Below are 144,179 nucleotides of genomic sequence, written 5' to 3'. Positions count from 1 at the left end.
GAGGATTTTCCATCTTTGCTGAGGACAAGATTTGTTCAAAATCGGATAAAAGCCTGTCCCATATAGACGCCTGTCTCTAATAAAGCCGGGTCAGTTCGGCAGTTGAAGCAAATAAAAGCCTGGACTTCTATTAAAGAAGTTATGGTAAATGTGTGTGCATTATCCGTCATTATATGTTGGCCCTGGCAACCTGTCCAGAGTGAACCCCACCCTCACTGGGATTGGCTTCAGCCCTCCCTCAAACTTAACCAAGCAAGTCGTTGGTTAAGGCTGGTAATGAAAACAATGGTTTTCTTGTTATAATATACATATATGTAATATATATATATATATATATATATATATATATATATATACACTGTATATAATTAAGGTCTTTGTCCTTGTTTTTTTTTTCTTTTTTTTAACAATTTATTTATTAACATTTTTCATATAGCCTACAGTTTACAGCATCAATAGCAACAATATAATTCCAAATTCCACCCAAACCCAAATCCTTCCCAAACCAAACCCTGTGGGCCAACTTTTGCCTAAAAAAAATAAGAATAAAAAAATATAGAAATAAAAGAATTAAAAATAAATAAAAATTACAATAACGATAATACTATTATTAAACAATACATACCTATATTAATTAATTAATTGAAATAAATTAAAATCATAAAAAAAGGAAAGATGCAGCAAAGGTCATGACATTGGCAATGGAGAAGCACTCTACTCCTACAGGTGTGCTACAACCAACAACCACCACTATACCATTGGCAATACTCAACTAGTTTAGGTCTTAGTCCTTGTTGATGTATCTGATGTATGTAGCACCAAGGAGACAGGACCAGATACCAAACATGATGATGATATTTCTCTCCTTTGTTGTTGTCTTATTAGTCGAATGCAGTTTGTTGTAAAGCACATTGAACCCATGTATATGCCACTCAGGAGGATTTACAAGAATCCCTTTCAGACACATGTTCATATAGTGCGTATACCCACATTAAATACACAACCTTGTAAATAACACCCCATTGATGTGTGTGACACCTCAGTCGAGAGGATATTTAACCCTGCAGTGGTGAATGTTGGCATGGAGTCAAGCGGAAGTGAGGGGAAGAAAAGGCTGCCTGCTGAATTATTGAAAGCGTGGGGGACATTTCAAGAACAAAAGAGTCCCCGTAGATAAATGTCACTCCGATGTGCTTCCCTCGAGAGAATGTTCAGTCACTCTACCCACAATGCACCTTAATGCACACACATGCATACAGATACACTGGTGATCGAATGCAGAGATACCCTATACATACCTGCTGTTTACTGCTGATAAAAACTACTTCTGTTAATGTGTGTAAAGAATAGACAAGGAACGTAACTCATATAATGCTGTGGACCCTGGTTTGGTCAGAGGGTCAATGAGTTAAATCACTTGTAGGAGTTTTATTTATTTATTTGTTTATTTCGGGCATGTCAATTAAATCATCATCATCACACATCATCTTTCAAATAATACGATACACATGGCCGAAAGGGAAAGCGGGAGAAGCAAAAGCTTATCTAGTCCCGCCCCCGTTACCCACAGAATAATTATCTTCATCATAATCTTTTCATTTTCTTTTTCTTATGACATTTTGACAGAACATGTTCAGGCTGAAACTTGTGCACACCGGCACGGACGGACAGGTGCGTTGGAGAAGACCTGGTGGTCGAGTAACGTGAGAAAAAGCTCCCGCACACTGTCATCACTTGCAGAGGTTTTATTGAGCAACGTTTCGGTCCTGAGACCTTCGTCAGGTTCTGAACCTGACGAAGGTCTCAGGACTCAATAAAACCTCTGCAAGTGATGACATAACATGTTACAACAGTAGGTAGTATACAGAGCTGAAGTCTAGCTCTAGACAGTCCATACATATTACGTGTGTGTCTCTATGTGTCCATCTTGGTGAACAACAGTCTCGTCTTGTAGCTTGGCATGTCACAAAGTCACAAAGTGGTCCAATCGACAGAGATCAAATTCCAATGTACTGATTATTTGCTGGGATGGTGTGAGAGCCCTTTTATGCCATATTTATTTTATTCATCCATATCCTCTGTGGCTTTCGCCGCGCTTAACTTGAGATGTCAGAGTGCATCCCGACCACAGCACTCCGAGTGGTGGCGTTGTCCGCCCTTGCACTGGTCTGCTCAGTGGCGATCTTTCTCAGTTTCTGATGTTGCATGAAGATTCCACATCCCAGGGCGATCATTCCAATCGTCATGGCCGAGAATATGTACACGTCCTCGACATCCTCCACATCCTCCACATCCAGTGCGGCAAGGCAGAGGACTCTCCACTTTTCCCATCCATCCAGGATGTAGCCGGACATGAAGGTCCCGTCCAGGCATGTAGGTTCACCAGAACCCGCATGCCTTGTTGAGAATACTCATGAACAGATGATGCTGGGGCAGGTGTCACATGGTAGATCAGATACCCAGTTCTGGATTTAAAGTTATAGTTCACAAAAAAATGAAATTCATTCATTATTGACACACCCTCATGCTGATGAATACTCCAGAGTAGTTTTTTATTCCTCAAAGTGCATCTGGAGACCAGAGTCAATAGGGCCCGACACAAAAAATGTCCCAAATTACATCATTTCGAGTAAACTCTGGACAATATCCCTTCAGGACACGTGGATTGCAGTGGACGAGCAGTATAGAGGAAGATTAGAAGGTTTTTGTGTAGTTTTATGGACTTTTTGTGTCGGGTGCTATTGACTCTCATATAAGAATTTTGTTGGACTACTAACCGGCCTCCCGGGTCTCCAGATGCATTTTGAGGAATAAAAAATTACTCCAGAGTATTCATCAGCATGAGGGTGAGTCAATAATGACTGGATTTAATTTTTTGGTGAAGTATTCCTTTAATGGTCAGGCAACATATAATTCCCCACTGTTATTGTGGTGAGTGCACACACCACAAAACATTGGGATTTTGGTTTGGAAGTAATATAGTGTATGGTATGGTGAAACAGAGTTGTCTATGTGTGAGTTATTACAATGATGGATTGTGGTTTTCTCCTGTGGTTATGGGTTTAATGTGGGACCTGATTATGAAGATGTGGAGGCCAAAAAACATAATGTGTTAATTTGACTTTGACTTTGTTAGGGAGTGATGCCACACACTGTGAATTGTGGATTTGATTTTGCTTGTTTTCTTTGGGCTTTGCTTTCCTCTGGTTTTACTATGTTTTTCCTGTAAATAAAAGCACAGCTCAAACTAAGCCTCTTGTTATCATTTTCTGTTTTTCTTTTTTTGAACCACAAAGAAAACCCATGTTGTTGTGACATTAATACTTTTTTTTAAATGAAAATAATCTGGAAAAGGTGAAGAAACTATTAAAAAAATGTCTCCGAAGCTACACAATATGGCACTAAACAGTTTGATTATATTTCTTTTCTTCCTTCTGGATGTTTCTCTATCTTCACATGATACTTGTTCCAGACCTCTTCATTCAACAATGATGAAGGCCACTGTGTGCTTAGGAACATTCAACACAACAGAAGTGTTTGAACTGAACCATTGTGTACATGTCCTCTAACATTAGCAGCCTTCACAACAAAACACAAACCTCTCCAGTTTGACACATTTTGTGAATCCTCTGCGGGAGTTTATTTCATTTTTTGCTCTAAGATGCCCGTGCCAAAAAATAGAAAAAAAAATCAATTGTTTGTAAATTAAGTCTTTCTTTCTCAGTCTGTTACAATAAGTCTAGTTAGTTCTGTGCTGACAAAATAAAAGGGAATGCGGTTTGAAGGGTCATATCGGGTCTCCCTCACTCTCACAAGTTTCAAATGATGGGAGCCGGAGACGGAGACGGAGGAAACAAAGACATTTTCTTTCTGCTCGGAAATACGATGTCTGGAGCTGCAGAAGATTCTCCAGCGCTCCACGCAGCAGGAGGGGAGGACAGAGGGTAAACAGACAGTTACTTCCCATTTCTCCCCTTCCTTTCATCCCCTTTTTCTTTCCAGATCCCCCCCTTCACCCACCTCCATGTCGTGTTCTTCTGGCTATAATCTCCACAGGCCGTGATGGTGGCGAAGAGGGGGGGGGGGGGGGGAATTTGAGCACAGAGACCGCAGAAAGGCCCTGTGGCCAGAGTTTACCCCCTGTAGTCGACAGTGCATCGGCCTTGCCTTGAAGAATGGATCCACTGCTCGCTTCCTGACTGCCCCCCCCCCTCCCCACTCGCCAAAATATGTCCCCCTGTGAGCTTCCTGTGTATAATTGTCCCCAGCTGTAACACCGGGGATAAATGGGGCAGCGGGGACAACAGATTTGTAATTTTGGGGGTGAGAGTGAAAAGGGAGGAAAATTGGTAGCAGGCCACAGAAATTAGCATTCTTTTGGCTTTAGAGGACATTAAACATTAAATAGCTGCAAAGTCCCCTAAGTATTGGGGTCTTGGGAGAGAGAAAGAGAGGGGTTGCCGGGGTGGAGAGATGAGAGACGGCGGAGGTGGAGCTGCTGGTGGTGGTGGTGGTGTTGAGGGCGAGATCAGAGCTTCAGAGGGTTTTTGTTTTGGGCCACAGATGGTTGGTTTCAGCAGACTATATACCTCCTGCAGTGCTTAACCCAGGAGAGAGTGCAACTATCTATTATTGATGCTTATTTAGAAGGTTTCTCCGTGCTTCACCAGCCCTCGCTTATCAGCTTTCATGTCTGGTGCGCCGCGATATCCCAGTGAACGGCTTCCACACAATGGAGAACGTGTAATAACAACAGAAAGAGACAAAAGATCCCTCAGCAGACGGGTGGAGCACAGAACATGGAATTAGCTCAGCTACCTGTTAAATTGTGAAATTCAAATTTCACTCATTATCTACTCACCCTCATGTCGACTAAGAGCTGTGAGAATTTTCAGAGTCCTCCGTGCCTTCTCTGAGAGCAGCAGTATTTGTCCATAATGGTTGTCAATGGATACCAATTTTCTTCGTCCAAAAAGACACACCAAAAAACATCCAAATGCCTCCATACTGCTCGTCTGTGATGTCCCTCTTGTATTGAAGCCCCGACGTGAGAAATTGTTCTGAAAAAAATTAAATAAGTCTATATTTTAAGCTTGTTTGTAGCGGAAGCTCCCAGTGTCTCAGTTCACTGCTCAGGCGGAAAAATTTCTCGTGTCGGGGCTTCAATACAAGAGGGACATTATATTGGAAGAAGAAAGTTGGTATCCATTGACAACCATTATATGGACAAATACTGCTGCACAGACCCCCCCGTAAGTCAGAGAAGGAACGGAGGACTCTGAAAATTCTCACAGCTCTTAGTCGACATGAGGGTGAGTAGATAATGACTGAAATTTGAATTTTGGGTGAACTATCCCTTTAAAGAACCAGTTTTTATCCCTCACATATTAGCTGTGACTTTGTGTCACTGATGAAGATGATCAGTAATAAGTGTAATAAACATGGCAGCACCATGACAGAGAGAACCACAATGGTGGAGCAAAAGTTGGGACTACGTCACTGCTAGAGAACAGTGTTTGCTCACATCATATTAACTTCATTGGCTTCCAGTCAAGTTAAGTTAAGTTAATTGATTTTTTAAGATTTTAATGTTGCCCTTATTCATCAGAGATATTCACATTCCACAACCACAGTAGAGCATTCTGGTCATCTCAACATCTTCTCAAGGTCCCATGGTCAAAATTGAAGCCTTTTCCACACAAATTTTCCCACTCTGTAACCCATTTCCAAAAAAATACTGTTTTTGCATTCCTAAAAGGCCGATTCTGTCTGGACGAAGCGGCAAAACGACAAAAAACTCCGTTTGGATGGACTCTTGGGTGCGTTCACAGTAAGAGTGTCGGGAGCGTCGCGGAAGCCAGAAGTCATTATTTTGGATTTGAATTTATGTATTCAGGATAACCCCTTGAGATGGATCATCTCATTTCCGAGGGGGTCCTACCGCAAAATGATACAATAATACAAAGTCAAGTAAAGAAAAAAGAAATACAGTGAAATTTTTCAATGGAGGCCGGCGTCGACGGGCGTCGTTGTTATGAGCCTTTTTATTCAGGATGGCTTTTAACGCCTAGTAGCCTGTAAAATCTTCTTTTCATCTTGTAGCCTACCTTTTTATGATTTTTAAGATTGTATCATATATTGTGTTCTCTTGAGTGAGGGCTATCCAAATGATTGTTGATTCATTGATTGATGGTAGAGATATACTGCCCTACCACGCAAGAAGGGGGTACTCATTTTTTGTCAAAAATTAGATTTTGACATTTTTGGGACTTTAAAGGTCTGTTACATCATGTGGATGAATACCTTGACTCAAGGTTATCTTATTTGGGATATTTGCGGGTGGATTTCACAGTATCTCCCAAAAACTGCGGTGAAACAACAAGAGAACACAGTACCTAGAGTTACCTTTTTCTCTCTGTGTATAGAACTACCCAAAGTTGCAGTGAAACAAGAGAACACCATAACACGAGTTACCCCTTTCTTCCTGTGTATAGAATGTTCAACACGTCCTACTGTACAACAGGCTATACCATTTTAGAACCAATGGGAGTTTCCCCTTTCTTGTGTTGTATGGCCAGCTTATATTTTGTCTCAATGCACAAACAGACAGAGGTAACTCTGAGATAAGGGTACAATGTTAAGTTTGAGTTAAATATTTCAGAATCCTAAGTTCAATACAGTTGACTGGACAACAAAAATACTTTAAACTCATTTTTCTCAGAACTGCACTCTGAGGAGTTACCCCTTTCTTCCGTTTTAGGGCAGTATAGAAATGGGAGGAATTTGCTTTAATATTCCATGGTTTATTTATGCATGTAAAGGTCACCTTAGAAAAGAAGACATGGACCTGCCATGCCTTCTTTGATTAAAAAGCTGGTTCAAATTCTATATTAATCCAGTCCACAGATAAATCCACCCTGCCTTTAGTCAGAACTGCACTACAAAACCAGCCATCATGACTCTGGAATTGGCTCAGTCATGTCATAAGCCACCTGGACCCAACATCCACCCTGGCATGATTTGGTTTCTGTGAGTGTTGTTCTGGCCTCCATATGGACCTGGTCTCAAAAAGATAAAAAGTGATTCTGCAGAAGCAGAGACACAGACTTTTTTTTTTTTTTATCCCACACAATCTCCTCCTATGATGCAACTCCAGATTCAAGTGTGTTATGGTTCTGCATACAGATAAGAGGAGTGGTCTTCACAGGTCTGGTAGACTCTGACTGCAAAAAAACACATGTCATCTGGAGGCCAGACTGACTCAGTGTAGTTGGGTTCATCCCACTTCATACAGGTTCCTCTGGAGCCAAAAAGGGCTTTATCCTTCTTTTACTGTACCACCAGCTGAACAACGCTGTTAAAGTGGTCCAACATGGTGGCTGAGTGGACCACCATGGTAACACATCTGGTGCAGTGCATGTGGACCACTGGCAAATTTGATGCCACTGATATGGGGGATTCAGATCCAAAATTAGAACCAATTAATTTGTGTATTTAATGTTCAAAAGCCAATTCTCATGACTTTTCATTTATTTATTTATCTATTTCTTTGTTTATTTGTGGTGACAAGGGACAGTTACAAGATGTCTCATTTATCAAATCAGAAACACACATAAATTTGTCCTTTTTGACCTTTCATTAAATTGTAAGTGAGATTATTCACCATGTAACTGACTGGCATTTTACATGCATATAGAATATGAATTATCCAGGCTTTGGTTTAAGATTTTTTAGACCTGAGTGTGGATTTGACATCAGAAATAAATGGAATATGGCTGCTGGTGTCTCCTATCCAACGAATTCTCCCATTTTGCAGATTGCAAATTTGCCTGTGACAGATTCTAATGAATTACAAGTTCCTTCCTGCAGAAGTGTAATAACAATTTTTTACATTCAGTGCAGTAGGGTTTGTTTGTTCTCTGCAGGTCTCTTGTGGTGAGAGGCAGAAATTAAACCTGGCTCCTGTTTCTGCAACCTGCTCAGAGCGGTCCCACCTTTCATCTGCCTGTCGTCGCCATAGCATGAGGCTGCGAATGAAAACAAGATGTGATAGACTGCCTGTCATCTCCACGCACGCTTGATGTGCTTTAATTAATTATGCTCGGCAAAGAAAAGTCAGAGAAAAGAACCCAGAGAAATAAACTTTTTTTGTGTTGTTTCTCTGCTGCTGGCTCTCATCACTGAATCTCTGCCTTTGAAGTGGCAGTTGATGTGAAAGCAAGTGACCTCAGGTTCTCCTCCCTCTTTCTTTCCCTCTGTCTTTTTTGTTTTTCTCTTCAGCCCCCCATCTGTGTGCCGACTTACTCATCAGGGAGGGCTAAAATCAATTTACCAACCTCTTAGTCCATCACCGGTGGATCTTTCGCTTATTATGGTTTTCCCACAGCTCACCTTCAGCAAACGCCTTGTGCGGATCTTATTGCACCTTGCTTTCATTTCACGCTGTCAGCAAATGAGCACTGAGTGCATCCTAACTTGATTTGCCTCTCTGTATTTACACTTCCCATCACAAAGTACTCTGACCCAGAAGCCCCCCGGTTCCTCTCGAGTGTTTCTAATGCAATAAGTTCTTTGTTTGTAACAAAAGAAAAAAAAACTGTCTGTGGTATAAAGCAGATTTTTATAACGATTTTTCAAGGTGCTCTGATTTGTTGTCAATTGACCCGCTTAGAAGTAAGGTGAATATCTCTAGCCTATGCTGATTTTTTCATTATTACATATTGTTCCATCATAGTATAAATAATAACTTCTGTTGAGTAGGGAGACTGGGGACAGTTGCAACACTTTTTACATTTTTATCAGTTACTCAGTGACTAGGCTCACCAGACTTTTATAGATTAAACATACATGTGTCCGCTAATTAGTCATACCATTTAAAGATAGTTACATATGACACATCAATCACGATATCCATTTGAATATAAGAATCCAGACGTTGCAACTGACCCCAAACATGGGGACAGTTGCAACACGGATAAGGGACGGTTGCAACATATTAAACATATTAAATGTCACTAATCAACTTTGATTTTTGTCTCAATAAGCAAAGTATTCCTAAACTATGCATTGTCTTACAATAATACTATATTATTATTTAGTTATTTAGTAATATTTATCAGAGAACAGTTGCAGTTTTGTTTTGTGTAGAACATACAGTAGGCCTTGAGTCAATGTGCAGAGGTTAACAGTGGTAATAAAACTCAATAGCTCAGTGTGAGACAAGAAGAATTGAACTATTTGCAACACAAAAAACTTTTATAAACATACTTTTGGATGATTTCTTCACTGTATGACATCAAATAAATTCACTTTTCTCCAATTTCCATAGGAGAATATATGGCTATTGTCCCATGGAACAAGATATATATAGGCTATAGATACAAATTGCATATTTAATTACAGGAAGTTTTCTGGGGAATTATTTTAAAATCTTTAGCATTAGTATATCATGGTTTAATATAATTGGCTGTTCTGTTCATCATGAGAAATAGATATATTGTACCTATTTTAAGCTAAAAATGTTACATTTTATACATTTGCATTTGCATGTGTTTCCATATTCAAATGGCAGTTGTTGCAACCGCCCCCACTCTATCAGCCATGACAAAACATCATGCTAGACACAATGACACTGACACATGCTGACCATGTCATCTGGTCAGGACAGTATGACAACAATACAGCTCAAGAAAAAAGCTACTTTCATACCTCCAAAACAACTTTGTGTCAGTACAAGTAGGAGCAGATGCTGAATATGTCTTCTCTATTCTTGGTGGGCAGAGGGTCACCTTGGTTTTGAAAGGTGCTAGAGAAATAAAGTTTATTATTATTATTATTATTATTATTATTATTATTATTATCATCGAGTGTCATCACTCTAGCATGTTTCTGATTGGACAAATAAGGCTTGTTGCAACGGCCCCTTGTTGCAACTGTCCCCAGTCTCATCTATCTAGGGGGTGGGATGGTTCTACTACATGTGAGTAAACATTTTGCAGTAGGCCTTCCACTTCCACTTGCGTACTGTGCCTATGGTTTCAGATTACTCTCCCGGTCACTGCCTGTCTATCAACCAGATTTGTGTTTAATTAAATCAATATAATCATAGATAAATGCATATCAAAGTTGCATCGCAAGCGTATTATAGCAACACTGACAGCGCTTTCTATTGGTCAAGAGATGTGCATTCTTGTGCAGTGAGACAGCAACATAAAGGTGTCTGATTGGTCAATTAGAAGCTCATTCCAGACAGGCTGAGTGAGCAGCGGCAGTCAGAACAAAGTGCATTAATCAGTTCAATAAGGGACACATCTTTTAGTGTCCGAATACGGGGAGATTTCTTATGTTAGGGGTCAGTTTGTAGGGTATAGGGTGAAATTGGTGTTCTTTTGTTAATGATATAAAACCATCTGTACATTCCCTTCTTTGCCAGTGGACACTGTTTGCCAAATATTAGCTATGTCCCTATTATCTATCCTATATTAGAGTGTTCATTAGAGCTAGGGGGCTACTGGATGATGATGTAAAGTCAAATGTATTTATGCAGCACAAAGTCACCGATCATAAATTGGCCATGTGGGGATACAGCATTGTCCTCCGACCCTTTAATGATTATTATAGACTGTAAACATTAATGAATATGATCTAGGAGGACATTAGGAAACTTCCAGGTGCAGCCACTTCTTGTATTTCCCAGATTTATGAAGCACATGAGGACAAAGGATCCTATGTTCAACACAATATTAAACTGTGGAGACACTGGAAAGATATGGCCCTGCACCAATCTGTTGTGGCAATTGGGGCTGCTCTATCAGAGGATGTTCACATCTCCTTGAAAGACATTGAAATATGACAGAATGTCTCATTCTCTTCAGGTGATATTTTATCATTATTATTGTTATCACTGTGCTTGTAACTGTTTTGTGAGGTTCTTTTTGGTATCATTCTCCTTACGCGTGAAGCCAGGAGGAGGGTTGGTGGGCTGATGAGACCACTGGTGGATCGGTCCTCCAGTCTGGTTGATGATTGTCTTCTCAGATACCATATACATATTTCCAAGACAGAGGCAGAGTCATCTCCTCATCCTCTTCATCTCCCATCAGTCTCTTGTGTGTTTTAGTTTGAGAGCTACATCGTCTGTCTAAGTCTGTTTTGGGGTTAGATCATCTTTGAGCTTGACTTGTTTGTTGTTTTGGTCTTGATCCACCCAAGTGGTTTTCATGTAAATCCCTTTTCATAAGCTCACTTTGTCCTGGTTGGAGACATCATGAGGCTAATTGTTCATGTTGTATCTCAGATACCTCAATTATTTATGACATGATGTTTCTGAGCTGCATTAGCATCAGTCTCTCTTCTGCTACAGCTCAACACTGTGAATTACAAATGTTCCATACATGCTGAATTGAGCCTTTCATCTTGAAGATTTATTTTACTTCAGAGTCCATTACACCTGGTATAGTGTGGATCCAAATGTCTCCCAGTCAAATTGTATGGTCCTGAGCACTTATCTGAAATAATCTCCATCTCTCCACATCAATGGAATCACCATCTGCTCACTCCACAAGGCCAGAGCGACGCAAAACTCTTAAAACGCCTGGGCTTCTGTCTTTTAACCCGACAGACAATACAGACATCTGATGGCTCATTTTGCTTTTGAATCACACTGAGACCTGTGATAATGTTGTGTCAATGTGGGATAAAGGTCAAAGCAGTTTTTTTTCTTCTTTTTTTGTGTCTTTTAAAAAGACAGTTTGAAGCGAGGCCATCCTCAGTGTTCATGTTCATAAATGAAATGCAAGCTGACTCTTTTAAAATGACTGAGCCTCATATTGAAATAGATTAGAATCATAAATTGAAAGTCGAGTATGATTTAGATACAAAATAATTCAAAAATATGATCTTAAAGTGATGGATTGTTTTTAACATGATTTTATAATTGTGATATTATTATTATTATTATCATTATTAATAATTAATGATTTTAGTAGATGAAGTTTGCTGCAGCTCTGTGACAGTGGTTCAAATCCCTAATAGTCCACATGCTGTGTGATAGTAAAAGTGCAGTGTGAGTTAATATTCCTTGTAGCTCAGTATAAGTGCAGTTCATTTGGCCTGACATCACTACACACCCGCCCTCTGCTAGAATTCTCTCCCTGCTACAGAAATGAGGGAGCAGTGAATTAGATACAGAATTTGGCTGAAACTGTCTGAAAATTCAATTGTCCATCCCAAGGTCGAGCTATGGTTTCAAAAAGCTAATGCTGTGATGGTGTGGTGGTTCTGTTTTATTTTTCTTTGTTCAGACAGCAGAACACAGCCAGCAATGCTATGTGGGGTCCATATGGGCCCCACTTGGGCTGTGGGCCCCAATATGTAGCTTGTGTAACGGAGGGTCCGGGTGCACTCACTCACCCATAAAGGACGTGCAAACCCGACTGCCAAGCGGTCATTGACCTCTTGGCACAACAGTTTGCATCGTTGCCCGCCCGTGCGGGAGACCAGAGGGTCCGAACCCCACCAGGGGCAGTCCGTACCGAAACACAACGCAGAGGGCCAGATTAACATTGGCTACACTTGCACCGAGGATCCATATAAGCCCTCGCTGTGGTAGCCCCATATGGACCCCACGTAGCATTGCTGGCTGGGAAGCATTCTGAAGAGCTGAGGTTGACCGACAAGTTTGGGTTGAAAGAGAAAAGTGTGGTGGATCCATTTTTCCACGCTCCAACAAGCAATAATCAGCTGGACAGTTGGTGGTTTATCTTCACGTTTTTTTTAGAGTCTAGAGTCTCTTTCCTGGCAAGAATATACTGAACCAGCATTAGAGCCAAAGTTCTTCAGGCTGAGTGAGACAATGAAGCCCCTTATGGCTTTTCCATCAAACTGTATTGACATACATGTATATCTCAGGCCCGCCCCTTCAAATATGTATCCCGTAGACATATTTTACAAACTATATGTAGCATGTAAGCTACAATAAAGCCCAAAACTCTGAGGCCATTTTCCCAAAATCACTTTTTTCAATTGATTTTGAAATGACAAATGAATTTGGAAAAAGCAAAAAACAAAACAATATATGAACACATAACACAAAAACATTTATACATATAAATACAATTGTGCATTCCTGAAATAAATTTGCATTAATACTATATCATCATCAGGTATTTTATGACATACTAGAGGCTGCATATAAATATTTCACTGTGGGTGTTTCACATATGTTATAAACTTTTATATCTATACAGATAATGTGGTATATGTGGTGATAATATAACCCCTGATGTGTGACATATGGCAACATAAATCTTATATAGGAACATAGTATAGTATGTCACATATAAATTTCTGTGTGAGATGGGTGTGATGTATTTATAGTTGAATAGGGGATTGTAAAGCATTTTGAGTGGTGCAGTCCTCTTCCATTCACTAGAATACAAGGTCTGTCACCAGCAGACAGTCGTCAGCAGTGAACAGTGTCATAGACTCAGTGAGGGAAGGTCTGTGTTAAGACTGCTAATGAGGGGTTAGTCCAGATTCTACCTTATTGAAGGCCTGGTGCATGACTGGCTCCCTTGAAATGAAATGAGTAAAAGAAAAAAAACACATTTCGTCCTAGCCTTTCAGTCCTGAAGCACATTTCATAAACGCTGTTATTGGAAGGATTTCTGAAGAGGATTTCTCAAAGTTTCTGCAGAATAGTGACAGGTAATATTTTTGTGACCCAACAACGCAGAGAACCTGTCATGCATTGATCTGGCTCGTGGAATATTTCAAAACCTCACAGAAAATGAGCAACAAAACACTGAGCTCCACGCTTTAGATTAAACAATATCGCTCTCTGCAATATCGCTCTCTGCTTGTCACCGATAACTTCACGTCTAGCCTGTGAATAGAACAGGCAGATTGGTTGGCAGGGGAAATGTAGTCAGGCACATCTCAGATATAAAGCCAATTCAAAGTTAATTACATAAAGATCAATAAAAAGAACAGATCATAGAAAAATCAAGTGTAAATGAAGAAAAATAATTAAAAGGAAGCATTTAAAAGTTAAAGTGCAATGAAACCTCAGTATATTAACATTTACAACACTGTCACTAGTGATTAGATCCTGCACAAACTCTGATTCTTCTAAATTCACTCTTAGCTACTCCTTAAAGGAATGGTTCACTCAAAATTGAAATTTCATTATCTACTCACCCTCATGTCGACTAAGGGCTAGGAGAAGTTTCAGAGTTATCCGTGGCTTCTCTGAGTTACAGGGAGTCTCGGCGTAGCAGTGCATGTCCATATAACGGTTGCAAATGGATACCAACTGTCTTCATTACAAAAAGACACACCAAAAAACATCCAAATACCTCCATGCTGCTCGTATGTAATGTCCGTCTTGTATTGAAGCCCCGAAATGCGAAAATGATCGGAAAAAAATTTAATAAGTCTATATTTCAAGCGTGTTTGTAACGGAAGCTCCTCTTCCTGGTCCGTCAAAATCTCGCGAGATTTGCGCCGGCGTCAGTGCGATTACTGATGCTGGCGCAAATCACTGCAAACAAGCTTGAAATATAGACTTTTTTCTTTTTTTTCTCCGAACAGTTTCGCATTTCGGGGCTTCAATACAAGAGGGACATTACATACGAGCAGCATGGAGGTATTTGGATGTTTTTTGGTGTGTCTTTTTGTTACGAAGACAGCTGGTATCCATTTGCAACCATTATATGGACATGCACTGCTACGCCGAGACCCCCTGTAACTCAGAGAAGCCACGGAGACTCTGAAACTTCTCCCAGCCCTTAGTCCACATGAGGGTGAGTAGATAATGAGTGAAATTTGAATTATGGGTGAACTATTCTTTTAAATCATCAGTTACTTTACTTTGCCACATTTTAAGTCAGGAGTCCTAAGTTGTTGTTGATGTGGTGGCCATAACAAGTGTTCTAAATCCAGCACACCTGCCATGTTGTGTGACAAACAGATGCATGCTAGGTGTGGCTAACCGCTAAATGCTAATATACCAACGGTGGAACTTTCAGCTGTGACTTCTGTGTTCTCCTCCACCATCTGCTGTTCACCACCTGTCTGTCTCTTTCTGATCATCCCTGTGTGTTGCTGCAGCTCAGTGTTTGGATACATGGAGGAAGAGGAAGAGGAGGAGGAGGAGGCGGCAGCGAGACGGAGGCCGAAAGGACTTGTTATATTTTACACTGAGGATTAACTGTGGAGAGAATAGATGTTGGATTTACTGGAGATTGTGACTTCACAAGGCACAAAAGTGATGTTTAGACAAGTGAGTGCAACAGACTGACTGTTGTGACTCACAAACTACTACATCGCCTAGCAACGTGGGATTTTTTGTGTTTGTCAGCTGCAGCCATTGTGGAAAAGTGTTTGTTTTTTTTAATCTCCACCAATTCTGCTGTTTCCTTCTGTTGTGCAGGAGCAGCAGCTGTGTGTTTATGCAGTTTAGCATCGTTACATAACGTGTGCAGACTCCCACCAACAGTGCAGCTACATACCTGCATATACTGGACCTACACATGGTCATCTAATGATGTCCTCATTTTGTTTTTTTTCAAAGGTTCAGTAGCTGCCAACCTGCCCACTGCCAACATATGAAGTGTAGCTCGCAGCAGCTGGAGACAGCAGTTCCTTGTTCTCCTCTTCAGCCTCAGTGAGTTTGCAGAAGCAGCTCATTAACCAGTTCTCCACCTGAACAGAACCAGAGCCACCCTCAGCAGCTTCAGTCCACGGTGGTGGAGGTAAAGTCTGTCTCCAGTCCTCATGCAACCCTTTGTGCAGGATAACAGTCTTATGTCAGGAGCCCATCACAACCATACTCCTGCTCTAAGAGTCTTTATGATGAAACCCCATGAATTACACGCTTATACTGGAGATTCTCCATGGTTGATGTAGACATGTCCGAAATTGAAACTTTTGCCTGTATCAGATATGTGAACACTTAATTTCTGACTCCGATAACAACCCATACTGATATATGCAGGCTTTTTTTTTCACCAAAACTAATTTTTGGTCATATCACATATCTTCTGTTGGGAATTAACACGTTGTGCCCACTTTTATTGTAATGCCCCACTGGAGGCATACCACAAATTAACATGTGGGTTTGTTTACAACAGAACAGCGTGTACTGTAGTGAGAACACATGGACTATAATTGTGCGTCTCTAGCAGCAACAACAATAACTAAGTAGTAGCGGACCATCACTACTTAAAGGTACATTGTGTAGGAATTACTCCCATCTAGTGTTGCGGTTGTATATCACAAGCAACTCAATCGTATTTTTCATGCTGCATTCACATGAAATTGGGCAGACGGCAGACGGATGACAGCCGCTGCACGTAACGGCATAAACAAGCCTCTATGTAAACAAGTGGTCCGTCAGCACCAGGCAGAACAATACACGTGACAATATGTTGTCATGGCGATGTGGTATTGTTTACCTGACACACGTTTTACCGGCTTTCTCGACGGCCGTCTGCCCGACTGCAGGTGAATGCAGCATCAGTGTAACGCTCCATTCCTCCTCACTGCGTTACCGCGGTGACTTTATGAACGATATGAACGTCTAATTCAGAGCTGAAAGGAACACGTCAGTTTGTTGATGGGGGGGGATTACTGATTAATGAAAAACAGACTTTTTAACAAAATAATCGATTTTCGTGAATAGATAACAGGAGAAGTTACACAATGTCCCTTTAATTAGCTATGAAATCCAGGCATTATGTGATCGGGAGAAAGAACGATAACGATATGGACAGATATTAGCCTACATTACTCATACATTAGTTGGCCGATATTTCTTTGGTAAATTTGCCCGTGAACTTGCTATGCACAGCACAGCAGATGATGACATTCAGTGTTGTGCCTTTTATTTTGAGTCACGGCACATCATATGAAGAGCCACTCCAGCCGGGGGTCAGTAGGTTGTGTTATTAATTGCCAGCTCATCTTGTGATGTTGCTGTGTTTCTCACTTATTTACTTTTTTTTCATCATTACTATAAAAATGCTAACTAATGAGAAAGCAAGTACAATCTGTGATTAATTGCCTGAAGGTCAGACAATTGACCTGACAGAACTTGTTCTGCTGTGGGCGGTGGTGTTTGTGTGTGTAGTGTTAGGATTGCTAATGAAAATAAGGTTACCGAGTAGCTTTCACATGAAATCTCTCTGCTGCATTCAAGTGCAAAAGAATTGGAATGAGTAACTTCTCAGTGCAGAATATACAGTATGTCATGGGCTTGTTGTTGAACATGAGAAAATATGGAATATCCCCTAGATCATCCTGCAGAAAAATGCAATTAAGAATATACATATTTAATATAGAGAATGTAAATGAGACATACTGTGGAGATGGAGGGTGAGTTGTTATTTACATAAACTGTTGAGCATCTGGGTAGCACGCATTATGTGGCATGATTCATTCATTGTGCATACATAGTAATTGCAGATGATGATTTTGCTGTTGTCAATAATAGTAAACAGCCTCTGAAGTTATTGGGATCGTTTGCCTGCAGGTAATGGAGAACATTTGCATCAAATGTGTACAGATTGTTGTACCTTGTGCCTGTACCTTAGGCTGCATGGAGCTATTCCTCCTGGGCTGCAGCACCTCATTCTCTCTAATGGACATGGTGCTATCTTGCTGTGGATGAAGGCTGCAGGGAGTAAATGAAGCTAGCGCAGCATCCTCCTACTGATTCTGTCGGGGTCTGCTGCTTTCAACCTGTGGCACATTGTTTATTATAAAACATGACAACACTGACAGAGCTCCAGAGGCAACTGGTGGGCAGAGAGTGATGTGAAAAGAGACGAGTGCAGGTTTGGCTCAAGTGTAGGTTTAAACACTTACGTATAAATACTCTCACAGGGCTCTTTGATTGGTGCATCTGCACACCTGCACCAGTGTGGACCGTGGGATAAGAACACACCATGCACACTGAATGCAGTTGCTGCTGCTGCTGCTATACTGATTATGTTGTTTCTCATTCACACACCCACACACACACACACACACACACACATTGTAGCACCACATTATGTAATGACACCACATTTTGTGTGATCATTTTCACCTTGTTATGTTATAACGCCACGTTTTGTAATAAAATTATTGAATACAGAATGTAATTAACTCTGCCGCATTTTGTGATAAGTTGTAACCAATTGCATCAAAAAAGAAATTTCTGAAGAAAATGTAAAAAAAATAGTTGCATTGTGGAACAACTTTTTACAAAATGTGGCTGATTATTACAAAAATTACATCATGAGATGAAAATGTATTACATTACATCAGTGGTTTCCCACCATTTTTGGCTTGTGACACCAATCACAAATTTCTGGCAACCATCAATCAAGATGCGCCAGCTCAGATATTTTTATATGCTGCATTATATTTGAACTTAATTTATATTTAATAAAGTGAAAGTATAGATACAATTTTCTAAGATTGTGTGTGGTGTTTTCAATTTCAAAATTTCAAATTCATTTTTATCAATTACTAGACATTTCAGGCGATCTCATTTGAATTTCAGGCGACCCCACATGGGGTCCCGACCCCAAGGTTAAAAACACTGCGTTACATAATGCAACATTATAACAATGTGGCGCTACGTAACACAAACACATACAAAACAATATAAGTCATATTTTGGGCAATAAGCCGGTGCATATTCTCATTTTTCCAGGTCATAGTATTTCAAAGGAGGTTAAATCGAAAGCAACTGGATTTAGTTATTTGTCTAGGAAGACGTTTCACCTCTCATCCAAGAGTCTTCATCAGTTCATGTATGCAACTGACCAGGCCTGGGACTGGTAGGACTGGTGGACAGATAGTTGGACCAGTTGCTTTCGATTTAACCTCCTTTGAAATCATATTTTGGGCATTTGTATGCCTTGTACTGCCTAATTTCTCGTAATTGTAAGTGTTTCTATTGGTTGATTGTGTCTATTAATGTGTAATTTGACACTCTGCTCTTTGACAATTGTCTGTGAAAGGTGCTATATAAATAAACTTTCTTCTTCTTCTTCTTCTTCTTCTTCTTCTTCGTCTTCCTTTATTCAATAGAAAAGTGACAAGAGATGCAGGGAGGGAGACGGGAGAGATGATATGGAGTACATCATCTCAGGCGGGAGTCAAACTGGCGATCATTGCTCGGACTCTTCCAAAGTCCAACATAGGACGTGCTCTAACCACCCTAGGTCAAGATGCAGAGCTAGAATAGATCTATAAAGTCAGAACGATTAAAAGTAACGTCACCAAGTCCGACTGGATAATGTAGTGTAAGGTGGCAGCTGCTCTGACAGAGTTGGCAACAAAGTCACAAGGTCAGCAGCACACAAGGTTAGTGTACGTCGGGTAAAGCCACCATATGTGATAGTAAACTCTTGGATAACTGGAGCAGAGAAGTGTGTTTGCAGCAGAGGGTCACTCAGTCTTTCACCGCATTTTGTTCTTAAATACACGCCAAGCTCCGCGCGTGTGTGTGTGACAAGCTGTGACCTTCAAGGCTGAAAAATGAAGGCGACGTGAAAAGCACCGTCAAGCCGACGGCAAAGCCCACTGAGCTTCAAAAAAAAAAAACCCACTGGGTGACCTCACAGAGGCCATGTCCATGTTTATATACAGTCAATTCTGCGCAACTGTGTAAACAGCAGTGTCAACGTGGCAGGCTGCTGGAGTGAAGCGGGTCGCTGCAGTGGGTTTCAAGGGTCAACTGAGACGGCCTCAGACCTGGTCCTGGAGGACCAGCGCTGTTGCTGGTAGATTCCACTCACACTCGCCCTGGAAAACCTGGAAAACGGTTGACCAATTTTCCAGTCATGGAAAACACATGGAAAATGAGACACAAAGTGAAATGTCCTGGAAAAGCCTGAGTTGTCATGTAAAATATCACACAGTGACATCAGCTACAAGAGCTCTATATGTTTTTGTGTTGTTCTATGATATATATATATATTATCATAATTTCTAAGTATGTAAGATATTATTTCATACATAAGTCAGAGCCACAGACTGCACATCTTTAAAGGGATAGTTCAACATTTTGGCAAATTGGTCCATTGCCATAATCCCTATAGTTTTAAGAGTACGTTTGTTTCCTTTAATTGTCGGTGCAAGCTATTTTTAGAACGGTGGAGCAGAGCCGCAAGCTGCTCAGAGCTACACTACGGAGGCTAATGGGATTTCTTGGTTTCCCTCATCAAACTCATCAAATACACAATCCAACAACTCCACAACGCTCTGGTGGACAAGTTGTGACCTGCACATTCACCACGTTAAGTTAATAATGTAACGTTATGAGACAGAGTTGTTTTCGAGGCAAATGCAGAGACTTCTTACCGAAAAACTGCCCCCGACGTGAACACGCATCAGTGGTTTTGCATCTCTATCCCTTTAAAATCTGACTTCTGGAGGTGAGAGAGGAATAAACTTCAAACTTCAAACTTTATTTATTTGTATAGCACCTTTCATAAACATGCAACACAAGTGCTTTACAGTGTTAAAAGACCCGACCCCCCCCCCTACACACACACACACACACACGCACGCATACACATGCACACACACACACACACACATATAAGGTATGATATGGGTATAAGTCAAAACATAAGCCATCCCACTAAGATTAGCAGGTGGACGCAGGTTTTTTAAACGCGGGTCGACCCGCTAACAATCGGCATTTGGCTACTTTCCCATTGGGATCAGACAGAGCATAAACCAGTTTCCCCGCTTTCATCTGCGGTGCGAGACTGTGTCATGCCACAGCCGCCCGCCACAGAGTGTGAGGTCCGTCCCCCAGGGCAGACTGGCTGACCTGGGGCACCAGGACCGCGGAGGAAAGCGAGTCTGCAGCGGCCGTATGACGGACGTCCGCGGCACAACACGTCAGTTAAACCGACTGTTGCTTCTTTCTTTTTTTTTCAATCGTTTTTGGTCAGTGTTCTTTGATCTTTTGATCCCAGTCAAGGACGGTTATCTTTGTCCCTGTCTGGAATGAGAGCAGAGCTTTGTTTTGGTAGGTTACGTGATATGAGACACGACCGGCGTGATGACGTGGCGTCACGTAACGCTCAACGTCATCACGTAAATCAGTGGGTTTGGGTCTGGCGTTCCCACTGCAAGCCGATCGGAGCCAAGCCGATTGAGGGCGATTTTAACCCGCGTCGCTTGCCCAGTGGTTTGACGTGGGCCGATGCGGGTCGGTGCGCCTTTCCCACTGCCACCAAAGGCCGATTGTTAGCGGGTTTAAACTGTTTTTTTGGCCAGTGAGAAAGGGGTAATAGAAACAAACTGGTTAAATGTACAAAATAAGGTACAACTGTTGAAAAGAACACCCCTCAAAGCATTAATGGGACGGGGGATGTGTTAGTGTGTGACATAATAACATGTCGGTCAGAGTGTAGCAACTGAAAATGTCCTGAAAAGTCCTGGAAAATGAACCCTGGATTGCTGTTATAGACACTTGCATTGTGTTTCAGTTGTTATTGGTGTTGAATGCATCACTCCTCTATTCCACTAACATGTGTATGATGATGATTATAGAGAAGTAGTCCAAAGACACATTGTTTCCAGTTAGTGATAACATAAGTCTTTCACATTCAGGAAGATAATGCCTCCCGCAGTCTTCACTCAAGTGATTATGAATTCAGAGTCAGAGGAACAATAATCATAATTGCATCTGACTGTTTGTTTGAGTTGCTTAATTTATATGACTTTGACCAAATGTCATTATGTGCTGCAGCAGGAATCCACCAAAGGAAGACTCAACGAGAACAGAATCTATCTGAGCAGAAACAATTATCTTCTTTTCCTCTGGAGATAAGGTCGTAATAACTGTCAGGACCTAAATATCTCGTCTGGCTGCTGATCAACATGGTCATGCCTCGGCATCTTCCACCTCTATTAGCATAAAATGAGCATGTAATGGAATGTTACCAGACAGGAAAATCACCTTCAACATTTTTTTTAGAATATACAATATTTTTATATGAAGATGTATATTTCTGCTGAGGGTAAAAAAAAAAATCTCAAACCACACAACCTGAAAAGTAATACATGGACATGTTTGTACAGACGGAGCAAAGAGGGTGAAAGCTGTTTCATCACCTATGGGCCCAGTAGACACTGTAATTATTCATATTTTGCATATTTACATCAACTCATGGTTACGTCATTGTTGTGTTTCTAACAGGAGAGGCTTGGCCGGACTTTTCTGTAGCGCATGCTCCTGACTAGATATTTGGAATGCTCACACTGTCAGGCTCAGCGTGTTGTGTCTCTCACCTTTTTTATTTTGTTGTGTAAGTTGTTTTATGTCACTTCCTGTTTTATTTTGGTCACTTACCTCTTGTCTCTTTTCAGGTTCCTTCACTTTGTCTGCGTTCGCACCTGTATGATCACCAGCCCCCGCCCCTGATGTGTCTTATCTGTTTTTCATTGTCTCAAGGGTTGCTACTGTAGGTGTGTGAGGCAATTTTCCTGAAACAGTTATTTTACCTATGGGTCCTGAAAAGGTCTCATGTAATTTACAGAATATTATCAGAACTTAAAACATATCGAATATGCTTAGCTTACTTAAGCTCAGACATTCAAAATATTTTATTATACTTTATATATACTTTATTATACTCTCAGTAAATACATAAGTAGGCTATGTATCTACTGTTGTACCTTATTTCAAGCAGGTTTTTTTTTTTTACTTTATTAGCAAAATATTCAATGTACAGAACCAACAAGGTATTCATTAATGTGGAACAGCACATCAAACATGAAAGGACAGTACAATGATAGAATAAATGATAAAATATAGTTTGAATAAGAAGTCATAATATAAATAATCAAGGTAGTAATAATAATAATAAAAAGTGAGTAAATAAATAAATAAAAAATGGAGAAAACAGGGATGAGGAATACAATCAGATACATAGAAAAAAGTAAGAAAGGACGAGGCAGTTATGAATAAAAAGTTAGTCAGAGGTTTCGGGAAAAACTTTTCATAATTACTTAGAAATGTATTGCTTTTTTGTTGTTTTTCAAGCAAAGAGATTTAATGAGAGAATTTAGTTCTAGTAGAAAAGGGGAAAATTTAGGAATCAAATTTGCAAATTTTTGTTTGTGAATAAAGAATTTCACATAAATAATGATGAAGTTCATTAGGTGTTCAAGAGCGCAATCTTTTGGATGAGCAAAGTAGCAAATAATATATTTAATGTTAAGCGAGTTAGCAGCATTAAAAAAGTGAATTAGCAGCATTAAAAAAGTGAAGTACAAGATCACTCTTTTCACACTTTTTTTGGATATGTCACAGTAAAAAAATAAATGCAAAGATGTTTCTGTTTCGTTATTAGGATGGTACTTGGTTGTGGTTGGTTATGTGCTGCGGTGACGTCATACATTGGCTTATTATTAGTGAGTCAGTTGGACATGATTTGGGTATAAACATTTGCCATTCAAAATATGAATCTTTATTCATAAGCATTATTCATATCATCTGTATGCAATAGGTCTGGTCAAAACTAACCCGCAGAATTTTGAATTATTATGTTTACCCACGGCAACACTTACCAAGTAGCACAATTCCACAGGAAAACCAAGGACCTGACAACCCTGATTGTCTCCACTCTTAGTACATACTCATCATTCCCCAGTGTCCTCCATCAGTTTGTCTTTGTCCTTTGAGTCAAGTGTCTCAGCATTATTTTCCTTATGAATGTTGGTGGTGTACTTTGACTCACCGTCTGCCCTTTTGAACACATTTCTCTCTCATTCTTGAAACCTCTGCTGGTGCCGTGTACAATTGTTTGTGAAGTAAACCTTGTGAACCCTCCTGGATTCAAACCTCGCCGGTTCTGATATAGTGCAAACTATAATTATCTGGACATTTTTGTTTCTCAGGTTCCGAGTTCAGCATATTCAATTTGACCCCATGCTCACCCCGCAGAGAGTGATCCACATGGGCTCAGTCCCCCAACTGGGACTGGTTTGAATCCGACTCACGGCCCTTTTGTTGCATGTTGTCCACCTCCCTCTCTATTGCACTGTCTATCATAGTTAGAGACAAAAAAAAAAAGCCAGGAAAAAAAAAAAACCTTTCCAGTCAATGCCAGAAACCAGCTGATTAGAGAGTAGAAAGAAACAACAGTGACCTAAACCCATAAAAGCCCAGGCAAACAACACGGACAGCATAGACTAATATGGTGAGAAGAAAGATAATGTAGTGATTAATTAATAAATCAGATCAAAATAATAAAATAGGATAAAAGTGAGATAAAAAAGAGATAAGAGCTAAAACAAAAACATTAAAAGTAAATCAGTAACAGCTGAATAAAACAGTGGAATAGAATGAGACAAAAAGTGATAAAAGGAAAGAAAAACAATAGACAGATAACAACATTTATAAAACATATAAGACCATGAAAAATAAAATAAAGATAATGTGAATAAATGAAGGCCATAAAAGGAATAAAAACAAATAAAAAAGACTGAAGGTGTTTGGAAACTAAACAAACTAAAGTACAACAAGAATATAAATGATAATAGTGTAGTAGTAATGTTGTGTGTGGGGATTAGTGAGGTGTGTTATGCGATACTACTGGATGATATACTGTAGAATAATAATTGTAGCAGAATGCTGAACTGTTTTGGAGACCCATCCTGGTCCATGTAACTCTCTACTGCAGCTAATGTGAGATGCAAACACCCATGGGTGCACCGAAGAACCTCAGGGGACATGAAGCATTTTTTTTTTATTATTATTATTTTTAGTACCTACAGCGAGAGACTAAAGAGAGCAAGCAGTAGGATCAAGGTACAGTGTGATCTATGCATTTTCCTTTCTAGGGTAAATCCCCACATCAACCAGCTGAATGCATTAAGACACAGGGCTCAGCTGGTGCAACACAAGGAGGTGGGTCTTTAGGAGTTTGCAGACTGACATTGTTCTCATTGTCCCATCCAGCATACATGATGTTGAAACAGCAGATACACTATCATCTAAGAGAGCATGGGAGTGTGAGTCTTATAATGGACCAGGGTGCAATATGTCACTGTTATCTCAAGGATGCTTTGGAGTAATACAGGCAGGTGCAAGATGTATACAGTGGCACACAAACGTTTGGGCACCCCTGGTCAACATGGATGTTAATGTGAACGGTCCAGCAAGTGGAAGATGAAATGATATATATATTTACACTGTGATAGTTTCTAAAGGGGGGCTACTAGCAAGCAAGCAACCAAACTTTATTTATATAGCACATTCATTTTGTGTGGAAGGACAATGTGCTTTACAGAGCATTCCACAAGGCGTTTAAACCAATAAAAACAATAATGGGCCACCAAAAAATTAATAATTAATAAAAAATAAATAAAATGAAATAAAAACCGAGTTAAAACAATAAAAAATGAAAAATAATTAAATAAAAAGTAAAAGGAATATAAAATAAAAACCCAGTTAAAAACAATAAAAGGATACTGGAAGGCATAGCTAAAAAGGAATGTTTTCATAGCTTTCTTAAAAGATAATAGTGTTGGAGTCCATCTGATGTGCAAGGGGAGGCTGTTCCATTCTCTTGGGGCATGGTAACTAAAGGCAGCCTCACCAGTTTCTGTGCTGACCCTGGGAACAGTCAGAAGGCCTGCTGCTGCTGACCTACCTGGCTCATAATATTAAAGCATGTCTGACAAATACCCAGGTGCCAAATCATGCAGGGCCTTAAAAACCAGGGTTAACATTTTAAAATCAATTCTAAAACTTACAGGGAGTCAGTGTAAAGACCTGAGAACGGGTGTCATGTTCATATGATCATACTTCCTTTTCCTTGATAAAACTTGAGCAGCTGCATTTTGAAACAGCTGCAGTCAACGTGCTTTTGTGGTATCCCAGTGAGTAATGCATTACAGTTAGTCTAGTAGATTTGATATAAAAGCATGGAGTTTTTCAGCATCATCTTGGGATAAAAGACTCCTTACCTTTTTAATATTTCTCAAATTATAAAAAACAGCTTTAATTACGCTGTCAATATGGCTCTGGAAATAAAGGTCGGTGTCAAGGATGACGTAGAGGTTTCTAACTTGTGCAATAGTTTCCAGAGACAATTGTGAAAGTTTAAAAGATATTTCCTCTTTGTGTGTCTTTGCCCCGAAAACCATGAGTTCGGTTTTGTCCTTGTTTAACTGTTGACAATTACTGGACATCCAACTATTGATATCATTCATACATTCTGCAAGGGGGACAGGGAAATATACAACTGCATGTTGTCAGTGTAATTATGATAAGATACATTGTGTCTCTTGATCAATTGGCCCAGGGGTAACATGTACAAATTAAACAATAAAGGAGCTAAAATTGAAACCTGAGGAAGACAACATGAAGTTCAAACGTTTGGAGCTAAAATTCCCAAGGGAGACACTAAAATCACATCCACACAGATAGGATAAAAACCAGTCCAGTGCTGACCCAGATAGGCCCAACCACTTTTCTAGCCTCTCCATTAAAATATTGGAACTCCAAGATGGTGCCGACTGATGGCGACACGCTACGAGCCTCTCTCTCCCTTTTCTTTGTTTTTACTCTAATTTTTAGCTCTTTTGTTCACTCTGCGTCTTCGACAATTATTTATGACCGCTGGACATCAGACAAAGTGTCCTCGGCTCCTATACACCACCAGGGTTTTTGAGAGACACTGTGTTCAACCCAAAAGTGACAAATAAATTTGATTAACCCTTACATACTGTTCGGGTCAAATTTGACCCGTTTTGACATTTCACAGCAGAAAAAATACCCTAAACATCATTATTTTAGGCTGAAATTTTATGACTTTTCCTAAAGTGACCCAAAATACACAAAAATGAAAATATTTTTAAATTGTATACTTTTGAACAGGTGCTACAAATTTTTATACACTGAGGCTGTTTCGGGTCAAATTTGACCCGTATCTGTTTAGATGGATTTTAGATCCACCAGTGTGGGTCAAATCAAGGAAAATTGTGGTTTTAGGGAATCTTGAAACTGTGGAACTGTACAGGCCATGTTTGTGTGTATAATTTATGGGACAGTGGTGACAGAAACAGAGTTCAAGGGGGACTTTGACACTGTCACGAGAACTGCCTGTGTTCCCACCACATTTGCCCAGAGACAGACACCTGCTGGTCTTTGAGGGGGCATGGGGGAACCTCGAAACAGTGAAATAGTAAAACAGCATAGTAGTGATCATATATGGTGCACAAATGGAACAGAGGTCATCTGAGGTCAAGGGGTGCCTTGACACAGACACGAGATCTGCACCTGCAAGCACCTGCACCTGCAAGCACCTGCACCTGCAATGTAATAAAATAATCTATAAAGTAACAAATTTGAATCAATTTGCGTTGGGAGGGTGGTGGTGGGGGGTCATGACATAGAGGTTCCTGAGCTGCCATTTCAGTGACTGACATCATGGCAGCGAGACTTGGTACAACAGGCCCTTTATCTGATCTTCCAAAAGGAGGAGGTTGATAGTGATTTGGTGGAGGATGTGTCAGAGCAGGAAGACAATGCCAAAGAAAACCATATTATATATAAAGCAGGGAGAGTACATTTTTTTTATAATAAGCATTTTATTATTTAATGTTTTTGTGTTCTAAGTGGTAAATGTTGAATTAATATTGATAATTATGATTTCTTATGATATAGCATCTACCTTATAACATATAGCACCTAATGGTCGCAATTGTTAAACATGGTCATATTATGAATTCCAACAGTTTCACAATGTTCATGCCATTTTAAAATTCAATGAAATATATTTAAATCATTGTGGCTTTTATGTGTTTATGTCTTATGTAGAACAGGATGTAATACTGTGTAATAGTAGAAGTTTTTCTCCAAAAACGAGTGTTGTAAAACTTAAAAAATGCACTCTCCCTGCTCTCTGAATTTTTTTTTAACACTTAATCATACATTAATTTATGTGTCATAGGCTATTTAAACATTCTAAATAGATCTGTAGTTTAAAATTCAATATAGACACTTACTATGAGGGAATTCTTGGTCCGGGTCAAAATTGACCCGAACCATACTGTGAAGGTATCAAATTTAAACAGTATGTAAGGGTTAAAAAATAAAGACAAATAAACTAAACTAAACTAAACTAAATATTGTGATCAGTGTCGAAGGCTCCCCTTAGATCCAATAAGACCAATATGGAACGTCTGCCATTATCACTATTTACTCTTAAAGGGATAGTTCACCCTAGAATGATATTTCGCTCATTATCTACTCACCCTCATGTTGACTAAGGGCTCCACCGTCCCTTCTCTGAGTTACAGGGGGTCTTGGCATAGCAGTGCATGTCCATATAACGGTTGCAAAGGGACACCAGAGCTCTTCGTAAAAAAACACACACAAAAAAACATCCAAATACCTCCATGATGCTCGTATGTAATGTCCGTCTTGTGCTGAAGCCCAAAATTGCGTAATTGTCCCGAAAAAAATTAAATAAGTCTATATTTTAAGCTTGTTTGTAGCGGAAGCTTCTCGAAGCTCCTCTTCCTGGTCCGTCCAAATCTCGCGTGATTCGCAGTAACCGCACTGACGCCGGCGCAAATCACGCGAGATTTGGACGGACCAGGAAGAGGAGCTTCGAGAAGCTTCCGCTACAAACATGAATGTGGACTTATTTAATTTTTTTCGGGACAATTACGCAATTTGGGGCTTCAGCACAAGACGGACATTACATACGAGCATCATGGAGGTATTTGGATGTTTTTTTGTGTGTGTTTTTTTACGAAGAGCTCTGGTGTCCCTTTGCAACCGTTATATGGACATGCACTGCTACGCCAAGACCCCCTGTAACTCAGAGAAGGGACGGTGGACTCTGAGAATTCTTCCAGCCCTTAGTCAACATGAGGGTGAGTAGATAATGAGCGAAATATCATTCTAGGGTGAACTATCCCTTTAAATCGTTTACCGCTTTACTAGGTATTAGGGTGGCCAAATCTTTGATGTGGGCCCTTTTCCTTTTCGGTCATTTTGATAATGTAAAATATTGTTTTGACTGTAAAGTGAATGTGTCATCTGTAACTATATACCTTTTGGAGATCATTTCATCTTCCACTTGCTGAACATTAACAGACATTTTGACCAGGGGCGCCCAGACTTTTGCTGTACAACACTGTCTGTCCCTCCAGCAACTCTAGTGTGCTGTGAAGTAAAATGAGTAGTCTACCTCGTCATCTAGGTTTTCTTAGAGAAGTCTGAGCAGAAATACTGGAAACTATCTGACGATCCCTGGGGGAGCACTGAGCAGGGTTTGGCAGCACTTTTGTTTTCCCACATTTACGCTATTGAGTCCGTGTTTTATTGCTTGTTGTAGCATCTCCAACACTGATATCATGTTTGATTAGGTGAGTGAGGCTCGGTGTATGTGTGAATAAAGATGTGAAGCTGAGGATCAACTCAATAATTGTAATAACAATCACAATCGAAGACCCAAAACCTAAAGGGATAACACCCCCGACTCTGACGGGGGAAATAGTCGGTTGCAACACATTGAGGTTTAATGCATCAGTCTGACAACACTTACCTTATCATGATTTACTATTTTGTTCACACCGAAACGGAGAAAAACAAAACTCTCCAAACTGGCTGCAAAACAAATAAGCGGACACCAAACAGTTTGCTCAAATCACTGCATCTCCTCAAACAGAAGTGGCTGTTTCCCACACAAAGGACTGGTGGGAAAGTGATTTCACCAAGCGTCACTTTTTTCTTTTGTTTTTCAGACCAAAGGATGGAAGAGCACACAATTTGTCATGACCCGGCTCTGTAGCTATCACAACAAAGAGGGAGATGCAGCCTGAAGGCAAATAATGAGGCATAATGTTAACACAAAGCAAATTAAAAATACAACCAGAAGTGGCAATCAGTGTTTTTTTTTAGCAGTGTGTTGTGCTTGGTAATGCTGATGGGTGAGAATTGTGTCAAGTTGTGTCAATCATTTAAGTTAGTGGACTAATCTATAGACTGGGAGGAAGCAGTTTTGTTTGTCTGTGGCTTTAAGTCACATAACTCTGAGTTCTGACATGGTTTAGACCGGCATGGCACTGTTTACATCAGGGATGCTCATTACGTTGAACGCGATCGACCGGTACAGTAGATGGCAAAGGTAGTACATGTAGATGTAGATGCATGTCTTTTTTGTGTGTGTTTTTTTTTCACTAGATTTGAGTCTATTATCTGTCATACCGAAATAGTCTTGTGCCAATCGTCGATCGGTGATTGAAAGGATGATCAGCAATATTTGTTTTCTTGTTGATGTTACACAACATGTGTAGACTACAGGCACGCTGCACTGCACAGCTGGAGCAGTGTGCCTGTAGTCTACACATGTTGTGTCCACTGTGCTGTGGCTCAGACAGCTGAATGTTGCTCAGAAGGCGGTCAGATCTTCACATTTTGATCAGTTTTCTGTGCAGCCAAATGCCGGGTGAAATACTGTAGAAAGAAACAGCAGAGTGTTCCTCTGGCAGCTTGTCTGTGTGCGATGCAGGCGAGTCATTTTTTTTTTTTTTGGTTTTGTTTTGTTTTGTTATTTTTCCCTACTTGCCAATGTCCATCTAGCTTGCAAGCTGAAAAAGTTTGGGCGCCCCTGGTTTACATGGTCAGAGATGTAGAACAACTCCCATTCTCCATGGCAGCAAGAAACACATTTGCAAACAATACATTTAAAACATACATTTACAATCATGGCATGCATAAGACAAGACAAGTCAACAAAAACTTACATTATATTTACAATACATATAAATCATCATCTTAAATAAAAAATTTTTTTAGAAACACCAATCAGCCATAAGTTGAGGTGGAGCTGTAGGGTTTAGTCACCTGTGCTCTTCTCTCACCTTGTTCTCTGTCTGAACCTTTAGAGATGAAAAACCTAGTTTCTTCAAATCAAATCAAAATCAAATAAACTTTATTTGTCCCGGAAGGGAAATTTGTCTTGGGCAGGTGGCGTCGTATCAGCTGCTTTGTACTTGTAATACATACACAATACATACACTACAGTAGCAACACTGGCACACATATCCAAGAAAGAAAAGATAAAAAGAGAAAGTGCAGAGAGTGCAATTAATAGTTTAAAATACTCATAATACAAGTTCAAATAAAAACATACAAAAAAACTAAAAAAGAACAAGGTAAGTTGATTAAAGCCAGCAGGTGAACAGGCAAACCGGATGTAATCGATATGATTGGCTGATTGATGGGTTGATTGGTTCACACGTCAACTGTGGATGGTCCATGTGTGTGTTTTTATAAGTGTGAGGAGGGCCAATAGGAGGGGTTTACATGCACTCACATGGACCCTGCTGCCAGACTGGGTACAACACACAAACCAGGCTGAGAGTGATGGGATGCCATGCCAGTGGTAGTCCAGCTGTTGAAGCAGCAGAGGGATCACGGACACATCCTGAGCTTCAGTCCCTAAAAAAATTCCCCAAAACCAGATTCATAAAACACTGGCTCCTACACTTTTTATTTGTCACTGAACCCTTCCTGTCTGTTTAATTTAACCCTGATGATAAGACTAAGATACCATCAGGGTTATTTTCACAGACATCACAAAATAAAATCCAGATAAACCTGTTTCCACCGGCTTAGTGGGAGTAATGATGTGACCTTAATGTGTGAATTGATGGAGTGTGACTACAATAGAAATCATATTAATAACAGTTAATATTCCTACTCCTATTGTTTTTTTTTTCTTCTTCTTTTTCTTATGAAGACATCCTGGCTAATATGAGAAAACACTATCTGACACAGAAGGCAACACAAGTCATTTACAAGTAAAAGACATCCTCCAGGAGAGCACTGAATGCCACGGAATGAAGATGTATCTCCATGTAAAAGCATCTCTGTGTGGAAGACATAAATACTGTTGTCACATTTGGACCTTTACACGCTTCTTCCACATTGCTAGCATGGCCCCCAGAGGAAAAGACTTCCCACAGGCCAGTGGAAGCTGCACTGACTATAGTTAACTCAGCCGGGGATGAAAGAAAGAAAAAGATTGGCTGCAACATGCCTCCATGTGACTCACCGTCTCCGAGCCACAATGTATATAAACCATATAGAATGCCTTCTTCCCAAATAAATAATAAATCTCATCCATCTCCGTCCTCTGACAGAGTGTGTATGGATAAAAGAACGACTTGTTTTATGCTTTTGTGTTGATGGCGCAGTTATGTCGCTCTTCCAAGGCTGACGCTATGGAAAGTATGAGAGTATGGAAAGTGACGACGGGGGCTGTGAAGTTGTAACTGAAGTCTGCAGGGCTGTATAGAAACCATTCATGAGTTTGTAAAGCACTGATCTGTGAAAGCAGCAACTTAAGTACTGTATGACACAGCAACTGGTGTGGTGTCAAACAGCTAATGGACATGACAACATGATGCTCAGTCTGTACAAGCAGCACATAGCCTCACCTCCTGATCAACATTGTGTTCTCATTAAAGGAACTACGCAAGTTTTTACCTATGTTTTAGGGTCGCCACTGACCCGTTTTCAGGTTTTTAATGCATACAAGTACCACATTAATTTGTTTATTGCATCAAGACCTTTTGACTTTATCAGGAACCTCTATTTAAACTGTTGCGGAAATTTGGGTTCTGCTGGTGGAGAGTCAAAGAACAAGACTGAAAAAAATCAATTAATCCTAAAATGCTTTGGTTAAAATTCGGACATATGTGTTGTTAGGGTCAGTAACGACCTGGTTATAATGATAAGTACAGTAATGATAGTTGAAACTGAAATCATAAGTTTAAAACCAACCTTTTCGTGGATAAAGAAGCCTAACAAAATTACAAAGAGATGAGAAACAAATGGGATGATAAATAATTGTTTTAGTGTGTTTTACAGCTGATTTAAGATACTAAGATACGGTTCAAAACCGATGTTAAAACAAGAGATGGTAGCAGAAAGAAGGTTAAACAGCTTCGCACAAATAACTAGTTCCAGGGAGAATGGAGACTCTCTGCCTTCCACCTAGCGTCTCTTGGCTGAAAACCAACCTTGTAAGATCAGAGCCTCCGACCCGGTGTCACAGATCTAGTCTTGCGAGAAACATGGACTGCTTTACGGCACTATGACACAAACACAGCCCATAATACCTAATCTGTTGGTAGACAACTCTCCATGGATTGCACTTGGCCTGCCTTAAATATGCACTCGGAAACTGCAGGGGGAGCTTCATAAAGAAAGAAAAACAACCAAAACAGAGAAAAACTGACCTGAACTGCAGAGTTCCGTGTCGATCTGATGATACTTTGGGTTATTTGATGTGGAGTAGTGTGAGATACTTATCTATACCTAATGTTGTTACCAGCAGTGGATTCAAATCAGTGCGCTGCCAGATTAGAAAGACAACAGCAGTAGTGGTGCAGACGGTGAGTGATGAGCTGCTGTGGAATGGGTCATCCACAATTATAGCAGTAGCTTAACAGTTGAGAAGATGCAGTTCCAAGGGAAAAGAGCGGTGGACACTATCTATGGACATTTAAAATGTCTCATTTCTGCATCCCCCTGTCCTCAGCAGCACATCAGTCAACCTCCTGCTGCTGCTGCTTAAACTAGATCTGATCTGAACCTAGATAAAACGGTGACAGTGGACACGTGTGTCTCTTGGGCAATGTTTTGAACTATGGCATCTTTAGAGGCCTGCTTTTTTGTTGAGCCGACTATAACTGCACATTTGGCTTAGAAACACCCTATATGGACAACTGCACCACATTTTATAACAGAACAGACCAGCTACTCTCAGAAGAGATTGAATACATAACACTGTTGACCATAAAGTCAGAATAATTTTGTTTTCAGACACATTCCTCGTTTTATTCCTATCATAAAGGTTAAATGTGGTTTAATTTTCACAGTGATATGTTTGGAAGAGATTAAGTTTGAGAAATGATTGTGACAATGTGATTTATTCTTGATATTATCGAGAATAAATCACATTGTCACAATCATTTCTTGAGAAAAGGTAAAACAATTTTATTCAAACTTTATGGGCAACCATGCATATTTGATTATGCACAAAAGCAAATGTAGAAAATTGTCTATAATCCAGTTACACAGATGTTTTATATCAAATGAGCGATGTGAACACTTTTCCCCCTTGTAATGCAAATATGACCATATTTGCTCCATTCAGTTTGCTCCACTATATTCCTCATTTCACACACAACAGAAGCCTGGTAGGTTTTTTTATTTGTGTTTTTTTCTCTGGGAGGGATGTGACAGCAAAGGCTCATTTGGCATGATGTGCTGTTACAAGGCTCATCTTTATCATGCGAAGGTGGTTGGGATTACTGTGCAGATGCCTCATAATGGAGATCCAGTCTGCTGTGCCATTCATCTGTGTCAGGGCCAAGTGGGGATCACCCACTTATTCACAGTTAAACATCCACAGAGATCATTAAGTGCATTAAGAATGAGGATTCATTTGGTCTGAATATCCATTTCCCTCCTTTGTTTGTGTAATTGTGTTGAAGATAATGAAATGTAATGGAAATGATTGAGCTGTTTATCTGAGCCAGTTTTCTCCAAGTACGCTTTTGCCATTTGTGCTGTCGAACCACCACATCCCATGGATTGGTAAACGTTGGTGATTTAACCTTGACCCCTGTGGAGTCAGACAACATAGTGACAAAGTGACACTGATTAAAACTTCAGAATTCTATTAAAATAAAATCTATGCTAGAATTTAGCAGATACACCTAAATGATGCATGCATGTACTGCATATCACATCTAGAAAACAATTATCCACATCAAATAATTGTTCAATTAAAAAAAAGTATTATGCATTCATATTTAACACCAGTAGCAGACTTTGACCAGTGGACAGATTTCCGGCTCGACTTTTACTGCATAAAGTTTTTAACTAACATCAGTTCCTGTCATAAGTACTGTATCCATTCCTTTCAACCCTTCAAATGCCAGCTTGTTTAAAATACACTTGTTGCCACCTCAAAAATGACAATTTTCAACATTCTATACTGGTTTATCTTGTATTTTTAAGATCACACCAATGCAACATTGTGACATTTATTTGTTCCATTGGAGTGCAGTAAGCCCTCATACACCCCTATAATATTACATGAAATTGCCCCTTTGGCCAAAAATGGATTGATGACATGATCTGGTAGAAAACATTACAAACTGGCCATGATGGAGACAAGTTGAACAATTGGATGTACACAATCTATTATTGGTATATTTAGCTGAAGTTGAAAATTAAAAAACAAAACAAAACAAAAAAAAATCCAGATCCTTGGGAAACTTCATTCTAAACGCATTGACACAGCTAAAATGAAATACAAAGAAAAAAGCGAACTGGACACAAAAGGCCAGATAGAGTCCAGAGGGTTAGAGAGCCCATATCTGACACACAACACAACACAAAACATCACAACAAATATCTTCAGCATCATGCTGCATATTATCTCAGATATGTAAAACTTTGGTCACAGTGCTGGAGATGTGTTTTGTATTAGTGGACTGCAGCGTTCCTCTCAGTCCCATTAGTGTTTTGTACAGACCAGCTCCATTACTGTAGGCCCAGCAACTGTTATACGCTGTAAACACATTTAGAAAGAACAAATGTGGACAAATTGTAGCTTGGAGTTTGAGAGTAAATCACTATAACTGCTGTATTAACAATGAAATATGCATGTACTGGGTAAAAGGTTATGCTTTTGTGTATGCATCAACACAGTATGTGTAGGTGCGTGCGTTTACAGTCTGTGTGTAAATCCCACACCATGTGGGATGTTTCAGTTTGTAGGTTTATGGAGGAATCCACAGACTGGACTTGATCTCTGGTGGTTAAAGTGAAATATTTGTTGAATAAAAGCCTGTACTGCTGTACTACCTCAAAACACATATGCACAGATTGCTTTCACTGGCCCCCGGTAAATGGATTCAACATATCGGCATACAAATTTACACAATACATATCCTGCCTGCACCCCCAGAGCATTGCATGGGCTGAAATTAATGTCCAGGCTATAAGCATGTATTTGTTATTGTCTCAGAGCAATCAGTGCTTCCAGTACTTGTATGATTCCAACAAGAACAAACCTCCGGATGAAACAGTGAAAAGCTCAAAGCACATATCTCATTACAGGCTTTTGTTTATACCACGGACTCTACACGATTCTGCAATTGGATTCTCTCCTCTGTTTGCCTTACAATCCTTCATTGCCTTATTTTTGTGTATAGCTTCTGATTTATTCCTTTTGTGCTTGGCAGACTCCATTTCATCGGAGTCACTTAAAGGTCCCCATATTGTGTATCAAAGCACTCAATCCACAGAGACATGTACACAGCATACATTCACAAACAGAACCTTGAAGGAAGCGTCTGTAGGATTTTCCTAAAAAAGAAAAATATATACTTACACAAAATAAATCCTGCTTAATCATCACCTATGGGCTTCTACTCATGTGTGGTGGTGACTGCAGAGCTCCCCTCCTCTGCCTTTATTTTGATGTGTTGTCACAGTTTCTGGGCGGGGAGTCTCCTCAGCCAATGACAGAGCACGGCCGAAGTTGGGCATGCGGTGCCGTGGGCTTGCATAAAAACTACCACCAAGATAGCGACCGGGAAAGAAGAAATGGTACACACTTAGCAGTGAAGAAAAGGAAATACAGTCTGAGGCACTCATGTAACATTGTGATGTCACAAAGAGATCTGGATACATTGCTCAGCCTTGAAGGATGTTTTACTTAAAGGTATAATATGTAGGAATTCCCCCCATCTAGCGGTGCGGTTGCATATCAGAACGTATTCTTGATGTTGCATTCACGTGAAATGGGGCAGACGTCAGCCAGACAACAGACGCTGCATGTAACAGGATAAACAAGCGTCTATGTAAACAAGTGGTCCACCAGCACGAGGCAAAACAATACAGGTGTGACAATATGTTGTCATGGTGATGTGGTATTGTTTACCTAACCCCTTTCTCTGGTGGAGTAAAATGACATCCGGTTGGTTTGCCGACGGCCGTCTGCCTGAATGCACCTGAATGCAACATCAGTGCCTCCGTCCTTCCTCACACTACACAGTGGTGACAGTTTTAACAGGCCGAGCCGACAGCTCCGCTGAGTTTCCGTGGTTACCTACGGTCACGCTGCCACTCAACGTAAAAAATGGCGATGCAACATGGCCGCTTCGGTTCGGTGCGTCGCCCACTTATGTATTTGTAACGACTTGTAACAACTCATTCTAAGGTATGAGAAAGCTTTCATTTGTATGCGGGTGTGATTCCACTTCAGTGAAATACGTATTTATGAAAGACATATTTGATTTTTGCAAATAAAAAGCCAAATAAATTACATACTGGGGCTTTATTTTTTTATTTGATCATGCAGAAAACAATCAGCCAATCAGAGGAGAGACTCCAGGCTCCTCTATTATGATTGGCTCATTAAAAAGTTGTTGCAAGAGTTTCAGATACAAGTGAGAGAGATGTAAAACTACACTAAGAAGATTTTCAGTTCTTGAAACCACAAAATTATATTTGGGCAGCCACTTATTTTTTTTCCCTAAACAAATCCTTCTGCAACTTCTGTAGCTCCTTTAATCCACCTAAAGTCGTATTGCTGCTTTGATATCAAAGCGCTCAATAAACTTGGGGAACAAAGATGCCAGTCCTCTAATATGTTCAGTGCTGAATATCATATATCCATTTAAGGCGGCCGCTGGTCCCTTTGACATTGTTTCATCAAACAAACGACCACATCAGTAAATTGAATTATTCAGTGATTGTATTTCATGTGCTGGCAGCTTGTTGTGCTCTAAGTACTACAGTCAGCAGATTAGCTCGTGCTAGCGATTGGTGCTGGAACTAATTGAAATTCTTTCATAGAGTGACCTTTGATGTTTTAATGAAAGTACTGGGATTGTTTTATCATCATGTCTGTAATGTGAGAGCTGATTGGCTGGTGATTCCATTAATCATCAAATGCTTCTGTAGGAATGAAATACGGTAAGCATTAAATGTTTCTGAATCATTTTTCAACTAAATGTGCTGTCATGTAATTTAACACCACTTCAGAAATGCCTTATAGCATAAAGACAGATGAACCACTGATTTCATGTAGAGATGGAGAGGTAGTCAAATGAAAACTAAATGGCTATGGTTTGGTTAAAGGACTGTTATGTGTTTCTCTTATGGTTAACAAAACCCATGTAAAGATCAAAACTGTCAATGTTAGTTTGTCTATCATTTATGGAAGCAAATAGATTACAACTTCATCAACTAAACTTTCCTTTCCTTGTTAAATAACGTTTTAAATGATATTTTCAAATGCATATTGGCCATGCTACTGGTGACCGGTGAAAAAACTATATTGTGATTCCTGTTTTTGTCTTTACATAAAATAGAATAGATAGATTTTTATTTTATATATAGTATTTAATTTTTCAAAATTGCATTAATATTTGAATATTGTTCACCATGCAGTATGACTTAGGGGAATAAATGTCAACATTTAATTTTTAATACGGTCATAGAGCATCCACACAAGTATGAAGATGAAAATGGAAATCATTCATCATTTCACTGTAACAGAGAAAAATGGTATTAACATTTACAATTATAGGATGTTAAATAATATCAAATTTTCCAACGCAGAAGATCATGCCTCATTGGCCAAGGTGCTATTAACTTGTCATACTGGCCCTTTTTTGCTAGCTGACTCGGCTAAACTCACCACAGCTATACACGTTTTGTTTTTTTTCTTTGTTTTGCTTTTCCACTAGCACCTAGTACCTGGTACCTGATACTTTTTTGGTAACGCCTCAGCCGAGGTTACGAGCGAGCCAAGGATATACCAAAAAGTTGACGTCAAAACGTCAGGCATGCTATGACGACCCCGCCCATGTTGAGGAGTGTAGCAACCAAAAACATAATAACAGCCAATAACGTAATAATTTTGGCCATTTTAAATGTAATAACAGCCAATAATTTAATAACGTGCCAAAAATGTAATAAAACTTTTAAGCCAATAATGTCATATCTATTTGGCTAAAGAGGAGACCACACAGTTAAACGAGAGAGAGAGAGAGATGAAAGATAGTATGTATCTTGGATGAATAAATATTACAACTATGTCATCCACTATTGATTAGCAAACTGCACAAAAACTGCAAAAAAGTATTTTATTTCCAAGAACTGCAGTCATATTTATGTATTATAACATTATTGGCACCAGTTATTACATTTTCAAAGGGTTTTAATACTAGTCCAATATAACGAGCCAATAACGTATTACATTATCTGCAAAAAGTTATTACGTTATTGGTTGCTACAAGGAGGTACTATGAAGTACTCGTAATGGAAAAGGACCTAAACCAAGTTGAGCCGAGTAGAGCTGTAACTGTGTAGTGTGTAGTGGCATAATACTGGTTCAGGCCTGTTGCAAACAAAGTAAGTTAGGAGCAGTAAAAGAAAATGTGTCCATTGCTTCTCAGAATCTTTCATCTCACAAAAATCACTTTTCACTCATAAACATCAAAAGGTCAAGCTGCTGCTCAAGATATTCACAAAGATCAGTTTGGAGAAGATAACTGTTGCCAGGTCCGGCGGAAGTGGGTTACTTTTAAATCGGTCCATTTCTTCGGTACACTAAATACATAGCCAACCTATTTACTGTAAGTAATAATACATATTATGTAATATTGTGAATTTCTGAGCTGAAGCAATGTATCCCATAATATATGTTAAAGCAGAAGTAAGTGGTCCGGTCGTTTTCGCTAATGCTGCGTTCCAGGCAGGCTTTTGAAATCGTAAATTACAGCTTCAAGTCACAACTTACGACTTTGTAGCGTTCCAGGCAACCCACTCGTGTTTTTCCGACCTGTTTTACCGGTGAAAGTCACTATAACGGCCACTCGTAACTTCCGACCCATGAACTCGTACCAGATCGAACTGGTACGACTTCACGGTCGGAAAAATACGAGTTTCCTTGAACGCACCATAACAGTCCTCGTCCCTACGTCGCCACATTCACGGCGTCCCTTGGCTGCACACACAGCCCTGCATGCCGTTCTCTCTCCTCATTGGATAAAAACTGTAGGATACGATAAATGTTTTCTCCTCGGCTCAGAGCAGAGCAGAGTGACTGACAGACCCGTGTTTCAGTCCAAACACTCTATGTAAGTGATTGCTGTCGGAAGATATAACTATTTAAGACTTATATTAACACAAATATATCACTTACTTCTGCTTTAAGTTCTGATAACATACTTCAACTTACATGAGGCCTTTTTTGGACATATAGGTGAAAGAACTGTTTGAGCTCTGGTATTGGGCTGCTTTTTTGGCCATTTTCATATTTGGCTGGGCTGGTTTTGAGTTGCTGTTTGGCTGCTTTTGCCTCACAAACCTGGCAACCCTGGTGTCGACAAAGAGCTGGAAAGATGAACAGAAACACACTCCAGACAGTGTGTATCCTCCAAACAATGACATGTCTGGAGCTACATCATTCATTGACATGTTCAATCATGTTCACATGATAGCTGCAAACTTTCCCTGCCTGCAGAAATTGAACTATGAGCGTTTTTTCTTTGTTGTATTTTTATTTCTTCTGTCAGGAAAATGAGCCTAAACATGCTAAATATATTAGATGCACTTGAAAATCACATATGGTACCACAATTCTATTGAATGTAAAAACAAGAGATGATTGATATGTAATTTTTATGTTGTTTTCCAAAATCCTTGTCATTGTTAATATGAAACAATACTCCACAGTCTCACACGCTGTAGCAACATTTGTTGTTCCCGCACTAAATTTGCCTTTTTGTGTGTCTCTGGAGCATTCCACCCCGTCTGTCTTCTGTAATTTTAAATTCATTTTTTTTTTCTTTTTTGGAAAGGATCACTGAATTGTTTATAGAAACAAAAGAATCCATATAATCAATCTTTAACAATGCGGGAACCGCTCTGGCTGTTTTTCTGAGACAGCAAATGTAAACTTGTTCCTTGAAGAAAGGGGGAGTCGAGATGCTGGATACGGATAAAGGCACTCTGCCAAATGCAGCAGCGCAGACAATCATATTGACTGTGACAGGGAGCGGTAACAGATGAATGAAAATCAGACTGCTTCTGTCTTCATGGTAATGATCACAGTTGACTTTCTCCTTGATGACTTGTGCAGTTCAAACATGCATTGTTCTGCTCTTCCTGACCTAACCACACGCCACGGCGGTTAGATAAGCCTTGATAATGTTAGTCCTCCCACAAAAGGCTAAAGACAGGCTCAGGCAAAAAAAGGAAAACAAACATCAATTTATGAGAATAACAATTTAATTCTTTTGTATTATAATCCACATGTTTTCATTAAAACACCACCATTGCATCTGTGTCTTCTTCTTCTTCTTACCTCAAACAAAGGAGTGGGTGGATACTGAGATGCAGGCTTAGGGATTGAGCTGCGATAAAAGGCCTGCGTGGAAAAAAAGGACAGGAGTAAAAAAAAAAAAAAAGAGGTTAATGATATTCCCCAGCTTTGCCGATTTAACCCATTTCATGCTTTTGTTGACTGAAAATGACATTTAAATCTGGTGGTGAAAAGGTATCACATGTTAATGCACACACATCCCACCACAACACACACACACACACACACACACACATCATAGACACAGCAGAGCATGCTTGCCAGGAGGGCTGACATAATTGTATTAATTGTTAACATAATGATGCATTTATGTTTAATGCCTGCCTTCTGGTAATTACTGAGGAGGTACCTTAAGGCCTGGAACATGGGCCTCCTTCTCTCTCTCTCGTTCATGAATACCATTCCCTTTGTTATTTCTGCGACTGCTTCCCTTCAAAGAATTTCATCATTTTGTCTCTCGTAGCCAGGTGCGCCGCAGAAATGTAGCATTAAGCCATCATAGCTTCATTTGTCTGCTCGGGCTCGGCGCTATCATGTGAAGTCCCTTTGACACAGGGAATAGTAAATGTATGACTTCCATTAAACTTTGAAAAGACAAAGAGAGGAGGGACCGAGAGCGGTTGACTTTGACTTGAAATCTTGCAGGTTTTCAGAAGAACTTGGAGCAATTAAAGGAACATGGGGTTTATTTAGATGAAACAGTCAAAGCACTTGTCTCTTTAGCCGTATTTGCTTTATTTAAATACAATGACATTAGAAAAAATAACAATGTCAGGCTCATATTGTTGCAGTAAACATGGACGGACTAGTTTTACAGAAAAGCTGAAAAGGGGATGAGATATTTACAACACATATCTGCCAAGTTTTGTCGCTAGCTCACAGTTCTAACTGACCAAACTTATAGTTATAAAGCATAACAAGTAAGATGCAATATTGAAAGCAACATGGAACCAGGGTTGTCAGCCCTGGTTGACATGGTGACATCTGAAGTTAGCCTATAACAGGTGGATTCTTGGGGCAGCAAAACCAACTGTCACTGCATTGAATGAATGCAAAAAAAAAAAATCTGTCAGCAACTATGATCTGATTTTATGCATGTCAAGACTCTGCTAACAGTATGGCGCAGGTAAAGGCGCTTCAAATATTTAAAGAGTATCTACATTTACATGCAATTATTTCAAGTTGAGTATCTAGATAAGAAGTGATGCTACGGTTTGTGAACAGCCCATTAGAGGCATCGCTGCTCTTGTATCATGCTCTAGAAGCCAGTGCAACAGTGTATGTAATATAACAAATAATATGGGTGTGTTGGTATGGATATGGAGGCTGAGGCATGTACTGTATGTATTGATGAATTAGTGTATGTGCATGTGAGGAATGGGCATAAAAATGATATTTGCTGTGCAGGGTGCAGTATCTTAAACCCTCACATACACACACCTGCAGACATTCCTTTACACTCAGTAGAATATAATGTAATGTTGCTTATATCTATTTTGTTTATGACTTACAGTTTAAGTCTGATGACATTATTAAAGGAGGTTTAAAGGTTAAGAACCAATAAAAGTAATATAGTAGTTTCTTTTTTGTTCCTTTAAGAGAAGAAATAGGTCCAGTCTACCCTTCCATTGCTACCAGACCCGTTAAAGCAACAATCTGTAGTTTTTCGCCTGTAGGTAATGTTTCTGAACTCATTCAAGTAGAAAAGTGGTTAAAGGGATAGTTCACCCAAAATTCAAATTTCACTCATTATCTACTCACCCTCATGTCGACTAAGAGCTGTGAGAATTTTCAGAGTCCTCCGTGCCTTCTCTGAGTTACGGGGGGGTCCGCGCAGCAGTATTTGTCCATAATGGTTATGAATGGATACCACTTTTCTTCATCCAAAAAGACACACCAAAAAACATCCAAATACCTCCATGCTGCTCGTCGTAATGTCCCTCTTGTATTGAAGCCCCGACATGAGAAATTGTTCCGAAAAAAATTAAATATGTTTTAAGCTTGTTTGTAGCGGAAGCTCCCAGTGTCTCGGTTCACTGCTCTTCCTATGTCAGTGCAAATCTCTCGTGATTTGCACTGACCGGCAGAACAATTTCTCATGTCGGGGCTTCAATACAAGAGGGACATTACAGACGAGCAGTATGGAGGTATTTGGATGTTTTTTGGTGTGTCTTTTTGGACGAAGAAAGTTGGTATCCATTGACAACCATTATATGGACAAATACTGCTGCACGGCAGCATAGTAAAGAGCTGGGTTCCTCAAGTCATGACAGCTGGTTTCAAGGTTCAGTTCTTTAGTTGTTGTGTTCATTTCTAATATGAAACTTTATTGTGTATGTTTTATAAGCAAAAGAGACATGGACATCAATTCTATGCCACATGGATTTTTATTAGAAATGTATTTCCCATAATACTAAAACAAAGCTGTGGCTGATATATAATTGTTGTAGTGGCTGTGTATTCAGCAGAATTATGTTTAATTGGACTGTTTTCATCGGCAAATCATTCCCCTGCTGAGTTATGGGTGAGTTTCTTGTTTTTTTCTTTTTAATTGATTCCTATGTCTCGCCGTATATTGACCTGATTCTGTTTTAGCCTGGAAGCTGTCATGGAGGCAACAATAAAGGTTAGCCGCAGCATGTTAAGGCATTATTACTTTTATTGATGACTCATTGATCCAGCAGGCAGGCCACAGTAATCAAGCACAGTGTCTCCGGGGACGACAAAGATCAAGGCCTGAATTGTGACTCCCCATGCAGAGAGGCTGCTACAGGAGATAAGAGAGAAGAGTGTGTATGTGTAGGCATGTGTGTGTCTGTGTGTGGATGTGTTTTCTAGGACTGGTTTTGTAATTACATGAGAACATTTGCTCCTCTGTGTTTGTGTGTGGGTATTGTGCCTGTGTGTTCGTGTATACAGTGCTGTGAAGATAACAACAACAAAAAAGAAAAAGTGGCCCTGGGATTGTGATGTATTGAACATTATTCTTTCACTAAAAAAAAATCAATTATTTCCTGAGCCGAGACAAAAAAAATCTCCATGTCAGCATCAGGCTGCTGTTGTGGCATATCAGATGACATACATTTGGATGGTAACATATTGCATAGCTACAATAGACTTTCAAACCGTATTGATTTGTGGAAACCTGGTCACAGATGAATGTACTATTGATGTATCACTGCCAGCCGACAGGGGAACGATGCTTTAAAGATGAAGATGGGTCAAGTCCACGACCTGCCCTTGTAATGACAGCATATGTGTGTGTGTGTGTGTGTGTGTGTGTGTGTGTGTGTGTGTGTGTGTGTGTGTGTGTGTGTGTGTGTGTGTGTGTGTGTGTGTGTGTGTGTTATAGATCTATGCCACCTTAAGGCTGGCACCTGACTCTGTGTCTGTGAGTGCTCAAGCTGGCCAAGTCCAGGCTATTCATTTATTCACAAGATACAGGACGGTCTATAGTGGTTGTACTGCAGAGATCCTTGAAAAACAAATAGCATGTGTTTATCGTTAAAGAGACAATATATTACACACTTACAATTCTCGGCGCCCTTAAAGAATACTAAAGTGGGCCCCTCCCCCTAACTTTTCCAGTTCAGTTTTTTTTTCTTAGACTACGTATGTTTTATCATTTTTTATTTAGCCTACTTTGTTTTGGATGCTAATGCAGCATTACACTGCAAAAACTCAAGTATCATACCAATAATATTTGTCTTATTTCTAGTCCAAATGTAATTTCTAGCCAAAACAAATCTCATTATACTTAAAATAAGACACATCATATTAAAAGTAGCTTGTTTTTAGACACTTTTTACTCCTTTCAAGTATATTTTCACTTGAAATAAGTAGAAACAATTTGATAGTGGAACAAGTTTTTCTTTCTTATTACAAGCACAAAAAACATGTTTTCACTGGCAGATTTTTCTACTTATTTCAAGTGAAAATTAGTTTGAAACAAGTTAAAATGATCTAAAAATTATTTTTTAGGTTATGAGTCTTATTTTAAGTGGAAAGAGATAAGCTTTGACTAGAAATGAGACATTTGGACAAGAAATAAGACAAATATTCTTGGAAAGATGTTGAGTTTTTACAGTGTACTATCAATCAGGGTCTTTTGCAGAATAATTCAGTCATACAAACATTTGACTACTGGGGTTTTTTTATGGGCCCCACTGGGCGCTGGGCCCCTAGAATTATCATCACCTTTCTCCCTTATACAACGGCCCTGATTACACTTCCTCTGTGCTTTCTTTAAAATTTAGAGCATACATGTTGTGCGTTTGTTTGCTCTTGGCCGTGTGCTTGTTTGTGCTTGAGAGTCTCTTCTCACAGGCCTCTCTCTGGAGCTTCTGCTAGAAGAAGGCATCTTGTGGCCAAACCAAACACAGGTAACAGATTGTAACCTATAAAACTCATCATTAATGTAACAATTGAGTTAGTGCTGAAACTGGCCAAACAAATGAGCTAACATGCTTCTGTTTCTGAGGAAAATAAACTGAAGCCCCTGATACCAAAACACCTTCATAAAACCCAGGACCATTACTGGAAGTGTGTGTGTATAAACTTTTGTTGTGTTTTTTTTTTATTTTTCTACAAATCAAGGTCCATTAAGTAACTTTACATGGTTCTTCACCCTTCGAAATTGATCATTAAACACACATTAAGTTGAATCAATATTTATTAATACCGAAACATGTATAAAAGAAAAAGCAAGAATATATTCTAAACTTATTCGAAACCTAGGTACTTAGGTATGTGTCTTCTCTTTAAGATTTCATTGTTCAGTGTTAACTTATTATATTAAAGCTGTATGCATCAGAAATCACTTAAAGTCAGTTGAACCACTGCTGATCTCAGGTAAAAAACAAAACAACCAAACCCTTCTGATGTTGCAGACTTGATAATTAGTCATATTCACAGCGTTGTCATACGTCGTCACTCGGGGTGGGAAGATTCACCGCAGTCACATAACGTTACCGTTAATGTTAGCAGTTAAGCCAATGCCGGCTAACTTAATTCAAATCAGTTTAACCCAAATGTTACTTTGAAATATGGATGTTAACAACCCATGGCCTTTCTTAAATCTGTATCAACCGGGAAGCGATGAAAGGAAAGCAGTTTTTCAGACTCCAAACATTATACGGCTTGCAGCCAGGGATGCAGCAGTTATACGGTTTGTCTATCCACCCCGAGTGATGACGTAAGGACAGATGGCGACGCTGTGAATATGGTCAATAGGTATCACAAGCTTACGCAAGAATATGACATAGTGGTTTGCAATGTTTCTTTTTGAAAATCGCTCACACCATTGTTGCACTATTAGAAACTCAGAATCACTGTTAATAGCAGTATGTTACAGTTTCAAAAAGAAGCAGTGTTAAGATTGTCGTCAATTGTGTTAATTGGTACACAGGTCCAGGGAGTATGTGAGGTGAATATGACTACAATACATCTAATACTTTCATTGATTTTTAAAAAAAAATTTTATCTGCCTACTTTTCTCCATTCTTGCTCAGAACACTGACTATTCCCACAATTTATCTTCTTTCAGCTGCTTCTGAACTCACTCTACCAGCATACAATTTAGTTCCCAGCTTTTCCAGCATTTCAATTTGGCTCCCAGGTAGTCATCATCAAGCAGTGCAGTTCAGCTCCACACCATTCAGCCACCGCAGCCGGCAATCACGGCACATTTTTGTCAGAAATAAAAAAAAAGAGCACTTCCTTGTAGGTTTTTGCTCTTTCACAGGATTTGATAAGGATATGAAAAAATATAGAATTAATGTCAGCCTCATCATTTAACCGTAGGCCCCAGTCAAAGGCAGCATCGCTCTCCTTAACTTCCCCGCTTCTTCCTGCTTTGCATCTGGCAGCCACAACAGCTTACAACGCAGCCACTACATTAACCTTCCTGCCAGCCAATCGATGCTGTGTCACTGTTAATCTTCATTGCACATATGTGACCTTTTACAAACTTCACTGCCCTTGGTCCCAGGTGATTAATACTGGTCAGGGTAATTGGATGTTAATTGGAGAGACTATTGACCAAAAGCCCTGAGAAAACAGTGAGCGAGCAATTTGATGATCTATCTCATATTGATAAGTTGGCAAGTAGGAAGAGGGAGACAATCGGCATTTGACTGTACCCATTCATCATCGTTACTATTGGTTGTTTGTGAAGGCAGGCGCTTGTCTTCAGTGGACGTCTTGGTGCAATAGATTTATTCTCAGATGACAGATTTGCAGATGGACAGTTTTTTTGTTTTATATTTATTAAAAAAAAATAATTTAGTGATGTATTGTTCATCCACACGATTTCTCATCTTATGTAATTATATTATATATAATATTTCATGATACAGCATGTGATATTGGCTATTGTTTTGTAACTCATTATTGAACTGAACAGGTCGTGCCGGCCCATTGAGAACTCTGACAGCCTCCAGAGCCTATATAGTACAGCAGCGAACTTGTAATGCATGCTCTGGATCTGGCTCTTTTCTTCTATTCTTACTCTATTCTAACAAAATTTGAGAGTATTTTCCATCTTTGCTGAGCTTTTAATGATTTGGAAAGAGTCATCCATGACTTCATATCATGCAGGCTCGATTATTGTAATTCATTATATGTTGGTCTTGACCCGAGCTCGCCTTTTGACTGGCACTAAAAAACATCAACACATCACCCCTGTTTGGTCTTATATACGCTTTAGGATTGAAGTGTTATCAATTTTTTAATTAATCTTTAAGATTTTAACTGGTCTGGCTCCTCTATATCTGGCAGAACTTATACAAGTCCAAAATCCAACCAGAGATACGGTCATCCAGTGAGTTGCTGCTGGATGTACCTAGATCAAAATTGAAGACCAAGGGCGATCATGCCTTCTCTGTGGCTGCTCCCAGACTCTGGAACTTGTTACGGGATCCATGGAGAAGTTTAATTGTGCTTTAAAAACATGTCTTTTCTCCTTGGCCTTCGTATCCACAGGGACTTCTAATCCTGGCTAGTTTTGTTTAAAATATCTATGTGTATTTTTAACATAATCTTGCACTGTTGTTTATGACGTATGCGCATATGTTCGTATATGTACATGTGCTACATGCATTTGTGTGTGAGTATGTCTGATGGTATGCATGTTTTCTTATTTCTTGTACATGTGTTCTTTTTGTTTTTGTCTCTGCTCTGTGAAGCACTTTGGACAACTGTCATAGGTCTTTTAACTGCGCTAAGTGAACATGAACTTGAACTTGAAATTAATTAAAAGCCTGTCTCATAGATGCCTGTCTCAAATATAGGCTGGGTCAGTTTGGCAGTTGAAGCAAATAAAAACCCAGGCTTTCATTGGAAAGTTTATGATATAGATACCCAGTGTGTCACATGGGTCAAACTGCCTCAGAGTATCTCTGAACATGCAACACATGGAAGCTTAAAATAGATGGCAGCAGCAGAGGACCACACTGTGTGTTACTGCTGTCAGCTAAGAACACAAGACTGAGGCTACTCTTCACACAGGTGCTTTCACACCTGCAGTGTTAGTGCGATCTAAATTTAGATCACACTAAATTTGGTCCTGTTTGGGTCAGTGTGAAAGCACATCGCACTCTAATGCGCACCAAACTAGTGCGGCCTGAGGAGGTGGTCTCGTCTCGGTTCGACTCCAGCTGAACTCTGGTGCACTAGTTGATGTGTGAAAGCAACCGCACTCTGGTGCGACCCAACTGCCAGGCCAACTCAACAAGTTTGAGCTAAAAGGGCTCCCGTAGTCGTTGACAACGGGTTAACGCAGCAGGTGTGCACTAAACATGTGTGAAAACACCCTAAGAATGGAGCAAAGGTTGTCAGCATTCAAAAATGTGGAGAACATGATCTGCTATCTGTCCACATTTGAGTAGCCTACATCAAAAAGAAGATAGCTTTTCATGTGGATCTATGTGATTCAGGTCACAGTCAAGCTGGAATGTGAAACCATTGTGAGACCAATCAATAGAGGCAAGTCTCTTTCCTAATGACTGTTAGCAGAATGTCTGACTTGGAAGATAAAAACGAGTCCTGACTCCGGTGCAGACTTAGCAGGAGCAGAGACAATCCTGACAGGACAATGTCAAAGGAGTTTGTTAAATTTGTATCGATTGGTGGAAAGTTAATAATCTATAAATACTTTAAGTGCTGCACCAATAACTATTTAGATGTGTATATTTAGGGGTGTGTTTAAATCCATGCATTCTTCATAGTGGGTACAGATTAACTGCAGTAACAGCTGGATTTGTCCATGATCAGCTTCTTTTACCAAACGATCATTAGTAGACAAGATTCCGGCTCATCTGGTGTCTATCCGGCCATCTGTCCCCTTCAGCCACGTTCATACCTTAACACACCCACTGGTTCTCTCCCACTGTGACTGCAATCTGCAGATATGAGAAGAAAAAAAAAATCAGCACCATAAGTGTCAAACCGTCACAGGTGATGCCTTTCTGCCACTTGCTCCACCTACCTGAGCTGAGTGTTAACTTCCAGTTGCAGAGTGGGCAGAATCAAGATAATGAGGACACTCATCAATGTCAAACTGTTACTGTATGTCCAAAGTGAGGACAGCAACAGTTTACAACTAGATGTATTCATGACAAAGTGCTTAGGAATTAGCTGAGAGTGTAGTGCAGCTTCAGGGGTGGACAAGGTTACAACCACAGTAACAAATACAAATGCTGAGGCTTGTGATGCTTTGAAAGACATCACCTCCAAGTGGAACACTCTCCAGTTAAAAAACAACCACAGAAGTTGAAAAATGGAAGATTAATGTGACAAACAAAAATACCAATGTCAGACTGTTAGATTTCAGTGCTAACAATAAGCATTAGCTACTGTTTATTGTTTCTTTTCAACCTGAACCTGTGCATTGTTTCTGTTTTGACCCGACTTTATTATTCCATTCTTGGTAAGACTTTACAATAAGGGTCCTTTAATTAACGTTAGTTAGTACATTATCAAGCATTAATTAACTGTTTACATATATATTAACAATAATTATTATGTATTACTTAGGATTAGGAAACACATTAATTAATGTAGCCTATTAGTAAGCTGTTAATTAATGTTTACTACTCAAAGTTAGTTAATCAATTATTAAGTAATAATAAAAGTTGAATAATGTAGGTATGCATTACTCAATATTAATATAATTATAATATCAATATTAATTAATCCATTAGTTTAATGCTTAATAATGTACTAACTAACATGAATTAAGGGACTAAAGTGTTACCTCATTCTTTGTTGCCTCCCCTAACATGGGGAATGTAAAAGTAAAGTTCTTGTAAATCTTGAGTTAACTTTCTTGACCTAAATATGGAGCTGGAATGAAATACTCACTGCTACATTAATGGGCGAAGGAAAGCAATAACAGAAGACCTGGACAGGAACTTTAATTCTTCATGCTGGCAGAACATTTCTCACCAGGACTGTGATATTCAAAAAACAGCTTTAATCTGAGACTTGGAAATGAGCTCCATCATCATGGAGGCATGGAGTTGTTGCATCTCTGTTTGATAGCTACAACTTATCCCAAGGACCTTGTAATGTCAAAACTTGCCCTGAGCTGTTGTGGGCAGCTTTCATGGCTCTGGAGGAAAAAAAAACAGTTGAGCACTTCACAAATTTCTCTTCTATAAACACTTGGTCGCTGAGTTCTCACTCGTGCATGAAGGAAGTTCTTGGCAGGAATGAGTGCATGAAGCCATGAAGTCACTGGTCTCATGTCTCACAAATCAGTCTTTGTCTTCCAGTTAGCCCTTTTTATTAGGAAACAATATAGCTATGCAGACAAAAAAAAACATCTTGTGATTGGAGGGACAGGGATTTCAGGGTGACACTGCTCAAGCAGCACACTTGTAGCGTCAGCACCACCTGCCTCAGAGTCAGTCCCATTTACATTATCCTCACACACACACACATACACACAAGCTGGAGCATGGCTTGTAATGTCACTCGGCACTTAAATGCCAGTAGTATGACCTGCAAGGCTAATTACAACATGAAGCCATACGTTTCACTTCCATACCAACATGCCATGTTTCCATACAGTGTGACATCTGGGGGGCTGCTCATTAGTCATGGCTGCCAGTGGTCTGAATTTAAAGAGTGAGGCAACGTGTTGGAGCAATACAAACTGCATATTAGTTATTGGGAAAAGGAAATACATTTCCAACCTGTTACATTACTCACATTACACTGTTTTACATCACTCAGCCTGGTTTATAGTTCCTCATTAGTCAGTTTAAACAAATGCTATTGACTTAAGTACATTTAAGATGCCAATGTCTGGGCTGACATGATGGTGGCTCTTTTTTTGTATGGGCTATGTTCCCATAGGGCCCCATTCACTGGCGAGCTCCCCCACCCCCAGGTCTGAGTCCAGGTGGGGGCTAAGTGGGGGGTGAAACCAGTTGTTGGAGTTCTGGGAATAATGGTACCTACTAGATTTATTCTTGTTGACTTCAAATACTTCAAGATTCTGGTAATGATGGACAGGAGAAATGGCTATGACATAATCTGAACCACATTAGAGCTTTGTTATTGAACCTCTGTGCAAGTCGTTTGGCTGTAACAAATTCCAGAACACCTCAGACTAATGCCTGACGTTGTGGTCTTGGTGAAAGATCTGAAGCTTTAGTTATAGGACACTCATTTGATGAGGGGGGAAAATTAGTCAGCTGATCACAGGTCGACTGTAACTGATGGTAAGTTGGTTTATAGTGTGGTGAGTGGGTGATCTGGGAATGTGTTTCAGAGGCTTCTGTCTGCAAGATCTTTAAAGGTATAATATGTAGGAATTCCCCCCATCTAGCATTGCGGTTGCATATCTGAACGTATTCTTGATGTTGCATTCACATGAAATCGGGCAGACGTCAGACAGACAACAGACGCTGCATGTAACAGGATAAACAAGCGTCTATGTAAACAAGTGGTCAGCCAGCACGAGGCAAAACAATACAGGCGTGACATGTTGTCATGGTGATGTCTTTCTCTCGTGAAGTAAAATGACATCCGGTTGTTTTGCTGACGGCCGTCTGCCTGACTGCACCTGAATGCAACACCAGTGCCTCCGTCCTTCTTCACACTACACAGTGGTGACAGTTTTAACAGGCCGAGCCGACAGCTCCACTGAGTTTCTATGGTTACCTACGGTCACGCTGCCACTCAACGTAAAAAATGGCGATGCAACATGGCCGCCTCGGTTCGGTGCGTCGCCCAAATGTATTTGTAACGACTTGTAACAACTCATTCTAAGGTACGAGAAAGCTTTCATTTGTATGCGGATGTGATTCGACTTCAGTGAAATACGTATTTATGAAAGACATATTTGATTTTTGCCAATAAAAATCAAATATTGTATTTGACAGTGTATTACTGTACATCCTTCAGGACCCTTCACACCGTGCACACCATCTATTCCATCTGCTACATTCTGGAAGAAGACACAGGTCCATTCAGGCCAAAAAACCACCAGGCTGGCCCAGAGCTACTACCCACCCGTCCTACCCCCCACCCCCTCCCGGTTTCACACGCAGCACATCGACTCCCACACACCACACGTAAGAACTGTGAACTGGATTTTTCATTGTTGCAACATTCACATCACACCCCTCCTGTAGTCTAGGCTTATCTTATTGTGGTTTTTCAACAATGAAAATAAAAACTCTTGGATGATGACATCTTTCCATCGTCATCATCAGAAACATCTAGCAGAACTTCAATTACGGTTCAATATTGTGTACAGTTGAGTAATTATTATCTACTACCAAGGAAAACACTTGTCTTTTTGATCCACTGTTATTTGACAGAAGTGCACTGTTGCCTAATGAATTGGAATGGATTCATTCATTTATTTTTTACCTCATCTGGTGACAATGTGATTTATTCTTGATAGATAAAAGATTGGATAATGTATCTCCAAACTTTATTGATCAATCTCTTCCAAACATATCACTTTTGAAATGAAATTACAATTACCCTTTATAATTGGGATAAAAAGGGGAATATGTCTGAAAACAAAATGATTACAACTTTATGGGCAACAGTGTAGTTACAATATGTTTAGATGAGGATTTTAAAGAGCTGTGATAAGTCTTGAAAACATGAGGTATTGCTCTACAGTAAATGAATCCACCCAACAGAATAATCATAACAATAAGCTTTGACAGTGTATAATGGGTGTAAACAAAGACAGCTATTATGTCCCTACTGACAGATGCTGCATGTGGCAAGTCAGTAATTCAATGTATGCCACAGCTCTAGAGTGCATCTGAAGGGGCATCCCTACAAAAATGTGATGGATGCCATACACTGTAACACGCTGATCCAAATACATTGGCATGCAGAATCGCTGTATTTCAGATTAATGGAATATGTGCCTCATTATAATGGTCATCTCATTTTTCTGACAGTAATGTGGAGCTAATTAGATCTGTAATGTTAATATGTTGTATATTTAAAGGATAATTACCTTTTTTTTTACATTCTGGACCTTATTTCTAGCATAAAATACGATCATTTACTCACCCAGATAACTTTGGTGTCATTACAAGTCTATCGGGCACTAGAATGCAGCCTGTAAATAACACATTATCTGCCGCGAAACCTCTCTGAGTCCGGGGTTAGCTGTTATCAACATCCGGGGTCTGTAGGTTGACCTACTGACCTCTGACCTGGATGATGTCATCTCCAACCGTGGTGCGGCTTGTTGCTACCACTAATGCTACGGTTCGTTTCTGCGTGTTTCCGACTTGTCAGAACAAAATGAGCAGCTGGATGAAGTTCATCTTCCACAGGCTTCCTCTCCTCAACCTGGACTCACTAAAGCTCCGGCTAGTTGAGATAAAAATGGACCCGAATGCCGAAGTGGAATGATTAATATCAGATTGAGCCGGGCAGCGGTCGGAGATGACAGGTAACCCCGGACTCAGGGCAGAATAGCACTAGTCTATCATAGCAAAATATTGGTGAAATGAACGAGTTTCGCGGCAGTAATGTGTTATTTAGAGGCCCCTAACCCTCGCATTATAGGGATATACGCGGCTCTTGGCTGGATCTAATTTCGTTGGAACGACTTGTAATGACACCAAAGTTGTCTGGGTGAGTAAATGATCATATTTTGTGCTAAAAATAAGGTCCAGATAGTGAAAAACGGTAATTATCCTTTAAATAAAATTGAGTATCTGAGCATTTTTTCTCCAAGGGGGACAAGGCAGATGACCTGTCCAGGGTGACAATATATGGACCAGATTAGAATGTGGGCTATTTACCTTCACACTGTATTGTTCTGAAAAAAGCATCTGGAATGTGTACTGTAATAGCCACATACAGTAACAGATAATAACACAAGATAAAAAAAAAGGAAGATCATAATTGCTGTGTCTTGAGTGATGGTTAAAACGAGTTTTCTTATGTCACCGTGGTCATGGCTAAAATTTGAAGGGGTTCCCTAATGGAGTTGTGGAGAGCAGTGTTAAAGGGCAAATGGCCAAAGAACTGTGTCCATGAGGTTAAGTTGATCAATCATCTAAAATATGAACAGAGACATCATAAAAAAATATACAGTAAATAAATAAAAGATAAACAGCTCATATTAGATTTTCACCTTGTAAGTTTTTGTCGATGATGTTTGATATTGCTTGATCTATCACTTACACATGTTTTTCTGTCTTTATTCTTTTCTTGGGGAGTGGGGTTTTCCTCACAAACATCTGATCTACACAGATGTTTCTCCAGTAAAACCATCCAGGTGTCTGTTGTCTGGTTACCCATGGTTACGCTGCAAACAACAAATAGCTGATGCAGAATGAAATGTGATGGTGCAGATTCACCTGCAGACCACAATAAGCTTGTTAGTCTGGAGCTACCTCCTGCACTACATTGCACCACCTGTTTGTATCACACAGCAACATAGTTTTCTGTATTCCTGCAACACTCTGATTCCCCTTTTTACATTCATACATTTGCCTCAATGTGCTTATAATCTGCATAAGACCCTTGACTCCAGTGAGGAAAGGCATTTCAGCAGCAATAGGAAATGAAGGAAACCTCAGGAATAGCAATTGATGAAGGATCCCTCTCTCAGGGCCGACATACATGTATTATACAGTGTGTTATGCTGGTTATGTTTACAGAGAAGAATGATGAAACCTTAAAATGGTTTCTATGAAAACAGAGACACCTGTGAACCTTAAACTTAGTTGAGAATAATGAAATAACAAATGGTGCTTTTAAGGTGTAGTGACAGTTTCATCAGTCCGTACATAAAGTGAGTGAAGCCCAAGCAAAACGGGGTAAAATGCATCCATTTCATGCTTTAGCGGTTCGCTTGCATTAGTAGGCAGATTGTGTAAAGCTGTATATTACTTACAGGAAAGATTGTTGTTCAGCTGATAATACTATTGACTTTCATAACCCAATAAGTGTTTACATTGATGGTTACTGAAAGTGTTTAACCTTTGCCTGAACAAAACGCTGCTTCATTTCTCCAGTGATGACATTCAAGCTAAGAATAAATGACTCTTTTGACCTCTTTCACGGAGGCTTTTATTCTGTCAAGCTTAACTTGTCAAGTGATGGCACCATTTTGATGAAGAAACAACAAAGAAAAATATCCTGGCAGGAAGTCTACGGGGGGAATATAATTGCTGCTGCAGTGTGCTGAAAAGGCTATTCAAATGCCATTCTGCACGTAGTGATTGGCTTCCCTCTCCTCCTCCCATTTGCCCTCTCTCAGTGCTTTCCCTGTCATTCAAAACACGAGGAGGCCTTTTCACAAGCTTGGAATAGTTTGCATGGCAGAATAACAAGCTAATTAGAGCTCCTCCAGTGATGGATGGCTGTGAGGCGGTATGAGATGTGGGCACAAGGGCAGCATGGCACCCCGATAGTGTCACAACCATCTGCCCCATTTTGATGGCTTAATTGGGAGAGCGATGGAGGATATTTGGGATCCAGCCTAATGTCTGTGCTGACCCTGGGTGGATGGCTAATGCCATTTTGCCCCTGTTTGTTTCCCATACGTTTTGGCACGTAAGACCCCCCTCCCCCCTGTGGCATGTTCCTCAGGTTTTAACTGGATTGGTTGAGTCACTAAGGCCCAGTTCAGACTGCACAGTTTGTTTGTATTTCATGATGGTCTCCATGTCAGATTAAACGATCACAGACAGTGGAATAAATTCTAGCCGTGTCTTGGTCAGCAACACTACAAGTATGACACCGACCAATCATCAATCACAACCAATCACGACCCTGCTCAAGCTCATATAGGCCAGCAGGGAGGAGTCACAACAAACTGTCAGTCATGGATACTGTAGCTCTGTGTGTGATACTAGCAGTCTTTTGCTTTGACGCGAAAAATAAAAGGAAGACAAAAAGGTCGGGTGAAGAGGACAGTATGACTGTCTGTTCTTCAGAGAGAACATGAGTAAGTTAACCAATGTGTTCACCTCAAAACCATTAACTTACATTGCACACTGTGTCTAAGCAATGCGTCAGAGCGCTCTGTCATCCTATTATAGGATAATGTCAAAGTTCACATTGTAGGAGATCTCAGACTAGGTGAAGAAATTCAAAAAATTCTAACATGTTAGATTTTCTGTCGGGGCGTCGTGAAGCAATGTAGAGCATCCTAGACACAAAATCGCTGGACTGCAGTTATGTTACGCTACACGTCAGTTTGTTGCTCCGATGATGGAAATGTGTCGGCCACGACAAAATCGTGTGAAAATCCGCCTGAATTGATTCAGTCTGATCCTTCCTTAAAGGGATAGTTCAACATTTTTGTAACTTGGCCCATTGCCATAAGCGCTCTAGTCATAGCAGTAGGTTCATTACCTTTAATTGTCAGTGCAAGCTATTTTTAGAACGGCGGAGCAGAGCCGTGAGCTGCTCAGAGCTATGCTATGGAGGGTCATGGGATTTCTTGGTTTCCCTCATCAAACTCATCAAATACAAAATCCAACAACTCCAAAACGCTCTGGTGGACAAGTTGTGACCTGCACATTCACCACGCTATGAGATAATAACATTACAAGACAGAGCTGTTTGTACTTTGAATTTACCTCTAATACGACTTTGTCTTGTAACGTTCTGTTATTATCTCATAGCGTGGTGAATGTGCAGGTCACAACTTGTCCACCAGAGCGTTTTGGAGTTGTTGGATTGTGTATTTGATGAGTTTGATGAGGGAAACCAAGAAATCCCATTAGCCTCGCGGCTCTGCTCCCCAGTTCTAAAAATATCTTGCACCGACAATTAAAGGTAACAAACCTACTATGACTATAGCGATTATGGCAATGGGCCAATTTACCAAAATGTTGAACTATCCCTTTAAGGGTCAGTTAGTTACCTTCAGAGACCAGCTAATGTCAGATTCAGAATGATGGATGACGAGGGCCGAACATATTTGCTACCTAAACACCATTGGTCTTGGGTTTAATTTCAACCAATGTCCTCAGCAATATTCAGATCAGTCTCTCAAATCCAGCTGCTGAACTCACCAATAACTGTTGTTGGTGATGTTACTGTTTGTGGTGGTTGCCTTCAACTTGACTCTAATTGTTTGCACTTCAAAGTGAGTGAGTTATTTTGGTTGAGGTGAAAAAGTTCTTTGTTCACAAAAAACAAACAAAAAAAGAAAAAAAGACAGAGTACAATTGAAACAGACTTTGCAAATAAATCATGATACATGATGCTCCAGGCCTCAGCTCAAGCTTCAGAGTTCCCCTGCACCAGAGCACGCCCCCACAATGTGCAGGCTGCAGACACCAGTGACCGCACTGTCTGAAATGAAATGTTTCTATTGCTGTTGCAGTGGAGGGAAGGCAACATTAGAGACCAGTGGGTTTCAGTTTTAAGTTTTGGACCTCATACAACAGAACAAACACTGCCCTTTTTGTGGACTAATAATTTTACAAAGATTCAGGTCCCGTCCACACGAACACGGGTATTTTTGAAACCGTGTGTTTCTCTTCACGGTTTGGCCTTTCGTCCACACGTAACCGCAGTTGTGGGCTCCTGAAACCGGAGTTTTTTGTAACCGGAGTCCAGGGTGAACTTTTTCGAAAACTCTGGTTTCAGCTTCATGTATGGACAGGAAAACCGGACATTTTTCATAAATCCCCGGCCCCCTTTAGTTACTGTTGCTAGCACGTCAAGTTCTCGACGCTGACCATGCACTGACCACTCAGACGCTACTGTGAATATCAATAATCACTAAACATGCGGACACTAATACAAAACCGCGTGGTCACCATATGTGGTTACATGCTGCTACTCCGAAATGCCGCTATTTCGACATTGACTTCTAATTTTATTTTTCAACCGTCCCACTATTCCGACATTTTTTTTTTCATTGTCGGAGTAGCGCCACTTTACTATTTTTCAAACATTCCGCTTTTCCGACATTGATTGATTACGTTATAGTCAGACGTGTCCTTCTGATTTTTTTTTTTTTCATCTAAGACACTGTTTCTCATACACAAATACATAGGCCTATAAGAGAGAAGAAAAAACAAACCCTCCAAGTTTAAAAACACACTGGCAGCAGCGCCCCTGATCTGCAGCTACTGAGACTGTTATTATTCTGTCACTGAAGTCGCTGAAGAGAGAATAACTTTGTTGCTGCTCCACAGAGCGCACATGGCTAATTAATATGCACGTGCTGACCATATATGGTTGTGTCTAGGCGTTCCGGGGGCGGAGGTGTGTTCACGTGCGCAACTGCGCACCATTCTTGGATCCAGTTTGATTTATCAAAGTGAAATTGCGGAGAGTTGTGCATGCACAGTTTGATAGATCTGAAAAAGGTGTAAATATTTTGGGTGTCTTTTCTCCGTAGGCCTAAGCAAAACATTTAGTAGCAGCAGTTTTACACTGCTTACTTACAGTTTTGATAAATGAGGCCCCAGGCCATAAGCCCAGAGCCCAGACGCTCACAGATGCAGCTTCTCCGCGGCTCATCCGCGGCGCTGTCTGTGGTGCTGAAGGTCACAGGTTAACTTGACAAACAAACTGCAGCATAGTTCTGTTTGTTTATCATGTGTGTCAGTTTTGTTTGCGACTTGATAGTTGAGTTGTTGAAATTAAGAACATCACTCCCTCATCAAACCGGTGATAGGCATGCTGAAAAGTAGGGGTGTCAACAATAATCGATTCGGCAATGCATTGCAATGCGGGACATGCACGATTCAGCATCGATGCGGCAACGTGCCATAATCGATTATGTCACTGTTTATTTTCTGGCCTCAAATAAAGTTATGAAGTTTCAATTACCTCCGGGGGCATTTCCGGAGCAACGACATGCGCAGCAGCGCAGCCTGTAGCTACATGCTAAGCGGCAGGCGGCAGCACCAGCAGTAGCAGTGTTGCCGCTGGCTTTCTTTTTCCTTTTTTTATTTTTCACCCGCGGTCGGGTTAAGAATTAATTAATTAACGCTCGTGAGTCCGGCCGTGTTGGGTCCGAGACTCAACAAGCCGGTCGGGTTTTACCGTTACTACAGGCAGCCCGTTTATCACCAATAAACACAGTAGAGGAGGGGGAGTGACTGAGCTCAGGCTGGGGGGGGGTCTCTGATGCAGAGAGAGAGAGAGAGAGACCTGCCGTGCCGTGTAAAAACAACAACAACAAAAAGTGTCACGACTTCCTGTATCTGGCCCTTCAAAATAAAAGCCCCGTAGTCTTTCATATAGTTCAGTCATATTGATTTTGAGTTAATATTGACAACGGCTCCAAAGGATTGTTTGTTTTTTCCTGCGACCAATCGACCAATGAAATTTTGGTCGGCTAATTTTTGGGGGCAGCCTTAGAAGTGATTTATGTTTTCTTTTTCAGGTTTGAAAATCCCATATCCAATACCTGTACCATTCAATTTTATGACATTTATGTCAAAGATACAGGAGAGTGATAATACATAGCAGCCGATAAAATCTGTTGTTCAATATTTCATGACTGATGAAAAATTTGCCGTGTTGTGTGCAGTAGAATTTTGATGCATCGCAATGCATCGTAGAATCGAATCGAATCGAATCGTTACCTGCTGAATCGTAATCGAATCGAATCGTGAGGGCAGTGCCAATGCACACCCCTACTGAAAAGAAGAGAGAGAGAGACGTGCCTGGGTATCTCAGCTGTAAAAAAAAAAACAAAAAAAAACGGAATAGCGGTATCAAAAAGTGTCGGACTACCGGCATGTCTAGATAGAGGGATGTCGTCTAATAGCGGGATGTCTAAATAGAGACATGTCGGAATAGCGGGATGTCTGAATAGCGGGCGGACCCCACCATGTATGTAGCCTAAACATAATGCTGATATGGCTAAAATAGGCTTTTATCAAATTGTAAATTGCGGTCACTTCCCCACTGTTTTGCTTCCTTCTGTCCTGTACATTTGTTTTCAATGAAGCCTTTCAGAATCAATCAGTGGATCGATGGATTATCGTTATGATGTGTGTATTTGTGTATTTTCGTATCTGTCATAAACAAGAGATTACGGGCGGGGTGTTAGTAGCGCAGACTCGCGGTGCTGGTCAGTTTGAGCTGTTTGAGCCTCCACTCTCTCTGTATACAAGTTACAGCTGCTTTCCTGTTCGGAGTGATATCACCACCTACTGCTTTGGAATGCACATGAAGACGGATTTGCGGTTTCATGTGGACAGAGTTATTTTTTATCACACCAGTGGTGTGGACGCAATTTTTTTTTTTACCGGGGTCCATAAAAGTTCAGTTTCAAAAATACCCGTGTTCGTGTGGACAAGGCCTCAGACGTCGCCAATGCTGGAAGGACCAATCCAATGTTTTTGGCCCACTTGTGATTTAGAGCCTTGAAGCAACTGTGGTGGTGACGTAACTGTGCCACAAAGATCTCCACTAACACTTGATAGTTTGGTAGAAAGTTTGTGGATTTCAGTCTCTTCATTGTCAAACATGTCAGCCCTGGTGTAAGTCCTACTGGATGTGCTCTCCGCCAGATCGGCCTAAGGTCCTGCTCTTACTGATGACACACATTATCACAGATTCTGATTGGCTGTAGATTGGTAAGTTTGAGAAAATATTAAAGTCTTTGTACTGGGAAGAAAAAGAGAATAAGTGTTTCTACTGTAGCGCTGCATTAGCAGGGCTTATACTGTACTTTTTTTTTTTTTTTTTTACTTTATTGAACACTGTTCATCTGTACAAACCTTTTTTACCAACCTACAATCAATCACAATTGCTGTATGGCGTGACGTCACCTGTAAGCACAGGATCCCAAGCCGGTCTGGCAGCCCAAACACATCCAGTAGGCTACATACACCGGCTTCTCTGTTAGCATGTGGCTAACAACCCATGAACAGAAAACTGACATTAACAAGTTCAGCGGGAGCATGAAACCTGCGGTGGTTGGAGTTTGGCTGCCCGCATCCATTACTCAAGTGGTAAATGTTGTGTTGCTGCTGTTTCACTTAATTCTGGTGTGCTGTTAACGACCTAGCTAATGTTACCACCGTCTCATTGAACTACTTACAAGAAACCAGCCATACCTGTACCAGCTGTATGTACAGAGGTCACTAGAATGAGATTAGTCAGTGATATCAATCATTTCAGTTCAGAGAACTGCTGATTCCACATGTAAAAAGCTGGAGGTGGCCCATTCCTCCATAACTACTGTACACAACAATATACAGCTTTGAAAAGAGGCTACAACTTGTGAATAGCCTACCTGTCCATCTCATTCTTTTCATTCTCACTGTAAACCATAGCATTACCTGTTACCAGCGTGTATGGTGACAGACAGACCTTATTAAAGGTTATAGCTACAAGTTTTTCATCAAAAGGATACATTTTTCAAAAATAATGCATCCACAGAATGTCTAGAGGGGTGCAGAATAAAAGTATTAATTTTACAGAATTTTTAAAAAATAGTATATAAATAATTGTTTAATAAATTTTGGCGGGTCTCTGGTCACGTTGGCAACGTCGGCATGGAATGATCTCTGTGGCAACAGCATTAGAATGATGATGTCATGTGTCTACTGCTGTAACTGGCAACCAGTAAAACGGAAGGTTGGAGCGAGAGCAGGCAGTGTGAGTGGAACACCTACTGGCCAGAAGGAATTAAACTTGTAGCTATCACCTTTAATATGGACAATATGGATAATATCTGTTAATATATAATGCATTATCCACCTACCTAAGTGCAGGATGTATTTTAGGATGATGGAATAAATAAAATAAATGAATGGAAACACCATAATATAATAAACGGAAAATAATTAAAAATCACACATGAAAAAAACAACAACCTATAATTAACATTGTTTCTAAATATCATAGCTTCATTAATCAAATTTATCAGGATATAAACAGTGGGAGTGATGCTTAGAGAAAGTGAATCAGACACATTTAAAATCTCACATTTTAATGAGCAGATTGCTTCATTGTTTTTGTTTTTTTTGTTTGTTTTGTTTTGTTTAGTTTTTTACCTAGGGCATTGCATATATCTTCCGGCCCACAGAGCTGAGGTCAGAAAAAAGTCTGATACTTTAGTTATTGTGTGTTTATTGAATATATATTCACAGCCAAGATCATTTTTGACTTGCAATATTACCACCCAACCACTGACAATTATCTCACTGTGTATATTACATAATGTGTTTTAGGTATGCTAGAATTACTGCTAAAATGCTGAGTAACTGGCTAATGTGGAAACTGACAAAGAAGTGGAGCTGAGACCTTGGTCCATGATATGATATGGAAGGCATGCCCACCTGTTACTGTGCGTTCACACCAAAAGCTTCCAAAGCGTCAAAAACGCTCGAGGGTGGGCGTCAGACAAGACAGCTCCCAAAACGGCAAATATTTTCAGCCGCTTTGGCCGCTTGTCACGTGACTGACGTCAAAGTTCGATCGCGCTGGTCATTGGGGAGCTGAAATACAAAAAAAGGCAGCCGACGGACATCTCTATTCTGACAGGCTGCCGCCGGTTGCCGCCGAACCGAGTCATAGCTAATTACCCTAAAGTTAAACCTGGCTCAACTTCTCGTCTGGTGACGCTTTGGACGCTTTGGAAGCTTTGGACGCTTTGGAAGCTTTGGAAGCGTGGCGACGCCTGTTGACGCTTTGGACGCTCAGTGTCGCCAGGCTCTCATTGAAAATGAATTGACTTCCGGCGTTTTTGACGCTTTGGAAGCTTTTGGTGTGAACGCACAGTTACATAAAGTCTCGACTCTCAGTTAGACTATAACTTGAAGCCATAATAAACTGTGTAAACTGAGTTTGAAGGAGGAAATTAGCTGTAAAGACCAAAATTGTTCATACCGGACCATTTCTACTGTTAAGTTGTACAGTGTGACATGGGAGTCTGTCTGACCTCTGAAACCTGCCTCAAGTGGCCATGCGAGGAACTGCACCTCTGTGCTGACTTTTTTCAACCAGAGGTTGCTACTAAGGGATGAATGGGGACACATGTTCAAGGGATAATTCAACATTTTGGCAAATTGGCCCATTGCCATAATCCCTATAGTCATAGCAGTAGGTCGTTACCTTGAATTGTCGGTGCAAGCTATTTTTAGAACGGCGGAGCAGAGCCGCGAGCTGCTCAGAGCTACGCTACGGAGGCTCATGGGATTTCTTGGTTTCCCTCATCAAACTCATCAAATACACAATCCAACAACTCCAAAACGCTCTGATAGATAGATAGATAGATAGATAGATAGATAGATAGATAGATAGATAGATAGATAGATAGATAGATAGATAGATAGATAGATAGATAGATAGATAGATAGATAGATAGATAGATAGATAGATACTTTATTTATCCCGAAGGAAATTCAGTTTCTCAGCTGCACAATAAACAACATCATTCAACAGCAACACATAAACACAAGTTGTGACCTGCACATTCACCATGCTATGAGATAATAACTGAGTTGTTTTAGAGGTAAATTCATGCAAAACCACTGATGTGCGTTGCCTTCAGGGACAATTTTTCAGCAAGCAGTCTCTGTATTTACCTCATAGCGATAACATCTCATAACAACTTGTCCACCAGAGCATTTTGGAGTTGTTGGATTGTGTATTTCATGAGTGAGGGAAACCAAGAAATCCCATTATCCTCCGTAGCGTAGCTCTGAGCAGCTCACGGCTCTGCTCTGCCGTTCTAAAAACAGCTTGCACCGACAATTAAAGGTAACGAACCTACAGTACTGCTATGACTATAGGGATTATGGCAATGGGCCAATTTGCCAAAATGTTGAACTATCCCTTTAATGTATAATTTATTGTGTACTGTACAAGTTTAACCATGTGGGGGATATTTTGTATACATATCAAGTATATTTTGCAGTCAATCATTCCCTGAATAAGTGCCATCCCAGTGGTGTGTGAAGGTGATGTGTGAAGACGGATTCAGACTCATGTCCTTGATGCTCAGGATCCCTGTGGAGAAAAGGAAGTGGTGAAGCATGAGGCAGGTTCCTTCTCCTCACTTTGCTGAGCCACATGTCTCCCCCCACCTTCATCCTTCACTGAGACCTCTTAAAAGCTATTTGTCCGCCCCATTCTTCCGTTGCCCATTAGAGTACACAGGCTGAGAGGTGAGATGCTGATGAGGCAAATATATTATTAAAAACGCATAAGGCATCGCCCGCGAGAGATATAATCTGCTTTGCAGCCAGCTGGGCATGAGGTATAGAGTTTCAACTGTTGAATCTATCACCGTGCTGCAGAAACTAAAGAGGCCTGTGTGCATTGGGTTTGTACAGACTGGTAGACACACGCCTGACCTGTTTATGACCCGCTTTACCCTCCCTGTCAGTTTTATCCATCCGCACACATTTGTTTCATTTTGCTGTGGTTGGCATGAGTTGGGGAGGGAAGTGAAATCCACGCTTGTGAATTTTTACTTTATTATTCTATTATTACCTCTCTGGGTCTTTATTCATGTGGACATGTGTGCTAGTAATACTAACAAGGTGGGAGCTCAGATATCATTGGTTGTGGAAACATTCCTCATGTGTCTTATTCCTGCAGTGAATATGAAAAAGAAAAAAAAAAAGAAAACTCTGAAAAGAAGCAGATGTCAAATATCAGCCTTGGTTCAGATTGTGTAACGCATAACAAATTACTACGGATCATCACACAATCAATGATGTTGTAACGTTAGATGCTGCTAATTCTCAACATCACTTCCTGATTGCATCACCGCTCCTCAATGCTTTATTGTGCAAATAATAGGGTCACCACACCGACACACACACACACACACACACACACACTGTACTGTATCATCCAGTCAACCCCTTAAAGCGCCCCCAGCACAAATTATTCTCGTGTTGTCCATTTGGGGGAAAGTAAAAGAAAAAAGAAAAAGAAAAGGTGACCGAGCCAGCACAGGCTATTTCTGTCAGGTACCGTGAGGCTGATTCACAATGTCACTTTTCAAGAGGAGAGGGAGTCCGGCCCAGCCTGGTCCTCATTACTGTGTGTTTGGCTTCAAGTTAGAGTCGGACCCAGACCTATTGTCACACCGGATCAGATGTCCAGTATAAACACCTTTAATCAAAGTAGGGTGTCTGCTCAGCACCGCTCACAAACGCAAAGTGGCAGCCGAGCTCGGTCTTAAAGTAACCATAGACCCACTGTAACGTTGCCTCGTGATGTCGACATCAACCAGGCGCTCTCCACCTGAAAACATCTGCATGCTTCGCTTTTTTCCGCTCCTGTAATCCTGCAGTGTTGTTATTTTCCTCATTAAGCTGGAGGTCAGTTTAAACAGGGCAGACCACCCATGGGGATTACACGGCCTCCACCATCCTCCATCCATCCGTCCCCTCTTCTTCCTACTGGTCTGTAACAACATCTATGTCACGTCTGTCCATCCTGGGTGAGGGATCCCTCCTCTGTTGCTCACCCTGAGGTTTCTCAGATTTTTCCCTGCTAAAAGGGTTTTTCCTCAGTGGATGTGAGGGTCTAAGGACAGAGGGTGTTGTTATGATGCCATGTAAAGCCCTTTGAGACAAACTGTTTGTAAAAACGGGCTATATAAATAAAATTGCCTTGCCTTGCTTGGTATCTGAATTCAGGCAAGACAGTACAGGTAAAAACACTGTTCAATTTTGAGATTTTGGGCTATTTTCCTTCCTTAACATGTATTCTTTCAGAAAAATCAAAATAAATGTTAGAAAATCCACATTAAGGTGTTTGTTATTTTACTTCATTGTGTCTCTTTCGTCAGTAGATTTCTCCTAAATTCACCAAAAGTCAACAGCTACTGTGACAGACTGTTCTGTGTCTGTTGTCTGACCCATGTCATGTCAGGTATCATTGTAAAGCTCTCTCTCTCCTGAACAATGATGTAGCCGCCAAAAATTGTAATTTCCTTTGTATCCACAACCAATTGGAAAAGTATGATTTACATTAAAAATCTATGGAATTCTACAGTACAAGTCTTTAAAGGCCGTTTTCTCAAAATGAGTTTTTCCTCAGACTCTGAGCCTGAAATCTCCACTTCAGCAGCACTTAGAGACACCAAACCTTCCAGTTTTATTCCTGTCTATATTCTGAAGGTTTTTACAGAGGGGATTGTTGATATATCATTCACAGCCTGATTTATACAACATTTTATTCCTAAAAACATGGCAAAATTTGATTTTTTTTTTTTTGTTGACAGTATTTTCTCATTTACAGAGTGATAAAAAGAGATATCCAAAATCCCCTCTGTAAAAACTTCTGACTATAATATGTCAACAAAATAAAACAAGAATTTTGAAAGGGACTTTATCCATTTTTCAGATTTCGGTTCTGGAAATGTATGCAAATTAGCGCATATTTCATTAGATTTTGCCTCATTTACATATTTCAACATAGAATTTGACGAAACCTGTAATACAAAAAATATTTATCGTAATGTAAGTGATAAACTTTGGAACTTTCATGGTGATATGTGTTGAATAGGGTAAATTTTTTACCCTATTCACCTGTAGTGTCTCCCCCTCATCACTTGGTCTTTGCCACACATCTCAAAAATAACCGCGCCACCATGTCTAAGAGATGAAACATCCAGCCCTTTGTCACAAGGCTGTTATCATGGGAGGCTCCGTTAGAATATGTGGGAAAAAAAAAGATGGAAAAAGGGCTTGATGCAGAGGATGAAAGGCATTGTGGGGGATTGGAACAGATTAGTGTAGGGGAAGCAGTTATTTAGAGTGCACTGTGGTAGTTTTGGGGTGATAAGTGAGGGCTGCGGGGGCGTGGTGTGTCTGCAAGTGGATTGATGAGTTGGTGAATGGGGCCTGCTGCAGCGGCGCGGGGAGACAGAACCCTGCCATTATCTGGAAATGAGTTACACGTCCCTGCAGCCCGGCCCCCACCGCCCCACCGCCCCCCTCCCGTCACACAACCCGCCACTGAATGATAAGAAGTGTCCAGACGCACCGTCAGGGGACGTTGGGATACATAAGTGGACGTTTTGTGGAGGCAGTTGTGAGAGAGATTTATGGGATTTCCATCAACATTTGTTCTAAAAAAAAAAAAGGTTGGTTACAGACTACAGTTATATTGCAACACCCTTAGCAAAAAATAGTATACTTGAAGTTAATTTCATTAAGTATGCTTGAGTATCAGTATAGCAAGTGTACTATGGACCATGTACTTGTAGCATACTAGAAAGTATACTAATTCAATACTTCCTCTGACTAAATTGGAACATTTATAAAAGTACAATTTATAGGTCATTTTAAGTTTACGTAAGTGCACTTTCAAGAATACAACAAGTACACTGATCTATAGTGTAAGCATATACTTCTAGTCCACATTTCACAGACATGAAAACGGGTCATGGGTCAAAAAGGTGAGAAGGATCCGACTCCTGTAGGGGGGTCCGGGGGCATGCTCCCTTGGAATAAAATTTTGAATATTTCATATTTGAAAGCATCAATCTGATGCATTTTGAGAAGAAATTCAAGCAGAACTACAAGACAGTATGAGTGTATAGTAAAGTATCTACAAGGTCACATTATGCTATTACGATACCAACATTTTGGTACCGGTATCGGTACCAACATGTTTTTTGATACTTTTCCAAATAAAAAGAGAACACAAAAATGTCATTATTGACTTTATTTTAATAGAAAATCTCAGAACTATATGCATCAGTAAATAATCAGTAAACAATCACTGCTGCTGCAGGATTAAAATTTAAATTTCCATTGGTATTATTCTGAACTCTAACTAAATTAAAACATTAGTGGTCTGTTTAAAAATGAATATCAACTTGTTTTATTTGCATTAGGTCTGAAAACACTGCGTCCTTTTCTCTTTTTAGGAGAAATTGTTATCAGTAGTTTATAGAATGAAACACAAACGTTCATTTTACTCAAACACACACCTATTGTTTCTCATAGTAGACCAATGTGTGGCGCAGCGTCGATTCACGTAGGTCATCTATTTTGGTTTCAAAACGGCGAATTTCGCCGAAAGGTGAGTGATTTTCATGCCTGTTTTAGTTTATTAAAGTATACTTTATAGGCCATTTTAAGTTTTCAAAAGTGCACTTTCAAGTATACTGCCTCAGTTTTAGTATAAAATGAGTATACTTGTAGTACACTAAACTACTTTTTGCTAAGGGCAGCTAATTCATACAGACCTAATATTGTTTGAATTTACATGAGCAGCTTTTCCAATTCAGTGTCTTTCTGATGTCTTTATTGCCTCACTGGTACAGGCAACTACCACAGACCGGTTTGGACAGTCAGTCTTCGTCAGTGTAGACTGACTGTTGAAACCAGTCTGTGGTAGTTGCCTGTACCAGTGAGGCAATAAAGACATCAGAAAGACACTGAGTGTTGCTGGCTTCTTGTTCTTCTTTTTTAAATTGTTTACTAGCCGAGCACCTCCTGACTTCTTCTTTTTCTTTTTGAGTGTGCGTGCTTTTCCTTTTTTGATCGGCTTTTCCAATTCACTGTCCACTCTTGAGAAAGGCTGCACTAGAAGAACTATCTGCCGTTGATGTCCATCCCATCATGTCTATCTGGCTGCAGTATCTGGGCCAGCTCATAATGAGGTCTTACAGGTGCTGAAACTCGATGACCTGTTGTGATGGGCACAAGCACAGATCCTGTGTTGAGGGGGCTGGGGGGGCAAATGGACTGCGACTCTATAGTGATTTTCTACCTTAATGGACAAAGTGCTTTACAATCTGCCTCCCATTCACCCATTCACCGAGACACTCCGACGGTAACAGAGCTGCTGTGCAAGGTGCTGGCCTGGAGGAGCAGGGAGGGCTCGCTGTCTGGCCCCAGGGCACGGCGTTGAGAAAAGGAGGCGGAGACTGAGCTGCTGAGCCTGTGATTGGTGGACAGGACAGTCTGACTGTAAGAGACATGTATGTCCCATATAGTCTGGGGGCCGTTGACTCACTGTTTTGGTAAGCATCCAGAATAAAAGCACCAAGCTAATAAAATGTGGTAAAACTTTTTAATTTAAGGAATATAATTTACAAGAAAGTCCCCGAGCCACTAAATTAAAGGGATAGTTCACCCAAAATTAAAATTTCACTCATTACCTACTCACCCTCATGTCAGCTAAGGGCTGTGAGAATTTTCAGAGTCCTCCGTTCCTTCTCTGAGTTACGGGGGGGTCCGCGCAGCAGTATTTGTCCATATAATGGTTGTGAATGGATACCACTTTTCTTCGTCCAAAAAGACACACCAAAAAACATCCAAATACCTCCATACTGCTCGTCTGTAATGTCCCTCTTGTATTGAAGCCCCGACATGAGAAATTGTTCCGAAAAAAATTAAATAAGTCTATTTTTCAAGCTTGTTTGTAGCGGAAGCTCCCAGTGTCTCAGTTTACTGCTCTTCCTGTGTCAGTGCAAATCTGACCGGCAGAACAATTTCTCATGTCGGGGCTTCAATACAAGAGGGCCATTACAGACGAGCAGTATGGAGGTATTTGGATGTTTTTTGGTGTGTCTTTTTGGACAAAGAAAAGTGGTGTCCAGTCACAACGATTATATGGACAAATACTGCTGCACGGACCCCCCCGTAACTCAGAGAAGGGACGGAGGACTCTGAAAATCCTCACAGCTCTTAGTTGACATGAGGGTGAGTAGATAATGAGTGAAATTTGAATTTTGGGTGAACTATCCCTTTAACCTTTTGCTTTTATTGTATTCCAAGTTAATCTCTATTTTATAAGTTTTATGTTGGTGAACACACACAGAAGACGGCAACCAGGATGCAGACAGGCTCTTCTTCTCTCTGAAGAGCCTGGTGACGCGAGGCTAGTGCCATATTGACAAGAAACTGGCAAAATGCTCATGAGTAATTACTTTTCTCTGTGGTATAAGTGTGTCACAGTATTTCAAGCTGCTGCTGACCAAAGGTCATTTCTTGGTATTTGACCAAAACTGTCAGCTGTTTGCTGGAGAGACCAGTCTACTCTTGTGTTTGAGTTTGTCTACAACATTTGGCTCAGAAGAGCTTTTAGGAGTCATTATTATTGTCAAGACTATATTCAGTCTGTGTACCAACAGTTCTCACACAATCTTCTGTCTTCACTGATACTTATATGTTATAGTGTTGTGACACAACAAGTCTCAAGAGGCGAGATGAGGTGACAGATAAACCTGTAGCAGACAACAATCAAACACCTTGCTAAACAGCTGATAAATGGCACAAAATGTATTTTGTGTAAAACACCTTAGAATATCTAATAATTAAGAGAGTCTGTGTTTTTGTGCAGAAGTAGGACGTGACCTTTGTTAAAATAAAATGTGCTAACATCCTGTCATTGTAAACAACACATACTGTTCTTATTAACTGCTTCTAATTTGTTGAGAATTACCTGTGAAGAGTCTGTGTTGGGTTGTGTTGTGTTGTGTTGTCATGTGCAGTGGGACGAGCTCAGCTACCTCTTTGTAGCGCTGGTTAACGTTAGCTTGAGCTTCCGCCAACGCGCTGCAGCTGACTGATATCAGGTTTCTGTGGGGTTTAGCCGGCAGACACTAGTTGCAAAATCAACACTGTGAAATGTGCAGCTGAATAAGTTTGAGCTGTTTCACATGAGTTTTAATTCCAACAACACAGAGCAGCTCAGACAAGTTGTGTGTGAAGTGATGATCCGAGTCAAGAATCAAGTTTCCCTTAGAAACTTCCCTTCAGTTTACTTCCTACTTTATAGGTACTATGTTTATTTGTATAGCCCATTTTATAGTGCAGAAATGTTAATCGACTTTCACCCCTGACTACTGTTGCTATACAACTGCATCATGAATGTTTTGACATGAAGAACTTGAAAGTTAAACCTTTGGAAATAAAACCAAAGAACTTGTCAAAAGATTTTCTTTATTTATTTATTTTTAAATGTATTTTACAATTAGAAAATGTCAATACTGAGAACTATGTTTTAAGAAAAAAATACTTCACAGTAAGAATAAACACTGACAAAGTTTTTACTAAAAGCAATATTGAAAAAAAAAATCACATCCAAATACTTAGACATTTGTTTGTAAACCTCTTACTGTGATTCATTTTTGGTTGACTGTTTGACGTTCCTTCTGTTTTTATTCCCATTGTTTCTAGCTCGGTTCATTTGTGCTCATTTGCACTAATCTCAAACACATCACAGTTACACAGGAAGCCAAGTTGGAAATTCCACCTCATATCTATTCTCCTTTCTTTTCTTATTTTATTTAATAATTGTGAAAATCCTCGGGTCAATCTTCTGAGTGGAGAAAGAACCTTTTCTCTGGCATTTTCTTTTTTTAGGCTCTGCAGGGTGGCAGCCACTCATCAATCACTGGAGAGGCAGATCCATCCTCTGGTGACCATTGTGATGTAGCTGCTATCTGAGGCTCTGTATCCTGGCTTCAACACAGAGACACGCCATTCTCTATTTCTAGGGCCTCAACAAACACCACTGTTTGCTTTACCAAGGTATATATGGAAGCAGACAGTTATTTTTAGCATGGGTATTATCTATAGGAGGCAGAGTGACTGGGACTAAATGAGTTATAGGTTTTAGATTGTTAAGCTTATTTTTAGGTAGGTTTCACTCTGAAATATGTTTTCACAGTTGCTGTGAGGACAGAATCACCAGGCTCAAACATATCTGACCTTTGTGACTCCTCAATCCATCCATCCATTTTGCCCATATTGCCCTATGGCCTTTTTTTGAATTTGTGTTAGTAATGAATGGCCTACTTACACAGAAGAGCAGAGCAACGTTAGCATTCACCAAGGCTGTATTCAGATGTGTGGGTCAGGGGCTAAACCAACACACTTTTCCTTTGGATTGTTTGTCTTCACATGGTAACAGTCCCAAGTGGTCCAAATTTGTAAACAAATGCCAACGGGACTGAAATTTAAAAGATGTGTATATGTTTGGCCCAAACCTGACCCAAACACAGCCAAAAAAAAAAAAAAAAAAAGGACTCTGACCCAAGTCATACTAGGTACTTTCGACTTAAAGGGATAGTTCACCCAAAACAAGACAAGACAGTTGGTATCCACTTGCAACTGTTATATAGACATGCACTGCTACGCCGAGACCCCCTGTAACTCAGAGAAGCCACGGAGGACTCTGAAACTTCTCCCAGCCCTTAGTCGACATGAGGGTGAGTAGATAATGAGTGCAATTTCAATTGTGGGTGAACTATCCCTTTAAGCCAGCATGTCTGGTCCTTGGGAACCATGGTTGCTGTGTCGATAAGTGAACCACTCCAGGGCCCAAATGGAAACGAGTCGAGACCACTCCTTTATAGCGATCTCGGCCTGCTTGTTTTATTCTGCATCTGAGCACGTTTGCTGTGTTCACATACGACCAGACAAACTGATCTTCGGTCCCTGTTACAGAACACCTTGCTCCAAAAGAGCCAGATCTGAATGAGAGTTGTCTTTCTGGCCTTTCTTTGACCTTTGTTTTGGTCTCCACACATGTGTCTTTCTGTTCACCAGCTGGTTTCTGACTTTGTCCGTCTGCTGTTTCATGCTGAGGAGGTTGATGGTAATAAAGTGGTGGAAAATGTAAGTGATCACCATGGAAACCAAACACACAAGAAGCTGTGTGAAGCATTGTAAAGAATAGGAGGAAGTTTTAGTGTGAGGTGATAACACTATATCATACGTTAATCACTATAGCTGCCATTGTGTCCCATATCCTAATATTGATAAAATCCATCCATTTAGGTTGGGTCGCCATGGCATCAGGTTAGGAAGGGAGGGCGACATATTTCCTCACTCCTCAGCAGCTGTTGACTATGACATCATTGATCTATTTTGCCTCAAACTGTGGAGCGCTGGTGGATCTTTGAATCACAGACCTGATTATTAACCCTCATTCGTCACAGTTCACGCTTCACCCAAAGACCAATCATCCTCTTTTTCTTCAAATTTATTAATCCAAGAAAGGCTCACAGACGTTTTCTATACCTTGAAAGAAATGCCAGATGAATAGAGTTCATAGGGAGGAAAGAAAAAAGGAAAAGACAGCCATGATAAGATAATCTGAACTATGGCTGCAGTTTTTTTTGGAATGAAGGCAGATATCAGCTTCAAATAAGTCTGATGGAAGAGAGATGATGATCAGACTCCGACAGGTAGACAGCGTCTGGATCATCATAAAACACTGTTTATCTTGTTTTCATCAAACTGTCAACACAACAAAAGATTTGGCTTTTTTTTGCATTAATAAAATCTGTCACAAGGATTCATGTAAAAAAAGAAAATCAATACAAACTTTACAAGTACACCACAGTTTATTAAAGGATGAAAACAAACAACAAAAACTTTTATAATAGGCTTCATTAACTCTTTCGCGACCATTGACGAGTAAACTCGTCACAGCCTGCCGAACGTTCACGACCATTGACGAGTGAACTCGTCAAAACCGTTTTTTACAGATTACGATAATAGACACTCTGAGGTACCCTGTGTGTGAATATGGTAGTCCTCTGATATGTAAAACTGTTTTAAACTAAAATCAAAACATAATGTTTTTTATAAACTGTGTGATCTTGGTTTTGTTTGAGTAATCGTTCTCCTTGAATGCTGCTGTGGGGACAGCGTGCAGCGCTGTGCGGCTGTCGGCTACAGTGTTGCAACTTTCTCGCTGAATCTGGCGACTTTCCAAACCCTCTTTTGACAAAAGCGACCGACGACAAATGTGGCGACTTTTACCGGTGCTGTTACAAACGTTTCTGGTTTGGAGACTCGGATCTGAAAGCCCGTTATCACGGCTGTTTTCACGGCGCTGTGCAGCAGAGCGGGCGCTCTGCAGCGGGTGCTGTGACCGGCCGCCCCCGCCCCAGAGCACTCACCACCGGCCAGTCACACAGCAGTGTCCCGGAGTTGCTGCGCTGCGGCCAGAGACCCACACCGCTGCACCACTGCACCGCTGCACCGCTGCTCTCCAGGCTGCCACACCCCCCAGATATGCCTACAAATATATTTATTTAGCCGTAGAAATGATTTGGGAGACATGCCACACTGCAGAGTACCGGTAAAATGAGCAGATTGCCACTTGACACAAAAGTGCATTTTTCTCTGAAACTAGAGCGGGAGCTCCGTTTTTGGAGAAACCCAGCTCTCTTCTTCTACTTCGTACTCACGAACGAAATGGCGGAAAAACTCGCTGTTTTTTCGAGGAGCACGTTGGAAAGTCACTCTTCAATCACGTGAAAACCGTTTGTTTCTAGGTGATGTACAGAGTTCGGTTCGACGTGAGAAAAAGGTAAACAAATAGCCAAAAACATGTGGTCCTGAGCGGATGTGCTGAGGAATTAGTGTGGTCGCGAAAGAGTTAATTACCTTCACTTTCCTTCACAGACATAATTCAACCTTGTTCATTGGAAATATCTGCAAAACTAATTGGAACTGGTACATTTTTGTCACCTAATAGTATTTCAGATGTTTTCATCATTTAGCACAAACGCACCTAGAATACATTAGAGCCTGTGAAGATGTTCTGTTGGTTTTACCACTGTTTTTTTTGCACAGACAATTTTATTATCTAATTTTAAGAGTTGTCAAGAACAAATTTAGTGGGATGGCAACTTATTTTCTTTCTTTTCCATTCTGTTTCTTTTCTTTCACGTTGCAGAGATGAATGAGTGAATGGATTTATTTAATAACCAAAAAATGATCAAAACCCTGTAGAAAACAAACTGGTCCTGAGAGCTCAGCAAACTGAAACATCAGAAAAACATGCAAATACACAAAACACACCTTTGTCAAATTGACTAAAAACACTCCAAAGGCAGCCATATGCACACATTTGGAGAACATTTGTCACTTTAGAAGGTAAAAGTGTTGAAGGACAAATTGTAAAATAGTTCATGTAGTGTCACGCACCCATGCAATATTTGCATTTCAGTGTTTTCCCCTTGTTTTCATGTGTTATCTTCATAGACTGTAAAAAATATGGACGTAGCATCCGTGACGTCACCCATTGGTTCTGGGGAGTCGTTTTTGTGACTCAAATATGGCGGCCTGAACAGTGCTATTTTTAGTCTTAAATACAGTTTTGACAAGTCTTAAAGGTGCGCAGAAAAGAAAAATGAATTTGATTCCATTATGGGTCATAAAATTTGTGTAATAACTCATCTATCAGATCTATCAAATTCGCAGAAGGAGGCACGACAAACAGGAAAAACGGCCATTTCTGTACACCTTTAACACTAGAACCGCCGTGAGGTCATTTTGACCTCTCTCGCTTCTTAAAATGCATGTAACTCTGTTTGCGTAAAAACCCTATGTCTCCCAGTCGGTGACTTTTCCTAAAAGTGTGTTCTACATCATCTTATGCGTTTTCACGATTCTAGTATAAAAGAGAACGAAAAAAAGAGTGATTTTACCTAGAACCGCCAAGAGGTCATTTTGACCTCCATTCGTTCTAATGCAAAAATGCTAAATGTACTGCATTTATATAGCCATATATATATTATAAAGCCAGCCAGACACACAGTTCAAAACACTTTATGGTAATGCTTCACATTGATATACATACACATACTTTACCAAAAATAACAATAGTCGTTGCTAGGCAACCAATATAGACGACTCTATATTTTTCTATTTTTCGAACAGTGTGTGTATATAAAAAATTATAAAACTGATTTTCCAATCATTGAAATCTGGGCTAAAGAATGTCCATTTAGTCACTCAGTTTGTCAGTTAGTTAGTTAGATAGTTAGTTATTTAGTTAGTTAGTCATTTTGACCTCATCCCACAACACAACACGAGTTCAGATATTAGAAAGTTGTCAAACAGTTAAAACAGGTGTCAAACAGATAACAAATGAACATTACTCATAAACATTGAACATAACAATGACAGTCCCTTGCTCTCATGAGAAATGGACATGAATTCAGAAATTTGTAACACTTTTGAAAATTTTTATATAAAAAATTGATAAACAGTGAGTAAAGTTACTTTCATAAAGTTGCAAAGTTTGGTCTTTCTTTTATTTGAATTTAAATGTTTCGATTAACCTACGCTGTAACATAATTACAAAATGAAACAAGCACAGAACAAATAGTTCAGCGTCAGAATGTTCAGGTGCAGTCTGTACAGTTATTAATAAATGTATTTTGGAAGTAATTATGGTTCTCCTTCATTCTCCCTTTTTATCCTTGCTACTTTTCTATTTGCCAGTATGGACGTGAAATAGCTCCTGTGCCTTCACAAAAGCCTTAGATCTAGCTGGTTGAAACCTACAGATACCTAGGGTCAGAAGCTGGTCAGGGATTTGACATCATGACGTTCAGTGCACCTTAAAGGGATAGTTCACCCAAAAACTCATTATCTACTCACCCTCAGCCCTTAGTCGACACTAAGGGCTGGGAGAAGTTTCAGAGTTATCTGTGGCTTCTCTGAGTTACAGGGAGTTACAGGGAGTCTCGGTGTATCAGTGAATGTCCACATAACGGTTGCAAATGGATACCAACTGTCTTCGTAACAAAAAGACACAACAAAAAACATCCAAATACCTCCATGCTGCTTGTATATAATGTCCGTCTTGTATTGAAGCCCTGAAATGCGAAATTGTCCAGAAAAAAATTAAATAAATCTATATTTCAAGCTTGTTTGTAGCGGAAGCTCCTCTTCCAGGAGCATTTTGGGGCTTCAATACAAGACGAACATTACATACGAGCAGCATGGAGGTATTTGGATGTTTTTTGGTGTGTCTTTTTGTTACGAAGAAAAGTGCAACCATTATATGGACATGCACTGCTACGCCGAGACTCCCTGTAACTCAGAGAAGCCATGGATAACTCTGAAACTTCTCCCAGCCCTTAGTCCACATGAGGGTGAGTAGATAATGAGTGCACTTTGAATTTTGGGTGAACTATCCCTTTAACTTTTTAACTTGGTTAAAATGTGGTGAAATGTCTGTCTACTATTTATTCACCAGAACAGATCCTTACCAGACTCAGACTCAGTAGTCTGAATGTGGGAAATACAGTATCTCAACCCCTTCAGAATCTTCAGTCGGTCCACGCTGCCTTGCTGTAATGTATAATGAGTCAGTATAGGAGACTGATTTCATACATGGGTCATTGTTGTGATGGGGGCGGAGGAAGGAGAAGGTGGGGAGGGGGGCTGCGCTGGAATAGAGGAAGGAACCAGCTGTGAATGACAGGAAGGGGCTATGCTATGCGTTTGGAACCAACACGCAGCTCTCGGTGCGCCGGACTGCAGGACAGAGCCTGGGAACAGCTCCTATATACACCCAGCACAGTCACACAACACATCCAAACAATACAGCTGGGTGCCGCACAATGACGGAGCCCCTCCCAGAGACGCTGAGCTCGGCAAGGTACACACAGTCTGCACAAGAGGAGAGAGAGAAAGCAGTCAAGGAGACCAGCAGCACCTAATGCATGCTCTCTCTCTGTCCCTCTCTCTCTCTTTTCATGTGTGTGTGTGTGTGTGTGTGTGTGTGTGTGTGCAAGTGCATCTGTCATTTCTCTTTCTGTCTGAAAAAAACAAAACCTCACTCTGTTTCTTTCTCAGACTATGACTCAAGAGCGCCCCCCATGGGAGGAACAAGGATACTTCAGGACACAGTCACAGATGTGTATCAGTGCACACATGAACACTACATGAAAAACATGACTTTGATGTCAACACGACGGGCTCATTAATAGCTAATTAACAGTGTTCACACATCAAAACAATGTGTTAAAAGGTAAAACTAACTCCTCTGTGTCTCATTCATCAGCAGCCGTGATTGTTCCTGATAACTGTGTTTGTGTATTACATGAAAACAACTTGAGGTGCTTTAATGTAGAACTGATGTCTGTATTGTCATGAAAATAACTTCTCAAATAAGCAAATAATGAAAAAGCACAACAAAACAAAACAAAAAGTTAATGAAATAAAGTTTTAATCAGTCATGTCACAGACATTTTATTTTTCTACAGCAAAGTGAAACACATTGGTTCAAAATAAGTGGTCTGATCCTCCTATAAGGTCAATTATTTCAGCCAGTGCACATTGATCTTATAACTCATAAGATCAGATGGACAGAGACATAGATGATCACATATATATATATATATCAGAATATGTATTTCCCTTCACAAATTATCACAATAAAAATCACAATTAATAAATTACACATCATTCAAATACACATAACAATAATGAACAGTGACCATTCATTGTGTTTTATATGTAAATTATGTAATAATGTAATAAACACATAATAAACACATAATAATTGTAATAATTTACATATTATTTTCAATGTTCAAAATCTATATTCAGTATCAAAATCAAAAGTTTGGACATATTAACACAGATGTGAATGATTTGTTAAACACCTGTCTGATCCTCTGACCTCAGACATTCTTATTCCAGTGATGCAGCTCAGCTGTTTCTTTTGTTACTACAGTGTGATGAGTCTACTGATGGAATAATGGCCGGAGCAACAGAACACAGGCCCCAGTGACAATAATTATTTCCTTAAGCTAAGTTACTGAATGACTGAGCCTTAATAATAACTTCATTTCAGTTATATTTGAAATTTTAATCTGGTGGTGACGAGTCACTCAGTGGAGCCGGGCCATTAGGGGCCTCAGAGACTCTGGCCTCAGCACACCCTGACACTAAATTAATACTTAAAATTATAAATGCCAAAGTTATGACCCAATTAGGCTGCATTCTCTTCTATGTAATCTTACATCACAGCTAATTTATGAATGTAATGTTTTAATTTAATTCTTCTACCCATTAATAAAAAAGACTATACTGTCTACTTTACATTTCAATTATCTTAGACTTGTGAATGATTAACAAATGATTTAGAAACTAGTTAATAACCAGTTATGAATCATTTATGAATATAGCATTACATAAAAAATGGAACAGTGACCTGTTGCTTGGCTGACTCTTTCATTAGTTAGTCAGCTTTGTTTTCACCATCATCCAACTTTTGTACCTACAGATATGATGACACACTGTGACACTCTGAGCTCTTGTCTGAAGCCTCCACTGTTGATGGACTGTTATACAGGTGTGGTCTTGGTCTCATGATGTCAGTATGTGAACAGCACAATAAAGAGAGACTGTTTCAATATAAACTGTCTTTGAAGCAGAACATTTAGTGGTGGATTCATCAGACACTTGTTGTGATTTTTGTGGTTAACCACCTCGTTAGAGAACAGCATGTTATGTTCTAAGTACTGAAACATTCAACAGTTGGAGATGTGCATTCAGAAGTTTAGAGAAGGTCAAATTAAGTTCACCTGTAAAGGTTATAGTGCATTGTAGATGCATTCTGAAATTTTAATCTGAAAACCCAATCCCTAACTTTTTGTGAGTAGCGTATATAGACTATTTTGCTGAGATACAACAAAATAAGATGTATATACATAGATAATGTCCTATCTTTTTGTATCTCGGTAGTGCTTTATGGCTCCCTTTACCAGTTTAAAAGAATAGTAATTTAGAGTAACAACAAATAGAACCCTTGCATCAATGTACAGGAACCGCTTTGCACTTGTTGATTGTTCATTTATGATTTGTTGTGTTTGTTAAGAATGAACTGAGGTTGTCTTTTTGTAAAGTGGCACCCACCAATTTGTCTGGTAATTTATGTATAACAGGATGAAATCTCAGTCAGAGACATGTGACAATGATGCACAAAGCTGATGAAATGTTCCTAGTTAAATCAGCTTAATATTTCATATGCAGACTGCATCGCTCCCCCTGCACTCTAACACCAATTCATTCACATCGCAAGTGAATGTAATTTGTTGTGGGAATAGTGAGGTAACATTACAACAGCTACACCAACCCCTAATTAAACAGTCACACACACATACATTTCTGTTGCATGCATCCACATGTGACACACACATAATAGCGACATTATCTGTTGTGGTGTAGATCCACACACATAACCCACACCTTATAGGAGACACTACAGGTGACTGGGGAAAAAAAAAACTAACACATATCACCATGAAACTTCCCAAGTTTATCATTTACATTAAGACAAATATTGTTTGTATTACAAGTTTTGTCAAATTCTATGTTTAAATATGTAAATGAGGCAATATCTAATGAAATATGTGCGATTTTTGCATACATTTCCAGAACTGAAATGTGAACAATGGATAAAGCCCCTTTCAAAATCCATATTTTATTTTGTTGACATATTAGAGTCAGAAGTTTTTACAGAGGGGATTTTGGATATCTCTTTTTATCACTCTGTAAATGAGAAAATACTGTCACCAGCCCTAAAAAAATCAAATTTTGCCATGTTTTTAGGAATAAAATGTTGTATAAATCAAAAAACTGGAAGGTTTGGTGTCTCTAAGTGCTGCTGAAGTGGAGATTTCAGGCACAGAGTCGGAGGAAAAACTCATTTTGAGAAAATGGCATACTTTTACGATTGGTTGCAGAGTTTGGAGCCTACATCATTGTTGAGGAGAGAGAGAGCTTTACAATGATAGCTGACATGACATGGGTCAGACAACAGGCACAGCACAGTATGTCACAGTAGCTGTTAACTTTTGGTGAATTTAGGAGAAATCTACTGACGAAAGAGACACAATGAAGTAAAATGAACACAATGTGGATTTTCTACCATTTATTTGCACTTTTCTGAAAGAATACATGTTAAGGAGGAAAAATAGCCCAAATATCTCAAAATTGATCAGTGCATGAAAAACTGTTTTTGCCAGTAGTGTCTCGCCTTATCTTCCATTTGTGTCGACATCGTCACACAGTGAATACACACAAACATGCTCACACTCAAACACCCACATTCCCTCCCACTGGTGGATGCACTCATACACACACATACACACTCCCACCTACCCAAACAGATTCTCACACTTCCTTACTCTCCCTACAATTACACACTACCCACACACACACACACACACATGCATACACCCTGTGCAGCCTTACTCAGCAGATAAAGAGGCTGCATATTTTCCTCCCACAGCTCTCCATCATTGCTGTGCCTCTGTGAAGGGTGGGGGAGAGGGGGGCTTGTTGGCTTGTGTTTCCTTCTCCCTGGACAGTCTCAAGTGGAACTCCCTCCACCTCCACCCCGCCCACACCTTATACCCTCCTCTTCTCTCTATCTCATCGGGCCCACCAGCTCCTCCGCTTGTCTCTGCTGCTGCTGGTGCTGCAACGTTGTCCAGACTCGGGAGCGGAGCAGGGGCTGTTGGCCTGCCTATCATTCCCAGCAGGGTGTAAATCAGCTGAGGCCGGCCTGGCTTCTACTGTGTGCCGCGGCGAAGACAGATTTACGAGGGGGCAACCTCCTTGTGAACCTGGTCTGTGTTTCATGTCCAAGTGCTTGCTCGGAAGCCAAAAAGAGAAAGAGAAACTGAAATACTGGATTTAGTTTTCCATGAAAAGATAAAAATAAAATAAAAAAGTCTAAGGAATTTCAGATGACTGAATATCATTTAGGCTATTAGCAGTTAAAGGGATAGTTCACCCAAAATTGAAATTTCACTCATTATCTACTCACCCTCATGTGGACTAAGGGCTAGGAGAAGTTTCAGAGTTAACCGTGGCTTCTCTGAGTTACAGGGGGTCTCGGCGTAGCAGTGCATGTTCATATAACGGTTGCAAATGGATAGCGACATGTCTTCGTAACAAAAAGACACACCAAAAAACATCCAAATACCTCCATGCTGCCTCATATGTAATGTCCGTCTTGTATTGAAGCCCCGAAATGCGAAATTGTCCCGAAAAAAATTAAATAAGTCTATATTTCAAGCTTGTTTTGTAGCGGAAGCTTCTCGAAGCTCCTCTCCCCGGTTCATCAAATTTGGACGAACTGGGAAGAGGAGCTTCCGCTACAAACAAGCTTGAAAAATGGCAAGGCAAGGCAATTTTATTTGTATAGCCCGTTTTTACAAATAGACTCATTTAATTTTTTTTGGGACAATTTCTCATTTCGGGACTTCAATATCATTGAAAGGGCGTCATTGAAAAAGAGAGCTCGCTCTCAATTGACCTTCCCTGAATAAATAAATAAAGGAGAAATAAATAAAAATAAATAAATAAATACAAGACAGACATTACATACGAGCAGCATGGAGGTATTTGGATGTTTTTTGGTGTGTCTTTTTGTTACAAAGACAGTTGGTATCCATTTGCAACCGTTATATGGACATGCACTGCTACGCCGAGACCCCCTGTAACCCAGAGAAGCCACGGAGGACTCTGAAACTTCTCCCAGCCCTTAGTCCACATGGGGGTGAGTAGATGTTGAGTGAAATTTCAATTTTGGGTGAACTATCCCTTTAATACTTTTGATAGTTGTTAAAACTCTTTGTGCTTCGCTAAAAACGAATTTGCCAATTGCCAACAAGCACATTCTGTTGTCTCCTAACAGCCAGCTATTGTTCAAGTCTTCCTGATATTTTATGTTTCACTTTTCATATTTGAGACGTGTTGCATCAGTAAATGGGGTATACAAACTTTCCTACTCATGAGAACGAGCTGAAAATGAAACACTGACTTATTATCACCTTGTTGACAGGCAGCGTTTCATCTGGTTCAGGCACTCTACTACGAGCCTCAGTCCAAACTCTCATCTGTCTTCTTGTTAAAACTATTTCTGGAGTTAATGCTCCATTTTGAGATATTAAACTGCAAATAAGTATAAAAAAAAAAAAAAAGCAACTATAACAGACTATATATGAACAATGTGCCCACGATTAAGTGCCTTTAGCGTGTTAATGTCTATGGCTTTTCTTACAGGCTGTTAATAATCATATGTGGATTGTTTTGATACGGAAGCAGGACATCAGCCAACGTGTAAGCTATTAGCATAGTCTCTAGGTAGACTATAAAGTTAGCTCACCTCTGGAGCAGAACCCAAACATTTTCCTTTACTACTTTGGCTCTCTTCACAGCTGTTACAGCTCACATAGCCCGCAGCTGCCTGTTTAGTAGACACACAACTATATCAATTCATCAATACTGAACCATGGCTGTAATTCTTTGTGATTCTGTCTATAGTATTAGGGGTGTAAAGCCTTTAAAAAAAACCCCAAAACTTTGGATTTGTTATTCGTATTTGGGAAGAAACCAGAAGGGGGCGCACTGGAGACTTCCTCCGAGCTAGCCGGCTAACTGCCGCTTTAGCTCTTGGCTAACTAGAACGAGAATGAAATAATTTAATTGTGCAGCTCTTCTAGACTTTCTAAACGTAATCTGACTGAATGGATCAAATTCTGGTAGTGAAACGAGTCGTTTCGCAGGGATGTGACACTCAAAAAAATGTATCCACCGTTTTATAGCCGCTTCTTTTCCCGTTAAGGTGCATTAGCGCCACCTATGTGTTGGAGTGTGAACCAGAGTCACCTGGTTATGTGCTGTTGCTCCTCTGTGATAACATAAGGGACTGAGCCTGAGGGCTCTCTTCATCAAAACCAAACTGTGGCAGTGTCTCCTGCATGGATGTAATCAGCTCAAAACACGCACCAACATGTTTTTTTCTTCTGATTTGTTATAGTCTCTTGTAGTTGCCTCAAAATCATGCTCAAAACAAGCATCCAAGTGTTTCTTTTTCTTTAGAAAAAAGCTCCCGAATAATGAGGAGAAACCTCTGACAGAAAAACTATTCTGGATCAAAGCATTAAATTAGTGTACGTCAGAATAATATATTCAGGTTCGGCTACATGATGTCTTCTAATCATTTGAAAAACGGTATTGAAAAATTACAATTAGCATAGAAAGAATGGAAAAGTAAAAAAAAAAAAGAGGGAAAAAAAGTTCCTCACCCATGTGAAATCACATGTGAAGGAAGTTGATCGCCTGCAGTGAAATGTAAATGTAGAATCTGTTGTACATGAACTTGTTATTCTGCAGTGACTCACTGTGTAATCTCACATTCAAATCAGACCTGTGATATGAGGAACAGATATGACATTATGCTGATTACTGTGTCATATTTACAGCAGATTATCTGAGGATTGTGAAGGGGATTGATTTTTATCATAGCGGCGCGTGATGATGGGATGTGTGCGATGGGATTGCGCTCTATAAATCATCCATTGTTTCAACTAATGGATTTAATTTGCTCACTCAATGCCATAATTTCTATCTAAACACCATGTGTAACAATGCTCCACTGTCTGCTCCCCTCATCCGTATCTTATTAACTAGACACAGGCTGTCTATATAAAGAACAGCGCGGTGTGTATGTGTGTGATGTACGCTACTTTCGGGGACACATTTGGGACGACAGACCAGTTGATTGGGGATGTTTTGTATAGAGGGGTCAGCAGGTCAGTGGTTGAGGTTAGGGCCAGAGAAGAAGTGGTTAGAACAAATGAATGCAAGTCTATGCAATGTCCCCAAAAGTGACAATGTGTGTGTCTTTGTGTTTGCACAATTTCTCTCCTCTCCGACCAAGGTAAGAAGCAGAGGAATACCCAGTGAATTCTTTTCAAATGAGGTAATCTGTGGATAATGGGGATTATAGGGAGTGTTAGAGACAGAATAATAAAACAATAACAAACTGTCCAGAGACGGCAAAGAAAATAAACAGCTTAATCCCTGTGCTTCCTGACAGTGCATCACTTGAGACCTGACAGCCAGGGCTGCAAAGTACACTGCCATTCCACAGAAGTGTCTGCAGGTGCGTTTCCATTACCCCTAGAAATGCGCAAAACCTAAATATTGAATTAAAAAACAGGTAATGGAAACACCTACATTTTGAAAAAACTCTCAAATCTCGCTAAAAGGTTCTTATGCTCTCATGAGGTGGTTTTTCAGACGTATTGATATAAACGTGTATCGCAAAAGTGCTATGGAAACACTTTTTTCGCATTTACACGTCACCAGCGTCACCGGAGTTGTGTGTGTCCACAGCTGTGTTGGTTTATGTGACTGGAGGGGACGAAGGAACCACATGTTTTTTTGGCATCACATTGCTGACCTGGGCATTGTTTCTCAATGAATTAGAAAAACCTTTCCTATCATTCCCCTTTTCCGTGCATGGTTGAAGGAGATTGGCTCGCATCCACGCTCCACTCCCTCCTGCACTGAAATGTCCCCTCTTGTCACATAAACCAACCCGGGTGTGTGGACACAACCACCATACATTGGTGTCACACAGGCTTTGCCTTTCAGCATTCAAGCGCTGCCTTCGTCTTTGTTAAAAACAATAACAGCAGCAGCTGAGATCGCTGTATCGTCACCATGGAAACTTAAAAGTATAATATGTAGGAATTCCCCCCATCTAGCGGTGCTGTTGCATATCTGAACGTATTCTTGTTGCATTCACGTGAAATGGGGCAGACGTCAGACAGACAACAGAGGCTGCATGTAACAGGATACACAAGCGTCTATGTAAACAAGTGGTCCACCAGCACGAGGCAAAACAATACAGGCGTGACAATATGTTGTCATGGTGATGTGGTATTGTTTACCTGACCCATGTTTTACCGTCTTTCTCTGGTGGTGTAAAATGACATCCAGTTGTTTTGCCGACGGCCGTCTGCCTGACTGCACCTGAATGCAACACCAGTGCCTCCGTCCTTCCTCACACTACACAGTGGTGACAGTTTTAACAGGCCGAGCCGACAGCTCCGCTGAGTTTCTATGGTTACCTACGGTCACGCTGCCACTCAACGTAAAAAATGGCGATGCAACATGGCCGCTTCGGTTCCGTGCGTCGCCCACTTATGTATTTGTAACGACTTGTAACAACTCATTCTAAGGTACCAGAAAGCTTTCATTTGTATGCAGGTGTGATTCCACTTCAGTGAAATACGTATTTATGAAAGACATATTTGATTTTTGCTAATAAAAAGCCAAATAAATTACACACTGGAGCTTTAAGAAGCTTAGGTCCAGCTTCCTCAAAGTGAAGTCTCGCGGGGCAAGAATTATTGGACTAGATTACGGCTCATACCCCAAACACCTTTCAATGGAAACACCCGCAAACAGCAATTATACTTTTACGAAATTTCAGAAATATCGCTTTTATTTTAAGAAAATCTATAATGGAAACACATCTTGTGTCTCCTCTCTCTGCGGCCTCCTCCAGCACTGCACTGTAGTGTATACTTACACACAGACAGAAGAACCACACACAAACACTTGAGCCGAGAAGACACTTCACATATGCTCGGGCCTCATTAACATGCAAAAACAACACCCTGTCTATTTATTTCTGTCTGGTTTGGCGTGTTCGTCATCAACCACAAACTGAGCCGAAGTCAACAAACTGACATTGTGTCTTAGTGCCAAAAAAAACAGTCCTGATTAATGAGCTACAGGTCTTACATGAGCGATGAACGCTTAGCTACCTGACTTGACCGCTTGTGCGTTAGATAAGATAACCTCTGCAACATAACACAGATCCCAGAGCCTGTGTGTGTGTGATATAGGAGGAGAGAGTGACACATTGACCAGGAATGTGCTCTGCCAAGGGAAAATAGGAAGTCACGTCATGACAAAAGAATTACATCGGTGATAAAATAGGCTGTAAAAACAACTAACACTAAAATGGTGTTTTTGCAAACGTAGGATGGAAATTTACAGTGTCTGTTTCTGTTTTCCTCTTTCACTTTTATTATTTTATTTTTATTAACACGCCTCTGTGCCTCGTTTTTTTTTTATTATTTTATTTCCCCCCTCTGTTTTTACCTCACATTAAACCTTGGCCCACTACTTGCAACTGCACTCTCGCCCTGCTGTTTTCATCCACGTATGAGTCTCCTCTCCCATCACAACACCCTGCTGTTTGTATCCAGCCGGGCAGCAGTCTTGACCAAACCACAGGTGAAAGGTCAGTGACCCTTGTCGCCGCTCCCCATGGACCAATCGGAGTGGAATCTTGCTGAGACAACACACCGACGGCACAAAGGTGAAGAAAAGAGCACAATCTCACCTTCAGGTCCTTTGAGCAACGGTGGCAGTTATTGCATTACACTGCAACAACTGATCTGAAATGTATTTTTATAGTTCAACATAGAGGGATATAGTGTTTTTTTTTAATATCAGTGTATGTATGGAAGCGTATTAGTCCTATCTGGCCTCGCTGTGACATTGTACAGAGGATCATACCTGCACAACTAGAATGAAATACATGTGTGTGTAGTTGTCAGGTGCTGTGACAGGGAACAGTGATCTAAAGTGAGATGTATTATATATAATACAATAAACATATGACTGTAAAAAAAAATTCAATTTGAGGAAACAGTGCATTTGTCAGCTGTGATTTATTACAAATTAGACTCCTGAGTATTTCTGACAGCTGGATGGTGTGTGTGAGACTGACTCCAAACAAAAAAATGTGTGTTCACTGTCATGAAGGAACATGTTACATATTTATCGGCACATACAGAATGTGTCTTTTTTCCTCATGTCTGTTGATACACTATACTGCAAATCAACCCAGTTGTCTCTTGTGTTTCATTCTCATGACCAGAGTGACTGTGTTTTGTGCTGTGAGGTCTCTAAAGCTCAGTAGTAACATCTCACTATGTGCTCTGAGCCTCAGGTGCAGTGGAGCTGCTCCTCTGCTGTAATACATGTTCTCAGGATTGCGTTATTATATGGGTTTGTCTTCTCATTTAATGACTAGAAAACAAAGAAGAAGAAAAAAACAGGATTATTGCCAGATTTGGATTCTGCAGGTGGATGGATTAATGGATTACCTGGAAACACGGAGATATTGTGCATTTTAGGCTGAGGCTGTGGCCCATTAGAACAAAACAATGAGCTAAACTTTAGTGAAGCTGCAGAGCTGAGTCTTTCACTTTACATGTAGTCATTTAACTCTTTCAGAACCCAATTTCATATACTTACATACAAGTGAATGGTTGTTTCCCTTTCTAAATGCACTCATGGATAATTTGTATTGGGGAAAAAAAAAACTAATTGACTAATAGTGAAGTGGAGAAACCGCTTAGTTAAAAAAGAAATGACTCAGACTGTCTCCCCGATCATAGTATAAGATGATTATGTCATTACAAAATCAGAGCAGACCCCTTACAATAAATCAAAACAGTACCTCCTCCATATTATTTACTTTACTTTGAGGACAACATGTTCACCTGCAGTGAATCAATATGAAGTGTTATTCAGTGTTACTCACTTCACCTTTCAGTGTTCATAATGTAATGCCTGATCGGTGTACATCCAGGTTACATCACAAATGAGAGATGAGCCACATATAGACCCTTTCAGAGAGTATAAACAAAGACAGGTGCTCTCTTACATCATGCACCCGGTAAAGTGACCATGTGATGTAACGTTCCTCTGAGTTGAGAGTTTTGGAAGTTAGTCTAATGAGTCATTTAACACTTCAGCTTTGCGTTGAGCTAAATGTCTTTCGTTATAAAACCATGCTTTAACATTTTAATTCTAGCATGGTAGCTGCCTCCGGTCCTCCACTGCTCCCCACTAACCTTAAATGTGTTCAACCATTAGTTTTAATCAAGCAGGAAGTCATTGTACATTCTGTATTCATTCTGTTTTGAAGCATGTGGCAGGCTGTTAATGTTCTATAGTATCCCCACAGTACTATTAGGAGCTGCTGCCCATTATCCCAACAGAGTCTAACAGTGCAGTTAACATGAAGCCGGATTCACCTGCTGAATGTGACTTCTTGGGTTGTCACAAAGAGCCAAATAATATAAACACACATGTTCACTAACATCTTCATATCCTGGTGTCATGTTTTCACTTTAACTATTTATCTGCTCCCTTCAGTTAAAGGGATAGTTCAACATTTTGGCAAATTGGCCCATTGCCGTAATCCCTATAGTCATAGCAGTAGGTCGTTAACTTTATTTGTCGGTGCGAGCTACTTTCAGAACGGCGGAGCAGAGCCGCGAGCTGCTCAGAGCTACGCTACAGAGGCTAATGGGATTTCTTGGTTTCCCTCATCAAACTCATCAAATACACAATCGAACAACTCCACATCTAAACACTCTGGTGGATAAGTTGTGACCTGCACATTCACCACGCTATGAGATAATAATAGTTGTTGGATTGTGTATTTAAAGGACAGAGATGGCAGTTTGATTGACGCATCACAAACCAATTGACTTGAACATGGCGTTCAAGATGATTGGATGGTGTTTTTACAGGATTATCCGTTTCACAGGTTACTGACTTTTTTCATTTTTGTGAAATAGCCTTTACCTACTTGGTTGCAATCGGAGTGTGAAGAGAATCAAGCAATTCAGGAAATAAATGCTCCAGAATAAGATCTCCATCCCTACCTTTATCATCCAACACAATACATTCATTTTTCAATAAGAATTAAGACCTGGTTAAAAGACAATAGACTGCAGGTAATATGAATTATGTATCTTATTGTCAACAAATCCAATGAAATGCGTGATCTATTATTCATCTGTCAAAAAGCTTTATTGTTTCTACTAAACTACACTAGAGCACATCAATGAGTCACAAGGTTCTTTCATTTCAATGAACACAGACTACAATGTTGGACTCAATCCTACACACTTTCCTGCTGCCAATACAACAGGTGAACAAGAAGAACAAGTGTGTATGAGCCTGCTGCTAGAAATGTGTTCAACAAATGCACTATTCACTACTGTATGAGTCAGTTCAGCAAGAAAACCAAAAAGAACTACCGGTAAACTGCACATGTTTAGACTGTTTAGACTGGGTCTGAGTCCCTTTATATTATTTTTGTTGACCTGACTGTTGAACACAACACTGACATCTTCACCTTTCGAGTTGTGACACAGCAATGTTGTGTTTCCTATCACTGGATGTATAATGTCATCTGTTTTTAGGGTTTTGGAGGTCCTGTCTCTATCAGCGCCTGAGGAGAAGATGTCTCTCTTCAGCGGCCAAATGCTTCACTATTTTACAAGCTGGCTAAAAAAAACAGTGTTTGCCTTCTGTTTGGTCTATTGTGTATTTTTATAACATTTTCTCAGGACCTGCTACTGCTAAAAAAAAAGAAAAAACATTGACCCCCCATGTTTCCCCCAATCCCAAGGATGTCCATCAACACCACGTTCTACAGTCGGACAGAAATGATTTATTTACAATTGAGGCTGAAATAGGCGTCAGGGTGAGTAAAGCTAGAATAACAAACATGGCAACCCTTAGGATCATACACTTAATTTCCTAAAATATAATGAATATAATACAGAGAGGCTTGTTAGGCTCTTCTCTTTTGATTGGCTCGCAAACATGTTCTTGTTGGAGCTCCAGAGAGGATCTGCAAGAGGAGATGTACAAGCACACTTCTTAAAGGGACAATGTGTAACTTCTCCTGTTAACTATTCACAGAGATCGATTCTTTCGTTCAAAAGTATGTTTTTCATTAATCAGTAATCCCCCCCATCAACAAAGTGAAGTGTTCCTTTCAGCTCTGAATTAGCCGTTCATATCATTCATATCTACATGGAGCGGGTAAGCTCGTTGCTGGCTGCCATGTGGTGTCTCCATGTTTTTACGTTCAGTGGCAGCGTGACGGTAGGAAACCACGGAAACTCAGCGGAGACACCGGAGCTGTCGGCTCTGGTGGAGGTGGCGTCTGTGAAAAGTAACCGTGGTAACGCAGTGAGGAGGAATGGAGCGTTACACTGATGCTGCATTCACCTGCAGTCGGGCAGACGGCCGTCGGTAACAAACCAGATGTCATTTTAGTCATAGAAGACATATTGTTACGTGTAGTGTTTTGCCTCGTGCTGACGGACCACTTGTTTACATAGAGGCTTGTTTATGCCATTACGTGCAGCGGCTGTCGTCCGTCTGCCGTCTGCCCGATTTCAGGTGAATGCAGCATGAAAAATACGATTGAGTTGCTTGTGATATACAACCACAACACTAGATGGGAGTAATTCCTACACAATGTACCTTTAAAATCACAAATATGCTGCGCTAACACTAAAAACAGATACAAATGTGCAATAATATTGGACAGATTCATCCACTCACCAGTTTTCAGCTTTCAAATATCACTTCCCTCCGTCTTCAGAGAATTAGATGAAACTGGAAGTAACAAAGTACAGTGGATCTCTGAGCGTGGATTATTTTGTTGGATATAACTGTGTGTTTTATCCACTGTGTGTGTGTGTGTGTGTGTGTTTACATGTGTTTACTACACCCAGTGAACTCACCTTGAGGCCTGATCTGGTCAGATGTGTTTGAGATAATTCTCCCCCCTCACAGTCTGACCACAGACAAAGCAGGAGCCCTCACACTGTGATCTGTGCCAGTTTATTTCCTGGATCCTATTGGAGGAATACAGTAGCACAAGGCGGACAATGAATTATACATGGTGTTTTAGAATGTCTCTCGTACTCAGTCTCGCTGCTCTGTGTCCTGTAACCTGAGTGAAGTGAATGCAATCCTCCCTCCTGACTTTGAGTTTAAAGTATCATTCAAGGTTGTTTCACTGCCTGTGTGAGGTCTCATTCATTGTTTCATAATGAAGCAGAGAGAAAGTCAAATTTAAACACCTTTCAAAACACCAACTGTGTAGCCTATGTGTGTGTTAGTAGTTTTCTTCAGCTTTCCTTTTTATCTTTTTCTTTTTTTTCCCCCTCTGGCCACTTGAATTCCTCCCGCTGACAGAAATATGTGACAGTTCTTCCCAGGGGTCTTTAGAAATGAGAAGTGAGGAGATAGGAAGATGAGGCGATTAAGTCGAGCTCTGATGAGCGCTGCTGTTTACTTTTCATCTTTGCTTCACAGGCTTCCATTGGCTCAGACCACTGTACTGAAACAACAAGAGAGGAAGCCCAAATGAAAGGAGCATGGAAATGAAAGGAGCGCCGCGGACAGAATGTACCATCTATCTTTGACTCCTTCTGTTTAATCTCTGCACTATTAAAGATGCATTGTTTCTACTTTGGATGAGAAGAGGATATTTAAAAAAAAAAAAAAAAGTAGCCTGACAAAGAAATTGTTCTTTCATACATTCATTAGCCAGACTGCTTGTCCTGTTGAGGTCATGGGGGTGGAGCTGATAGCAGCTCACAGGTGAGGACAGGACAGCAGTCTAACAACCATCAATCAGACGTTCCTGTTCACCTTCACACCTGTGGGTAATTAATAGTCAAATTATGTCACTGCATGTCTCTGGACTGTGGAGGAAGGATGGGAACTTGGCTCACACATCCACTACTCCCTGCTCACTGTATAGAGGACAATAAAGTGAGCTCATTAAAGGAAAAAAAAACAACTGTTGCATAATTAAAATGTGCCACATGGACCACCATCATGTGATGCAAGACTGCAGTGCATTATGGAATAGGCCTATACTGTATTTCCTCAATTGTAAGCCGGTATTCAATTCACCCTTTGTTGGCCGTTGATACACCAATCAGAGCACTTATCCCCATGTCACGAGTTATGCAACGCTCTAAGGTTTGACAACCCTGAGATGAAACCGTATGAAATGAGCTAGGTAGACAGCAATTGTTTTTGGCAATTAAACTACTGTTTAAATTTTTCAATATGGTTTAAATGTGTAGCCAAACATAACATTACCATTGCTAATGTCTTTTGAACTTTGTGAAGTTTTACGAGGAGAAATGGGAGATAGGCTAGAGATTAAGCGTTAGCTACTGCTAGCGTCATTAGCTAGCTAGCTATTGTGAGTTACCAAAACAATGATTTTTCACCACTGTTCGGGACTATCATGTAATGACTGTTCATTCGCTCTTTAGCCACGTCTGTCTTCTATCACGGACACCATTTTTCTGATAGATAAGTTAATTCAAATGTTCCTCACAAGCAATTTAAAGCAGAAGTAAGCGGAATGTTTGTGTTAGTATAAGTCTTAAATAGTTATATCTTCCGATAGCAATCACTTAGAGTGTTTGGTCTGAAACACGGGTCTGTCAGTCACTCTGCTCTGCTGTAAGCCGAGGAGAAAACTTTCCTTGTATCCTACAACCTTTATCCAACGAGGAGAGAGAATGGCATAAAGGGGCGGTCCTCTCTGTGTGTGCAGCCAAGGGATGCGCGTGAATGTGGTGACGTAGGGACGAGGGCAGGGACTGCTAACTCCATTGGCTGACAGAAAGTTAGACAAAACCACCGGATCGCTTACTTCTGCTTTAAATCTGCCTAATTTTCAATGGTTTCCAATGGGCGGTGATCCAACCCGTGCAGGGAAGTTACATAGTGCAGTTTCAGCCGACGCGACCCGGCTCAGGCTGCAGCGGCAGCACCATTCATCCTATTAACCATTTTTCTACCATTGCAATGAGTCTGGAAACATTATTTTAAGGCCGACAAACTCTGCAATGTTGCTTTAACCCTAATAAAGCCAGTCGAGTAAATAAAGGCCCTAGTTCAGCGTATATTGTTGGGTGACCATCGGTTGTACACTACTTTTAATACTGCATTGCAGGGACAGAGTCCACTATGTATATGTAAAGTACCTGCAGCTAAATCAGACTCTGGCTTCGAACTGGCACTGAAACCAGCTCGATGGAAAAGGAGTAGAATCAAAACCAATTGGTGATGCCACAGAGGAAACTAGTATCCACCTTTATTTACAGTCTACAGGCAGATCCCATACGCTTTTTTCTGTGATGTGATCTAGGGGCTAGCAATTAAAACATTATGTTGCCCAAATAATTAAATAACACAAATGGAGATGATTCCACCATTACAGTACAAAAATGCAACAAAATGTAATGTTTTTGTACATTTCTAAGGAGTCACAGTCAAAACTGAGATGAAAGTGTGCTGTCATACAGAGTGACACAATAATCGCTCACATGGAGATAAAAAGGCAGACTCTCAGATCTCTCTTTCAAGGCATTAATGCACATGTCTGAATATGACATTATGTGAACACTTTCTTGGCGTTTGCTCCATGAATTGGTTGCATTTGTTTCATTGTTGCTGTTGGAAGGTTTCACTCAGCCTCCACTGTCGGAGAGGTGTGGGCGGCTCCATGATCCAACCAACACTTTATTTGAAGAGCGCTGACCTCTTCACAGGGAATTCATGTGATTTTACATCAAAGTTTGTTTACAGTTGTTGGGAAGTTCTTCTGCATATGCAAAAAAAGGAAAAAAAAAAAAGTTGTATGAGTCCCTTTGTAGTGCCAGAGGGAGGGAGTCAAATCTGATAAACTGCCATGAGTGGTGTCAGTTGGTTCTGAGGACTTGACGTTTTCAAATCTGTGGTGTGGAATTAGAAAGTAGTTTATCTGTCCTCTGTTGCCTATTCTCCAACTCTGCTCACTGTTACAGTATGGATTCATTAATTAAACTGAATGGATGTACTGTCTGGGTGTAGCCTACTACCAGTTCGCCCCCAGTGGCTGCTTTTGGTAATGCAACAAAAAAATCCCCTTTTGCCCAAAGAACAGTTTCCCCAATGACAGTTTAGAAACAAGATGCGGGCGGTGCGTAGCGCAGTGGTTAAGGCGGCCGCCCCATGTAGAGGCTACAGTCCTCAACGCAGGCGGCCCCGGTTCGAATCCCGTGTCGGGCAGACCTTTCCTGCATGTCACTCCCCCTCTCTCTGCCTCCCCCTTTCCTGTCTATCTATACTGTGTGCTATCAAATAAAAGGCAAAAACGCCCAAAGAAAAAAAGAAAGAAACCAGATGCCCCACGAGTCAGTTTCCTGTATCTGTGTCAAATGGGTTTCTCCACTACCCTGCCCCTTTTGGAGAACAGGTCTTGAATCTATTGAATCCAATGGGAGAAGTGAATGTGAACACATATTATCGTCAATTTTCTCACTGCATAGTCACTTATTTAAATAGTGGAGTCATTTTTCACAAGCCACATCTCTTCTGACCATTTTAACACAGAAACTAGAAAAAGCATTTCCAAGAATGGAAATGGTGTGACTGCTGATAGCAACTGAACGCTGTTGCAGAATTAGCAAAAAGTGCAAGCAGTGATCACCATACAAATGTTTGACCAAGGTCGGACTCGAACCCACAACCTCATGGTCATTAGACTTCCACTCTGCCTCTAGGCCACAGTGCACACACAGTTGCAGAGACTGTTGTCTGTAATGATCTGCACACTGTCAACATCAAGAAAGCTTGAGAGTCAAGCTTGAATGACTTAGAATGAAAATTTCTGTGAATTTCAGGCTGAGAGCAGCAGTTTCAACATGAAGCAAGTTATCAGAAGTCAACTGGGAAAATAATTCACTGTAATTGTTGTTGAGGCAAGATTTGAACCAGCAACCTTCAGGTCTCCAGACCAGCAAGCTAACCACTAGGCTACAGACAGAGACAGTATGTGAGGGGTAAAGAAAACCTTTGATAAGAGGATCACTGGCTTCTGCTTAAAAAAAAAAGTAAGGAATCAAACCCATGACCTCATGATCAATAAACCTTTACTCTGCCACTTTGCCACAGAGAGCACAGACATAGGCATGTTGTGGAGAACTCTCAGCATTGGGCTGAATGAGAGCAGAGAGCTCCCTGGCTGCATTTAAAAAATATTTTAAATTATTATCTAAGTCTCTTTGCATTTTTGACCAGAATTTTAGCCAGAAGACAAGTGTGGCTACAAAACTGGAGAAAATAATTTGTCTAGAGTTTAATTTGCAGAAAAAGTTAAATATTTTAAAAAGTATAAATAGTTAAAAAGAGAAAAGTAATGCCGATAAAGTTCAAAAAAAGCTGCACGTTTTGATATTTGAATTGTTGAAATAGCACAACACCTAACACACTAACCATATGGCCACAGAGAACCTGAGTTACAATGAGCTTTATACTATGAGGAATCAAAGACTGTCCAATGACAGCTGAATAATTGGAATCAAAAGTCAAGCAATGAAGTGAAAAGACTGAGGCAGGAATCGAACCCATGACCATATGATCAATAAACCTTTACTCTGCCACTTTGCCACAGAGAGCACAGACATAGGCATGTTGTGGAGAACTCTCAGCATTGGGCTGAATGAGAGCAGAGAGCTCCCTGGCTGCATTTAAAAAATATTTTAAATTATTATCTAAGTCTCTTTGCATTTTTGACCAGAATTTTAGCCAGAAGACAAGTGTGGCTACAAAACTGGAGAAAATAATTTGTCTAGAGTTTAATTTGCAGAAAAAGTTAAATATTTTAAAAAGTATAAATAGTTAAAAAGAGAAAAGTAATGCCGATAAAGTTCAAAAAAAGCTGCACGTTTTGATATTTGAATTGTTGAAATAGCACAACACCTAACACACTAACCATATGGCCACAGAGAACCTGAGTTACAATGAGCTTTATACTATGAGGAATCAAAGACTGTCCAATGACAGCTGAATAATTGGAATCAAAAGTCAAGCAATGAAGTGAAAAGACTGAGGCAGGAATCGAACCCATGACCATATGATCACTAAACCTTTACTCTGCCACTCGGCTACAGAGAGCACACTGCTTTCAAAACTGTTGTCATTCATTGTAATGTGATGATGTGCTGCAAACTGGTATGAGTAATCAAGGAGATAACAAACACCTGTAACCAATTGAAGGCGGGGGAGGAGAGCAGAATTCAACATAACATAACAAGAGATCTTCCCTTGGATTCGAACCAGTGACCTTAGGGTTGGCAAGCAGTTACCCTAACCCCTACACTACAGTGGAGTTGTGAAGAAGAGAGGTTGAGACTTTGATGAATGTGAGATTTTTTGTGAAAAAGTTAAATATTTGAAAAAGTATAAATAGTTAAAAAGAGAAAAGTAATGCCGATAAAGTTCAAAAAAAGCTGCACGTTTTGATATATGAATTGTTGAAATAGCACAAAGTATGAAGGACTAGAAGAAGACCGTAAAAAGGCGGAAGAAAATGGCCAAACAGAAGAACAATAGTGTGACTGCTTCAGCAGTCACACTAATTACAAATTTCAGATGGACAGATCAGGAGAAAATGAATGTGGTATATCGATGTGTTGATGAAAAGAAGGGATCACCGCCGACACGTCTTCACTTGCATTCAAAAAAGGAGTTTATTACAAGAAAGACTAGAAAAAGCATTTCCAAGAATGGAAATGGTGTGACTGCTGACAGCAACTGAACGCTGTTGCAGAATTAGCAAATAGTGCAAGCTGTGATCACCATACAAATGTTCGACCAAGGTCAGAATCGAACCCACATCCTCATGGTCATTAGACTTCCACTCTGCCTCTAGGCCACGGTGCACACACAGTTGCAGAGACTGTTGTCTATTAATGATCTGCACACTGTCAACATCAAGAAAGCTTGAGAGTCAAGCTTGAATGACTTAGAATGAAAATGTCTGTGAATTTCAGGCTGAGCACTAACCATATGGCCACAGAGAACCTGAGTTACAATGAGCTTTATACTATGAGGAATCAAAGACTGTCCAATGACAGCTGAATAATTGGAATCAAAAGTCAAGCAATGAAGTGAAAAGACTGAGGCAGGAATCGAACCCATGACCATATGATCACTAAACCTTTACTCTGCCACTCGGCTACAGAGAGCACACTGCTTTCAAAACTGTTGTCATTCATTGTAATGTGATGATGTGCTGCAAACTGGTACGAGTAATCAAGGAGATAACAAACACCTGTAACCAATTGAAGGCGGGGGAGGAGAGCAGAATTCAACATAACATAACAAGAGTTCTTCCCTTGGATTCGAACCAGTGACCTTAGGGTTGGCAAACATCCACCCTAACCCCTATACTACAGTGGAGTAGTGAAGAAGAGGGGTTGAGACTTAGATGAATGTGAGATTTTTTGTGAAAAAGTTAAATATTTTAAAAAGTATAAATAGTTAAAAAGAGAAAAGTAATGCCGATAAAGTTCAAAAAAAGCTGCACGTTTTGATATATGAATTGTTGAAATAGCACAAAGTATGAAGGACTAGAAGAAGACCGTAAAAAGGCGGAAGAAAATGGCCAAACAGAAGAACAATAGTGTGACTGCTTCAGCAGTCACACTAATAAGAGTGTCTAAAAATGCCGAATAGTGGAGCATCTCTGGTGCCAATATGAGATCTCTCTCTTGGCCTAAAGCTCTAACCTTATATACGTTTTCTAATTCTCCACCTTTTTCCAGAGAAGGATATAACTGTAGTCTTGACAAAGATGGTCAGACAAAGACAGGATCTAAAAACAGAATCTAACCTATGCCTTCTGACATTTAACCTCTTGACCAAGCTAACTTAGACATAGATACAGTGTCAAGTATCCCCAAAAACTATGACCCACAGAGATGGGTAGATGACAAGAAACACATTTCTCAGGATACATTCCACACTACTACTAGACATCTAATCTAAACATATGCTGTAAATGTATGCGTGTGCCTTTCGCTCTGTGATCTCCATTGATTTATATTTATTCCATTTACTATAAACTGTAACTTATCACAAATGAAGTTCTTATCCAAATTGTGAATGACCCTTGACCTATCCCTTAACTTTTAGGCTAAGAAAACACCATGAAAAACACAAGATAATTCAAGATATTAAAGCAAAAAAAGTTCAGGTGGATAATACACTACATGAACATCATAACTGACTTTCTGTGAGGTGAGGGCAGGGCACAACTGAACAAGTCCAGGATAGAGGGGGAACATGCAAACTCCACCAAAAGCGAAAGCCCCCAGTGTCGGGAATCAAATCCAGAATCCCTTCTTGCTGAAAGGTGACAGTGCAAATCACTGACCCACCATGCCACATACGATTACAAATCCATGTAGGTTTGATATTTATAACGGTTTGGGGCTAGAAAAGTGAATTGAGACTGTCTTCCAGACTAGAGCCCATTGGACATTGGTTCAGCAGATCTGGGGGAGTTTGGTATAAAGAGTGTAAAATTCCGCTTTGGGACAAGGTTGGGTCAATAAAATAGGACATGCAGAAGAGCTAAACATACAACAACCTGTTTAGCTGTTTAGGGAGGAAGACTAAGTTTCCAGAGCCAAGCAGAAACGCACAGGCAGGGCCGATGAGAGAAACAGCAGTGTGCATGTGGAGCGGATGTCACTAAACAAAACCCACGCAAAATGACTTTTCATTATCAGACCTTGATCTAAGCCACCTTGACTGGAGAACTCTAGCCCACGTGTTTTTATGGGATGGGAAGCAGCAGGAATACTTTTCTCCTTAATGCAGTTGAGAAGAGAAGAGAAAGTTTTGAACAGTTATCATCCTCCTCCTCTTTCACCTCCTGATCCAACAATGAAGAGTATGTGGTGTATGTGTGTGTGTGTGTGTGTGTGTGTGTGTGTGTGTGTGCGTGTGTGTGTGGAGGCCAACAGTCCCTTCAGATTTGATTTAAATCCCTGTAGTCATGACCTCCATGACCTGTATAGGGTCAGGGCTTTGAAGAAGGCACAAGCAGTCTTGGCTGATCTATCCATCCATCCATTGTGCTGGGGTTCAGGTTGCTGCCATCAGAGCACACATACAATCTGCCACTGTGCAGAACCAAGAGGTTCAAAAGGTCATTTATTCCTGCTGTCATCAGCCTAGGCTCTCAGACATATGAAAATGTTTTTTTTTTGTATGTGTTGTTTCTATTTGTTTTTGTTAATGTGTATTTATTACTGCTGACTGTCAATCAAATTGTACCACGGTTACACAGAGCAAACAGCACATAAGATAAAAAATAAATTAATTTCAACAGCTGTTAGTGATGATGGAAAAAATGATTTTACTTTAAAACTTTCTGGTATATGATTGGCTGGTTAGTAAAGCTGGGGTAGGCAGGATTTGTTTTAAAAACAAAATATTAACTTTACTTTTTAAAGAGGAACTATGCAGGATTTGTGGCTTAACTATGCTACATTTTTACCTTAATTAAACTGCTTTGGAGTAATTGTGATGGTTTAATAAATGGCTTAACTTGTTGCAGGGAGAAGGCTCTCTTCCTTCCACGTGCCTGTCACTTTGCGTCTCTTGGCTGAAAACCAACCTTGCAAGATTGAGGCCGCTGCCCCGGTATCCTAGTTGTCTTCTCTGCCGCGCCATGACATAAAACATGCGCCATAACATGTCATCTCTTGTTTATGACAGATTAAACTACACACATATGTCATAACATAACGTTATTGACTGCTCTATTGATTGATTTCTGGCCAGCTTTGTTGTAAACAAATGCACATGGCCGGGAGGAGGGTTAGCAAAACAGACGAAAAGCGACCAGACATAGTTCCTCTTTAAGAGTATCTTTGTTCAATCAAATCTATTTTTGGTCTGGACGTTCTTGATCGGTTGAGGGGACGGCCCTTCAACCAATCAGGAACCCCCAGACCAGAATAGATTTGATTGGTCAAAGATACCGGGAGCTGTGGACTTGTTTTCAAAACGAATCCTTCCTACCCCAGCTTTAAGTGAAAGACAGTGTCATCACATGACTCAATGCACGCCCTGTCGCCCTGATAACTTTTTGGAAAATAAAACAAACCACCTCGCCTTCCACCTTTTACCAGCTCATCACTGAATTGTGTAGAGTGCTTGATGACAACAAGGGTAGCCAACAAGGGTATCTCTATCAGTCCCCACTGTAAAGATACAGAGGGAATCACAGGCACATCTCAATAAAGTAGAATAATGGAGGTCAACGGTCTCCTCGATGAGAGTGGGGCTACTGAACCAGGCTCAGGAAACCTTTGCAGGTGTTGGGAGTTAATTAGCTATTCGGAGTGTGACATCATTAGGTTACAATAGTGAACTTTTTCACAATTGTGACCCGATCCAGCAAAATGAGTCACAGTAACCCAAATTTCAAAGTTGAGATTTTGGTATCAATGGAAAGAGGAGAAAATAAGCTTTAAAATGATACCCTAGTCAAAGTCACATTGGATAGTTTTTAAGATATGGCGATTTTAATTATGGTCTTCCACTCACTGCTTTCGATTGAAAACCTGAGAAAATTGCGTTCAAACAATTTAGAACGTCTCTGGTTTAAAGCCTTCCGTGAATCTGGCATCTGTTCCGTACCATGTGATTATACATACCTTGTAGAGGCACCATTCAATGACCCTCGGAAGGCAGAATGTAACTATTCAGATGCTGTTTACAGCTCGCCTCTATCATAAACGGTTCAGAAGATATTTCATGTTTTGTAAAACATCTGCAAGCATTAGCATGCTACTACGTTTGGTTTAGCATCGATGCTACGCTTGGTTTAGCATCGCTGCTACCGCTCAGCTTAGCATCTGGTCCCGTACTACGTGATTACGCGTGGCTACCCTTGTTGTCATAAATGCACCATTCAAGGACCCTCGGAAAGCGGAGAATCTCACGATTCAGATGCAGTTTACAGCTCGTCTCTATCAGATTCAGAAGTTATTTAGCCTAATGTTGTGCTCCTCTCTAGAGGGTTAAAAGTTGTAAGTCAACTTTAATCGTCATTTACGTGCCTTTCCTCAATTATCTGGACTATGAAACTTTGGGAGATTGTTTTTGAATGTAATTTCTTTGAAATTAGCAAAACATAATTTTTTTGATTTGTTATTGATTTTCCACGTTATCAGCTGATTATCTAAAAATAGAACGTTGCGACATCTGACTCATTTCGCCAGAGCGGGTCATAATTTTGAGATACTGAAGTTTGGGTCTTAATTAAATGTAGGCCATAATCCTTACAATAAAAGGGGAACTATGCAAGTCCAGTCCAGTTTCCTCTGATTTGCTAACCCTCCACCCGGCCATGTGCGCACTTTTCAATGAAGCTGGAGAGAAAGCAATCCATGGGGCGGTGGATAACATGCATTACAAAGTGTATATTGTGTAGTTGTATCTGTCATAAACAATAGATTATGGGTTATTGGGCGCGTTAATGTCTCGCTGCCACCGAGATGAGAGCTGTGACACCGGGTCGGAGGCTCTGATCTTATAAGGTTGGTTTTCAGCCAAGAGACGTTAGGTGGAAGGCAGAGAGCCTCCATTCTCCCATTTAACCATCAAAATTACTGTTTAATTGAGGTAAAAATGTAGCATAGTTAAGCTAAAAATCCTGCATAGGTCCTCTTTAAAAGAAATAAATAAAGACATGACATATTTCAGTCTTTGTGTAATGGATTGATGTAATATGAATTTTACTATTAGAACTGAACTACTGAAATAAATAATATTTTCCATAATATTCTAATTTATTGAGATGTGCCTGTATAAAACATTAACATTCCATATTTATACACTACACACAAGAGGCTCTAACAACTAACCAAATTTATTCATGTATAGGCCTTGATTAAATACAACAAAAAAGGAACAGAACACAGAATCAAATGATAAACAGGGGACTTAATATTATTAAGTCCCTGAAGTACAGGCACAGACCGAGCCCGCCTCAGGCTGCTGCCTGCAGGTCTCTGGGTCTCTGTGCTTCTAATTAAGAATAAAGCAGAATATATAGATAAATGGGACATCAGTGCATGATCTATCCTACTGCACCGGCATCACAAAGGTTAATACCAGCACAACACCTTCCTTTAACACATGTGATCCAACACCACTACTGTGAATTACACTTTTCCTCACATCCCCAGAGGAATTTCTCCCCTCTCACCTCAGGATGTACATACAGCTTCTTCATACATCTCCCCACTATCTGCCAGATACAACCCCGCCGAGGCTTTTCAGAGCTACTGAGAGACGCTTTATTGTAAATAACAACTGCAGTGTGTGCTGTGTTTGCAAGCAGTACACACACAGCATATCGTTTTCTGTGATTTTATAGATGTTTAATAATGTCATGAATCACTGCTGCTGCCTCAGTTTGACATTGAGAACTCAGCTGAGGTTAAGAGTGGACTCAGTGCCAGGATAATACGGCTCTGTTGCATTAAGTGCACAGCAGAAGGACATGGACATGGAGGGATACTGTGATGATACTTAAGGGAGTCATCACACTAATTAAATTTTGCATGCTTACTGGAGGTTGGAGAGCTGTACTCTACCAGCCTTTACTTTCTGCTTTGTTATGTTAGTTCAGCTATAACCTCAGTGTGGGAGCTGAAACAAGAAGAAGTCTGGATGAGGAAAGAAAAACAAGGCAGGATTTGATAATCACCTCCCCCTTTTTATATACATGTGCTTCATTTATCAGAATGCTAAATTCTTATCAGCATTCCATATGACCACCCACCACCTTAAATCTACCTACACAACCAACCACCACAATACAGGACAATACAGTGAACAGACTGCAACCTGGAGAAGAACAGCATGTCCTCGCCATCTCAGCAGTGATGGGACGGACGTACACACTCATGTTCATTTATAGAAAAGCCAATAAGAATGTTTGGTAACACTTCATTTGAAGCCTATCTCTATAACGCATTACAACCATACTTACAATAAGTTATAATGCATTAATAGCACTGTATAACTATAGTCATAAACACTCATAAATGATCATAATAATCATAACATACTTTAAAAGCATTTTATCACTTGTAAGGTCAACTTATAATATGTTATAAATGTTAGTAACTCGTTGACAATGCCCACATCGATAATGCATTATAAATATAGTGTAACAATTGGCTTAAAAACATGTATAACTATCATTATAAAGACTCATAAATTATCATAAGACTTTATAACAATAAGCATCACATCATAGAGCATTTTATAATGGCTTATAAGGTCAAGTAATATAATAGAGCTATAATGCTCTATGATGTGTTGTGCTTATTGTTATAAAACCTTATGCTAATTTACGAGTTTATAATAATAGTTATACACCTTTATAAGCCAATTATAACACATTATAGCTATATTTATAATTATCAATGTGGGAATTGTCAATGGGTTACTAACAATTATAACGTATTATAATACCTGACCTTATAAGTCATAATAAAATGCTTTATAATGTGTTATGATTATTGTTATAAAGCATTATGATCATTTATGAGTGTTTATAACTATAGTTATGCAGTGATATAACTGCATTGCGTTATAGAGATAGGTATCGTGTCACCTGAATGTTTTTGTCTTCTTTTTTTCTGCGTGAATCGACCTGTGATTGTTTTAAGTTTCCCATTGCAGCCAAGAATCAGAGAACAGAACCAAGAGGAGGAAGGAGGCAGACATTGTCTCCACTCCATAGTGTTTATGATCCAGCCTGGCTTTACAGACAGGTGTAAATGGGTCTATGATACTAATCTGTGCTGTGCAGAATTATGTTAACGTCTGTTTGGGGCTGAACAGTTAATCAATATTGTGAAAGGTTAAAAATGGCAATGGCAAAGTGCAATATCAAAATCACAGGGGCTGCAATTCATATTCTCACAAAACACAACAATGATTGTTAACAATCCTGGTAAAAATGGAATAGAGGAAATACTGTAGAGTGGAACAAAAAAACAACACATATAGATTAAGGAGACAGAAATTACAGAACATTCAGTCTTGACGCTTTCATGGGAACGACTTCTGATTTGTGTCTTTGACCTCTGAAGAAAATGATCATTATTACTTTTTCAACCCACATTATGAGATTAGTGAGGATAATTTGTGTCATCTTCTGCAGTCTGTACATTATAGCCACAGAGAGCTGTGAACTAGACATCGTATGTGTCCCACCTGATTGTTACTGTATAATTTATACATAATTATATAGAACAGGGGAAATGTGTTAGGATATAACTTGCACCATTAAAATGAACAGAAGTTCATTTTCTAATGAAAAATTGAGGAAGTGAGAATATAAAGTAGCTCACCTACTCTGACTTTGTTTTGTCTTTTGAATACAAAAAGGCAAACATTATTGGTGTATAATGTTACTAAGTGGGTATGACAACCAATTGAAAAGAAAAAAAAAATCATTTAAACTAAAAAATGGATTGCATAACTGAAACCCTTTCTTTAGGATTTATAATAGTCCATTCAATTATCGATAGATACCTATCCCAGAGCACTATATAATAATAATTATTAATTAATAATAATATGTCAGCAGAATATGTGGACTGGATACTCTTTATTTATTTATTTTTCAACAATACAGTCAGGTAGTCATTAAGAGGAGGCCGTGTCCTCAGCTCAACTCTGGCATATATGCATCCACACATGCACTGAGTCAAGCTGTTATCCTTAAAGGAGAATTCCGGTCATTTTTGACACCTAAAGTTGCGTTCTCACCGGACCTTTTGTTTTTCTCGCTGGCGACGAGTTTACATGTTAAGTCAATGCAAAGTCGAGTTTACATGTTAAGTCAATGCAAACGAGCATTTGAGCGTTTAATCGCTCAGGCGAAAAATCGCTGGGGCTCCGAGCGACAGATGAGAAATCCCAACTCTTCGGACGCCAGTCGCTCGTCCCTCAGCGCTGATTGGCTGCCGTAATCCCGGTGGTGCCGGTGTAAACAGAGACACATGGCAGTGGGCATGACGTCATCAAAGCGAAAATGCCAGTCTGTGCCAAACTGACGAGTGAATGCAGCTGAGCGACGGAGTGATTTTTTTGGAGCTATACGAGCGACAGCGACAAAAATAAAAGGTCCGGTGTGAACGCACCTTAAACCGTTGTCCTGATGGTCACCCAGTGTTGGGGGAAGCAAAAACGTGACTAAAATTGATGCAGGCAAACCAGAGTTACACCATGGCTAGACGGCACTAACGCTAGCCACAACGCTAACCTATGGGGGCAATTCTTTCAACCACAACAAACACTCAGAAAACAATCAAATATCTATGATACATGACTGGAATCCTTACGAGACACCACTGAACTCATATAGTGTAAAAACTTTGTGTTTTTGCATGTAGTCACTCACCTCAGATAGCCGAACTCTGGAACGTCCTGGAAAGACATTATTATCCTAGAAACAAACACTTTGTCCTTGTTATGATGATTTCTTTACAAAAATAAACGGTCGAGCAGTGCAGTGGTAATGTCCATAATATCTCTGACCGTCACCGTTTATTTTTATATTTGTATGTCTGACTTTGTGTGGCTCTGGTACACACTATACGGAACATGTTTGATTTGTTGTGACATCACAAAGTGACAGGAAGTCCTGACTGCTGATTTGAAGGCTCAGTTTCTGAATGCAGGCTGTGTGCAGGTTGTGACTGAGGCTTTGATACTTTCACAGTATTATTATAGAACCAGAGCTGCTTTACAATAAAAACACACAGAGATCTACTTTCATACAATATGGGACCTTTAATATCGGCCATTTAACAATCTTCAGGGATGTTTCCTAATGTGGGAATGATGATATCCACCTACCTTACAGTACTGTACCATCTCTGCAGCAAGTTTTAGCATTGGATGCATAGTGGGAATTGAACCTCAGAGGTCTGCCTCCATTCAACTGGATTATATGACACTTAAACTATCAAATAATCTTTCACCAGCCTTGGTTGGCATCACACAAACCAGGTTTTCATTTGACCCAGATATGCTATTCCCAGTTTGATAAATAGGAGCAGCATATATGTATCACTGTAGCCCAGGGTGCGTTTTGTGAATATCAAGTAATACATTCAACAAAAGTAGCAGCAGCAACTCCTTTTATTTCATGCAGCTGGTTTGTCTTTGTTCTAATGGTCTTGCCTCATGGTTTTAATGGTCATCATCACATATCCCTAATGAGGCATCATTGCCTTTTGTGTTGGCTGCTGATTCTTGATAAGACCTCCTGCTTGTTCATTAGACCCCAGATTCCTACTAAATATTTACCGGAGCATGATGCAGTCTGATAGAGGGTTATGGACGTGTTCATATGACTCCATGGATACAGTTATATAGAATAGACTCCTAAGACATGAATGTGTAATTTCTCCCCAACAGATACTGTATGTGCACATCTCTCTCCTCACCTCAGGTTTTCTGGCTCAGTGGAAGCTATGAAGTTGTGACATATACGTGGTGCATACTTATTATTGTCACATGCTGGCTAGAGGTCTCCAGTGACATTGCACGCAGAATATATTATATGTGAGGGCTAATGACAATAGGAAAATCAGAGTTAATCAGTATGTTTCATTGCACACTATGTTCTCATTGTCCTTCAAGCCCATATCCATGTACCAGAGATGCACACACTATTTATTTATTTATTTATTTATATATTAATTTTTTCTTATTATTATTATTATTTTATACCATAACATGTAATTGCAGGATGGTAATTAAATTTGAGAGGAAATCCAGGATTGCCAGGATTCACAGCAGGAACACAGCTGAAGAGACCTCCTGCTGTCACTTTCCTGTACACACACACACACACACACACACACACACACACACACACACACAGGCCATCACATAGAAACGGAAACAAAGACTAGACAAACACTTACACGGTGTACATCATTACTGAGTTATTCATACAAATGCGCACCTATTACAAACGTAATCACAAACACAAACATATCATCTGCATGCACACATCCTCTCTGGGGTCTGTATTAATTTATTTTCCATTCAGCTCTAAATTTCCCCGAAGAAACAAACCGTGGCGGCGCGGCGGTGGCTGGGGCTAATGGTCGGGTTTACAAGGGGCTAGGATAATTTACTTGAACCCCAAATGAGACCATCAGCGTAAGTTTATTAAGTGTAATAAACAATGAAAGCTCCATTCCTCTTCTCTTCCTGTGCAGGGGCGGGTCCAGAGTATTTTCTGGTGGGAGGCACAAGGGGTAGCAACAGTGAATTTGGTTATTCATCTTGCTTTTATTGGTCACATATTATTATAATAACAATATTTCACCTTGTAAGGAAGATGCCTGTGGCCTTTCCATTTCCCACTTGTCAATATTAAAATTATAGTCAATCAATAATCAACTTTATCTTGCAAATAAGAAGTCTTAGCAGAATAAGCAACACAATACATTTTCAAACTGAACATCAATATCTTATAATCTTACCCAGTAGTTTGAGCTCAACTCTGTACAAGTGTGACATCTCAGTGTTTTGTGTAACAGTCAATGTATGCAGAATAACAAGCATTACTCAAATGGTGAAATTAAGAACAATAACAATCTTACACCATTTTCTACATTTACTATACAGAACACTATAGGATGTTTGCTGTGCAGAGTTGATTAAGAGCCTACAATAAAGATAGCAGTGTTAAAGACAATGGCGCCGGAATGGGGGGGGGGGGGGGGCAAGGGGCCATTGGCCCCCCCACTTTACGGCCCTGCCCTGCTCTACCGGTCGCTGATCACCAGCTATCCCGGTTTCAATAATTCCCCCGGTCCCACCCACATCAAATGAAATAAACCAGTAAAACATAGAAGAATCTTTCATTTTAAATAAAATATAATGCTACTCTGCCTGTAGTGCAGCCCAGTAAATAGTCTCAATTCAAGTCTCTCCGGCCATATGGTGCCCACGTGAATGCACAGCTGAGCGGAGCTTCTGTAGCTTCCGTCGTCCTCCCTCCGCTTATTATTGTCACCTTCACCTTCGTCACCTTCTCAGGCTTCATCCACAAACACTGTGGACCAAGTGCACCATCTCATAAAGTGCAACTTCTGCTTTGCCGGTGAGCGAAGGGAAGTTTACTTTGAAAAAATGTGAGGAAAAGATGAATTAACCTGATTAGGAATAGCCTAGTTCAGATTTGATGATATGCCTTTAGTTATTATCAATTCCAGGTGTTTTACAGTTGTTACAGTTGTTTCACCTGGAGATGACGTAGCCTACACACCCACAGAGACAGGTGATGAACCGGACTACGCAGCGGCGAGAGATTTATGATGTTACGTAATTCAATTAAGCAATATCACACGAGAGGGAGTGCTGTTGTACTGTATATCAGCACGCAGATAATCACACCGTGCTGATATACAGTAGGCTACAACAGTACGACCTCGAGTGTGATATTGCTTTTATACAACAGTGCTACGAGCGCACTTAGAACAGTAATAAACTGGAAGAGATTATGATTTGTTTGTTTATTTAATCATTTATTTGGCTCCGCCAACAGAAATAGTTCCGCCACTGGAAGGGAGACAAGGCTGTTGCCAGGCAACACATAAACATTTCATACTAGCTTGCTACTAGCTACAAGCTTTTCCACCGAGCTGCTTCCAGTGCTGGTTCGGACTCGGAGCCCGTGTCTGATCAGCAGCGGAGCAACAGGACCAGCGTGAAGGGTTTAGTAGAGATTTATCGCCAATTAGAAGGACCAGGTCAGGTCCGGGTTTTAATGTTCAGGTCCGTTTATAACTGTAGTAGCAGCAGATAGATGGGGCAGCTCCTGTATGGGGACCGTGGCTCTGACTTAGCTCCTGTCCACTGCTGAACAGCGGAGTGATAACGTCCGTAAAAAGTCGCAGTGCTGTTATACTGTAGGCCAGCCTTTCTCAAAGTGGGTGCCGCGGCACCCTGGGGTGCCGTCTGACTGTGTCAGGGGTGCCGTGAAAAAAATTACCACTTCTGACATTTCATAGAATACATTCTTTTTACATATAGGCCTATGCAAAGGGGCCGTGTCCACCGGACGCCCTTTTAGCCCGCCCTCGGCGGGAAAAAAAGCTCTCGGGGCTTCTCTTTTTTTTGTCGCGGCGCTCAGAGCGCTCAGAGTTGAAATAATCAACTTTTGGAACAGCGCCGCACTTATCAAGCGGCTCGGACGTGAGGCGGCTCGTTTCTGCAGTGTTCAGAAAGAGAGAGAGAGAGAGAGGGAGAGAGAGAGGGAGAGAGAGACCGCTCCGTTGGTCACGGGTACTCAGAGCAGTGTGTCCACCGGACACAGGACGCTATGAAAAAAATGTCGTACAGACAGGCACACATCACGAGTCACACCCCCTCCTCTCTCCGGTGATCTGTGTCCGCTCTGTTCCGACTCCGGTGCGTTTGATGTATAAAAACACTCTGCAGTGACAGGGGGAAACTCTCTGATTGTTCCTAACGGAGTCAGAATGGAGCGGAGACGCCGGTGGATGTTCATTTGAGCGCGTGCCTGCGCTGCGCGGATGTAGACCTTTCTCTCTTCCTCTCACATTGCGGATTATTGTGTGCGTGTGCGTGCATGTAGGCTACAGAGGCACCTGTGCACCCTGCATTTACAGTTTGTATTATGCTCTGTTAAATAATAGCCTACTGTCCCATCTAAATAAACAGGACATTTAGCCTACATTTAGGCTGCAGTGTCATTTTGAATTACATTTTACACAGGGGTGCCCTGAGATTTTATTCACTTTTGAAAGGTGCCCTGACTGAAAAAAGTTTGAGAAACGCTGCTGTAGGCTACTCATGGAACGTCCCTTGTCCAATCAAATTGCTCGGTTGGGACCGGTCGGAACTAACTGTTGTATAATAATCAATATTAACGAGTGCGAGTATGTGTCTGCTTATTTCCAGCATGTCACTGTTTACAGAATCAACATCTAGCTTATTCCTAAAGTTTGTGAAGTGTGTGTGGAGCGGTCGAGCGGACCTGCTGACAGATGTGCAGCTGACAGTGACAGACATCTCTAACCAGCTGATCCTCCCTCGCGCACGTCCTGAGGACGGGACAAAGTCTCCTGGATATTATTTTTTCTTTTCCTTTATTCATTTCTACCTGGCTCGTTTTGCCAGTAAAAACCATAACTTGTGAGAAAAAGAAGAGACGCGCGAAAACAACAAAATGGAAACATTGTAGCCTAATAACTCATGTGACCACAGCTGGACGAGTGGTCTGTGTGGTCTATATGAAGCGAGCACAGTCACGGACTGAGACAAAGTTATTTAGCTACATAAAGTCCAAACGTCAGCAGGCATTGACCTTAAGCATTGTTCTTATTATTAAAACATGAATGACAAGAAAAGAGGTGAAAAGTAGCCGCTGCAGACTGATGCGCCACAGACCTGAGTGCTCATAAACTGTTACTTCGGCTTTTACAAAGGCTGATTTTCTGCTTGATCCATGATGGTAAATTTACCTACAGAAAAACTAATGGATGGTAAAAGTAACATTACTAATATTTTAGAGATCTCAAATTCACAAATGGTGTTTTCTATTATTAAAATTCTGATTAAAAATTGGGTCAGGTCGGACCACGGGGTTCTTTTATTTATCTATTTTTTGTTTTTGCCGTGGTCCAGCCGAGAGACTGCTCGTGAGTCCGGCTGCATCAGGTCCAGGCTTCAACACCTGGATCGGACCGGGTCGGGTCTTTGAGAACCTATCAGTTTATAGACACTGCTCAAACGGGCTTTAAGAGGTGTTCACAACATTTTATTTGCTCAAACATGCAGCCAGACCAGCACAGCTTTTTTTATTTTTGAGAAGTTACGGTAGGCATGATGGTCTGGGAAACGCTGGCATGCGGGTGGGGGGGGGGGGGATTACGCATTATGCTGGTATTACGCATCACGGCCGGACGCTATGACTATTGCACTGACAGTGAGTGTGTAAATCTATGCCCCGTGTTGAATTATTTATTTCTTTTGTGTTTTGGCTACACTTGTTAATTATTGGATACTTATTTCTTTCTATTACTCTGATTACAACTGTAATACTGTTTAATTATTTATTTGTTACATGTTTTGGCTTCATTTGTTAGTTACTGGATACTTGTTTCTTTCTATTACTCTGAAACCACGAAAAGCTCTAATGGATTTAATGGAATATTGTATTAAAGGGTAGGCATCTATAAGCTATATAGCTTCAGCCTACACCTTTTCAATCTATTTATGAACTAGTTGAAGGAAAGATGGTATTATGGAAGGTTGACTGACTGTGATTGTTGCTCAACTGTAAACAATTTTGTGTAAAAGATTGAATAAAACTACTACTATACTACTGAATTATCATCAAATTTATAAATACACACACACATGTGCCTTTGCCTCACCTTTCCAAGAACCAAACCGCAACAACCCCCCCCCCCCCCAACCTCCACCTCCTCTCAGCATTCCTGTTTATCCTGCAGGTATCACTCCGTCTATCACCACCTTCCGCCTCCCCACAGGCCGCTGCCCTCTCACACACTGCGTTAAACACACACGTGTTATCCTCATCAGGCTGTGTATTATAAACCAGAGTAATCTCACATCTCTGGCTGCTCTTGCACCTTTTCAATTTCCTTGTAACCTAATCCTTTCTGTTTCTCCGTACCTCATTATAGCCTCAGAGAAAGAAAAAGGGGGGGAGGCAGGGGGGAGAGGTATAATAAATTGTGCCTTTTTATATAAGTTGGATTAGGGAAATGGCATACCCATGTGAATGCTGATGGGGCTGGAGTTGTGTGTGGGTCTGTAATCCATCATAAAGGCGTGAGAGTCAGAGGTGGACCGGTGCTAAAGTCAACATCACACAGTACTGTTATTGTAGTTTACTGAGTACCTCCCTGAAACTGTTTACAACATCATAATCTGATTATTTTATTGTGACTTGGACTATAATGACGTATAATCTTTCTTTCTTGTTGCAATAAATGCGCGCCGTCCTGAGAGAACGTTATTGTGTTGCATGGGATTTGTACAAAAAAAAAGAATAATAATTCTGTTGCATATTTGTGCGGATTAAAGACAGGTTTCAACTGAGGCATACAACCGAGCGTGCATTTCAGTCCTGAAGCACAGGATCAGAGGTGCTTTCACATTTGTGTTATGGCAGTATTACAGCAGCCACAGTGTCAGTTATGCAATAGTGAAGCGGTAATCAGAAGAATGCGAGCAGAAGAATTCCAGGTGGGTTGTAAACTTTGGGCTCCTTTTGAGTTTTCATGGATGTGCAGGTATCATCAAAGGAAGGTGTGTGTTGACTGTTCACACAAAATCTTCTAAGGCATTGGTTCCCAACCTGAGGTACGGGCCCCCCTCTGACGTTGTGAGGTTATCAAAATTATATTTGTTCTTATTGAAATTTTAAATTTTATTCGGGAGCTTTTTTCTAAAGAAAAAGAAACGTTTGGATCAGCGACAGCACATAACCAGGTGATTGTGGCTCACACTCCAACACAGTAGGTGGCGCTAATGCACCTTGACGTTGGTACACCGCCATAGAAGCACAACACGAGTAGAGCGCCAAACACCAGCAGGTAGCACTGAGTCACCCTGTTTCATTTGTGTCTAGTTCATGTTAGGGTTGCTAAAAAACAGCAACTCCCTGCATGCATTGCATTACAGTAGACAGGAAGTGCTCACCGAGACTTCCAGGGTTACCCTTCAACAACTTAGCATTTTTCTCATAGACACTGATGGGAAAAAAAGCGGCTATAAAACAGTGGAGAATTATTTTTGAGTGCCACAACCCCCACGAAACGACTAGTTTCACTACCAGAATTTGATCCATTCAGTCCGATTACGTTTGGAAAGTCTAGAAGAGCCACACAATTAAATTATTTTATTCCCGTTCTAGTTAGCCGAGAGCTAAAGCGGAAGTTAGCCGGCTAGCTTGATGTAGCACTAGCTCGGCTCAAGTCGGTGCACCCACTTCCGGTTTCTTCCCGAATACGAATCCGAATCCATAGTTTTTTTTAAAAGCCCGAATCCGAATCTGAATACAAATAGTGCACTGGCTGTACACCCCTACCAATAACACAACCAACCGGATAATCAAAATCATGTATAGGAACAAAAACCTACAACCTACCTGCTTATAGGGACATGATTTATGACACAACAAAGGAAATGGATGGAAAGATAAAATAAAAATGAAACAGAATAAAAGAAAACAAAATAAGATATAATAAAAAAGAATCAGATTAATAATTTAGAATGGATTCAACACATATAGCTACTGTAAGGGGCTCCTCATTGAAATTACATACCCACGGCAGGGCGCCACCTTTTATCAACTTGTTTATTTTTGTAAATAAAAGTTTGCATCACATTATTCTTTTGATTCGTCTGTGCAGGTAGGGGTTGTGGAAGGGGGGGCTGGCTTGTCTTCAACAAAAGCAGAGGGGGAGCTTCAAGGAAAACCACTGTTCTAAGGTAACAGATTTATTCAGACCCAGTAAAGACCCAGCAGGTGAAACAATCAGCAGGGGATCTATGTGTTGTTCTTCTGTAGCCTCAGACCTGAGTCAGCCCAGATAGTGACTAGATGGGGGTGACAGGTGTCATAGCAAAGATTACACAGCTACACACTCACTCTGTACAGTGTTATGGGCGCAAAGGGTAGGACACAGTTTCCAGGGGCAATTTGTAATATTGCAGAAAAATATGTTGCGATTGCAACATGCAGTTATTTTTGATAAGATGCACTAACATGCATATTATGCCCCCCAGTAGAACTTATATTTTTCTGGTAAAAAAAAAAAAGTGAAATTCCATGTTTTACTACCTGTTTTTAGGAGGACAAAGACTTACAGAATAGCAGAACGACAGGAAACATTACAACACAGTATTATTTAATGACCACATTAAGATTATATTTAATTTACTTCAATGTGCTACATGTCATCAGCTCTGTCTTTACTCCCATTAGCTATTGACAGCAATCAGCAGAAGATTAACACAGAATGCCAGCCATCTAAATCTCCCCACAGATGTTAGCTAAACAACTTTTATTGCATTAACGTCATCTTATGATTTAGCTGCTCGGCTCAAACTTAACACAAACAGCTTGTGGTGAGCAGTGATCACACTGATCTGCACTGAAGAGGACTGACAGGTGTGATGATGCCCGGTGCACCGGAGTGACAGGTAGCGTCTGTTAGCTAGAGTGTCTTCATCTGTGATTGACTGAAACTAACAATAATCAAACCATTGATATGTGACTTATAGAATCTATTTCATTGAGTAAATGAACTGGACTTATATGTCACATCAAGTTTACACTGTCTTCTCTGATATTTCACTTCATTTATGTCACTTCCTGTTTTATTTTGGTCACGTAGGCCCGGTTTCATTCCGCCCCCTAAATACTAAGGCCCTGAACCCTCACTGACTTAAAGGAGAAATCCGGTCATTTTTGACCCCTAAATCGTCGTTGATGCAGGCAAACCGGAGTTACACCATGGCTACCCGGCGCTAGGGATAGCTACAACGCTAACCTATGGGGGCAATTATTTCAACCACAGCAAACACTCAAACACTCAAAAAACAATCAAATATCTATGGTACATGACTGGAATCCTTATGACACACCACTGAACTCATATAGTGTACAGTATAAACAGTATAAACTTTGTGTTTTTGCATGTAGTCACTCACCTCAGACAGCTGAACTCTGAAACATCCTGGAAAGACATTACTATCCAATCACAGAGCACCCTGCGACAGAAACAAACACTTTTTCCTTGATGTGATGATTTCTAGACCAAAATAAACGGTAGAGCAGTGCAGTGGTAATGTCCAAAATACCTCTAAAACAGCTCTGTCTCGTAATGTTTCGTTATTATCTCATAGCGTGGTGAATGTGCAGGTCACAACTTGTCCACCAGAACATTTTAGAGTTGTTGGATTGTGTATTTGATGAGTTTGATGAGAGAAACCAAGAAATCCCATGAGCCTCTGTAGCGTAGCTCTGAACAGCTCACAGCTCTGCTCCGCCGTTCTAAAAAAAGGCTTGCACCCACAATTAAAGGTAACGAACCTACTGCTATGACTATAGGGATTATGGCAATGGGCCAATTTGCATAAATGTTGAACTATTCTTTTAAGTCAGTGAGTCTGTAAGGGTTCGGATTGGAATTCAGCCTTACCTTTTGTCTCATTTCAGGTCCCCTCACTTCCTGGTCTCTGTCTGTGTGATGACCTGTCCCGCCCTGATGTGTCTCACCTGTGTCTGGTTGCTGTGTGTATCTGCTCCCTCTGTCAGCCGCCCATCTGTCTTCATCCTGTGTGTTTAGCTTCTACCACAGTTTTCTCTGTGATCTTGTTTTCTACCTGAGTGTGTACAATAAAACCAGGGTGAGTTACATTTTTGGGTTCAAACCTTGAACCTTGTACGACATTATTAAAAGCATCCCTAGTCTTATGAATAACTCTAATCTCTTGACTTTAGACACATTCACACACTAGTGTCACATCAGGATGTAATTAAGGCTCACCAACCATCTGATTAGTCGGCCACCTGCTTTACTGAAGACTGATCCAGATAGCAAAATAAATCTGGCCCATACTTGTTTTCTTTGGGGTCAGTCGAGGTTATAATAATTTGAGATTTTTGCTTTAATCACTTTATTTTGCCCATTTGAGAATTGATCAGCTGTAAGATACTGCTCCATCTGGCTAAGATGGCCCGAAATATGACAGACAAATATGATATTTTAATTTTCTGTTTTTTTTAATTATTCTTATTAGATGAATCCCAGTTTTTATTTTATTATTTTTCTTTGTTTTAAGTTTTAGTTATTTGATATAATAATAACCATGGGTCCAACCTGCTTCCACAGCCTGAATCTCTGGCTTTTAAACAGCAGGATTCTGGGAGGCTACTTCCACATCTGGACCAATTCTGAGTCACACAGGAAAGGAAATCTTCAACCTGTCAGTCAATACTGGAAGATAACAGCCACACTCTGCACACATGTGGAAGTGCAGTATATAGGCCAGACTTGGGTGGAAACCCAGTCATATGTTGGGCCAGAAGTCTCAGTTTGCTACCTGGGATGTAACTGTGGGTTAGAACCAAGGTCTTATCTCCAATTTATTTCCACTTAGCCCCCAGCAGGTGAACATGTTCTCTCCCTGCCACAGAACAAAACACGGCCTTATGGACCCTTTGTATCAATATCACTATATGAAGACACGTTTATTTACTTGTTTGTTTATTTTTCAATATTATCAATTATCATTATTCATTTATTTCTATGTTAATTTACATGTTCTGTTCCATTGAACCATCGTCCCTGGGTAGCTGCCTCTTTAAATCCTGTGATGTCGCAGTCTAACAAAACTTAAAACAAACTCTTAAAGTCTATTTTACTACGATTTTGATTTTTTTATGATATCACTTTGCGTGCATATTGTGTGTCTATTTTGGTAACCTCTGTCAGTGGGGGCATTACAGTGCTGGTTTGCACTGTTTCACAGTACAGTTATCACATATTACGACGGAAAGCTCGATGTTTCCATTTGGAGACAATTACACAGTATGAAAGCTTTAAGCCATGGCTGCCAGTCTGGCTTAGATTCTATTACACTGCAGCATAGGATATATTGTAAATGATTTTAAGGATGCCCTGTCTGCCCTAAAGAAAGCTTTTGGAAAGGCGATCCCTGTACCCCTCACTTACGGCACTCCCTGAATAACCACTTCAAAACGCTCATAAAGCAGCTAGCACGGACGGATCTGGCCTCTATTGAAAACACATTGCGCTCATAATCTATGCCCTCCCGTAATATGAAGAGATTCTATATCAGTTTCAAGGTCAAACACCAATAAAATCAAAGACGGCAATTTGTCAAGAGTCTGCGGTGATTCCGTGCACAGGCCCCTGACATCATCTGCAGTCTGTCCGAGACACGAGCGTCTGCACAGAACGCCCGGGTCATAATTTTTTGTCATTCCAGATGTAAATCATATATTTTCCCATCACAGATTGGGTTCTGATGTAGCTGTAGCTGCAGCTGTGCACTCAGGCCACCCCCCCCCCGATCTGTCATCTCGAGAATGTGAGTGAACGACAAATGTGAAATCTATGGGAACCTGTCATCCACCCGGGCGGCGAGTAGGCTGTGCACGCCCCTGAAAATAATGATTTGGATTAGGGAACACATATTCACCATTAACTAGGTGCTTATTAATATGCATATAAGTAGCTTACTAGCTCCTTATTAGTAATTACTAAGCACGCCTTATTCTACATAGCCTTATTCTACCTCTATTTCACCATGAATTAAGATTTTTCCTGATATTAACTCCTAATTATCGCCTATACATTGTTGTTTCTGAATAATGATGTGAATGGGTTATTGGGGCCTTGTACAGGGCAGTAGCACAAGAACAGTAATTATTCCTTTATCACTCTGAATTAGTAGCATTAATGCATTAATTTACAATGAATAAGCGATAATTAGGAGTTAACATCAAGAAAAATATTAATTCATGGTATAATAGAGGTAGAATAAGGCTATAATAAGCTTAATAATTACTAATAAGGAGCTAGTAAGCTGCTTATATGCATATTAATAAGCACCTAGTTAATGGTGAATATGTGTTCCCTATTCTAAAGTGTTACCATGATATGATGGGTTTAAAAGGGGTTAGCTGGTGAAACAGACAGGCAGGCATCTGCTGTCAAATGAGGATTCGTAAGCGCTCAAAGCATGCACCAAGTCCTCATTAACAAAGTGGCAGATGAGAGTGGGCTGGCTTGCGTGGCGGAGTTCTTGTTCCGAGGAGTTTCTTTCTGGCTCCTCTGTCCCTCCAGGTGAATTTGTCTGGCTTCCCAGGGCCTGGGCTTGCTGCCTGAAAGCTCTTTGTGCGCTCTATCAGGTGCGAAGCGGGAGCTCTCCTCCTTTTTTTCTTCCTGACGGCTCTGACAATGCCCAGCAACCGTCATCTGTCGGCAACATCTGTGGGCAGCAGCTTGTTTTTTCAATGACTGGATTTCCTGGCTGTACCTGTCAGTCTGACTCATAACAGATGCCGCCGTTAGTTTTTTAAACTCATTAACTGCATCCCACACTGTGTTGTGGTTGTCTTTCATTTAGAGTGACATTTAGGAGTTTGTGGTTAAATGTGCACGAATTGGATCCAAGTGTATGATTTCAGAACAATCGTCCAACAGCAGAAAATTTGCGCACTCGGATTATCAAAGCCTGCCAAATCAATCGTATCAGTTTAGAATTTTTACTTTAATATGCCATCTGACATATGAATGGCTTAAATTTCAATTTTAATGGCTTACACATCCAATATTTGCCATACTGCTGCTGCCTCGAGTTAATCTATATAATGTCAATAGCAGGGCCAAGCAGAATAGAACTCTGTCTCAAGGAAATCTTCACTGATTGCAAAAAATATCCAAACCTTTCAAGGAGTTGGACCAAGTTCATGTTTAGCTTATGAATAAGTAGAGGCAGCTCTCCCCAAATCTAGCAGAAAGGGATGATATATATACATCATAAGTGTGTATGACTCCCATACCAATAACTCCGTGGTCGTGGAAAAACCCCTGCAGACCCATGTAATCCCTTTGACGAATAGCTACAGTGCAAATCTTAACTGCAGCCATCGCAGATCCAACAGCCCTGTTCCAGGACCAATTGGCTGAGGCCATTAGGGGCGTTCACATACATTTAGATGATCCCTCTGTTTGCATTACCCAGGCACAGATAATCTGTGTATACAGTGGGAAATTAGGGCAGAGCGGCCCGAGGCAGTGCAGAAGGAGACCTCCACATGTTGACTTCAAAGGGGCCGCGACTGAGTGGAAGCAGGTGCGTCTTGTCCGGAGTCAGGCACAGGGTGGGCCGCGCTGGACAGAGGAGAGGAAGGAAGGTGGAGATCCCTGCAGGCCCCTAGTCTGTGTGTGGTGGAGCAGGGATCAGTGCATGTGTGTGTATTAAAGGGATAGTTCACCCAAAATTCAAATTTCACTCATTATCTACTCATGTCGACTAAGAGCTGTGAGAATTTTCAGAGTCCTCCGTTCCTTCTCTGAGTTACGGGGGGGTCCGCGCAGCTGTATTTGTCCATATTTTATTTTTATTTAGCCTTTATTTAACCAGGTAAAAAGACCCGTTGAGATCGAGATCTCATTTTCAAGGGCGACACACCAAAAAACATCAAAATACCTCCATACTGCTCGTCTGTAATGTCCCTCTTGTATTGAAGCCCCGACATGAGAAATTGTTCTGCCGGTCTTAAAGGAAGGCAAGGCAAGGCAAGGCAAGGCAATTTTATTTGTATAGCCCGTTTTTACAAACAGTTTGTCTCAAAGGGCTTTACATGGCATCGTAACAACATCCTCTGTCCTTAGACCCTCACATCGACTGAGGAAAAACTCCGTGGAAAACCCTTTTACCAGGGAAAAATCGGAGAAACCTCAGGGTGAGCAACAGAGGAGGGATCCCTCACCCAGGACGGACAGACGTGCAATAGATGTTGTTACAGACAAGAAAACAGTTTACAGTTTGTCACAGAATGTGCGAAATATGGAAATGTTAGCAGGAGTTGATGTTGATGAGTTGAAGAGCAGTGAACCGAGACACTGGGAGCTTCCGCAACAAACAAGCTTAAAATATAGACTTATTTAATTTTTTCGGAACAATTTCTCATGTTGGGGCTTCAATACCAGAGGGACATTACAGACGAGCACTATGGAGGTATTTGGATGTTTTTTGGTGTGTCTTTTTGGACGAAGAAAGTTGGTATCCATTGACAACCATTATATGGACAAATACTGCTACGCGGACCCCCCCCCCCCGTAACTCAGAGAAGGAACGGAGCACTCTGAAAATCCTCACAGCTCTTAGTTGACATGAGGGTGAGTAGATAATGAGTCTGAAATGAAATTAGAATTTTGGGTGAACTATCCCTTTAAAGAAGAAGGGGGGGAGGGGGGGGTTAGTTACTGTATGATGTAGTTGTGTTTGAATAACTCAACACAAATACTCATTCATCTCAATATATAACAACTCAATGTAAAGGAGAAGTTCAAACCCTCCAGGGACTAGAAAAGTGGTTTGAGGCAACATGTGGCAGAGAATAATCACAGTGATGTACAGTTGCATAGGTTAACATGGTACTCAACAGCACTGAAACTCATAAACATAGCACATGAACATTTATACAACAGACTTAGATATATACAGAATTAATGGAAACAAAAAAAAGCCAGATTCATGACAGGTTTCCATCTTGCATCTCTTATTGGCGTACCATGTGGTAGTGCTGCATGGATGCTGCATGCTTACAGCTGTGAAGTTAGCATCACTCTGGTTCCCTCTCCAAAAAGTGGATTTTTCTGCTGCTACTTGGGCTATCCAGAAAATAAACTGTGATATTGAATTTTCTTTTTTTAATTATTATTATCTTGATCATTATTGTCATTTTAATCTTTGCTCCCGTAAGACAATCTTGACACAAGATCAGCATGTTATGATGTTTGAAGCCTACGTATAATCAGTAAGTATGTTAAAATAATAAGGAAAGAGCAATTATTGAGTATAAACATGACTTCAGTGTCACCGCCTTTAAACTTCAGCTTGTGAGGTTGTGAAGGTGGACCGGTGAGTAGGTCGGGTTCATTTGGTTGTGATGATGTTCAGCCTCTGAAGCCTCAATTACACTACTTGTTGGCCAAGGGGCTTTTTGAACAGACATGAAAGTAAAAGAATGTCCCTACTGGGGTATTTACTGATTTACTGATACAGATTTATGTTGTAGAAAAAGATATGAAGATGTCTTGAGTTTGTGAGTTTGCAGAGTTGCTGATCTAGAGAGCAATATTTACTGGAAATATTGACCTTTTCCTCTTTTGAAAAAAAAAGGGGGAGAAATGGCTGTGAAGTCTCCCCAAAAAAACTGTTATGTGGGTTCTGGAGGAACAGAGGGTGAGAGGATGAGCTCATGTCTCTCTGATTTTTTAAACTAATGTCATGTTAGGTTGTATATGTTGCCAGGATAAGGAATTATTGAGCAGAACACCAAGAAATTGAAGAACAAACATTATTACAATAGAACAGACTCATAACTTACTGTAGTTTTTCATTTGCCAATCATATTGTCCAAGCACTTGGTCCTTTTGTCTATGCTAAAAAAAATTAAAAAGTAAAAGATTTTTATTTATTTTATCATCATGTTTTTAACAAGGAGCCACGTCAACTCAATATACGCTGACTCATGCACACAGAAGAAGAACAAGGTTCATGTGAATGACCTGTTGATGTTGTCTGATTAAGAGCAGGGCCGTTGCTAGGAATTCTGGGCCCCTGAAAGAATACTAAAGTCGGCCCCTACCCCCTGACTTTTCCACTTTTTTTCTTAAACTACGTATGTATTATCTTTTTTTTTTTTAGCCTACTTTGTTTTGATGTTAATGCAGCATTACTATGAGTATTAGTCAGGGTCTTATGCAGAATAAATCAGTCATACAAAGATTATACTACTGGGGTTTTTTTGTGGGCCCTACTGGGCGCTGGGCCCCTAGAATTATCATCACCTTTCTCCCCTATACAACGGCCCTGAATAAGAAACAGTGTTTTTTGTATGAGACGTACTGTAGAAGACATAAACACTCCACCATCAGCTGCAGGTTTGGGTCTGATAGTCCAGGCCTGAATCTGTTTGTGTGTTTTCCTCGAGGTTAAACACTTTGTTTTCCCTCTAATGGCTCCCTCATTTGGTCCAGCGGAAGAAGGGGAGGAGGGGTTACTGAGAGAGCAATTTGTCACCGCCTGTCTGAGCTGAGATGTCCCCGCTGACACCGTAAATACTTGATAATAGTGCATCTGGAGAAAAGCTGTTCCTCATACTCTTTTCCTGTTCTGACCTCATGTGGGATTTTTTTTTTTTTTTTGTTGGTCTCATGTGGGATAAACTGACTCTATGGGAGCAGCACATATACGTCTGTGTGCTGTGTAGGCTGCTCGCTGCTGAAGCGTGGCTCTGAATTTTTGAGCAGTGGTTATGGGAATTTACCAGCCTGCACTGAAATGCTTTTCATCACATTCAATAAGTTTCAGCAAAACAAAATATGAATCCGACATCAAAGCTACTTTGATGGGAGTTTTTAGAAGATTGATTTCATTTCTGTTTTCTTTCATTTTTATTTTCAAGTATAGTGCAGAGAAAGTACAAAATTATAGAGCGTTGTTTAGTTGTTGTTGAAAGAGGCCATTCAGGGGGTATAGACCCATTAGAGGACATAAAAGAAATTAACTTTTTTTTTCTTTCTCCTATTCAATCCTATTGATGCATTAAACACTGCAATATGCAGCTCCCGTCACCTTTACAGAGCTTTGTAACAGTTTCCAGGCATTTTTATCACCTTTGGGCCATAGCAGACATTTGTTTCTCATGAAAAAGCTATAAAAACCCAGTGTCCACTACCTGCTCAGCACACACACACATGGACTACAGATCTGTGGACACAGAGTGGGATTTTGCAGTTGAAAGGGAGGGGTAATTCCTCCAGGCAAAGGTAGAAAATTGTATCAATGTTGCACATTTTACACAGCTACCTGCTAGTTCTGTAGGTTTGTAGCTGTAAGCAAACGAGTTAGGTCAGGGTTGTGTTCCTGAGTAGCTTCTACTGCAAAAATTGAGTTTTTCTAGGTGTAAAGAGGAACTATGCAAGTCTGGTCGCTTTTCCTCTGTGTTGCCAACCCTCCTAACCTCCATGTGCATTTGTTTACATTACAACAAAGCCGGTGAGAAATCAATCCATGGAGTGGTGGATAACATTATATATCCTATACGATGTGTATATTTGTGTAGTCGTATCTGTCATAAACAAGAGATTACAGGTTACAGGGCGCGTTTGTATAGCGGTGCCGCAGAGACGAGAGCTGTGACACCAGGTCGAAGGCTCTGATCTTACAATGTTGGTTTTCAGCCAAGAGACGCTAGGTGGAAGGCAGAGAGCCTCCATTCGAAAAGTACCTGACAATTCTACTTAAAAGTATAATGTGTAGGAATTCCCCCCATCTAGCGGTGCGGTTGCATATCGGAACGTATTCTTGATGTTGCATTCACGTGAAATGGGGCAGACGTCAGACAGACAACAGACGCTGTATGTAACAGGATAAACAAGTGGTCCGCCAGCACGAGGCAAAACAATACAGGCGTGACAATATGTTGTCATGGTGATGTTGTATTGTTTACCTGACCCACGTTTTACCGTCTTTCTCTCCTCGAGTAAAATGACATCCGGTTGGTTTGCCGACGGCCGTCTGCCTGACTGCACCTGAATGCAACATCAGTGCCTCCGTCCTTCCTCACACTACACAGTGGTGACAGTTTTAACAGGCGCTACCTGGAAAACTTTCTCCCAGAGCCGACAGCCCCGCTGAGTTTCCGTGGTTACCTACAGTCACGCTGCCACTCAACGTAAGAGCGGGCGATGCAACATGGCCGCCTCGGTTCGGTGCGTCACCCACTTATGTATTTGTAACGACTTGTAACAACTCATTCTAAGGTATGAGAAAGCTTTCATTTGTATGCGGGTGTGATTCGGCTATAGTGAAATACTTATTTATGAAAGACATATTTGATTTTTGCTAATAAAAAGCCAAATAAGTTACACACTGGGGCTTTAAGGTTAAAATCTAGCACAGTTCCTCTTCCACATGTCCTGTGCAGACAGGTTATTTCAACCACCTATAGAGGTTGTAGACATCAGGTGATGTAGCCTAGCATATAAAGTAAAGTCTACATGAGGAGGATTAGGAGAATGAGGAGGAGACAGCTGTTCATCTCCCACTTGAAACCAACAACCATCACTCTTAGTTCTATCCAGGACAGACTCTCAGCTTTATTATTGTAACCATGAGGTCCACTCGCCTTAGGAACATATCTTAAATCAAACTATGACGGGGTTTTTTCTTTTCTTTTCTTTTTTCTTTCTTCTTATTCTAACCAAGCCATGACTGTTCCATACACGTGTTTATCATTGTAACCATGACGACAATGGTCTGGCACACTGTGTCAGGATTTATCAGAATAGGGAAAAAAAGCCTAGATAAGTCATTCAGTTGGATGACTTGTTTATCTCTGTGGACTCATTTAATAAAGTAAAATAGCCTGTCATCTATGCATATTAAACTTTCTGATAAAAGTAGCATGATATACGTATGGTGAATGGAGCAGCTGGGCCTACTGCAGCCAAGTGTCTAACTAACTTTATTGTCAATCCACAGTTTCACTTTTTTTTGCAAACATATGTAAATGAGAATCTAGATGGAATCTGATGAAGAGCAGAAGACTCCTGTCCTCCAGCCCGTGATGAGTGTGATCAAACTGACCGAAGCTGAAGCTCACTGATTGATGAGGACCGCATGGAGGCGGCTCTTAGATCCCTGATGGTTTTCATGTGTCTGCATCTGTGTGTGTGCTTTCGCATTTGCAAACAGATGCATGGGAGGAGTGCTATGCATACATAATTCAGGAAGTATAAGTTCACACGCATTCCCAGCATTGTTTGCGGCAAGTCAACGGCGTTCCGATTAGCACATGACCTTTTCAATGTGTGTGCCTATTGAGAAGAAATTTCACATTATCCTCAAGTTTGTTCCAGTCCCCTGGAAGTGCGGCGAGGACACTGGGAAACACAAACACCACAGTCCGCTGCAGAAGCATGTCTCACTCTTCTGTGTGCAACATTTTCTCCACTCATATGGCTTTTCCTCATGGCTGTGTCATAAAGCAATATCATGAATTATGGCATTTCCACAGCAAAAAGAAATACTCTGCTGCCAAAAACGTCTCATTTAATTGCATATACATTAAGTGTCAGTACACTCTGGAGCCGTCGTGTGCTACTAACCTCTGGTGACACGTACCATTATCGCAGCTCTGCGGAGGCGTACGGTGGCAGGAGCCAAAAAATTACCCCAACTGTTCGCTCTACACCCTCTGGCTCGTCTAATAATCACAGCTAAAGCATCAAGAAACATTGTTTTTTTATGATCTGACAAAAGCCATAATGTATATCCCCGTTGTTCTCGACTACTCGCAGGGATTTAACCTAGGGGCGCTGAAGTACAGGGAAATATTTATATTCTCTTCAGCAGAAGAGCTGTAACTTACAGCAGGGAGGCTAATTTCACATGCTGAAAGTCCATTCTCAGCCTCGGCCTCATCTTCCTGCTGCCTTCCCTGGCAAATTTCTTATTCCTCCCTCTCCCGTCTGCTTCAGCGTGAGGTTGGGATACATATGCATTTTTTACACTTTCTTTTTTTTTTTTTCTCAGTCGAGCGTGACATTCACATCCTTTCCCCCGCAATACGATTTAAACCACTGCATGTCTATGAATGAGGGTGCATGTCTGTTTTTATGTTGGTGTGTTCATGAGTAGAACCACCAACCTCAGCACATCTGGATTTGTTTCTGTTTCTTTTCTTTAGGAGGTTAAATTAAATGGTGCCACTTTATAATAAGTTATAATAAATACTGAATTTATCATTTATAACACATGAATACTCATTAGTATGTAGTGTATAAACACTTTATCTATTTTCTTTTATTTTACTTTTATTAACTCTGTTTTTAGTGTTTTGTTTGTTTTTATTCTGTCTTATGCTTCTCTTTTTTTAATGTTTTGTCTTTATGTAAAGCACATTGAGTTGCCTTGGTATGAAATGCGCTATATAAGAGATGCCTTGCCTTGCCTTGCCTTAAAATGTTTTAATCATTGATAAGCACTAACTGTATTTATAAACTACATATTAGTGAGTATTCATGTGTAATAAATTAAGAATTCAGTGTTTATTAATGCTTAACTAATGCTTAATAGTGTGTACTTATTATAAATTGTTACCACCATTGCACTTGCTTGAAAAAACAACTGAATCAACAGCAGGACAGTCAAACAACTAGACCTATGATTCATATGGTGTTGATTTGTGTCCTTACATTTTTGACGTTTGTTTGCTTTTTTGATTTGTTTTATTTTGTCTTTTATAAAGATTTTCAACTACATATTTAAGCAGCTGAAGAAGTTATCAGAGAAATAAGCTGAGTAAATGGCTGACAGCTCAGTTTAACACCAAACTGCTTCTTTCAGTGACTGTGTTTGGCTTTCTTATTTTGCAGAAAAGCGTGTGTGTTATCAGCTGATGTTATGTAGGCGTGATTGCACCGCCAAATTTGACAGGATAATCACGCATTCTGCTGTTAGTTCGCTCCAGGCAGCATGCCGTTTGGTCCTAGCTGGTTCTTCGTCCTGTGGGCCTGTGTCGTTATCTAAAATTTGGCAAGGGAATCACAGCTGATCAGACATCACTCCAACATACTTCTGAAGAAGACAAAAGTATGCTGTTGAAACTTGTAAAGGTATGAAAAGAATCACTTGTCTGCTATAAAAGAAAGCCAAATATAATCTTTGTAATCACAGACATAATTGTGCTTCTTTCAGTGTCTGTTTTAATCCACTTGTGTGTTTTTGTGATTGGAAGAGATAATTTAGCTCCAGGTAAAAACTCCCTGAATGACTAAGAGTGAAGTAGTGTTTAGCAAAGAAACTTAGGAACCCCCTACAGTATGTTGAGCACTAAGAACAAAGCAGAACACCAGTGTGCCACTGTCAGAGTGACACAGTTGTTATTGCCCCGTCCACATTGTTGAAAACACCTACCGTCTATGATGTTCTACCAAGCCCCAGGGGCGTGTCCAGACATTTTTGATAGGGGTGGCCCAAGTGGGACACTGACTTATGGTGGGGTGGCATGAAGCATGAGCATGAGTGGGTTACATGCTGTCATTCCGACATCCCACCACTTAGACATACCACCATTCCGACATACTTTAATATAAGGAAATGTGTGTTACTCAACAGGTGACTCCCTTCTTTAAGACATGCTGATAGAGGAATACCCACATGGTTGTGCGTAATTACACAGCAGAGTGCAGACAGGGGCTAGTCTGCCTGTCTAGCCTCTACCTGCTCTTTTTACTAAACTTAACCAATTCCTCTCTGAAAATTCTCACAGCTCGACATGACGGTGAGTAGATAATGAGTGAAATTTGAATTTTGGGTGAACTATCACTTTAAAGGAATTGTCGGAAAGGCAGGATGTTTAAAAAAAGAAAAAAAAATACCGTCATTCCGGCCATAGGAGGCAAAAATTGTGGGAATGATGGGACATTTGATAGAAAATGAAGAGTTGCCATTTAGACCAGAGGTCTTCAACAGGGGGTCCGTGACCCCTAGGGGTCTGCAGAGGTACTTCAGAGGGGTCATGACATTTTTGGTTGATTATACAATTTTGTTTCCACATTTATGCTTAAATAAAAACATAGATTAGAATAGCTTGTATGCATGATTATGTTTATAAATGACAGTGGCACGGGTACCCTACTGTACCTTTAAAATAAAAAACATGAATATGAACCTGTTTGAATAGCTTAGTATAGGGTATGTTTATACATGGTATTAGGCACAGTTTAATTTAATACACAATTTTATAATAATATAAAGTAGGGGGTCCCTGCTCCATCCCTCCATTAGTTTAAGGGTCCTAAAACGTTGAAGACCTCTGATTTAGACAAGAGGCCTATGTCGGACTGGTGGAATGCCGGAATGGCGGTTGGCCCCTACATGAGTGCCTGCGCACACACATTACGTACTCATGTGCACACGCAAACACACACCCACACAGGTTTTGGCCATACCCAGTTTAGTCTGCAAAACCCATATCTACTTCAATTATTAACACTGAAAGAAAAACTAAACCTACTAGTCAAAATACAGGAGTGGCAACATACAATTGTGATAGAAAGCCACAATTGGGGGCATCGAATGGCTGCACCCATGGTTCCTTTCACTTTCCTGTCCATGTATTTCAGGCTCTTGCACAAGAATAGTCTGACAAACCGCTCATTTCATTCCTGGGATGATATTTTGAGATTCCAATATATTAAGATCCTCTCTACAAAAGGTCTGATTGGTTGATTGTTTGTCCAGCCACGGAAAATAGGTCTCTGTGAGCACTACATACTAATTTGGATTCAGATGTCTGGAATCAAGCTCGAGCCAATCAGAGCTTTGTAAACAGGATTACTGATGGAAATGTCATCGTCTTGAACCGGAGCCAGAAAAAAAAAGAAAAGAAAAAAAGGGTGCCAAGCCTGAGATCAGAGCCCAACACAGCTACACAAGATGTTCTGAGTCGACTAAATCTGCTTATTCATTGAGTGATACATCAATCAAAACTGACGGCCTAAAGGCAAAACTGGAGCTTGTGTTGTTAATTGTAGGGTTCAATCTCAAGCTCCTCCTGTCCACACTTCAACGTGTCCTTGAGAGAGATGCTAAACCACACAGAGTGTTTGTGTATGTGTGGAAAAAAAACACATGTTATTGGTCAAATTGATGGAAAATAACCTCAACACCAAACAGACATCAGTTCATACAGACATGATGTCAGACTGTCAGGAGGTGAGTGAATGGTTCAGTTCAGTGAAGAAATCTACATTTATCTGGCCTCTGCTGTGAACTTGTGATAAAAGTGGAGCTCATCATGCCACTGGAAGTCAGGTTGGAAGCCAAGATGCCTTCTGGGAAAGCAGACAGATGATGTGATGAGCAGAGGGAGCTTACAGCATCAGATGTGCGAGATTTACCACTTCTATATAACTGATTTGATTCAGTCAGTGTAATAGAGATCTGAGAGAAAATCTCAAGACTTTTAAACACTTCTGCTCTTTAAATATCCTGATATTTGCACAGAGCAGCCATTTGTCGCTCTTGAGGATGTTATAAGTAAAGAATGGTGTGTGTGTGTGTGTGTGTGTACCTTTTGACCCCAGTCTGGGAGACGGATTCCTGTGGCAGCTGATGGAAAAGCCTGATCTTTATAAACTCCCCTGCTACGCCGTGGCATTTACTCAGCATCGACACTTGATCTTCATAATGTGTCCATGATGAGGTCACAGCAACCTCTGGCAGACGTGTGTCTGCTGCGCCGCCGAGTCCCTGCGTTGTACTGCCTGTCACAGCGCATTTGAGTCTCTCGGTAAAACATGCAATGTGGTTAAGCTGTGCATTAACACAGCTGAACATATGCCCTCTGTCACGGCCCTGTAGAGACACATGCTCCTTTGTGTGACAGACCGTCATGCAAACTCCTGCTCTGACACTCTGCAGGATGTCCAAACACAGGAAGTCAAGGTGTGTTGTTTCCACTCAGGTGAAGTGTGTGGAGATTGTTCTCTAACCTTTATTCCACCAGTGCCAGTACAAATACTTTGTTACTGTACTTAAAGCTCCAGTATGTAACTTATTTGGCTTTTTATTAGCAAAAATCAAATATGTCTTTCATAAATACGTATTTCACTGAAGTGGAATCACACCCGCATACAAATGAAAGCTTTCTCGTACCTTAGAATGAGTTGTTACAAGTCGTTACAAATACATAAGTGGGCGACGCACCGAACCGAGGCGGCCATGTTGCATCGCCATTTTTTACGTTGAGTGGCATCGTGACCGTAGGTAACCACGGAAACTCAGCGGAGCTGTCGGCTCGGCCTGTTAAAACTGTCACCACTGTGTAGTGTGAGGAAGGACGGAGGCACTGATGTTGCATTCAGGTGCAGTCAGGCAGATGGCCGTCGGCAAACCAACAGGATGTCATTTTACTCCACGAGAGAAAGACGGTAAAACATGGGTCAGGTAAACAATACGACATCACCATGACAACATATTGTCACGCCTGTATTGTTTTGCCTCGTGCTGGCGGACCACTTGTTTATCCTGTTACATGCAGCGTCTGTTGTCTGTCTGACGTCTGCCCCATTTCACGTGAATGCAACATCAAGAATACGTTCCGATATGCAACCGCACCGCTAGATGGGGGGAATTCCTACACATTATACCTTTAAGTAGAATTGTCAGGTACTTTGTACTTTTCGAAGTATTTATTTTTCGGACAACTTTTTACTTTTACTCAGTAAATTTTTAACACAAATATCAGTACTTTCTACTCCTTACAAGGCTCGTTACTTTCTAAAACATACATATCAGGGTTTCTGCGCAAAATAAAATGACAGCTCGAGCTGTGTCTTCATAGTTCCTCCTCTGTGAGGTCGGGGTCATCATACCATGCCACTGGGTCGCCTCGCTCTCTTTTTTCTCTCCTCTCATCAGCTCCAAACTCACTCACACAGCAGCCAGTGAACTCAGGTGACAGAACAACAACAGTCTCAATACAGATCAGTGGCCGCTGCTGCCACTGGGTTTTTAAAATTTGCGGGTTTGATCCTCGTGTCGCGTTTGAGTGCCAGTGGAAAAGCAAAGTAAAAAAAAAAAGGAATAGAGACGTGTCGAGCCGAGTCAGTATATTTCATTTTTTTGATGTAGTGTAGAGAGATGAAGAGGGGGTTTGTGTCGTGTTAGTGTAAACAGTGAGTTACTTTTATCAGAGGAGCACACATCTTAATTGTGAAGGGTTTTTCAGTTGAGCTTCACTGACTGCACAGTGCAAATTTGTTTCATTTTTATTTTATTTGGCAGGGACACAGTATTTTTTGTGCCAGATAATGACTGGAGAAGCGTAGTTATTTTTCATACGTAGTCCCTGGGTGTCTGTGCCATTCACAATAACACACCACCTGTACAGTGAGAAACAAATGTTGCCTGATTTGCTATTAGTTGATTACAAGTTGATTAATTGGGGCTACGAGCATGATTTGTGACACCACAGTTTAGAAGCCAATCCTGGTTCAAAATTGAATGTTCAGAATAGTGTGATGTGTAAACCTGAAGTGTACAATGCAAATGCCTATGATTGACCATAGTGAAGTACATTAGGATGCATCTTGTGTCCAGCAGGTAAACAAGTGAACAATAACATTGATGAAATGGAAGATAAATTATCATGTGGTTATTAGCTTTGCAGTGAATCGTGCAATATAAATACTTCTTACTTTTAATAATACATTTGAGTACATTTCAGAGTCTGTACTTTTTACTTTTACTTGAGTAGATATTTGGATCAATACTTTACCAAAGTCGTTTTTTTTACAAAGGTACTTTTACTTCTATTCAAGTAAAGAATCTGGGTACTTTTGCCATCTCTGGTGCCGGCCTGAGAGCCTCTCATGCAAGCTACAAAGTGAAACAGAGTTCACAGCTGTTTCTATAATCATACATAACAAGAACCAGAGAATGTTAAGGATTTTTTTCCCCCCTGTCTTGTAATCTCTAACATGATATCGATATATATGATAGTGTGTCCTGGTAACTTAGTTTACTAATTGAATGATTGAAACTTTGAACACGTAGCGGAGATCCCAGGACTGAAAGGAAGAGAAAAGTCAACATCATATTTAAGATAATGATGATTTCACTCAGCAGAAAGGATTTAGTGTCAAGCTCTATTTTGATCACTGGACCATTTAAAGGTCCCGTATGTGATTCTTTTTCCTATTGAAGCGTTGATCCATAAGATGATATATTTGTGGTTTTAAGAACCAAAACCCATGTCAGTGTAGTTTTATATCTACTCTCTCTCAGGCTTCTCTCTGGAGCTCTAAGAACAACAGGTCAGTGTAAGTGAGCCGGAGACTGCTTTGTTGTGACATCACAAAGTTACAGAGACCTGTAGACATGCTTTATAATCAAACAAGACATATCTGGGGCCTTAACTGTACACAGTGCATGGTTTTACAAAGTAGGTAGGACTCAGTGTCAATTCAGTGTTTCAAACAGAAGTATCTGCTGGGTGTGATTTATTATGATCACCAAACCATTGATCATCAAACATTGATGAATGGCGGCGGTAGCAGAGGGAGACAACCCGGGAGAGAGAAAACTAAAGTGAAATTTGTGCAGGGTGATTCATACTGCAGCAGGATAATGATGCCAAACACACCTCAAGCCTTTGCAAGAACTACTTGGGGACCAAAGGAATCCTGTCATGGACATTCCTCTCCAGAAAGCTGACCTCAGCGCCACTGAACATTTATGGCACAGAACTCCCCCCAATAATCTCAATGGATCGGATCACGCTGAGAGAACGCGGGTCATCAAGCTTGCACAAACTTTGCGGTGTCCATGCAGCTCGGGTGCATGCTGTCATTAAATCCAAAGGAGGTTGGCCACAGCTCTATACATATACACGGCTGTGGCTGAGCAGTGTCACTCTGAATGTTTCTCCCTTCTCCGCGCATCGGTGTACGACCCAGAGTGACCATCTCTGTCCCTCCCGTGTTAACTGTCATCATTTACTGTGTACAGCAGACTGTGCTACCCCCCATCCTGGCCAGAGAAGCAGGAAGGCGGTCTGGAACTCCACAGTTTTCAGGCCTGATGTGTATATGGCAGCGTTAAGGTCCGGTTCAGCCTGCAACCAGCGACTTCCTCCGAGATCATCAAAAGGCCAGCCAGAGCCTTGAACTATTGTTACAAACGTTGTGTGTAGTAAGGGGATCAAGTTTAGCCTGCTGTTGCACATTGTTTTTCTGTGTAGAATTGGAACAATGCTGTTTGGTTATCCTTTTTTTATATCTGCTAAAAGAGTTTTTGTTTGCCTCTGTATTCCTCACTGACCAGGTTGAGCATTTTTCTTTGTTAACGGTAGCTATTGTGTAGGAATTACTCTCATCTAGTGGTTGTATATCGCAAGCAACTCAATCATATTTTTCATGTTGCATTCACGTGAGATTGGGCAGACGGCAGACGGACGACAGCCGCTGCACGTAACGGCATAAACAAGCCTCTATGTAAACAAGTGGTCAAAACAATACACGTGACAATATGTTGTCATGGCGATGTCGTATTGTTTACCTGACCCACATTTTACCGGCTTTCTCTGGACTTCTGTGACTAAAATGACATCTGGTTTGTTAGCGACGGCCGTCTGCCCGACTGCAGGTGAATGCAGCATCAGTGTAACGCTCCATTCCTCCTCACTGCGTTACCGCGGTGACTTTTCACAGTTTCCTACCGTCACGCTGCCACTGAACGTAAAAACATGGAGACACCACATGGCAGCCAGCACCGAGCTTACCCGCTCCATGTAGATATGAATGATATGAACGGCTAATTCAGAGCTGAAAGGAACACTTCACTTTGTTGATGGGGGGGATTACTGATTAATGAAAAGCAGATAATCGATTTTCGTGAATAGATAACAGGAGAAGTTACACAATGTCCCTTTAATCTCTGGGCAACAATTAAATCAAAGGCAACTGGACTTGTATTTGTCTAGGAAGACGTTCCGCCTCTACTCCAGAGATAATGACCTGGATGAATGAGAATATCCACAGACATCTTTGTTAAAGGGATAGTTCAACATTTTGGCAAATTGGCCCATTGCCATAATCGCTATAGCCATAGCAGTAGGTTCGTTACCTTTATTTGTCGGTGTAAGCTATTTTTGGAATGGAGGAGCGGAGCGGCGAACTGCTCAGAGCTACGCTATGGAGGCTAAAGGAATTTCTTGGTTTCCCTCATCAAACTCATCAAATACAAAATCCCAAAACTCCAAAACGCTTTCATGGACAAGTTGTGACCTGCACATTCACCACGCTATGAGATAATAATAGAACGTTACGAAACTGAGCCGTTTTCGAGGTAAATACAGAGTCTGCTTGCTGAAAAACTGTCCCTGAACGCAACACGCATCAGCGGTTTTGCATGAATTTACCTCTAAAACGGCTCCGTCTTGTAACGTTCCATTATTATCTCATAGCGTGGTGATTGTGCAGGTCACAACTTGTCCACGACAGCCTTTTGGAGTTGTTGGATTGTGTATTTGATGAGTTTGATGAGGAAAACCAAGAAATTCCCTTAGCCTCCATAGCATAGCCCTGAGCAGCCTGCCGCTCCGCTGCTCCGTTCTAAAAAATAGCTTACACCGACAATTAAAGGTAACGAACCTACTGCTATGACTATAGCGATTATGGCAATGGGCCAATTTGCCAAAATGTTGAATTATCCCTTTAATCAGCACTCAGTTTTGCCCTGTTCCTCTGCTTTAGTTCACTTTGTGGTCACTCTTTGCAAAAGCTCCGTCGAATAAGCCTTTTATTTGTTGCACCTATTTGTGTATCTGTGTGTCTGGTTGCTGGTTTCTGGTTTGTCTTTGTCATCCAGGTTCCGGGTTGGGGTGGGACCGGCATTAGCTGGTGAACTGCACCTGGGCCCGGTGAAGTGCTCTTATTCCCACGTTGGTCACCATCCTTGCACTCTCACTCCTTCCGTACCGGGCACCGTGGCGTGGCGGAGCCTGCTCCTTTTTCCCTTTTTATTTCGTTCTTGGACCTAAACACCCACATGCATCCACACATGCCTTCACTACTGATAACTGATACTGCATTTGCCATTCTTTCCTCTTTTGTAAATAGAAATTGATGGCTTTTGGTGGAACCTCATCTCCACTCCTGTTTTGTTGTTACAGTCCACAAGCCGGGCTGTAACAATCGACACTTTGTTTTGCCCTGCTCCCCTGCTTTAGTTCCCTTTATGGTCACTGTTGTAGGCTATACCTTTACAAAGACTTTGCTGAATAAACCATTTTTTATTTGTTACATCTATTTTTACAGCTGAGTTTTCTTCCAAACGCCGGGTTGTAACACTTCATGGTTTCTGCTCTAGTCTGCATTGCAGCAAACAGGTGTTTCTCTATCAATCATAACCAATCGGATGGATTTAGCTCTCAGACTCCAAAGTGTAGACACTCAGAAATGATCAAGATATGTGAAGAACTAATGTCATGTTTCAGTTTTTTCTTTATTTCTTTTCAATTAATTGGCACACATTCCCTAAATTACTATGGATTCGAGTAGACGCAGATGTCTGCGTGTGTGGAGATCAGCTGCTGGTCTGATCATCTCTTCAGACTCTGAGTAAGTTTGTCAGGTGGGATTTCTGACATCACAAAGCTCAAAGAAGAAATAATAATAAGACTGTAATCTACTCAGCTCCAACTCAGATGTTATTAGACCCAGTGCAACATGGGGGTGGGAGTGAGAGGGGAGGGGGCCACCTTAATCACTATCTAACCCTGCAATATGAATATATTGTTATGAGCAAGGAATGCTACGAGAAGGTGAGATTCATCCACCTGACAAATAATATATTATTAGAATGGAGTCTGTTAAGAAATGTGATGTGTTCATCCCAGACTTTACAGAGATGGACACCAATGAAAAGCAACACAATCTGTCTGGAAACGTTATTACTGTATCTGACTGCAAACTTTTCTTCGATTCACTCTATGCACACAAGGTTCCATTCATACTACAATAGAGTCTGCATCAGTCTTACAAACACACACACCATACACACACAAAGAGAGGAAGAGAGATTAATGCCTCTTTTTCCATTATACATTTTTTTTTCAAATCTCATTATTGAATTGTATTACCCTTCATGCTTTGCAAAACTGTAATGAATTGAAATATACATTCAGCCGAGCAAACTTAAATGTCTTAACAAACCAAAGAAAAGCCTGCAGAGGTTTCACAATTCATTTATGGTGAGCAAAATTCAACTTTTATGAAGAAAATAAAACTCCCTGTGCTCTACTTGTTTCACTTACAGTTGTAAGATATTATGTTCATAAATAACGGTCAAAGTGCTTATTTCCTCTTTCAAATATCTATTTTTTCCACTCCTCTGGAATCTATTCATGCCCGCCCTAAACATGGAAACTGTAGTTTTAGTCAAAGTCATAAAACAGAGAGAGATCATTGTAATCGACGCAAAATGAAAGACATAAAACACACATATACCCACAGAATACTTCAATAAATCATGGAGTATAACAGCAACTGGCTTTGCCAATTCCATTAAGGCCCACTCATGAGAGCATAAATAATAGTAGAATGACTATATGATTGCTAAAATTTAAGACTCTCCATATCGTTGACCTATTAATGTTGCATTGTCCAGCCACATATAGGCCCATAGCTTCTTGATATAATATAGATTAGTACAGTTTTCACTACTTGATGTGTATTAACAGAACCTGGAGAGGACACAACATAACTGACAGCCTCACATTATACGTATATATATTAAGAAGACAAGGAACTCCACCAATCAGCCTTTGACGTGGCATAGCTCTCTGTTACCTGTTCTCATGTGTGAAGTATTGTTCCACAATATAGAAAATAGTCAAAATAGATTAACACTTAGAAGACTTACAGTCTCACTGTACAGTTGAACCTGCAACAAGCAATGCAGCATTCATTTCAAATCATGTGTAGCATAACAGTCACCTTGCAAGTCCAGTGTTAAAGGACAATTCCGGGCAAATTCAACTCGGGGGTGTATTTTCCTAACATTTTAGGTCTAAAAGAAGGAATCTGAAGATTATCAGTTTAATTGCTCCTGTTTTGCGGTAGTTGTGTCCCGGCATCACCACGGCAGCAATGAATGGGAGCGGATTGAAGTTCCACTGCTTAGGCTGTTTACATCCCTCAAGCTGCATTTTTTTTCCCACAGACAGCGTCAGATGGAGACTCAAACATGCACCCAGAAGTTTATTTACTTCAAGCAAGCCCAGAGTTGATATTCCTGTGTTTATGACACAAACGGGAGTTTCTGACTGCACGTGAACACACCGAGCGTCAACTTTGGTCTTGCGTGAGACTTTGAATTAGATCTAGTTTTAGAAACATGTCGGCTTGCTTGAAGTAAATAAACTTCTCGGTGCATGTTTGAGTAGCCATCTGACGCTGTCTGTGGAAAAAAATTTGACTTTGAGGGCTGTAAACAGCCTAAGCAGCGGAACATCCATCCGCTCCCATTCATCGCTGCCGTGGCGATGCAGGGACAGACACAACTACCGCAAAACAGGAGCAATTAAACTGGAAATCTTCAGATTCCTTCTTTTAGACCTAAAATGTTAGGAAAATACAGCCCCGCGTTGAATTTGCCTGGAATTGTCCTTTAAATCAAGGAATGCTAAATGTTATGGTTGCTATCCAGTCTGTACCTAGAAGTATTCAGAGGTCCTGACTGTCCATTTATGTATCTTATTTGTTTACCCCCCAAAAACCTGCAGACACTGCTGATATCTTTCCACAAAGCAAATGTTGTACCAGGCATTTTTTCTTTTTAAACAGGATTGTATGATCTCTATTCTTACAAAACCCTAAACACTGTGCACAAACGCTGTAGGCCCCCGGAAATATTTGCCTCCAAAGCTGCAGTTGCATCTGTGCACACAGGGTGAATCTATGTGGTCTTAATTAGCCCAGTGCAGCTTTGATTTCTGTCTCCATGCCCCCTCTCCCCACTCTTGTGGCCTGAGGTGAACAGATTGCCTTTGTCACAGCCAGTAGCTATCATGTGGAGTGTGGGTGGTTAGAGAGCTGGCCTCGCTGCTCTGCTTCTTGGACTAGGGTTTGTCCTCATGTCTGGACTGTCACAGCTAAATGACCCATCTTCCTTCATCTGTCTGTCTGATTGTCTCTGCATTACTGCCCGTTTAAAGGATAATTACCGTTTTTTACATTCTGGGCCTTATTTCTAGCATAAAATACGATCATTTACTTGCTTGTTGCTACCGCTAATGTGTGTTTCAGACTTGTCAGAACAAAATGAGCAGCTGGACGAAGTTCAGCTTCCACAGGCTTCCTCTCATCAACCTGGACGCAGAATGATTATTATCAGAATGAGCCGGGCAGCGGTCGGAGATGACATCATCCAGGTCAGAGGTCAGTAGGTCAACCTACAGACCCCGGATGTTGATAACAGCTAACCCCGGACTCAGAGGGGAACAGCACTAGCATATCATAACAAAATATTGGTGAATGAACATATTTTATGCTAGAAATACGGCGTGTCACATTGTAATGACACCAAATGGGTATCGTATTTTATGCTAGAATAAGGTCCTTTAAACCCAGGGTGAGTGGTGACAAAATCCTCACAACAACAAACTTGGCTGAGGACAGTAGTAATAATTGTCACAAGATGAGGTTTTTAAAAAACAAAAAAGATGAAAGAGCCAGATTCCTAACTGATACAAAGAATTACATCTAGTGCAGTGGACAACCAAAGATACTTTGAAACGGGGCCGGCTCTATGCAGGGGCAAGAGGGGGCAGTGCCCCCTCAAATAAATGTCTTGCCCCCTCAAATCCAAATTTTAGAAGTTGAGAAAGCACATTTTAATATACTCAAAAAATGTGTATATTACCAAAGAGAAAGAAGTTAAGTTGGGGGTTCAGACATCCCTCTATCTAGACATGCCGGTAGTCCGACACTTTTTGATACCGCTAATCCGACACGTCGTCTTTTTTTCTTTTTTTTTTCTTTTTTTACAGCTGCGATACCCAGGCGCGTCTCTCTCTCTCTTTTCTTTTCAGCATGCCTATCACTGGTTTGATGAGGGGGTGATGTTCTTAATCTCAACAACTAAACTATCAAGTCACAAACAAAACTGACACACATGATAAACAAACAGAACTATGCTGCAGTTTGTTTGTCAAGTTAACCTGCATGTGACCTTCAGCACCACAGACAGCGCCGCGGATGAGCCGCGGAGCTGCATCTGTGAGCGTCTGGGCTCTGGGCTTATGGCCTGGGGCCTAATTTATCAAAACTGTAAGTAAGCAGTGTAAAACTGCTGCTACTAAATGTTTTGCTTAGGCCTACGGCGAAAAGACACCCAAAATATTTACACCTTTTTCAGATCTATCAAACTGTGCGTGCACAACTCTCCGCAATTTCACTTTGATAAATCAAACTGGATCCAAGAATGGTGCGCAGTTGCGCACGTGAACACACCTCCGTCCCCGGAACGCCTGGACACAACCATATATGGTCAGCACGTGCATATTAATTAGCCATGTGCGCTCTGTGGAGCGACAACAAAGTAACAACGAAGACAACGGGCGGAGGGCGGGGGAAAGAAAGCGAGATAGCTACACGGCATCGGGCAATAAATCAGTCAGAAAAATGATCTTGCATTTTAATAAGCTACAATAAAAACAAAAACCTCCCAAATCTCAACAAAAGGGAGCAGAAAGAAGAATAATCTTATGTAATCTGCCCCTACAAATTGACAAAATTATCTGCAGTAGCACAAAAATCCGCAGAGAAAGGGACACTGTTCTTTTCTAAAATGTTCTGTTCCTTTTTCTTTTTTTTTTAGTATTCATAAGACTACCTTTCAGTTTTGTAAATCTTGACCATAGTAGACCCCCCCCCCACTTCTCAGAGTACACCAGAATGCTTCACTCACATTTTAAAATCACAACAATTTTCTGGGGGGGATGCCCCCAGACCCCCCTACAGGGGTTTAGCTACTCACCTTTTTCACCCCCTCTGGGTTTGCAATGCATCTTCAGGTATATGCACCCCTAAACCCCCATATAATGTGGCTCTTTGCATTACGACAGTAAAAAAATTTGGGCTCTAAGACTCTGGTTGGCCACCCCGGCCCCTATTTGGACAGGTCTGAAGGTAGAGGCCTGACAAAGTACAATCCACTTCTCCAGGTTGGCGTTGGACACATAGCCAACAACCCAATTCAATGAAGTTACTGTAAGCACAGAGAAAAAAAAGTGCTGGAGCGTGATGTGTTCACATGATGCCCCCTTCACATTTCTGACTGCCCCCTCATATATGCCTGCCTAGAACCGGCCCTGCTTTGAAAAGAAGAGGTATGAGTTAAAACTCAAGGGCTGTTTCAGGATGTCAATCCAGTCTGATAAAGCCAGGACCACATATTAAAAAGAAGACCCCTTTCCAGAACCCTATTGATCCTTAGCAGCAGCTGGCAGTTTGGCCAAGGCCTTCCAAACCAACCCTTTAGACACAAAACACTGCATCATCCCAACATGTTCATGCTCAGTTATTTTTCCTGTGATCAGTTTCTTTTCTGCTGATAGTGTATAGTCCTCATATCCTGTGAACCTATTTGACCTGCAGTGAGATATATGTGATCTTTTAATTGCGGACGCTTTTGATCTTTGAAATCTTGAAAAAATGCATCTATTTATTTATTATTTTTCTTAGATAGTCTGGTGCAAAGGCTTAGCATAGTTTTGATCATGGTTTTAACATCATTGACTGTCAGCCAGTTGTGTAACAGTAGTGATACGTGATGGTAATGGACAATCTTCACTTTTTGGAGCAAAAGTACATTTTAGGGGCGGTGCGTGGCGCAGTGGGTAGAGCGGCCGCCCCATGTAGAGGCTACAGTCCTCGCCGCAGGCGTCCCCGGTTCGAATCCCGCGTCGGGCAGACCTTTCCTGCGTGTCATTCCCCCTCTCTCTGCCTCCCCATTTCCTGTCTATCTCTACTGTCATCACTATCAAATAAAGGCAAAAAGCCGAAAAATATACTTAAAAAAAAAAAAAAAGTACGTTTTAGAGTTGCTGGCATAACTCAGTAGCTACTGACATCTATTAAACACAGGTCTCAGGTCAGAATGAGTCACTCTTCAAATTTGTCATGCCATGTCTGGCCTTGTGCCCCTGATACTGTACTTCAGTCATCAGTCATTTGGAAAAGTGTGTTTTTTCAAGCTATTATTTGACATATTTGACATATACATATTTCCTATATGACTTTATTACCGTATGAAGAAAGCCTGTGTTGGGGACAAGCCCAAATTCTGGCATATTTGGGTTTTCAATACAAAAAATATATATTCAAATGTCATAATTAAGACACACTTATTTTTTTATTTTTTTCCAGAGCTTTTACAACTTAGCCACAACAAAATGGCAAGGCAAGGCAAGGCAATTTTATTTGTATAGCCCGTTTTTACAAACAGTTTGTCTCAAAGGGCTTTACATGGCATCATAACAACATCCTTTGTCCTTAGACCCTCACATCCACTGAGGAGAAACTCCCGGAAACCCTTTTAACAGGGGAAATAAGAGAAACCTCAGGGTAAATACAATAATTGTTTTGTTATGTTTTCTGAAAATGATTTTTATTTTATTTTTTATTTTTTTTGAAAATTCACCCTGGGGACAGAGAAACTCTGCTAATTTAATAATCACCCATAAACAGCTCTGCCTAGTGTGTACAGACAGATCAGACAGAAACAGCTTGATAATAATAATAACAACAAAATAACATAAATATTAAAAAAAACGGGGAAAAAATAACTGAACTACCCAGTCCTTTGCAATGATTCCCTACGCTAACATCTAAATGCTAATGCTAAATGACAAAAAGTGTCAAATAATGCTCTGATTGATAGAAAGGGTCTGATTGTGAACAGTATGAGTCTGATTGCATGAGTAAACATTCATGGGATCCCCCACCAGCAATTTCACCTAGTCTGCCCCAGTTTACAACTTATTTTTTTCTTTCATACAATTATCATGTGAATAGTCTGTGATGTTGATCTTTTCATGAACTCAGTTGCTCTTGATTCCCAGTGATTCTGACAGTCATGATGATCAGAGCGATGCACCGGGGTTCAGATAAACTGTAAATCACTAATCAGATATTTAAAGGGTGTGATGAGATGTGAGGAATGAAAAATACTGTATCTGTGAGACACTAGATTAGAATTTCCAATATTATTTCCCCTCCACACTTTTGAATAAAGTTCAATCTTCTCTAGTGTTTTTTTGTTGGTCAGTAAAGCATTAGTTCTGGTCTGAGATGCTGGTGGTCTGACTGACTGTACAGAACCTTTCAATAAAATCTCTGCCATCATAGTTCTGCTCCACTGCAGTCCAGATGAGAGATAAAGAGGAGTTGATAAACTCACCTGAGTCTCCGTCGTTTATTACTCTGCACTTACAGACATAAAAGTAATGAGCAGGAGAGAATGGTGCTATGATATACAATAGCCTTTATACCCTGAGTCTTGCCTCACAGGTTACACACCTTGTTACCTGACAGACATTTATAAACCACAAAAGACCTAAGTTTTTTTTTTTTTTTTTTGGAAAGAGACACTTTAAAGGGATAGTTCACTCAAAATTGAAATTTCACTCATTATCTACTCACCCTCATGTGGACTAAGGGCTGGGAGAAGTTTCAGAGTCCTCCGTGTCTTCTCTGAGTTACAGGGGGACTCGGCGTAGCAGTGTCTTCGTAACAAAAAGACACACCAAAAAACATCCAAATACCTCCATGCTGCTCGTATGTAATGTCTGTCTTGTATTGAAGCCCCGAAATGCGAAATTGTCCCGAAAAAAATTAAATAAGTCTATACTGTATGTGTGACGGCCTGGGAAAACCCGTCGGAAGTCGCTAACGTTCGATTGTGGCAAATAGCCAAAATAGGTAGAAAAGTACTATTTCAACGATTTTGATATTTTGTGTGATTCTGGTACTTTGAACTCCCTACTACATCGTGGTGAATAAATATTTTAAGAAAACAAAACGGAAAGTACTTATTTTTATGTTTTTGTGGCGAGTAACACGTTTCATTTTCAGTTGAGCCACAGCACAGCTGATCTACAGCAGCAGCGCTAGAGGAGAGGAGGTCCGTTGTTATTGTAGAGGTAACATTCAAGGACCCTCGGAAAGCAGAAAATCCCGCGATTCAGATGCTTTTTACAGCTGATCTTTATCATAAACGGTTCGGAAGTTATAATATGTTGTTGGTGTTTTGTAAAACATGTGCAAGTGCTGATGATACGTTCCGTTTAGCGGCGATGCTACGTTCTGTTTAGCATTGGTGATACGTTCGGATTAGCATCAATGCTACGCTAGGTTAGCGTCTGTTCCCGTACCACGTGATCACACGCACCCTATACGGTCCCTTCTTGTCATAGAGGCACCATTCAATGACCCTCGGAAAGCAGAAAATCACACGATTCAGATACAGTTTACAGCTCATCTCTATCATAAACTGTTCAGAAGCTGTTTAATGTTTTGTAA

This window comes from Trachurus japonicus, chromosome 21, assembly GCF_045865225.1.
Source record: "Trachurus japonicus isolate A0001 chromosome 21, Traja_1.0".
Taxonomy (NCBI): domain Eukaryota; kingdom Metazoa; phylum Chordata; class Actinopteri; order Carangiformes; family Carangidae; genus Trachurus; species Trachurus japonicus.
This window is presented reverse-complemented; position numbering follows the sequence as displayed.